General features: G+C 42.3%; 4 protein-coding genes across 7 annotated transcripts in view; 3 read left to right on the top strand and 1 right to left on the bottom strand.

The window, feature by feature from the left end:
- The window catches only part of LOC139474630 (mucin-2-like), a 23,556-nt gene extending 12,758 nt beyond the window's left edge, over positions 1-10,798 (top strand). For both annotated transcript variants that reach the window (XM_071257713.1, XM_071257714.1), the window contains 3 exons: positions 5,004-5,176; positions 7,034-7,112; positions 7,663-10,798. In XM_071257713.1, the coding sequence (XP_071113814.1) occupies positions 5,004-5,176; positions 7,034-7,112; positions 7,663-8,569 (1,159 nt within the window). In that variant the 3' untranslated portion in view covers positions 8,570-10,798. The remainder of the gene's footprint in view (positions 1-5,003; positions 5,177-7,033; positions 7,113-7,662) is intronic.
- An 11,248-nt stretch (positions 10,799-22,046) lies between these two features.
- LOC139475269 (uncharacterized) lies at positions 22,047-39,084 on the top strand. Its single transcript, XM_071258502.1, has 9 exons — positions 22,047-22,187; positions 34,059-34,235; positions 34,460-34,689; positions 35,023-35,333; positions 35,663-36,343; positions 36,403-36,537; positions 37,338-37,493; positions 38,561-38,629; positions 39,014-39,084. Exons 1-9 carry the CDS (start codon positions 22,047-22,049, stop codon positions 39,082-39,084), a joined length of 1,971 nt encoding a protein of 656 aa, XP_071114603.1.
- Positions 39,085-44,173: 5,089 nt separating this feature from the next.
- LOC139475268 (protein PBMUCL2-like) lies at positions 44,174-45,470 on the bottom strand. Its single transcript, XM_071258501.1, has 3 exons — positions 45,394-45,470; positions 45,033-45,078; positions 44,174-44,920 (listed from the first exon to the last, which is right to left on the bottom strand). Exons 1-3 carry the CDS (start codon positions 45,468-45,470, stop codon positions 44,174-44,176), a joined length of 870 nt encoding a protein of 289 aa, XP_071114602.1.
- A 4,442-nt stretch (positions 45,471-49,912) lies between these two features.
- On the top strand, positions 49,913-143,199 carry LOC139474769 (uncharacterized). Of its 3 annotated transcripts, none has more exons than XM_071257894.1 (7): positions 49,913-50,170; positions 101,090-101,187; positions 131,460-131,795; positions 136,476-136,850; positions 138,807-139,004; positions 139,594-139,675; positions 141,212-143,199. In XM_071257894.1, the coding sequence occupies exons 2-7, from the start codon at positions 101,139-101,141 to the stop codon at positions 142,071-142,073; spliced, it is 1,902 nt and encodes a 633-aa protein (XP_071113995.1). In that variant the 5' UTR covers positions 49,913-50,170; positions 101,090-101,138; the 3' UTR covers positions 142,074-143,199. The 3 variants fall into 3 exon arrangements, with proteins under 3 accessions (XP_071113995.1, XP_071113996.1, XP_071113994.1); XM_071257895.1 differs by lacking the exon at positions 49,913-50,170 and adding an exon at positions 50,522-50,599; XM_071257893.1 differs by lacking the exon at positions 49,913-50,170 and having other exon boundaries at positions 101,037-101,187.
- The last annotated feature ends 980 nt before the right edge of the window (positions 143,200-144,179 follow it).

Raw genomic sequence — 144,179 nt, 5'->3', positions numbered from 1 at the left:
GACAACACTACACACAGGTAGAAGGACAACACTACACTCAGGTAGAAGGATAACACTACACTCAGGTAGAAGGATAACATTCCACTCAGGTAGAAGGACAACACTATACTCAGGTAGAAGGACAACACTACACACAGGTAGAAGGACAACACTACACTCAGGTAGAAGGACAACACTACACTCAGGTAGAAGGACAACACTACACTCGGGTAGAAGGACAACACTACACTCAGGTAGAAGAGCAACACTACACTCAGGTAGAAGGACAACACTACGCACAGGTAGAAGGATAACACTCCACTCAGGTAGAAGGAGAACACTACACTCAGGTAGAAGGACAACACAACGCTCAGGTAGAAGGACAACACTCCACTCAGGTAGAAGGACAACACTCCACTCAGGTAGAAGGACAACACTACACACAGGTAGAAGGACAACACTACACACAGGTAGAAGGACAACACTACACTCAGGTAGAAGGATAACACTCCACTCAGGTAGAAGGACAACACTACACTCAGGTAGAAGAGCAGCACTACACTCAGGTAGAAGGACAACACTACACTCAGGTAGAAGGATAACACTACACACAGGTAGAAGGACAACACTACACTCAGGTAGAAGGACAACACTACACACAGGTAGAAGAGCAACACTACACTCAGGTAGAAGGACAACACTACACTCTGGTAGAAGGACAACACAACACTCAGGTAGAAGGATAACACTACACTCAGGTAGAAAGACAACACTACACACAAGTAGAAGGACAACACTACACTCAGGTAGAAGGACAACACTACACTCAGGTAGAAGGACAACGCTACACTCAGGTAGAAGGATAACATTCCACTCAGGTAGAAGGACAACACTACACTCAGGTAGAAGGACAACACTACACTCAGGTAGAAGGACAACACTACACTCAGGTAGAAGGATAACATTCCACTCAGGTAGAAGGACAACACTATACTCAGGTAGAAGGACAACACTACACACAAAGGTAGAAGGACAACACTGCACACAGGTAGAAGGACAACACTACACACAGGTAGAAGAATAACATTCCACTCAGGTAGAAGGACAACACTACACTCAGGTAGAAGGACAACACTACACTCAGGTAGAAGGATAACATTCAACTCAGGTAGAAGGACAACACTATACTCAGGTAGAAGGACAACACTACACACAGGTAGAAGGACAACACTCTACTCAGGTAGAAGGAGAACACTACACTCAGGTAGAAGGACAACACAACGCTCAGGTAGAAGGACAACACTACACTCAGGTAGAAGGATAACATTCCACTCAGGTAGAAGGACAACACTATACTCAGGTAGAAGGACAACACTACACACAAAGGTAGAAGGACAACACTGCACACAGGTAGAAGGACAACACTACACACAGGTAGAAGAATAACATTCCACTCAGGTAGAAGGACAACACTACACTCAGGTAGAAGGACAACACTACACTCAGGTAGAAGGATAACATTCAACTCAGGTAGAAGGACAACACTCTACTCAGGTAGAAGGACAACACTACACACAGGTAGAAGGACAACACTACACTCAGGTAGAAGGACAACAGAACACTCAGGTAGAAGGACAACACAACACTCAGGTAGAAGGATAACACTACACTCAGGTAGAAGGACAACACTACACTCAGGTAGAAGGAAAACACTACACACAGGTAGAAGGATAACACTCCACTCAGGTAGAAGGACAACACTAGACTCAGGTAGAAGGATAACACTCCACTCAGGTAGAAGGACAACACAACACTCAGGTAGAAGGATAGCACTCCACTCAGGTAGAAGGACAACACTACACACAGGTAGAAGGACAACACTACACACAGGTAGAAGGATAACACTCCACTCAGGTAGAAGGACAACACTTCACTCAGGTAAAAGGACAACACTACACACAGGTGGAAGGATAACACAACACTCAGGTAGAAGGACAACACTACACTCAGGTAGAAGGATAACACTCCACTCAGGTAGAAGGACAACACTATACTCAGGTAGAAGGACAACACTACACTCAGGTAGAAGGACAACACTACACTCAGGTAGAAGGACAACACTACACACTCAGGTAGAAGGACAACACAACACTCAGGTAGAAGGATAACACTCCACTCAGGTAGAAGGACAACACTACACACAAGTAGAAGGACAACACTACACTCAGGTAGAAGGACAACACTATACTAAGGTAGAAGGACAGCACTATACTCAGGTAGAAGGATAACACTATACTCAGGTAGAAGGACAACACTACACACAGGTAGAAGGACAACACTCCACTCAGGTAGAAGGACAACACTACACTCAAGTAGAAGGACAACACTACACTCAGGTAGAAGGACAACACTCCACTCAGGTAGAAGGACAACACTACACTCAAGTAGAAGGACAACACTCCACTCAGGTAGAAGGATAACACTCCACACAGGTAGAAGGACAACACTACACTCAGGTAGAAGGATAACACTACACACAGGTAGAAGGATAACACTCCACTCGGGTAGAAGGAGAACACTACACTCAGGTAGAAGGACAACACTCCACTCGGGTAGAAGGACAACACTACACTCAGGTAGAAGGATAACACTCCACTCAGGTAGAAGGACAACACTACACTCAGGTAGAAGGACAACACTACACTCGGGTAGAAGGATAACACTCCACACAGGTAGAAGGACAACACTACACTCAGGTAGAAGGACAACACTACACACAGGTAGAAAGACAACACTACACTCAGGTAGAAGGACAACACTTCACTCAGGTAGAACGCCAACACTGTTGGTGTTGATATGACCTGGCAGGCGCTACACGGAAATCGTGATCGTGTTTGTAGTTTTACCGCGAGCCAGTATTTAAGAATGATATTGTGTTTCTGCGCCGAGCTGGAGCTGTGCTATCTCTGTTGACTTAGAATGTGTTAGGCGACCTATTCATGCTGGAATTCAGATGTGTTGTTGAATCTGAATCAGGAACAAGCCAGTGTATGTTGATGTGTGCACACAATACAAGGAGGAAAACTTAGTCTGCATAAGATATACGCAGTACAATCAGCGCACTGGGATCTATGTGGTAAACTGTAACGTCTGGCCAATGGGTTCTGGTGAATCCGTGTTACATCGAATACATTACAGTCAACATTCACTAATTACATGGGATGTGATGTTAGGCGCATGTTGAATTATATACATGCAGTGTGATGCTGGTCGCATGGGGAATGATAAATGCTTGATGCTAGGATCATGTAGTAATTGTTGAATGATACACGGGTATGTTGATACTTGCCATGTGACGAATTATGTGTGGCGACTTTGTTTGTTGTTTTAACGCCGCACTCAGCACTGTTCCAGCTATATGACGGCGCGACTTTTACGTATATCGTGTGTTGAATTATCTACATGCACTATATCTCCTCCCTCTCTATATCTCTCTCCTCCTCTCGAGTCTCCCCCCCCCCCCCCCCCCCCCCCACACTCTCCCTGATGTTCTCTCCTCCCTCCCCTTGACTCTCTCTCCTCCCACTCCCTGTCTCCCTCTCTCCTATGTCTCCCTGTCTCTCTGTGCACACTCCCCTTGACTCTCCTCCCACTACCTGTCTCTCTCTCCTCTGTCTCCCTGTCTCTCTCTGCTCACTCCCCTTGAATATCTCACCTCTCTCTCTCTCTCTCTCTCTCTCTCTCTCTCTCTCTCTCTCTCTCTCTCTCTCCCCTTTACTCTCTCCTCCCACTCCCTGTCTCTCTCCCTGCTGTCTCCCTATATCTCTGCTCACTCCCCTTGACTCTCTCTCATCCCGCTCCCTGTCTCTCTCACCTCTGTCTCCCTATCTCTCTATGTACACTTCCCTTGACTCTCTCTCCTCCCACTCATTGTCTCTCTCTCCTCTGTCTCCCTGTCTCTCTATGCACACTCCCCTTGACTCTCTCTCATCCCGCTCCCTGTCTCTCTCACCTCTGTCTCCCTATCTCTCTATGTACACTTCCCTTGACTCTCTCTCCTCCCACTCATTGTCTCTCTCTCCTCTGTCTCCCTGTCTCTCTATGCACACTCCCCTTGACTCTCTCTCATCCCGCTCCCTGTCTCTCTCTCCTCTGTCTCCCTATCTCTCTATGTACACTTCCCTTGACTCTCTCTCCTCCCACTCATTGTCTCTCTCTCCTCTGTCTCCCTGTCTCTCTATGCACACTCCCCTTGACTCTCTCTCATCCCGCTCCCTGTCTCTCTCACCTCTGTCTCCCTATCTCTCTATGTACACTTCCCTTGACTCTCTCTCCTCCCACTCATTGTCTCTCTCTCCTCTGTCTCCCTGTCTCTCTATGCACACTCCCCTTGACTCTCTCTCATCCCGCTCCCTGTCTCTCTCACCTCTGTCTCCCTATCTCTCTATGTACACTTCCCTTGACTCTCTCTCCTCCCACTCATTGTCTCTCTCTCTCCTCTGTCTCCCTGTCTCTCTATGCACACCCCCCTTGACTCTCTCTCACCCCGCTCCCTGTCTCTCTCTACTCCCACCCCTTTACTCTCTCCTCCCACTCCCTGTCTCTCTCTCCTCTGTCTCTCTGTGCACACACCCCTTGACTCTCTCTCCTCCCCTCCCTGTCTCTCTCTCCTCTGTCTCCCTGTCTCTCTCTGCTCACTCCCCTTGAATATCTCTCCTCCCGCTCCCTGTCTCTCTCTCTCTCTCTCTCTTTCTCTCTCTCTCTCCTCCAACCCCTTTACTCTCTCCTCCCACTCCCTGTCTCTCTCCCCGCTGTCTGCCTATCTCTCTGCTCACTACCCTTAACTCTATTTCATCCCGCTCCCTTTCTCTCTCTCCTCTGTTTCCCTGTCTCGCTCTGCTCCTCGTCTCCTGACTCTCTCTCCTTACTCTCCTTGACTCCCCCCCCCCCCCCCACACACACACACACTCTCTCTCTCTCTCGCCCTTTCATATTACTTTGTATTTATTTCTTTTTTACTATAGAATGGCGACTTCAATGAGTTCTTCACAAACACCAACAACCACAACCACCACCACAACAACAACAACAACAACAACAACAACAACAACAACAACAGCAACAACAACAGCAATAACAACAACTACAACAGAAGCAACAACACAATCAACACCCGTCTCTCCTTCAAATTCAAAAGGTAGGTTATAAAGGTGTACGATAGTGCGTATTAAACTGGTGGAACCAGACGCAGTACGTATCACACTGGTGGAGCCACACCCAATACGTATAACAATGGTGGACCCATACCTAATACGCATTACAGTGGTGGAGCCACACCCAATACTTAATACATGTAACACTGGTGGACCACACATAACACGTGTAACACTGGTGGACCACACATACCACCTGTAACACTGGTGGACCACGCATAACACTTATGTTGAACGATCGTTACATATATACTCATGTTGAACGATCGTTACAGATATACTTATGTTGAACGATCGTAACATATATACTGATGTTGAAAGATTGTTACAGACACACTTATGTTGAACGATCGTTACAGATATACTTATGTTGAACGGTCGTTACAGACACACTTATGTTGAACGTTCGTTACAGATATACTTATGTTGAATGATCGTAACCGATATACTTATGTTGAAAGATCGTTACAGACATACTTATGTTGAACGGTCGTTACAGATATACTTATGTTGAATGATCGTAACCGATATACTTATGTTGAAAGATCTTTACAGATATACTTATGTTGAACGATCGTTACAGATATACTTATGTTGAACGATCGTTACATATATACTGATGTTGAAAGATTGTTACAGACACACTTATGTTGAACGATCGTTACAGATATACTTATGTTGAACGGTCGTTACAGACACACTTATGTTGAACGTTCGTTACAGATATACTTATGTTGAATGATCGTAGCCGATATACTTATGTTGAAAGATCGTTACAGACATACTTATGTTGAACGGTCGTTACAGATATACTTATGTTGAATGATCGTAACCGATATACTTATGTTGAAAGATGGTTACAGACATACTTATGTTGAACGGTCGTTACAGATATACTTATGTTGAATGATCGTAACCGATATACTGATGTTGAAAGATCTTTACAGATATACTTATGTTGAACGATCGTTACAGATATACTTATGTTGATCGATCGTTACATATATACTGATGTTGAAAGATTGTTACAGACACACTTATGTTGAGCGATCGTTACAGATATACTTATGTTGAACGGTCGTTACAGACACACTTATGTTGAACGTTCGTTACAGATATACTTATGTTGAATGATCGTAACCGATATACTTATGTTGAAAGATCGTTACAGACATACTTATGTTGAACGGTCGTTACAGATATACTTATGTTGAATGATCGTAACCGATATACTTATGTTGAAAGATCGTTACAGATATACTTATGTTGAAAGATCGTTACATATATACCTATGTTGAAAGATCGTTACAGATATGCTTATGTTGAACGATCGTTATATATATACTTATGATGAAAGATCGTTACAGACACACTTAGGTCGAACGTTCGTTACAGATATACTTATGTTGAATGATCTTTACCGATATACTTATGTTGAAAGATCGTTACCGATATACTTTTGTTAAAAGATCGTTGCCGACATACTTATGTTGAACGATCGTTACAGATATACTTATGTTGAAAGATCGTTACATATATACTCATGTTGAACGATCGTTACATATATACTTATGTTGAACGATCGTTTCAGATATACTCATGTTGAAAGATCGTTACAGATATACTCATGTTGAAAGAACGTTAGAGACACACTCATGTTGAACGTTCGTTACAGACACACTTATGTTGAACGATCGTAACCGATATACTTATGTTGAAAGATTGTTACAGATATACTTTTGTTGAAAGATCGTTACAGATATACTTATGTTGAACGATCGTTACCGATACATTCATGTTGAACGATCGTTACAGATATACTTATGTTAATTCTTCTTCAGATGAGCTAGGGATGTATATCGGTGTGGGAATTGCAGCAGCAGTAGTAGTTATCTTCGCGATCGTTGTGCTGGTGATGTGGTAAGTGCCTTATAACGTCTCTTTGAAACGAACGACATGTATTCACCATTACAGTGAACTTTAAAGGCATAATCCGACCTTAATTTGAAGAACAAGAATCTGGCAAAATAAAAGCTGATGAAAAATCGTTGATGACGATTACTTAACTGTCACAACTAATGTAAGTCCATGAGGTCAAAGGTGACACAATTCGTCGGTTAAAGGCGTGTCCTTAAGCAGTGACGGGATCTGCACTTTATGAGGACCCTTGACCAAAGTTGATGTGAAGGTCTTAACATGACTGTTTGACAGTCAGTTGTTAGATACTTTAAACAACAACTTTTCTGGTTGAGTGCTCAGCCATGCATAATACTTTTACCTCAGATGAATAATGGAACGACCCATAGGCCTGTACATAACAAAGAAGTGTTAAGTGTAAAATATTCTTTATATTTGATAGGTCTCATCTCATCTGATATAACTGAAATATCTCAAAGCGGCTATAAACCACTCTCTCAACTCACTCACCTGCTCACTTACTAATGATGCAAATGTGTTGATTTGCCTTCAGGTGCCGTTGTCGTCGCAAGGCGGGGAAGCAAGACTCCCCACGGGAATTGCCCGACCCCTACCCGCCAGTAATCACTGAATCCGAAGTATCGTCTTCAACAACCTATCTCGTCCAACACGAGAGCCCGTCCGCGGAATCCCTGCCCATAGCCCCTCTTCCGCCCCAAGTCGTGCATGAACCCAATCCCCAGGGACACTCCGAAGAGTTGTACGAGAATACAGTTGGTCAAGGCGAGGACGGGGACGGTGTGGAGGACTACCTACAGCCTCATAGTTGGAAGCCCCAGTCAGATGATTTGTATATACCTATGGGCGTCCCTGTGATGCAGGGACAACAACCCGTCCCCTCGAGTCAGCTAACAGCCGAGTACGCAGACCCAGGTGTTCATCATCCCAAACCTGCGGTGTGCGGGGGGTCAAAAGGGTACGTGAACGTTCCCAACTCCGGCGCAACGACTGCAACGCCGGCCAAATATCCCAAAGTGAACGAGGAGGAGGATGAAGCTCAAGAGGACTACGAGAATCTCCCTAAAGGTGTGACAACTCCAGCTGGTAACGGTGTTGTCACGCGTAACACAAACACGCTTCCAAAATATGCAAATCTGTCTGCCGAGGACATGACACGCGCCTCTCCTCGATCTCTCCCTAAGGTACCAAAGACAAAAGTAAAGACTGGACAGACGACAAAAGGAAGGACAGAGCAGACGACAAAAGGAAAGACAGAACAGACGACAAAACGGGTCACGCCAAAGGTCACACCTAAAGTGAAGCACAAACAGTCGTCTCAAGATGAGGGTGGTGACTATGTCAATGTGAAAGAGTATTCCAAAAAAACGGGAGTAAGTGGTAGACCGGACATGGTGGAACTTAAGCATGCTTTGAAATTAAAAGGGAAGATAGATTATTAAATGAACGTAACGCTGTGAAATGTAATCAGTGTCTTTCAATTGAGTGATCATTTTGATTAGGGGTCAGATACCCTTTTTTCAAAGACGTTCACTCGACAATGCTGTGACAAACCGGTCAGGGATGTGAGGGGAGGTCAGTGCTGTGACAAGATGGAGGTCAGTGCTGTTACAAGTGGAAGGTCAGTGATGTGACACGTGGGAAATCACTGCTGTGACAATTCGGAGGTCAATGATGTGACAAGTTGGAGATCAGTGCTGTGACAAATGGGAGGTCAGAGCTGTGACAAGACGGAGGTCGGAGCTGTGACAAGTAGGAGGTCAAAGCTGTGACAAAGGGGAGGTCAGTGCTGTGACAAAGGGGAGGTCAGTGCTGTAACAAGTGGGAGGTCAGTGCTGTGACAAATGGTCGGTCAGAACTGTGACAAGACGGAGGTCAGTGCTGTAACAAGTGGGAGGTCAGTGTTGGGATACCGAGATGCAAACCTCTGAAGTACTACAACCCTTAAACAAATTACCTGCCGTATACAAATGCACCCGAGGTGGGGTGAGTGTGATCAAAATCTCAGTGTTTATACTACAGTTTATATTCTAATGGATATATTCTACTAAATGTCGCTCCAATGGAAATGGATATCAGTCAGCTCGGTCTGACACTGTGGAGCGGGAGCGGAACCTGGCAGGATGTGGTTTTACGGACACGTGACTCAGCCAAGATCCGGTGGGGTAGTATCACCAGCAGCACACAATAATCGGAGAACATAACCACACTTAACATCATTCTTAGACAGATACCATTGTACAAATCCCGACACGATTTAATGAATACATATTTAACTGTGATTGTCATGACGGGGGTGGGGGTGGGCTCATTCATCGCTCACAAAGTTCTATATTGCATGTTGATATTAACTCACTTGAAGTAAGGCTGCATATATCAAGGGAGTGTTACCGTCCACTATAATACGAGTAACCCGATCCTTGTTGCACAGTGGTTAGGGTGAATGTCATCCGCACAGGTGCAGTCTCAAATATGTTTCTTATCTAGTCACGTGACTAACCTCTTGTGATCAGCAGAACGCGATCTGGGTCTAGTTCGTACATGAAGCATCGTACAATATGTGGGGCATTGCTAGGTAATGAACTGGATATATACCACGTGTGGTTGACGAGTGAGGTGAGGTGAAATGGGGTTTAAGGTCGCGGCCAAGATTATTGCACTTATATAGCGACGTGCTTGTACTAGTCTGGACTGATGCCGATTTATAGTGCTAGCTCACTGAGATACCATGCCGCAGTTTAACATGAATACCCCACTCAGACACAGTATACTGACTCCGAGCCGACCAGTCCTTGTTTTAGCCCCTTAATGCCGAGCGCCAGACAGGGTAACAACAAGTACCATCTTTTAACGTCTTATGGTATGACGCGGTCGGGGATCGAACCCCGCACCTTCCGCTCTCCGGGCGGACGCTCTACCACTAGACCACGGAGGCGGTCCGTGGTTGACGAGTAGGCGTATGGGTTTCTAGCGAGTGATATCGAGTTTTCCCTGTATCCTAATCAATCCGTGCTATGCATTTCTGCCTCTGCAATCCCAGCTTATTCTGGTTACAAGAGGCAACCAATTGGGTCGGGTGGTCAGGCTCGCTGAGGGGCGGTCGGGTAGCCTAGTGGTTAAAGCGTTCGCTCGTCACACCGAAGACCAGGGTTCGATTCCCGACATGGGTACAATGTGTGAAGCCCATTTCTGGTGTCCCCCGCCCTGATATTGCTGGAATATTGCTAAAAGCGGCGTAAAACCAAACTCACTCACTCACTCACTCAGGCTCGCTGACTTGGTTTGTGTTTCATCGTACCCCGACAATGTGGGTCGATCACTGGATTGACTGGTTCAGACTCGATTATGTACAGGCCACCGTCCTATAGCTGGAATATTGCTGAATGTGGGGTTAAACAACAAACAAGCTACTTCTACCAATTTGGGACTGTGAACCACCTGACTACAATATGACACTGTAAATCTCATTCTACCATCTCGCAGTGAACCACATGTCTACAATACGACACTGTAAATCTCATTCTACCATCTCGCAGTGAACCACATGTCTACAATATGACACTGTAAATCTCATTCTACCATCTCGCAGTGAACCACCTGTCTTTGTTTTAAAAATATATATTTCTACGGCAAAACTCAGATTGATATAAATCCATACAAATAAAATATTTTCAGACACACATTTAGTGTTTTAGTTGTTATGTCAAGTTGGTTCAGTGTGTGAGCCAATCACGACCTCAGTTGAGGCTGAGGATGTCTCTCCATCACCCCACGACAGTGCATCGCCGAGAATACCCTTTTACAACCCTGTGACAGTGCATCGGCGAGGATACCTCTCTACGCCCCGTGAACAGTGCATCGGCGAGGATACCCTTTTACACGCCGTGACAGGGCATCGCTGGGGATACTGCTCTAGGCCCCGTGACAGTGCATCGCCGAGAATACCCTTTTACACGCCGTGACAGGGCATCGCTGGGGATACTGCTCTAGGCCCCGTGACAGTGCATCGCCGAGAATACCCTTTTACACGCCGTGACAGGGCATCGCTGGGGATACTGCTCTAGGCCCCGTGACAGTGCATCGCCGAGAATACCCTTTTACACGCCGTGACAGGGCATCGCTGGGGATACTGCTCTAGGCCCCGTGACAGTGCATCGCCGAGAATACCCTTTTACACGCCGTGACAGGGCATCGCTGGGGATACTGCTCTAGGCCCCGTGACAGTGCATCGCCGAGAATACCCTTTTACACGCCGTGACAGGGCATCGCTGGGGATACTGCTCTAGGCCCCGTGACAGTGCATCGCCAAGCATAACCCTTTACGCCCTGTGAAAGTGCATCACCGAGAATACCCCTTTACGCCCTATGACAGTGTATCACTGGGAATACCCCTTTACGCCCTATGACAACGTATCACTGGGAATACCCCTTTACGCCCTATGACAACGTATCACTGGGAATACCCCTTTACGCCCTATGACAACGTATCACTGGGAATACCCCTTTACGCCCTATGACAACGTATCACTGGGAATACCCCTTTACGCCCTATGACAACGTATCACTGGGAATACACCTTTACGCCCTATGACAACGTATCACTGGGAATACCCCTTTACGCCCTATGACAACGTATCACTGGGAATACCCCTTTACGCCCTATGACAACGTATCACTGGGAATACACCTTTACGCCCTATGACAGTGTATCACTGGGAATACCCCTTTACGCCCTATGACAACGTATCACTGGGAATACCCCTTTACGCCCTATGACAACGTATCACTGGGAATACACCTTTACGCCCTGTGACAACGTATCACTGGGAATACACCTTTACGCCCTATGACAACGTATCACTGGGAATAACCCTTTACGCCCTATGACAACGTATCACTGGGAATACCCCTTTACGCCCTATGACAACGTATCACTGGGAATACACCTTTACGCCCTATGACAACGTATCACTGGGAATACACCTTTACGCCCTATGACAACGTATCACTGGGAATACCCCTTTACGCCCTATGACAACGTATCACTAGGAATACACCTTTACGCCCTGTGACAACGTATCACTGGGAATACCCCTTTACGCCCTGTGACAGTGTATCACTAGGAATACCCCTTTACGCTCTGTGACAGTGTATCACTAGGAATCATCGACAACGTCTAGGGAATGCAGCGGCAGAATCCTTTGTCACGTACTGTCGTTAGGTGCAGCGGCAGAATGATTTGTCAGCGCATCTGAGTGTGTGAGTGTGTGTGTTAGGTTTAATATCATTCTACCATCTCGCAGTGAACCACCTGTCTTTGTTTTAAAAATATATATTTCTACGGCAAAACTCAGATTGATATAAACCCATACAAATAAAATATTTTCAGACACACATTTAGTGTTTTAGTTGTTATGTCAAAGTGTGTGAGCAAATCAGCTTTATGTGGGAGGAAAGCCCGAAGTAATGCAGGTCGCAGACGTTTACCACTTCGGTGAAACCCACGAGCACGGGTATGGTGCTGACAAACCTAGAAACAAAATCGGGGCGAACCCGGATTCGAACCCACAATCATAGGTTTCTGGCGTGCCCAAGGGACGCAACTCTGCACAGAGAATCGCGGCGCCTTAGACGACTGGGCCACCCTTGCCCCCCTTAGCGCATCTGAAACGAAGACAGTTACAGCTCACTCTACCAACAGTGAGACAAAAACCAGACATAATCAAGCGTGTGTATTACCAGTCGTAAATCTACTGCCACCTTTGCCTATTGTATTGTAGGTGTTTTCCTATCGCGTAATAACCTCTTAGGAGTATTTACTTTTGCATAATAAGTCCTCGTCCCGGGTATGAGGTTTTACTTTTTCCTAGTTAGATCTGATGAGTTGAATTTGTGTTTGGTGTTTTATGTTTATATTCAAAAATCGAAGACAAAAAATAACACTTTTAACTATAGATGACGGGAACAGAACTTGCAACCTCACATATCGTGCTGAGTTTTGTAGCCCACTGTTTTCCCGCTGACCGCCGAGGCAAGTGATGAAAAGTTGTTCAATTTCACATATCATGAATCTAGTTGGTCCATGCTGCACGTGGTTTTTCACTCGAACACTTTGATCGAATTCCTTTTATACCGCGATACTCTGTATTGTTTCACTATAAGGTATCTCTATGTTTTCTTATTTTTCTGGTATTTCTTGCATTTGGTCTGCTTATAAGTGAGATAAAGCACTCCTCCTCGGTTACGGTCGAGGAAGTAAGACCTCGGCATTCGGGTATCGGCAATGTAAGACCGAGGACTCTAGCCTCGTCATACTTCCTCAACCATGTCCTCGGAGTCGTGTTTTTATCCTTCACTTAAAGGTTTCCCATGCCGTAGCTGTGTCTGAGGCCTTGATATCAAATATTACTAGCACACGCCACTGCATCCCACAGCAAACCGTCATCGAGGATTCAGCATCCCAGGAGGAAAACCTCACACTGAGGTCAGAGTTCGTCTACATCCGTATCGAATCCTGGGAATAAACTCGCGAGAACGTCGTGGTGTAATCAGATCTAGCTTGTGTTTGGACTGAGAAGTTGCTTTACCGAATATCAGGTGACACAAGCGTACGTAAAATGCCTGTCTTATAACTGTTTGTTGTTAACGCCGCACTCAGCAATATTCCGGCTATATGACGGCGGTTTGTTAAATAATCGAGTCTGGACCAGGCAATCCAGTGATTGACATCATGAGCATCGATCCACGCAATTGAGATCGATGGCCTTATAACCGAATATGATTGATCTGGACCCACACTCGGCAATATTCCAGCCATGTGACTACTGCAACAGTGATTGAAATTGAACAACCATTCACGGTCCTCGGGAAAATGGGATATGCAATCAAGCAAGTCACTGAGTCGGACCACCCGATCACTCAACGCCAATGTTGTTGGGGACCAATTCTAACCGGAGTCTCCACGAGGGCTGATATGTTAAAACACAAGTCACCCTAAAAACTTTACAAGACTAGTCACACACTAGCATATCCACGGAATAACTTGTCCATCCAACATAACGGGATCAGGTGGTCAGGCTCGCTGACATGGTTGATGAATGCATGTCATCGTATTCTTATTGCGTAGATCGATGCTCATGATGTTAATCACTGAATTGTCTAGTCAAGAATCGTCTATTCTCAGACCGCCGTCATGTAGCTGGAATATTGCTGAATACGGCGTTAAATATCACACACACACACAATCAAAAACTACCAGCAAAGCGTTCTTACTGCTTTAATACTGGTTGATAGATCATAGGCGACGTTCGTCGCCCTTCGTGACTGACGGTGATGGAAGCCTGTACGTACAGACGTTTACCTGTCTGCCTTACAAGCAGTAAGGTGTATTTGACTTTCAAATGGAGGATGAGAGCAGTGGTTTTAAAGCCTGTTTCGACAACATTGAGACTTGTTGCATTTTATTTCGTCGTGGAATGATGCTCGTAATATCAGTCACTGGATTATCTGGTCCACACTTGATTATTTATAGGCGGCGTCAAATAGCTGGATTAGTGCAGCGTTAAAGGTGAGGTGGGATATGGGGTCCATTTAAGATTAATGCAAATATATAGCGCCGTGCATGTTGTTTGTGTGTGTGCGTGCGTGCGTGCGTGCGTGCGTTCGTGCGTGTGTGGTAGCCCACCGAGATACCATGCCGCTGTTTAACATGATTACCCCAGTCAGACACCGAGTCGACCAGTTCTTGACTACAAGAAAGCTTGCATTTCTATTTAAGCATTGCCAGTCTCAAGTTTATATATTAGTGTAGCCTTCACCATTTCTCCTCGTCTCCTGGCACGGGATACCCAGTCGTCGTGCGGCAAGCCCCTGTGCAGAGTTACGTCCCTTATGCGAACCAGAAACCGGTGATAGTGGGTTTGATCCCGGTTCACCCTGAGAATGTTTAATGGTTGTCAGCACCACATGATAAACGTCTAACATACAACACTGCGGTCTTTCCTCCTGAAATACAAAATAACTTACTCGTTTATCCACTGTATCCACTGCTTTTTTATACAAATTTACAGGGGAACTAAGCGGGTGCCAATTGCCTGTCGTAGCAAGTTTGCTTCAGGTTGTTAAATACCACTGATTTAACCCAAAATCTTTAATGTAGATCAACCTAACGGTTACCCACATGTATGATCCAATGTATACAAAGGCAATTACACAGTTTCACTGTGGGCGGTCGGGTAGCCTAGTGGTTATAGCGTTCGCTCGTCACACCGAAGACCCGGGTTCGATTCCCGACATGGGTACAATGTGTGAAGCCTATTTCTGGTGTCCCCCGCCCTGATATTGCTGGAATATTGCTAAAAGCAGCGTTAAACCACACTCACTCCTATGAAAGCGGATGGGGCCAAATGAATGCAATAGGCAAATCTTTTTAGATCCCTGTCGTCATATTACTAACTCTACTTTATCACTCACTCTATAATCAGTAATAAGTGTATTTAAGTTCTGTCATGCAAAAGATATGACGCCAGTTCGATATTGTGTGAAGCGCCCATAAAATATTATGTTGGTTTAATCATTCGCAGAGCATTTTCTTGAAATGCTTTACATAATGCCAGTTCAAACTGTTCCTAACAATTATTTACAAAGCTAGACTGTTTGTTTTGGTTTACAATTGCAAAGTGTCACACATGTATTGAAATACAGAACTATGTAACTATGCTATTCCATAGCAGTTGTTATTTGACTGGCCTTTCAACAGCTTTCTCTGCTCCTTCACATCATAAGACGGGGCCCAGTCATCATGGTGAGGTGGGGTGAAATGGGGTTAAACGTCGCGACCAAGATTATTGCACTTATATAGCGACAAGTATGTACGTGTGTGTTTATGTGGCTGCTTGTACTAATCCGGACTAATGCCTATTTATAGCGCTAGCTCACTGATATACCACGCCGCAGTTTAACATGAATACCCCACTCAGACACAGTAAACTGACTCTGAGCCGACGAGTCCTTGTTTCAGGCCCTTCATGTCGGAAACCAGACAGGGTAACAACAAGTACCATCTTTTTACGTCCTTTGGTATGACGCGACCGGGGATCGAATCCCAGACCTTCCGCTCTCCGGGCGGACGCTCTACCACTAGACACGGAGGCGGTCGCGGCCATTATTGGGTGCTACAGGGTTCTTGTACTAACTTCCCATCAAGTATCGTTGGCATTCTGGACAATATTCCAGCTATATGACGGAGGTCTGTAAATAATCAAACTTGGACCAGACAATCCAGTGATTGACATCATGAGCATCGATCCACGCAATTGGGACACGATGACATGCATCAACCAAGTCAGCGAGCCTGACCACCCGATCATGTTAGTCACCTCTTACGACAAGCATGGGTTGCTGAAGACCTAAACTAGTGTCCAAAAGAAACGATACCACCTGTTTGCAACGACATAAAAGAAAAACTAAACAAAGCAGAAGTTTAGGATTGGTGTTATGCTTTTGAGAAATCCTTTCACAACATCTGTACAAAAATTTCATTTCAATAAAATCTGTACAACCAATATGACAAGCCTTTAAAGATGGGTGGGGTCGAAAAATGAACATTTCGCTAGAGCACTGATCACAGAAACAACGGGAAATGTCACACCACACGTCTCAAAGTCAAGTCAGTAGCGGGTATGTCCACCGTGAGCATCAACCAGAACACGCCTACGGACTGATGACGTCAAACGTCTGATGACGTTGGGAGTGATGCGTTGCCATTCCTCGAGGAGACATCGTTCCAAGTCCTGGACGTTGACTGGAGGCACACGGCGACGTCGGATTTGCCGATCGAGGTGGTCCCATAAGTGCTCGATGGGATTCATATCCGGTGAACATGCGGGCCATGGCAAAACCTGTACGTTGGCGTTGGCAAGGAAGTTGGGCACGATAAAGGGCACCACAACAGGCCGTAGGATGTCATCAAGATAACGCTGTGCATTCAGGTTTCCACGAATTACGACAAGCATCGTTTTGACGTCACCACATATGCCACCCCAAACCATTAACCTTCCACCTCCAAACGGCCGGACCTGTTGGATACAGTTAGGCGCCAAACGTTCACCAAATCGTCGGTATACAAGCTGCCGTCCATCGTTTCTGAAGATGGGGAATCTGCTCTCATCAGAGAACATAACAGCCCTGATCAGTCTGTTGTTCCGGTGTCGAGGCGTCAGGAGCGGTCCGCGGTAGGGATGACGTGGCCGGATACCATACTGCCGTAGTCTCCTGTAGACGGTCTGTCGACTGATCCTGTGTCCCAGTGCTGTAGCCGCCGTGGACGTCGCTGTTACGGTGCGGTTCCTCAGGTGTAATACCCGGATGTAACGATCTTCACGGGGCGTGGTTACTCGTGGTCTTCCACTCCTGGGCCTGTCTGACGTCTGACCTGTCTGACGTAACCGCTGCATCAACCTGGTGATAGTGATGCGTGCGCAGCCCAACCTTCTGGCGACGTCGACGTGTGACGCTCCTTGTTGGACCATTCCAACGGCTCTCCCTCTCTCGATGGCTGTCAAACGTGGCATATCTTGTGTTCTTTTTGTTGCTGTGATAACAACGTGTCTGATCAGCCGTTTTATACAGTTTTTATGCACGTGCAGAACATGCTAGAGAGGGAAATGTCACTTTCACGAAATTTACGTTTTTTCCCGGAAGTGATCACGTGTTCCCGGTATTTTTTATCGACTATGCTGTATTTGGGATGTGCAATACGAATTGGCATGTTTTCATACTAGACAATTCACTTAGTAAAAAACAATTTTGAAAATAAGTTGGTATCGTTTCTTTTGGACACTAGTTTATTATAAACTAGAATCTTCACAGGATTGTTTTGTTTATGAGAAAATGTAGAGAAATATGGGTTTTCTGATCCCAAGTGAAGATATTATCTCAGTTGTTGGAATGTTGTCTCATAAAAGTCGCCTCGTACGACAAGCATAGTCACTTTTTACGTCAAGCATGGGTTTCTGAAGACCTATTCTACCCCGGATCTTCGCGGGTCTTGAGTTGTGTATCCATGTTAAACTGCAGCACGTACCTTAGTGGGCTAGCACTATATAAGAGCATTAGTCCGGACTAAAACAAGCATACCCGCATGTTCACGCATGCACACACAAACACACTACTGCATCTGCATCACTATACAAGTGCAATAATCTTAAACGTCATGTTGAAACCCGACTTCACCTCGCCCACCTCCAGTGCCGACAGTCCCGCCACAGATTAGATTCAACTTGTTGTTAATTAGTTTTGTCTAGTTGTTGGTCGTCCCCATCACTCAGTGTCATGACAATGATATTTCTCCCTTGATGGTGAGCCATACATTTGCATCCCCCTTGGCCAGCACTCACACAATCAAATAAACATGAATCAAAGAGACTTGATTAACAGGTTTCTATTGCACAAACATAAGAAGAAGTCGCCACACTGAGTCAATCAAACAGACAAACAATCAATTAATGTATTGTGACACCAAACACACCACTACATCCACTCAAAAGCTGGTACATAACAAGAATAATTCTATTCCACTTTTAATGAAAACAGACAATATTAGTTTCGTGAAATTGATACTTTATTTTAAAATACACATGGTTTGCATTATAAAAAAACACCGAGTTACATCCCAACTAGGTGAAAAAGAGTGATCTGTCGCCTCAAACACAGGAATCCAGACTTCGGATTTAAATATTGACATTTTGTGTTTGTTTGAAATCAAAAATATTTTACGGTTGTAAAAAAATAAACTTTCATATTTTAAATGAAACTTTAGATTGCTGTGTATTAAATGTAGCTCCTATAGCTCCTGATCTTATCAGGAAGGGGAGATTGAAAGGTCGGTGGTTCGATCCCTGGACATGTCATATCAAAAGACGTCAAACAATGGTACTTCTTGTTGCCCTGCCTGGAGCTCGGCATTAAGGGATTAAACAAGGCCTGGGACAAAGACAAGGAATCAGAATGCTGTGTCAGAGCGGGGTATCCATGTTACACTGCGGCATGGTATCTATGTGGGCTAGCGCTGGAATTAGTCTGGACTAGTACAAGCAGACAAACAGACACAGATACACACACGTGCATGCACGGCACTATGTAAGTGCAATAATCTTGAATGCATTGTTAAACCCAATTTCACCTCACCTCATTGTCTTGCTCAGACCACACTTTGTTTCTTATGGTTTACATGATTTCCTTCTGGCCAGACTTTCTTAATCTCGTGGTTTACAAATCGTTTATTGACAAATTCTGGTTGGTTGGAAAAAAATAGTAAAACAATAAGAAAGAAGTGCAGAAAATGTAAGTTTATGGGTGGAAAATGTAAAACATATCGTGGTTATCAGAATATGTTCTATTTCACAGTGTTAGGGTCAGTAGATCCGAAAACTAAGTACAAACGGTTTCTCGCTTCCAATCAGGACCAAAACAAATTATGAGTTGCTCAAAGTTGATTAAAAACAGTATGGGCACACAATTGTCTAGGCGAGTCGGGGTTTGGGGAACAACACATGATGTTGGTAGTGCGAGTCTTTACTATATTTATACAAACATGAATATTTTGCCAGAAGGGCTTTGTTCTCCTCGTGTGCTTTTTGAAGATGCCACATACAATGCATTTTATCAGGAATATTTAGAAAATTAAGTTACTTTTCGATTTTTATCTGTCAATCAAAGACAGAGCAGACGGACAATAATCATGTTCTTTTAATCTGTAACCCAATACAATAGGTGTAGCCATTTAATTATTTCATCTGAAGCACACACAAAAAACACAAAAAACATCATCCTGTCCCATCCCACCCCACATTTCATCATGCTATCAACCATTGGTTTGCTGGCCGAGGCCGATTATTTACATGCCATTGTGATACAACTGGAAACAAGCAACAAACTTCCGGCACCTTTTCTACATAACAACATAAAGCGTGCCATCAAGTTTTTCTGCGATCTTTAACTTTATGATAAAAAATAAGACCAGACAGCTGTCATAGCGACTGATTTACGACACCCGTTGTCTGAAGAACATTTAATTGCAAAGGCTCATTACCCAGGAGCCATGGTCTTACCCTTAGCCTAGCTAGGGTTAGGCTGGGTGCTCCGGGGCACCTAGACAACAATCACTAACACTATGTGCTAACCTGGCACATGGTGTCTTTTGTATGTATATATCTACATGTATAAAGTAAAACTGTATATACCGCAAGCCATCGTCTCCAAGTTGTCACTTCCTACTGAGAACCATACGTCGGCCCCTTGCATATATAGTCTAATACGAGTGTGCAAATTATTCATTAATCAACGTCAGACCGACAAGCGTTGTTACAATACTCAACAGAACAACCTCCTCAAATGATTTCGGTGTATCTACACACCTGGATACAAGATAAGCATCGCTCCTATTCTATTTTTATATATTCTTAACTCTCATATACCTTTTCGTAAAAATCTACATATGACGTTGATCTCTTGTTAATGCATGTATGTGACACATGTTTTTGTTTGTTTGTTAAACGCTGCACTCAGCAATATCCCAGCTATATGACTGTGGTCTATATATATAATCGAGGTGGGTCAAAACAGTCCAGTGATTGACATCATTAGCATCGATCTACTCAATTTGGATACAATGACAGGCATCACCAAGTAAGTGAGCCTGACCACCCGATCCCGTTAGTCGCCTCTTACGACCAGGATGGCGGATGGCGAAGACCGATTCGGACCTGGATCTCCACGGGCGTATGATGCATGCACCACCGATACCTGCTGAAAAGTTGACATTAGAACACTGTTCTTTCATATACTCGCAAGGACAGGGCCATATTTTCATATATACCTGTTTTATATTTGGATCCATGCATAACGAATCAGAGTGAGAAAAAAATCTTCTCCACAAGAGGGATGACTTCAACTTTCCAGTTGTAAACTTTCCCTTTATGTCAAGCAATATTCCTGCAGCTCCAACCTTTGGTGTCTACTTTACACAACTATTGAGGTACAATCAATACCTTGCCCTTTCTATGAATATTTCAAAGAGCGTCTTGTTTAAAGGTTATTTGATCAGGGTTACGAGGGCTGGTCAAAAGGTTCTAAGCTTGACTACCTTTCAGCTGTGGGCAATAACAAAGTGAACAAGTCAATGTGGTACATTGAGTAGTTCATTGTAAGTGTATTTGGTCTGTTGAGGCCGTTTGTATATTAGTGACAGTCAGTTGAACGTTATAGGGGTCCAAAAGCACACAGAAATGGTGTACCTCGCAGTCATCAAATTTTTTACTTTAGAGAAAAGTACATCCCAAGAAATTCATGACCGCGTGTGACAAAAGTATGTGGATAAGTGCCCTAGTTATTTCACTGTTAAAACTTGGCCAGCGATGTTTGAGTCTGGGAGATCTCGCCTTGATGATGATCCTAGGCCTGGACGTCCCTCAATTTCCATCAATAAAGATTCAATCAAGGAGATAGAAAAAACTTCTTCTGTCAGATTGACGTAGTACTATTGCTGAATATGAGGAAGACAAGGGTCTAAGCCATGGATCCACTTAAAGTAACATTTACAGATGAATAAGATATCTGCTCGTTGAGTGCAAACGTTTCTAAATTCTGATCTTAAGGGGGAAAAAACTGACTTTGCTAGAGAAAATTTAGAGCTAATTGAGGAGGATTTCCTCAAATTAAAAAAGAGATAAATAACCTGTGATGAAACATGGTCTACTAGTATGATCCCGAGTCAAAACGTAAATCCATGATATGACACCATTCCACTTCTCCGGCACCAAAGAAATTCAAGTCTTCAAGACCAGTGAAGAAAAAGTTACGGCCACTGTATTCTGGGATGCAAAGGATGTGTTCCTCATTGATTACTTATAGAGTCAAAAGATGATTAACAGTGCCAACAATGCTGATTTACTTCATCGCCTGAGACATTTTATCAAAGAGAAGCGGCGAGGAATGCTGATTGCTGGAGTTCTACTACTTCATGACTATGCCTCTTTTCTCACCTCTCGGCAGTGCGACAGTGTGGGTTCGAGGCTTCTTTACCCTCAATACTCGCCTGACCTGGAACCATGTGATTTCTATCTGTTTCCTAAACTGAAAGAACACCGCTATGATGACAACAATGACCTCAAAAATGACGTGAATGGGTTTTTCAGGGTGGTTTCAGAAAACTTCTTCGTGACTGTAATTGAAAGATTCACTATCGATACGAGGAATGTATTGAAAAGCAGGGAGATTATGTTGAAAAATAAAATTAAAAACACTTTCACAATTACTGGCTTTGTTTGTTAGGCTTAAAAAACTTTGACCAGCCCTCATACTACATTCAAGGCCCCAGTAAAAATATTATGTCAGACAGATGGAGGACATTTCTAAATTTGACGCATAAGTGACAAAATATACAATTCCGTATTTGGATTTGTACCATATCTTTCTGTTTTCTTCAAGTAAACACCGCCTCCGTGGTCTAGTGGTCGAGCGTCCGCCCGGAGAGTGGATGGTCCGGGGTTCGATCCCAGGCCGCGTCATACCAAAAGACGTTAAAAGATGGTACTTGTTGTTACCCTGTCTGGCGCTCGCTCGGCATTAAGGTGCAAAAACACCGACTGGTCAGCTTGGAGTCAGTATATTGTGTCTTGAGTGGGTTATTCATGTTAAACTGTGGCATGGTATCTCAGTAAGCTTGCACTATAATATATATATTTTTTTTGTTTCTTCATGTTGTTTGCAGCTAGGAGAGCTTAATTTTTTTCCCAGTTGAATTCCAAAATTTGACATCTTACTCCAACAGTTCCAGTTGTATTTCATGAGACTGTTTTAATTACTGTTCATATCTTTGTGTTTTTCCAGGTGGATTTAAATGATACTTTGCATGCACATGCAGGTTTTAAGTGAAGCACATCAGGCAAGTGAAGAATCAGTATCCATTATTAATTAAACTACTGGCATGTTTTATTTAGTCTGACATGTTTTATTCAAAAATCTAAATACAATGAAACGTTTGGTTTATGATATATGACTTAAAGAGTAACTTTGATTGTCACTACCATGTACGATAAAGGCTTCTGTGAGACTAGAATTGCACACATTTGCAAATTAAGAGCCATTGTGTGCAGAAGAGACAATCCTGATACCAGATGTGAAACGTTTATTGTTTGTGTTGGACTTGCTCATCATTGGGTTTTAGAAAATTAGATATTGTGGCATTTTTTGACACATTAGTACATATTTCTTTCACATCTCTAAGGAAATGATTATTAGTTTAAGTCATAATTCCTAAATTAAATAGTTTCTTAATGTCATTAGTTGCAGTACTCATAATTTTTAAAACACAGAAAATAGTTTCAAGCGAGTAAGAAGCAGACCAAAATAAACAATAAATGCAATAAGGAAATGAATTTCTAGAGTCTAGATCTAGTGGGGATTAGTCAGTTCCTGGTAGTAGGCGAACAGCTATGTTGATTGCATCATGTTACTGTAGGGACTCAGCATATTCCCAATTGTTATAAAAAATAGATATAAATGTGAAGAATATTCGCAATAGTGCCTTTAATAAATAAATATGGATCATGATACTTTTCTACATGACAATGTTCCCGACATGATAATGTTCTCTACATGACAATGTTCCCGACATGACAATATTCTCTACATGATAATGTTTTCTACATGACAATGTTCTCTACATGATAATGTTCTCTACATGACAATGTTCCCGACATGACAATATTCTCTACATGATAATGTTTTCTACATGACATTGTTCCCGACATGACAATGACCCTACATGACAATATTCCCGAAATGACAATGTTCTCTACAGGACAATGTTCCCAACATGACAATGTTCTCTACATGATAATGTTTACTACATGGCAATGTTCCCGACATGACAATGTTCTCTACAGGACAATGTTCCCAACATGACAATGTTCTCTACATGATAATGTTTACTACATGATAATGTTCCCGGCATGACAATGTTCTCTACAGGACAATGTTTTCCACATGATAATGTTCCCGACATGACAATGTTCTGTACATGACAATGTTCTCTACAGGACAATGTTTTCCACATGACAATGTTCTCTTAATGATAATGTTCTCTACATGACAATGTTCTCTACATGACAATGTTCTCTATAGGACAATGTTCTCTACAATGTTGATAATGTGACCAAGTCCCTTTTTCATGTTGTAAGGGACTAGTCTTATTATTATGGTGTGTGTGTGTGTGTGTGTTTGTGTGTGTGTGTGTGTGTGCTTGTGTGTGTGTGTGTGTGTGTGTGTGTGTGTGTGTCCCTCTCCCTGTAATAATGACCAGTTCCAGAGTGTACACTGACTACAGCTTGTATGAGTGAATGTTGTTTAACGTCAGTCAGCACTATTCAAACAATATCATGATGGTGTATAAATAATGGAATATGGGCCTGGCAAACCAGTGATTGACAGCATGAGCACCAACCAATGCAATAGGGGTAGAAGCGCACACAATCAGCCAGGTGACACATTGCCACCACTCAACCTCATCAGCCGACTCATGTCACAAGCAGGAATAAAGGAGACTCCGTCTACCTCTGCATTCCCAAACAGAGTGTGTTGTCTGAGTACTGAAAACCCTTGAAATTTGAAGTGGGCCAAATATGTTTCTCAAGGTGTCTTGCTCTTAATCAAGATTACAAATGTTTCAACATTACAAATATGTTTTTTAATTAGTCAAGTTTAATCATTCAAAATGCTCTGAGTTTTCACTCTGAGATGTGAAACGTTCTCCGTTTATCACATATGAAATATAGATTAACTGATGTATTTTACAGAAACATATTTCAGAATTTCAGAATTTCACAAACTTAGACATTTGAAATAAGATCCCAGGGCTAATGATTCTTAGTCTTCATATAGAGTGTGCAGCGAGAAAACATGCAATGCCCAAACTCCTTGGCCCATTTGCACAAAGCTATCTTAGCTCTAAGATGATCGTAACTCCCATACTTTAACATAGGCCTACGATAATCTTAGCAAGTGCAAATGGGCACAGGTGTTGTGATCCAAAGATCTCACTAGAATTAAAAAAGATTGCTTTCAACTCAATACTATTTAAAAATTATTCTTTACATGTCAGGCAGGTCCAGACTTTATTGTCTACAGGACACCCTGACATAGCAGGAATATTTCCACTGGGGTGTAAAACAACATTCACTCACTCACACATCTTGTATCATAGCCATAATAAACATGCCAGATTAAAAAAGGTATGTGAATGGGTCAGTTGACATATCTGACACTGTTTATCACAGACATAATAAACAGGCTGAGACGTGAAGGTAGTGAATGGGTGATGAATCTGATACTGTATATCCTATGCTTTTAATGGCAGTTATTCCGTTTCTACAGAACCTACTCAAACTAGACCCATAAATATGTCAAGACACAGACACCATCTAACTGCCGTGGATTGATTATTTTATCAGTCACTGACACAGACTTGACGGACAAAGGACGAGCATAAACAGTGAACACAACGATTTGTGATGTTCGGAGCTGACCTGCCACAATCATATTGTGGTTTATTGTTTATGGTAGTCGGGATGGGAGAAATAAATCCACTAAACTTTGGTTGTTTTTATATGACAAATGAAGCAGTCGGCTACTCAACAGAAGAGTCATTAGGTAACTGATCAGAGAACACTCAACCTGGTTCTCACACCACTATACCACACAACTGTAATAGAGATACTTCTTTTCTTCCAGGATTCACAAAATAAAATATACTACTCAAAAGAAGTTAAAGAACACTGATTTTTATATATGACCTTTTATATATAGTTAACCTTTCTGGCCATGACAGATTAATTATAGTCAAATAAAAATATTTGGGTGTTCTTTTGAGAAGTATATATCACAAAAGCAGAACAAATGTAAACAGATGCTTGAATATTGAATTCCTGGTACAAGAATACTTTCAGCTGTAAATTCCTCCAAGTTTACATTCCAACATTTTATGATACCCTGTGGCACAATAAGACAATTATCATACCTCCATGTCAGAATGAAGAGATCTGATTGGCCCACGTGATCTTGACAAAATACTCTGTGGCCAGCCTTGGAGGGTTATGAATTTCTCAGTGGAGTAATAAATCTCTTATACCCCACCATGAGTAATACAGGCTGCACGTGGATTCTGAGACACAGAATAAATCCCTCTCTTCAAAGCAAAAAGCCACACGCTTTTTCCGAGTCGGTGGAAGTCACGTGACATAGCACAAGTTAACCTCAGCTCAATCAATCAGCTGTTTCCTATCAATTATAAATTTGTGTTAGTTCTTTTTCAATGTCACATTAAGACACGTCGGTAAGATCACACGGGGTACAAAGGGTTTAATACGTCCCTCCTTATATTTTATAAAACCTAATGTGATTCTGCAACAGCTTATAATTTTACCCATAGTAGCAAGGTTATCAGTGCAATATTTTCAGTAATTCTCCCTGGGAATATATTTTCGGCTTCTTGCTGATTTTCTAGTTCATTCCAATTGTCCAATTGTTGATTGTTTGTGAAGAGGCCCAGAACAAAGTGACATCATATGAATTTTGAATGCATTGTCACAAATTATTAAAGATGATGTGATCCACAAACGCTTTTATGAGACAATCATTCCAACAACTGAGATGATATCTTCACTTTGGATCAGGAAACCCACATTTCTCTACATTTTCTCAATAACAAAACAGTTCTATGAAGATTCTAGCTTATAATAGGCCTTCAGCAACCAATGCTGGTTGTAAGAGGCAACTAACGGGATTAGGTGGTAAGGCTCGCTGACTTGGTTGATGCATGTCATCGTATCTCAATAACATGGATCGATGCTCATGATATCAATCACTGGATTTACAGACAGCCGTCATGTGGGTAATATAAAGAATAACTGACACACAACTTGGAATATCTGTCCTCAAGCTTGTGAATGAACGTTAAAAGTTCCTCACCATGTACAACTCGGAACTTACAAATGAATTCACTAAAGACAGAAAATCTGTAATTTCTCATAAATATTCATTGATTCTATCCCTGAGTAGGAAATATCTCAAAGTTCCTATCAAACATTGAGTAGGATAGTTCACTAGATGGTTTGTGACAGGGAGTTCACAGTGTTTCCTAAGTTTAAGAAAAGACCCCATGGGCACATACAAACATAAATCTGTTCCCTATTCTTCAGCACTGGATCTTTTGATCTCAACACAACAATATTTCAGTATTCCCTGACTTCGTGTCCGGTTGTCACCGGTGATTTGGACATCACCACCCACTACACTGCATCACACAGGCTTCAATACAAAGTTGCTATGGCTACAAAAACAATTAATTATTTTCTGTTTGATTTCATGAGCTGTTACATCTGCCAGGAAGGGATTATATGTCCACGTCCGGTGTGTCATCATGTCCTGGGATGTGTTATCAGCAGTCACTGGGTGAAGTGGTCCAGCTGAAAGGTTGTTACTTAGCCTATTGTTATGTGTTATGTTGATTCCCCAATTGAAACAATATGGTGACTCAGATATCTGAGTAAAAGAACTTGGTATGAAACCAACAAACAACCAACAAGTGGTGTACAATCAACAAATGTATTACAAAATTAACTAGGTTTACAAATCAACACAAATTACTGCACATCAATTACAATGGCAGTACACAATAGAGTGGTAGTACAAGATTCAATAATATGATGGCAGTGGTAATTATCAAATTCAAAAATACAGTGGTGATAGCAACAGTCAATGATAATAATATATATTCACCCAGCAGTCAGTGGTCAAGCTTCAGAGATGGGCTAGGCAGGTATTCAGGGATGATGAGCAATCCTCACATGAAAGCTGGTTCCTTTGGTAGATGACCAGTTGGTGGAAACACGAATACGTTCATACACCCGAAACACAAGTGTCAAAACATGTGGTGTCTTTGTTCATCTAGCAGGGAATATCACCTGCTGTTTAAGATGGATGTAAAAAACCTCTAACACCTGTAGGCAGCTTGTATACTCCCTAGGGAGTTGAGAATGATAACTGGAATGCATACGGATACACTGGTCATGGAACAAATAAACTGCTTTTTAGCAGATGCTAGTACCTGGACAAGTGTGGTCTATAAATGCATAAAAAATAAAAGTTTCATGAAGAAAACGTAGGTTAACTGTAAAGTTAACTGTAACCATGAAGATCCGGGTTAGAATAGGTCTTCAGCAACCCATGATTGCCGTTAGAGGCGACAATGCTTGTAGTAAGAGGCTTATAATTCATTCTGCCATTATTTTTATCACATTTACTAATGTTATTTCTATGCTCAGTCTACATTGTCAGTGTTTCTTCTTATGTCATGAGGGAGGTCGGGTAGCCCTGTGGTGAAAGCGTTTGCTCCTCAAGCCGAAGACCTGGGTTTGATTCCGAACATGGATACAATGTGTGAAGCCCATTTCTGGTGTCTCCCCAGCAATGATATTGCTGGAATATTGCTAAAAACGGCGTAAAACCATACTCACATACACACTCACTCTTAGGTCATGCACAAATGTTATCTCATAGCTTATGCTGTCATAGCAACTGATTTATAACAAATTCCTAAAATGTTATTATTATTATTTTTATTTTTATTTACACACCGCCGTCATATCGCTGGAATACTTCTGCGTGCCGCATTAAACATCAAACAAACAAATCTAATCAAACTGTCTTAAGGGTGGACCTTTTTGGTTAAAGGGGACCCCTTCCATGATACAAAGTGATTACTGCAGCTCAATAACAAAATACTGCCGATCTGACGTAAAATATTAACTCACTAACTCACTCAATAACAAAGTGGAAGCCGATATTATTTTAAACACTGCGTTACAATACTTAAACCTCATGATGCGCCGGTACTGATGCTTGGATCATCATCCTTGATAAATGCACTGACATTACTATCACGGTACGGGTTGTTTATACACATCATAATTAATATGCATACATAAATGTTACATGGTTCAAGCGTTGGAAAGACAACACAACACAGCATGAGAATTATAAGAGCAGAGTTTTACTTACATCATAAACAGCATTATCTTACCTTACATTAAAATACCAGCTTCTGTCGCAGGGAATTATTTTCCATGTAGCCTGCTCATGTTGCCTTTTGAGAATTCAATTGGAGCACATCTTAGGTAACTTGCTTGTCTTGCATAAGTATCGCTGAGTTTTTTATATGAACCAACATTTATCCGAATGCAATGAGTAAAGGGAAGTAACTCGGTTCATTTGCATCGTCGTCTACATCTACTCAGTGAAACTGATGACATGAATACTAGACCTGTATGAATGAATGTCAGTAAGATAAGTTCACTGTGAACCAATCCATTAGGACATAGGGAGTGAGATGTACCCTGTGTGTGAACTAAATGGCTTGGGGTACATAGTCTCACACACAGGGAAGCAGTCGGGTAGACTAGTGGTTAAAGCGTTCACTCGTCACGCCGAAGACCCGGGTTCCATTCACGACATGGGTACATGAATATTGCTAAAAGCGGCGTAAAACCATACTCATTCACACACAGGGTACATCACATGATATACCCCTTGAGATCAGTTGACAACTTACAAGGTGAAAAAACAACAGTGTGCCAGGTCGGAGGTGCTACTGCCCCACAACACCTCGCCTGACCCCAGCAGCTGGGCACACGAACACACACAATACATCCTACCATCACAGACTCTATACATAACATCATCACTTCAATGAAACAGTTCTTTCTGTCTGCCATATCAAACTAATCCCAAGACTGAATACCTCCCAACATGATAGCATAATATACAAAGACGTCACACATCTACATTGACATGCAAGTCCCCAATAAGGAAAGTAGGTTTTCTGATCTTGAACATGATGACTGTCTGGTAGGTTATTGCAATGTCTCTGCTGCAAACATTCCACAATACCAATAACAGCATGATAGATGGGAGTGTATGTACCCAAATCACAAAGACAACAAACCCTAGAAGGCCACTATGACCATGTTATGGTAGGACACGGAGTTGACCACTAGACAATCACAGCAGCCTTCGTCCATTGATCATCTGGTGGCGCCAGACAATGGTGGCGCCAAAGACTGCTGCTGCCAACACAGTGGTGATGCCAGATATATCTGGAGACTTAAGATGGCAGGAGACCAAAGTTCTTACTGGCATCATACCAGGACAAAATCTCAGTACTTCATTCACAAACACTTACTGGTGCAACATTAGGGGCACTGGCTGATTGGTGCAACATTAGGGGCACTGGCTGATTGGTGCAACATTAGGGGCACTGGCTCATTGGTGCAACATTTGGGGCACAGGCTCATTGGTGCAACATTAGGGACACTGGCTATTTGGTGCAACATTAGGGACACTGGCTCATTGGTGCAACATTAGGGGCACAGGCTGATTGGTGCAACATTAGGGGCACAGGCTCATTGGTGCAACATTAGGGGCACAGGTTCATTGGTGCAACATTAGGGGCACAGGCTTATTGGTGCAACATTAGGGGCACTGGCTTATTGGTGCAACATTAGGGGCACTGGCTCATTGGTGCAACATTAGGGGCACTGGCTCATTGGTGCAACATAAGGGGCACTGCCTCATTGGTGCAACATTAGGGGCACTGGCTCATTGGTGCAACATTAGGGACACTGGCTGATTGGTGCAACATTAGGGGCACTGGCTCATTGGTGCAACATTAGGGACACTGGCTCATTGGTGCAACATTATGGGAACTAGCTCATTGGTGCACATTAGGGGCACTGGCTCATTGGTGCAACATTAGGGGCACAGGCTCATTGGTGTAACATTAGGGACACTGGCTCATTGGTGCAACATTAGGGGCACTGGCTCATTGATGCAACATTAGGGGCACAGGCTCATTGGTGCAACATTAGGGGCACAGGCTCATTGGTGCAACATTATGGGAACTAGCTCATTGGTGCAACATTAGGGGCACTGGCTCATTGGTGCAACATTAGGGGCACAGGCTCATTGATGCAACATTAGGGACACTGGCTCATTGGTGCAACATTAGGGCACTGGCTCATTGGTGCAACATTAGGGGCACTGGCTGATTGATGCAACATTAGGGGCACTGGCTCATTGATGCAACGTTAGGGACACTGGCTCATTGGTGCAACATTAGGGACACTGGCTATTTGGTGCAACATTAGGGGCACTGGCTCATTGGTGCAACATTAGGGGCACAGGCTCATTGGTGCAACATTAGGGGCACTGGCTCATTGATGCAACATTAGGGGCACTGGCTCATTGGTGCAACAGTAGGGGCACTGGCTCATTGATGCAACATTAGGGGCACTGGCTCATTGGTGCAACAGTAGGGGCACTGGCTCATTGATGCAACGTTAGGGACACTGGCTCATTGGTGCAACATTAGGGACACTGTCTCATTGGTGCAACATTAGGTGCACAGGCTCATTGGTGCAACATTAGGGGCACAGGCTTATTGGTGCAACATTAGGGGCACAGGCTTATTAGTGCAACATTATGGGAACTAGCTCATTGGTGCAACATTAGGGACACAGGCTGATTGGTGCAACATTAGGGGCACTGGCTCATTGATGCAACATTAGGGGCACTGGCTCATTGGTGCAACAGTAGGGGCACTGGCTCATTGATGCAACGTTAGGGACACTGGCTCATTGGTGCAACATTAGGGACACTGTCTCATTGGTGCAACATTAGGGGCACAGGCTCATTGGTGCAACATTAGGGGCACAGGCTTATTGGTGCAACATTAGGGGCACAGGCTTATTAGTGCAACATTATGGGAACTAGCTCATTGGTGCAACATTAGGGGCACTGGCTCATTGGTGCAACATTGGGGGCACTAGCTCATTGGTGCAACATTAGGGGCACAGGCTCATTGGTGCAACAGTAGGGGCACTGGCTCATTGATGCAACGTTAGGGACACTGGCTCATTGGTGCAACATTAGGGACACTGGCTATTTGGTGCAACATTAGGGACACTGGCTCATTGGTGCAACATTAGGGACACAGGCTGATTGGTGCAACATTAGGGGCACTGGCTCATTGATGCAACATTAGGGGCACTGGCTCATTGGTGCAACAGTAGGGGCACTGGCTCATTGATGCAACGTTAGGGACACTCACTCATTGGTGCAACATTAGGGACACTGGCTATTTGGTGCAACATTAGGGACACTGGCTCATTGGTGCAACATTAGGGGCACAGGCTCATTGGTGCAACATTAGGGGCACAGGCTTATTGGTGCAACATTAGGGGCACTGGCTCATTGGTGCAACATTAGGGGAACTAGCTCATTGGTGCAACATTAGGGGCACTGGCTCATTGGTGCAACATTAGGGGCACAGGCTTATTGGTGCAACATTAGGGGAACTAGCTCATTGGTGCAACATTAGGGGCACTGGCTCATTGGTGCAACATTGGGGGCACTAGCTCATTGGTGCAACATTAGGGGCACTGGCGCAACATTAGGGGAACTAGCTCATTGGTGCAACATTAGGGGCACTGGCTCATTGGTGCAACATTAGGGGCGCTGGCTCATTGGTGCAACATTATGGAAACAAGCTCATTGGTGCAACATTAGGGGCACTGGCTCATTGGTGCAACATTGGGGGCACTAGCTCATTGGAGCAACATTAGGGGCACTGGCGCAACATTAGGGGAACTAGCTCATTGGTGCAACATTAGGGGCACTTGCTCATTAGTGCAACATTAGGGGCACTGGCTGATTGGTGCAACATTAGGGGCACTGGCTGATTGGTGCAACATTAGGGGCACTGGCTGATTGGTGCAACATTAGGGGCACTGGCTGATTGGTGCAACATTAGGGGCACTGGCTGATTGGTGCAACATTAGGGGCACTGGCTGATTGGTGCAACATTAGGGGCACTGGATCATTGGTGCAACATTAGGGGCACTGGCTCATTGGTGCAACATTAGGGGCACTGGCTCATTGGTGCAACATTAGGGGCACTGGCTCATTGGTGCAACATTAGGGGCACTGGCTGATTGGTGCAACATTAGGGGCACTGGTTAATTGGTGCAATGTTAGGGGCAGGTGCTCATTGGTGCAACAAGAGGATAGATGCTTGTCAATGCAACACCAACACAATTTGTTTGTTTGTTGCTTAATGTTACACTCAGCAAAACCCTGAATATATTCCCGCTGTCTGTAAATAATCGAGTGTGGACCAAACAATCCAATGATTAATATCCTTAGCATTGGTCCACACAAATGGGATACGATCATATGCATCAACTTAGTCAGCAAGCCTGATCCCGTAAGTCGCCTCTAACAACAAGCAAAATCACTTTAATGGCAAGCATGGGTTGCTGAAGACCTATTCTACCCTGGGTCTTCAAGGGTCACAAAGACAATCAAACATTGGAGGTTTAGTCATTGGCAGACTGGAAGACACTGTTTGTGAATGGATGTATGTATAATGGAGATTGTCTATGACAACATGGAGATTGGCCTAAATCACAAAAGTCAATGTATCGTGTAAAGCCTTCACTTTTTACCTTAAATTCCACATTTCAATAAATACATAACATGACCAAGGCTATAAATTACAAATACTACATTCTTCTTATGTTGAAACAGCACCCAGTATTAAACCACTTTGCAATGTTTAGTTTTCCCATCAAGAATGCTAGTTTTGCGATAACCAACACATGAAGTGTTGTATGCTTGTGACATCACTGAGCGTAAGCTGAGAAGAAGTGTATTTATGCAACTCATTCACAAGTGTATTCATTCAGATGTTTGTTGTGTGAGCCGAGCCTGAATGGTGGAAAGTCTGCCAAGACTAACACCAACTAATGTTCCTTCCAGTATTCCCTGGCAGACTGCCTGGCGCATCAGCCACCATCAGCGTTGGGCAGCCCTAACACTGTCATAGATGGGGCTACCTCCCTGACAGCCCTCAACACTGTCATAGATGGGGCTACCTCCCTGACAGCCCTCAACACTGTCATAGATGGGGCTACCTCCCTGACAGCCCTCAACACTGTCATAGGTGGCAGCGCTCAACACTGTCATAGGTGGCAGCCCTCAACACTGTCATAGATGGGGCTACATCCCTGACAGCCCTCCACACTGTCATAGGTGGCAGCCCTCAACACTGTCATAGATGGGGCTACCTCCCTGACAGCCCTCCACACTGTCATAGGTGGCAGCCCTCAACACTGTCATAGATGGGGCTACCTCCCTGACAGCCCTCCACACTGTCATAGGTGGCAGCCCTCAACACTGTCATAGATGGGGCTACCTCCCTGACAGCTCTCCACACTGTCATAGGTGGGGCTACCGCCCTGACAGCCCTCAACACTGTCATAGGTGGCAGCCCTCAAGACTGTCATAGATGGGGCTACCTCCCTGACAGCCCTAACACTGTCATAGATGGGGCTACCTCCCTGACAGCCCTCAACACTGTCATAGGTGGCAGCCCTCAAGACTGTCATAGGTGGCAGCCCTCAACACTGTCATAGGTGGCATCCCTGAAGACTGTCATAGGTGGCAGCCCTCAACACTGTCATAGGTGGCAGCCCTCAACACTGTCATAGGTGGGGCTACCTCCCTGACAGCCCTCAACACTGTCATAGATGAGACTACCTCCCTGGCAGCCCTCAACACTGTCACAGGTGGGACTACCTCCCTGACAGCCCTCAACACTGTCATAGATGGGACTACCTCCCTAACAGCCCTCAACACAGTCATAGATGGGACTACCTCCCTGACAGCCCTCAACACTGTCATAGATGGGACTACCTCTCTGACAGTCCTAACACTGTCATAGATGGGACTACCTCCCTGACAGTCCTAACACTGTCATAGATGGGACTACCTCCCTGACAGCCCTCAACACTGTCAATGATGGGACTACCTCCCTGACAGCCCTCAACACTGTCATAGATGGGACTACCTCCCTGACAGCCCTCAACACTATCACAGGTTGGACTACCTCCCTGACAGCCCTTAACACTGTCATAGATGGGACTACCTCCCCGACAGCCCTCAACACTGTCATAGGTGGGACTACCTCTCTGGCAGCCCTCAACACTGTCATAGGTGGGACTACCTCCCTGACAGTCCTCAACACTGTCATAGGTGGGACTACCTCCCTGGCAGCCCTAACACTGTCATGGGTAGGACTACCTCCCTGACAGCCCTCAACACTGTCATAGGTGGGAGTACCTCCCTGGCAGCCCTAACACTGTCATAGGTGGGACTACCTCTCTGGCAGCCCTCAACACTGTCATAGATGGGACTACCTCCCTGACAGTCCTCAACACTGTCATAGGTGGGACTACCTCCCTGGCAGCCCTAACACTGTCATAGGAAGGACTACCTTCCTGACAGCCGTCAACACTGTCATAGGTGGGAGTACCTCCCTGGCAGCCCTAACACTGTCATAGGTGGGACTACCTCCCTGACAGCCCTCAACACTGTCATAGGTGGGGCTACCTCCCTGACAGCCCTCAACACTGTCATAGGTGGGACTACCTCCCTCACAGCCCTCAACACTGTCATAGGTGGGACTACCTCCCTGGCAGCCCTCCACACTGTCATAGGTGGGACTACCTCCCTGGCAGCCCTCCACACTGTCATAGGTGGGACTACCTCCCTGGCAGCCCTCAACACTGTCATAGGTGGGACTACCTCCCTGGCAGCCCTCCACACTGTCATAGGTAGGACTACCTCCCTGACAGTCCTCAACACTGTCATAGGTGGGACTACCTCCCTGACAGCCCTCAACACTGTCATAGGTGGGACTACCTCTCTGACGGTCCTCAACACTGTCATAGGTGGGACTACCTCCCTGGCAGCCCTCAACACTGTCATAGGTGGGGCTACCTCCCTGACAGCCCTCAACACTGTCATAGGTGGGACTACCTCCCTGACAGTCCTCAACACTGTCATAGGTGGGAGTACCTCCCTGGCAGCCCTCAACACTGTCATAGGTGGGACTACCTCCCTGACAGTCCTCAATACTGTCATAGGTGGGACTTCCTCCCTGGCAGCCCTCAACACTGTCATAGGTGGGACTACCTCTCTGGCAGCCCTCAACACTGTCATAGGTGGGACTACCTCCCTGGCAGCCCTCAACACAGTCACAGGTAGGACTACCTCCCAAACAGCCCTAACACTGTCATAGGTGGGACTACTTCCCTGACAGTCCTCAATACTGTCATAGGTGGGACTACCTCCCTGGCAGCCCTCAACACAGTCATAGGTGGGACTACCTCTCTGGCAGCCCTCAACACTGTCATAGTTAGGACTACCTCCCTGGCAGCCCTCAACACTGTCATAGGTGGGACTACCTCTCTGGCAGCCCTAACACTGTCATAGGTAGGACTACCTCCCTAACAGCCCTAACACTGTCATAGATGGGACTACCTCCCTGGCAGCCCTAACACAGTCATAGGTGGGAGTACCTCCCTGGCAGCCCTCAACACTGTCATAGGTGGGACTACCTCTCTGGCAGCCCTCAACACTGTCATAGGTAGGACTACCTCCCTGACAGTCCTCAACACTGTCATAGGTGGGACTACCTCTCTGGCAGCCCTAACACTGTCATAGATGGGACTACCTCCCTAACAGCCCTAACACTGTCATAGGTGGGACTACCTCTCTAACAGCCCTCAACACTGTCATAGGTGGGAGTACCTCCCTGACAGCCCTCAACACTGTCATAGGTGGCAGCCCTCAATACTGTCATAGATTGGATTACGGTACCTCTCTGCGGCCCTCAACACTGTCTTAGGTGGGACTGGTAACCTAGGAATGAATGAATGGGACGAGTGAGTGTGACACAATCCAGCACCATAGCAGTACTGTTCAGAAAACAGTAGGCATGTCATACTTGAAATGCACATTTTTCTTTTGAAGATGAATTTTTGGCAAAAGCACAAGAGCAGGCTGTTTTAATTAGATTCAAGGTCAGCGTGAACACTGTTATTACATTCTTACCTTGTTAAAATCAATATAAGCCTTGTGGAAGATTGAGCTAGGTGTACTTGACATTCATGTGTTAAAAACAAAGTCTGGATTGCATTTGAAATACAACACATTCTATCCACATTTGGCTGGTACAACTCCATATCTGATTAGCACTGCCTTATAATGAAGTTCTTCTCTACATCAGCAACAACTGTGAAAGGCTGTGCAGCACACAGGGATGGGACTGTATAGTAGCACAGGCGGATCCAGAGGGGGTCCAGGGGGTCTGGACCATCCCCGGCACCCCCCACCCTTTGAAAACCAAAAGTAATATTAATATGTTGCATGTAGTAAAATTATCTGAGAGGATTTTTTATATTTTGGACACCTCCCTTTTCAAAATGCTGGATCTGCTCTTGAGGCGACAGCTGCCTTGAGAAGAAATTTACATGCATACATTTCTTGTTTAATGCTGCACTCAGCAATATTCCAGCAATATGTCAATATGTGAGCAACGATCCAAGCCATCAGTGTATGATGACATACCAACCACCTTTTATCTATCTTAGAGTCCCTGTAATGCATTAAAATCAGACCTCAGTTCTTGCTACCGATCTGAGGACATCCCATTACGGATCAAGTCAGAATGACCTTTCATCCGACCACTCAGAGCATCGCTTACCAGATTAAGAAAGTGACAGTCGGAATGTGATTTCTGATCATGCAGCCTCGAAAACCTTAACTCCGAACAATAGTTACGGGTTTAACGACTGTGTCCATACAATGTAGACCATCTATTAGCCATTCCAGAATGTTCTTTTGTTCAGGTTTCAAATTTGTAATCGAGAATTTGTCAAAATATGTTTCGAAGCGTAGTCGCCAATTTGAAATTAGTGCTGTAAAGCACGAGAAAGCTGCCTTCTGATTGGTCATCCCATTGGTCGGTCAAAGTTCGAGCAAGGTCGATTTGACGTGACCCTTAATGGGATGTCCTCAGATCTTTGTTTAGCGGTAGCGAGAACTAAGATCGGATTTTAATGAGATTGAGAGTTCCTGAGGATTTCAACACTTTAGTATTAGTAAGGGAAAAAGATTCCATTTGCAAAATGTGACTTTTTGTGGGCAGCAAAAACATTGATACCATTAATTTTGTTATTTTTATGATTTCAAAAGAAATTTAACTTGAAGAATGGACAATTGCCAAACAATAACATCCTTTCATCAATTCTCAGGACAAAAATACAATTGCACAAACTGGTATTGATTTGAATTTTATTGTATTAAAATCTAATTCTCAAGGTATGTCAGTCCATCTCATCAAAACAAGCTGTGTTTAGGGGACAGTCTATTGGTATTAGTCAATACTACTGGTATTCAAAATATGGTATTTAAAGCTTTCAAGGCTGCAAGCCCCCAAGGTAGAACTGGTGCTGGTAAATGGTGCCAGCGTGCCGGGGTGAGAGGTCAGTGATAGGACCTGTTTGGAGGAACCCACTGAGGTAACTTATCAGCCCTCCAGGAAACACATTAGTTAGGTCATGTGTTTATGTTGGTTGGCTTAAACAGTACAGCTTGTTTGGTAAACATCAAGCGGTGTTGACTGATGTGAGTGTCACCTCACGACTCCTCCTGTGTTTAACATACTATGTTCCTCAAGACACATTACGCTAGAATAACTTTTAGTCTCAGAAATAAAGTTATCTTATCTAAAAATATATATCTACAAAATATAAAAAAATCCAAATGGAGCCCATAACAAGGCTTAATTTCAGAACTTGCTGAGGCAATCTAGACTTCCCAAATCATTGAAACTGACATTCAATCTCCTTCCTTATTTCATTCTCTAGGAATGGGTGACAGACTGACAGTGTCCATCATCACGGTTGTGTTTGAATGGTTCTACCGCAGCCTACATTAATGGCCACAATTCAGGGTTTGGCATGCCCTTTCATATTGTGAGCTTGTTCCCGGTACTGGACAGCTTCGCCCAAATGCAACGGTCCCCGACAGTAGTGTGTGGCTGCACATGGAATCATAGGCTATGACGCGTGATTTGATTTCGATTGTAACCAGTCTCGTTGTTATCCTTGTCAAGTAAACGTCTTGTGTTCGTACCTCAGTGTTGTATGTTATGGGAGCCCAAAGACCTTACAATATTTATTACTTGACATAATGTCCCCAAATATATCAATAAAAAGTAACACCATATTTATTAATATATCTTAAACTTTCTATCGTCCAGGTGATATGAAACAAGAAATAATGAGAATCACACTGCAACCTGGATAGTCGTGTGGACCACCCACAGAGTTAGTTGTTCATCTTCTGATCAGGGAGACCTTTACAAAGTTTCACTTGATTTCCTTCCATTACATGAATAAATTGGATTGAAGAGACATAAATTATGGTACCTTCAATTTGACCTTGACCTTTGACATGCTACAGTTGTTCACTGGTTATAAATACAACACTGTCAAACAAATATACTGCATTCAACAAACCTCTCATAGAGACCAAGAGCAAGTACTCAAACAGCCTTGACTTGATACAAGTCACTCAAAACCTATCATAGACTTGCACAAGTCTCTAAGGAAATAATTACCAGCTTAAATCATAATTTTTAGATTATGAAAATAATATATGTTTGTTTGTCTGTTGTTTTAATGCCTCACTCAGCAATATTCAGCAATAACTCAGCTACATGACAGCAGTCTGCAAATAATCCAGTCTGGACCAGACAATCCAGTGATTGATATCATGAGCATTGATCCTCACAATTTGGATACAATGACATGCATCAACCAAGTCAGCCAGCTTTACCACATGATCCCGTTAGTTGCCACTTACGACAAGCATAGTCATCTTTTATGGCAAGCGTGGGTTGTTTCATGGGTTATGTGAATAATAAGAACAAGTTGTCCCTATAAAAGTCCTTAGACCACACATCAAGACTTGCCTATTAGGTGGATAGAATTACTTCACATACATGGACTTTTATTTCAGTACAGCCCTGAAGCAAGGCTATCAGTTCGACATCAGATATAACAAACAGCACTTGCCATCATACCCAGTCATTGACACCCTTTTCATAATTACAACTGAAGCACCTTTCTTGCATATAACATCAGACGCTCACCTTGACATTACATATAGGGCTGGGACGAGTCCAAATGTACTAACCAGCCCCCTATTACCCGACTCTACCCGGGTACCCGCTGTAGGTCTCAAGATATAGGTAAAACATGTCCATTCGGAAAAGTTTGACCGTACTCCTGTCAAAATAAATTGAGATACAGGTATAAACCGATCTGGTCATGCATACACTGAAGTTGACTGATGTTTTATCATTATGCAAACATATAAAGTGAGAAGGAATGTGTGCAAAGTCAGAAAGAAATGTGCAATATTTATCACTTATAGTGTAACCATAGAGTTCTAGATAATTTTTGGGTAGTCCTCTGGGTACCCAGCTCCTACTCAGTACCCACACCAGCCGGATACCCGAGTTTCCCCGTCCCAGCCCAAATTACATATCATCAAGATCACATATTACGGCAACCAGAGACCATGTACCAAATCTCTGAAGCAACCTATCACACAACACAGACACTTTAACCCTGAAATGGAGCAATTCTAAGAGATACCTTGCAATCACATCATTTCACAGACACACCTTCATCAGATCGTGAAGCACGGTTCCCCAACTACAGGCACTAGGGACGGCCAAAGTGTCGGACTTCTTGAGACCTGACTAATGGCGCTCTTTTACAGTCTGATTGTATTCTGATTAGTTTGGGCATATGCTGTCTGGTCATGATAATACTTTCCACGCCACTGGTTACACTGACAGATGGCTGGGATCTTCATAAGCCTCTCAATACAGTGCTTGTTACCCGATTCAATTGCTGTCTGGACCAGGCGTGCAGTCACTATTCTCCTCCCACATAATGATTAAACTGTATCAACAGTCTTGTCATATGGAGCAACTCTCCACAAGCAAGAGCGAGGAATATAAGGCACCGACTAATGAAAATTTTGGAGGGCTTGGATTTTTTAAAATTTGTTTTTTGAAATACAGCGGAAAAATTGTCCTTGTGTACAAAATATTATGATGGATGTCCTGAAAAAATGTGTTGTGAAAAAAACAATATGGTTCAGCTCCTTTCTGGGAAAAGAATTGTAGGTCTGGAAGTAGAGACTAAAACATATTCTGTAGATACATATCTGAGATGTAGTCCACAATATATGGCCAGCATTTAAGCTATACTGACTAAACAACTACTTCAGAATAATAAATAACAAATAAAAAAATATGAAGAAAAAGCCTTGCTCAGAATATTTCTATTTGGAGAGCAATAGACATAAAGATGAAGATGCAACCATTATCAACATCTAGATACTTCTTTCACCACTTAAAATTAATATTAAGAGAAAACATATTCCTCACAACTAACTACCTTGGGTCATCCTGACCATGTTGTGACATGTATGAGATCAGATGTGTATGTGATTAATTTATTTCTCAGAAATTAGGGGTTTAGATGTGTCTGTAAGAGGTGTGTCAGACATCTGTGTCATGTGTGAGGTGTGTTTACCTGTGGAAGATATGTATTTCTGTGGATTTTTCTGACTATGTGTATGTTCCTGTGTGGCATGGGTATTGGATGTGTGTGTGTGTGTGTGTGTGTGTGTGTGTGTGTGTGTGTGTGTGTGTGTGTGTGTGTGTGTGTGTTATCTATGCTTTCATGAGGAAAACATGTTGTATTTGTGTTTCATCAGATTCTGCATGTGAAATGTGTGTTTCTGTTAGTTCATAGGAATTACCATTGACAGGTTTATCATTGATATTGTAATCTTTGTGAGTGTTTCCAAGTTCTAATAAATATTGGTATATCTTTATTGCGTGTGTTTAGTTAGTTCAGTATACAGTTTAGCATATAGTTTAGTATACAGTTTAGTTAGGTCTGTTATACTGCCATAAACCCAGGGGATCTTTGAACAGAAGATGTGCTACTATCCCATACAGCCTCAGTTTCTTCAGGGGCTGTCGGGTAGCCGAAGACCCGGGTTCGATTCCCGACATGGGTACAATGTGTGAAGCCCATTTCTGGTGTCCCCCACCGTGATATTACTGGAAAATTGCTCAAAGCTGCGTAAAACCATACTCACTCACACTCAGTTTCAGTAAGGTGGCATGAGTGAGTGAGTGAGTGAGTGAGTGAGTGAGTGCAAGTTGTTCAGCACCACAATAAGTAATGGTCCATCTATGTCACACCAGGCTGTGAATAATGCTGCATAATGACATGAATTGAGCCAATCCACAGAACCTGACCATCCGTTTCAGATCAGTTGATCATGTATTCTAATGCCCCACAGTTTCTACAAATATCTATGATTTCTTTTGTTTGTTTGTTTGTTTGTTTGTTTGTTTGTTGTTCAAAGCCGCACTCACCAATATTCCAGCTATATGATGGCAGTCTGTTGATGATCGAGTCTGGACAAGACAATCCAGTGATTGATATCATGAGCATCGATCCACACAATTGTTATAAGATGACATATATTAAACAAGTCAGCATGCCTATTAGTCGCTTCCTACGACAAGCATAGTTGCCTGTCACGGCTACCATGGGTTGGTGAAGACCTATTCTACCCCAGATCTTCACGGGTCTTCCTATGCCTACTGAAGACCGCCTCCATGGTCTAGTGGTAGAGCGTCCGCCTGTAGAACAGAAGGTCCGGGGTTCGATCCCCGACCGCGTCATATCAAAAGACAATAAAAAATGGTACTTGTTGTTACCCTGTCTAGCTCGGCATTAAGGGGCTAAAACAAGGACTGGTCGGCTCGGAGTCAGTAGTCTGTGTCTGAATGGGGTATTCATGTTAAACTGCGGCATGGTATCTCATTGAGCTAGCACTATAAATCGGCATCAGTCCGGACTAGTACAAGCACACACACATACATGCATGCACGTCACTATATAAGTGCAATAACCTTGGATGCGACATTAAACCCAATTTCACCTCACCTCACCTATGTCTACTGAGATAATACAAATGATTAAAAAATAACAACTAAAAACCGTATGGTAGAAGCTGCTTGTGCACTTTGTGAGCCAAGATTAAATTGTTTGCCAAGTCTGAATAAGGTGGAAACTGTTCTCAGCCAGAAAGATGCACTTTGCCTCCAGCAGTGACGTTCTGGGAGGAATGTTGTCATTACTGGAGGCCAATCAGGCCACCGACACCACACACCATTGTGAGCCAAAGTTGTCGCCCAGCAGTGTTATTTCTCAGACCTTTCATAAGATCTAGTGGAATCAGATAGAATCAAGATATTACATAAAATCAATTGCCCCTCCTTGACTGTATGCCCATGGCAAGGACCAGACAATTAAACAGTATACAGTACAAGTCAGGGTGACCCTCCTGGCGCTAATCAGGGACATGTCTCCCAACACCTGCAGACTCAATGTTTTTTTACCAATAAAACATCCTTTCCAGATTTCAGACTTTTTGGTCTCATTGTAGTTCCAGATTTCATTACCTTCTCCATAATCACTTTCTATATATACACCCTGACCAAACTTATCTCTCACAGGGTTGAGCTTCTCTTTTCTCAAAAATAGAGGTGTTGTGTACAGCCATGGTCCTCTATGGTGAGCTGTTGCGTACAGTCAGGGTCCTCTGTGATGAGCTGTTGTGTATAATCAGGGTCCTCTATGATGAGCTGTTGTATACAATCAGGGTCCTCTATGGTGAGCTGTTGTGTACAGCCAGGGTCCTCTGTGATGAGCTGTTATGTTCCACCAGTGTCCTCTGTGATGAGCTGTTGTGTACAGTCAGGGTCCTCTATGATGAGCTGTTGTGTACAGTCAGGGTCCTCTATGGTGAGCTGTTGTGTACAGTCAGAATACTCTATGGTGAGCTGTTGTGTACAGTCAGGGTCCTCTATGGTGAGCTGTTGTGTACAGTCAGAATACTCCATGGTGAGCTGTTGTATACAGTCAGGGTCCTCTATGGTTGAGCTGTTGTGTACAGTCAGGGTCCTCTGTGATGAGCTGTTGTGTACAGTCAGGGTCCTCTATGGTGAGCTGTTGTGTACAGTCAGGGTCCTCTGTGATGAGCTGTTGTGTACAGTCAGAATACTCTATGGTGAGCTGTTGTGTACTGTCAGGGTCCTCTATGGTGAGCTGTTGTGTACAGTCAGGGTCCTCTGTGATAAGCTGTTGTGTACAGTCAGGGTCCTCTGTGATGAGCTGTTGTGTACAGTCAGGGTCCTCTGTGATGAGCTGTTGTGTACAGTCAGAATACTCTATGGTGAGCTGTTGTGTACAGTCAGGGTCCTCTATGGTGAGCTGTTGTGTACAGTCAGGGTCCTCTGTGATAAGCTGTTGTGTACAGTCAGGGTCCTCTGTGATGAGCTGTTGTGTACAGTCAGAATACTCTATGGTGAGCTGTTGTGTACTGTCAGGGTCCTCTATGGTGAGCTGTTGTGTACAGTCAGGGTCCTCTGTGATAAGCTGTTGTGTACAGTCAGGGTCCTCTGTGATGAGCTGTTGTGTACAGTCAGGGTCCTCTGTGATGAGCTGTTGTGTACAGTCAGAATACTCTATGGTGAGCTGTTGTGTACAGTCAGTGTCCTCTATGGTGAGCTGTTGTGTACAGTCAGGGTCCTCTGTGATAAGCTGTTGTGTACAGTCAGGGTCCTCTGTGATGCGCTGTTGTGTACAGTCAGGGTCCTCTGTGATCAGCTGTAGTGTACAAGCTGCATCTTAGAACTGGGTGCAAAAAGGTGGGAGATTTTTTACAGGTCATTCTAATATCGGAGGAAAGCCTGTAAGAGTGTTTGTGTTAAAGGTTTACCTTTTTGGTGAAAACCCTGAGAACGGGGATCATAGTCAGTGTGAATCTGTAATTTGAACTCATAAACTTAGAACACTTTTGGGACACAACTCTGCACATCATTATGTGGCCTCTGTCCATGCCTCTGTTGTTGAATAAACTAGTTCTGCCACTGTTTGTTCATTTGAGTAAGTATTTATCTATCACAACATGAACATATCATGCCAAAATACTGCATGTTATTCTGGAGCTGGAACAAGGCGGGCCATCAAACAGCTTGTTATCATTGAAGGTTTTTTCTGTTAAAAACTTCCACTAACCCAGATTTTTTCTCTAAGATGCACTGAAATGAAACACATGTCGTGATTGTTTCCCACCCCACCCTCTCTGGGTGAATGTCAGCCCTGCACAGGTTATCTGGTAGGTGTGGGTCTGCACATACCGGCCCGGCCACACCATGCAGGTCCACAGACACACATATACACACACGCACACACATACACACCAAGGTCACACATGTGCTGGGTGCAATGCAGAGACGGATCAAACATTAATGTGAACAGTATGTGGTCAGGATTGCTCTGGAAACCCACAGTTTTTTTCTATGATGAAAATTTTGAATTAATCTGTTTTTAAGTTAACTGTAAATGCAATTTATTTTCCTGTCAGAATGTTGAAAAATTATCAAATTAATGTGTCTGTAATCGAAACAATTTCACTGGGGACCAAGGCATCGTATTGTTTAGGCCAGTATAAAACTATTTTAAAGACTAGTGTGCTGGTGTATAAAGATGTCTTGGTGCAGTTGCGTTGTGAATGTAGGTGTCTTGATGTAGTCATGTTTTGTGAGTTGAGCATAAAGGTGTCTTGTTGTTTTATGTGAGTTGTGTATGCAAGTTTCTCAATATAGCCATGTTGTGTGAGTTGTGTATGCAAGTTTCTCAATGTAGCCATGTTGTGTGAGTTGTGTATGCAAGTTTCTCAATGTAGCCATGTTGTGTGAGGTGTGTATGCAAGTTTCTCAATGTAGCCATGTTGTGTGAGGTGTGTATGCAAGTTTCTCAATGTAGCCATGTTGTGTGAGTTGTGTATGCAAGTTTCTCAATGTAGCCATGTTGTGTGAGTTGTGTATGCAAGTTTCTCAATGTAGCCATGTTGTGTGAGGTGTGTATGCAAGTTTCTCAATGTAGCCATGTTGTGTGAGTTGTGTATGCAAGTTTCTCAATGTAGCCATGTTGTGTGAGTTGTGTATGCAAGTTTCTCAATGTAGCCATGTTGTGTGAGTTGTGTATGCAAGTTTCTCAATGTAGCCATGTTGTGTGAGTTGTGTATGCAAGTTTCTCAATGTAGCCATGTTGTGTGAGTTGTGTATGCAAGTTTCTCAATGTAGCCATGTTGTGTGAGTTGTTGTATATTTGTGTATGTTGTATGTCATATACCGGTGTGTGTGTGTGCATGCATGAGTGTCTTCATCTGTGTGTGAGTGTGTGTGTGTGTGTGTGCGCATGCATGAGTGTCTTCATCTGTGTGTGAGTGTGTGTGTGCCTTCATCTGTGTGTGAGTGTGTGTGTGTGCCTGCATGTATATGTGAGTGCCTTTATCTGTGAGTGTGTGTGTGCATGCATGAGTGTCTTCATCTGTGTGTGAGTGTGTGTATGCCTGCACGCATACGTGAGTGCCTTTATCTGTGAGTGAGTGTGTGTGTGTGCATGCATGAGTATCTTCATCTGTGAGTGAGAGTGTGTGTTTGTGTGTGCGTGCGCTAATGCTTGAGTGTCTTCATCTGTGAGTGTGTGCGTGCGTGCGTGCATGTGTGAGTATCTTCATCTGTGAGTGAGTGAGTGTGTGTGTGTTTGTGTGTGTGTGCATGTGTGAGTGTCTTCATCTGTGAGTGAGTGAGTGTGTGTGTGTGTGCGTCCGTGCGTGCATGCTTTCGTGCATGGGTGTGTGTGAGTGTGAGTGAGTGCCGCATGCGTGAGTGTCTTCATCTGTGTGTGAGTGTGGATTAAAGGATTGTGTCCATCTGGAGAATATCAAACCTGAGCTCCTCCACCCACCCAGCAGTAAAAGGCAATAAAACACAAACATAAGTAACTTCAGCCTTCACATTTACACACTTGGTGGAAGAAATCAATGGCTCCCCTCCCCATGAAAGACCTGTTCTTCCACAGCACTTCTCATCTCATTGATAGTTTTCTTTATTGTTGGCCTGTTGGTGAACCCTTGAGCCTAGAGATGAACCAGCACAGATACACTGACAAGAAGCGGTGCTTGTCCCACTGATCGGCCAATCAATAACCAGCACATCAATGCAGGACGTTACTTTAGAGATCACTTGACTTACTGCAGCAAATCAGCCAAACTAACACAACAATTTAGGAAGCGTTTTTAATAATGAGGCTTATACTTCTAACAAAATCAATATGAGATTCTACATAGGGAAGAGGAGAGGCTTGTATGCAGCAGCCACTCCTGGTGAATAAACGGACATGTATGGAACTGTGGGTAAGGAACATGAATAATTGAAGAAATACTGACAAACTACATGGCTATGTCCTGCAGATAGATAAAAGTGTTGAGCTAGACTAGCCTACTAGCCTTGCAATGAGCAGTGCAAGAGTTATTGCCAAACTTTGACTACACAAACATCTTCTGCAAAACTCTGGAACATGGATCACCACTCACAACTTAACATCCTGGTCTATCCTGCCTTACCCTATGTACATAAATGTTACAGTGAAATGGCACCAGACAGGCTAGAGAGGGCCATATCCTGTGTTGTAAACTGGCACCAGACTAGAGAGGGCCATATCCCATGTTGTATACTGGCACCAGACTAGAGAGGGCTATATCCCATGTTGTATGTATACTGGCACCCGACTAATGAGGGCTATATCCCATGCTGTATGTATACTGGCACCAGACTAGAGAGGGCTATATCCCATGTTGTATACTGGCACCAGACTAGAGAGGGCTATATCCCATGTTGTATGTATACTGGTACCAGACTAGAGAGGGCTATATCCCATGCTGTATGTATACCTGCACCAGACTAGAGAGGGCTATATCCCATGTTGTATACTGGCACCAGACTAGAGAGGGCTATATCCCATGTTGTATGTATACTAGCACCAGACTAGAGAGGGCTATATCCCATGTTGTATGTATACTGGCACCAGACTAGAGAGGGCTATATCCCATGTTGTATACTGGCACCAGACTAGAGAGGGCTATATCCCATGTTGTATGTATGCTGGCACCAGACTAGAGAGGGCTATATCCCATGTTGTATGTACACTAGCACCAGACTAGAGAGGGCTATATCCCATGTTGTATGTATACTGGCACCAGACTAGAGAGGGCTATATCCCATGCTGTATGTACACTAGCACCAGACTAGAGAGGGCTATATCCCATGTTGTATGTATACTGGCACCAGACTAGAGAGGGCTATATCCCATGCTGTATGTATACTGGCACCAGACTAGAGAGGGCTATATCCCATGCTGTATGTATACTGGCACCAGACTAGAGAGGGCTATATCCCATGTTGTATGTACACTAGCACCAGACTAGAGAGGGCTATATCCCATACTGTATGTATACTGGCACCAGACTAGAGAGGGCTATATCCCATGCTGTATGTATAATGGCACCAGACTAGAGAGGGCTATATCCCATGTTGTATGTACACTAGCACCAGACTAGAGAGGGCTATATCCCATGTTGTATGTATACTGGCACCAGACTAGAGAGGGCTATATCCCATGCTGTATGTACACTAGCACCAGACTAGAGAGGGCTATATCCCATGTTGTATGTATACTGGCACCAGACCGACTAGAAAGGGCTATATCCCATGCTGTTTGTATACTGGCACCAGACAGACTAGAAAGGGCTATATCCCATGTTGTATGTATACTGGCACCAGACTAGAGAGGGCTATATCCCATGTTGTATGTACACTAGCACCAGACTAGAGAGGGCTATATCCCATGCTGTATGTATACTGGCACCAGACTAGAGAGGGCTATATCCCATGCTGTATGTATAATGGCACCAGACTAGAGAGGGCTATATCCCATGTTGTATGTATACTGGCACCAGACTAGAGAGGGCTATATCCCATGTTGTATGTACACTAGCACCAGACTAGAGAGGGCTATATCCCATGCTGTATGTATACTGGCACCAGACTAGAGAGGGCTATATCCCATGTTGTATGTATACTGGCACCAGACTAGAGAGGGCTATATCCCATGCTGTATGTATACTGGCACCAGACTAGAGAGAGGTATATCCCATGTTGTATGTATACTGGCACCAGACTAGAGAGGGCTATATCCCATGTTGTATGTATACTGACACCAGACAGACTAGAAAGGGCTATATCCCATGTTGTATGTATACTGGCACCAGACTAGAGAGGGCTATATCCCATGCTGTATGTACACTAGCACCAGACTAGAGAGGGCTATATCCCATGCTGTATGTATACTGGCACCAGACTAGAGAGGGCTATATCCCATGCTGTATGTATAATGGCACCAGACTAGAGAGGGCTATATCCCATGTTGTATACTGGCACCAGACTAGAGAGGGCTATATCCCATGCTGTATGTATACTGGTACCAGACTAGAGAGGGCTATATCCCATGCTGTATGTATACCTGCACCAGACTAGAGAGGGCTATATCCCATGCTGTATGTATACTGGCACCAGACTAGAGAGGGCTATATCCCATGCTGTATGTATACCTGCACCAGACTAGAGAGGGCTATATCCCATGCTGTATGTATACTGGCACCAGGCTTGCAGTGTAGCAGGCTTGCGGTCTCTACTGCCAGCAGTGCTGCTGTGTTTACCATTCATAATGGGCCAGTCATGTGATCCACACATCTAATTTGGGACCAATCTGAGATGTAAGTGGCACCAGGCAGGCCTGGAGTAATCATGACCGCAGTGTGGAGTGTAAAGAACATTTCAGATATCAGTGCCTCTTGGATCTAAAGGAGATTTATCTTGGCTTTATATCGGACAACTTCCGCACATTTCACAGCCTTGGAAGGCAGGACCTGTCCTCTCAACTTGAGGCTCAACTTTACATGGAAGTGTGTGTGGGCATGACACTGTAACCAAGGCAACTCACACAACTGGGGTAAGTATTCCTTCTCCGTTCCATAACATATTCATGTTTGTTTTAATTGAAATCTTAAACTCTTGTAAAACTTGAAGAAGTTCATGTTCAACTTCTTCACCATCCCTCCAGAACAATATCTAATATAAAATGTTGAGGGTGAATTTAGGGGGATATTACCCACCCAGAATATACCACCCATAAGCCATAGTTCCTCATCAGCTACTGACCCCCTCTTCATCACAGTCCTGTGAAATGGCTACATGCTGGATACACAACATTACTGTAAATCAACTAGCTCTGATATGGATTTTCTAAGTTGAGTTTTGCTCAGCATGATGAGATCTAGAGATGGAGCACAACTCACTGTGAGCACTTCTTACCAACAGCACCATAGGAAGATGTTCCTGCTGTATTGATCTCACAGTGATGGAGAACCGTATCACCTCAGTAAGTTAACATCCTTTCAATCTGGGTACTGCAGTTGCCAGTGTGCACGGGGGATGGATGCTTCACACATCCAGGCTACAGAGATGATCATTATAGCATTTATAAAATATCTGAAACATCACTTCCAACAATATATCGACCGATATCCTATAAAGGTTTAAGAAATATGTCCATATCTTTCAGATTAGTATATCTATTACTCCGATACATCTATCAGTGTATATACATTACTCCTATGCATCTATCACTATCAGTGTATATATATATACTCCTATGCATCTATCACTATCAGTGTATATATATATATATATATATATATATATATATATATGTATATATGTATATATATATATTACTCCTATGGATCTATCAGTATATATATTACTTCTATGTATTTTCAGTATATATACATATACTACTCCTATGGATCTATCAGTATATATATTACTTCTATGTATTTTCAGTATATATATATATATATATTACTCCTATGGATCTATCAGTATATATATTACTTCTATGTATTTTCAGTATATATATATATATTACTCCTATGGATCTATCAGTATATATATTACTTCTATGTATTTTCAGTATATATATATATATTACTCCTATGGATCTATCAGTATATATATTACTTCTATGTATTTTCAGTATATATATATATATTACTCCTATGGATCTATCAGTATATATATTACTTCTATGCATTTTCAGTATATATATATATATACTACTCCTATGGATCTATCAGTGTATATGGGGACACGGGTGGCCCAGTCGTCTAAGGCGCCGCGATTTGCTGTGCAGAGTTGCGTCCCTTGGGCACGCCAGAAACCTATGATTGTGGGTTCGAATCCCGGTTCACCCAAATTATATTTCTAGGTTTGTCAGCACCATACCCGTGCTCGTGGGTTTCACCGAAGTGGTAAACGTCTTAGACCTGCATCACTTCGGGCTTTCCTCCCACATTAAGCTGACACGCCGTGATATAACTGGGATAATGTTAAAAGCGGCGTTAAACCCGACTCACTCACTCACTCACTATCAGTGTATGTATTACTCCTATGCATTATCAGTATATATATATATATATATATATATATATATATATATATTACTCCTATTCATCTATCAGTATCCCCTTGTCATGGTTTTTCAGAAGAATAAGAAAACATTTGTAAATTTCTCATTTATCGCAAGAACAACTGTAAAATCGCAAGAACAACTGTAAAACATCTCAATCACTTATTGAAGACAACTTTATCTCAAAAACAAGCCATCATCTGAGTATTTACAATGTCTGTGTGACGCCACATCCCTTGTTATAGCGTGAGTAATCGCAATGACCATTGTCATCCAAAAACCTATGATCTGACGATATATACAGTAAACTCCGTTTATAACGAACACTCTAAAACAAACTGACCGATATAACAAACTTACTTTTTAGCCTCGACCATTTGTGGTATATATGCTGCATATACGCTTATAAAGAAATATGGTTATTACTGATTAAAATGAATGGTCCTTTTGAGTTCGTTATAATCGTAGTTTACTGTATATTACTCCTACACAGAGAAAGAGAGAAAGAGTGATGCAAACTACATTTGACATATTTATATGGTATTCTTTCAACTTTCATTGATAATAATAACGATGTACAGCTTTCATTCTGTGTACTTCAAATAGAGCTAAACACAATAAAAGTGCCAACTGGCGCCTCCTAATATTTTGAAATAACTTAGAGACCTGTACTAGATCAATTATTTCTCAACATCATACATCAAGCAAAGCTGTTGTATTGATTTGTAGAAACAACACATTTGTATACATACTCTAGGAAGCCATGTTATCTGATGAATGAGTTCTCAAATACCGGTGCCATTCTCTGACAGTGTGCTCAAGAAATCTAGATCCCCTTGTTACAAAACAGAAGATTTGTTTTTCAAACCAAAACCACACAATTGATAAACAGTCAATTGGAAACAAAGATTGTTCCAAGCCTGTCAACATAACTGTTCAGCTTCTTAATATCCCTCTATCTGTTCAGGACCATCTATCTGTTTAGGACCATCTATCTGTTCACCCCATCTATCTGTTCAGGACCATCTATCTGTTCACCCTATCTATCTGTTCACCCTATCTATCTGTTCACCCCATCTATCCTTTCACCCCATCTATCTGTTCACCCCATCTATCTGTTCAGGACCATGTATATGTTCACCCCATCCATCTGTTCACCATATCTATCTGTTCACCCCATCCATCTGTTCACCATATCTATTTGTTCACCATATCTATCAGCCCCTCTACCTGTACTGCCCCCTGTAGCCTCTCTATTTCTGGGGTGGTCGGGTAGCCTAGTGGTTAAAGCGTTCGGGTTTGATTCCCGACATGGGTTCAATGTGTGAAGCCCATTTCTGGTGTCCCCTGCCGTGATATTGCTGGAATATTGCTAAAAGCGGTGGAAAACCATACTCACTCACTCACTCACTCTCTATTTCTACATGCTGGACCCTTCTATCTGTTCACCCCACCGATTAGACTAACATCTGAAATCTTATATTATACAATATCCTTCTTGACTCTAAAAAAAAAAAATTCCCTTTACTGATTTCGGAATAGAGCTAGCTTGAGCTGGCTAGACATGCTTTTGTATGCATTTCTAGATTATTTTTTTTCATAAAATATATATATTCCACAGTCATGGACTACCCACTTATATGCAACATCTCTCTCAGTCTGAATCCCAGACCCTGGAGTATATATTTAAAAAGGAGTCCAACTCAAATCAAGAAAGATTTGGCAAGACCTGACATTAAGCATTGTCCTGGCCTTCATTTGAATTTTCCTTTTTTTTATAAAAAATATGTTTATTTGAGATAGCTTTATTTCTGGGACTAAATGTTCGTCTACGTCTCTGTACGGGCCATTTTCCCCCTGTAACTCCAGCCCCTTCTATCCCTTCCTTCCAGTTGTGCTATTTAAGCCCATCTATTTGTACAGCCCCTCGGTGTTCATCCCCCTTCTAACCTGTCACTCAGGCATGTTCCTCCGGCAGCCCAGCCATCCAAACATAACTGGCCAGATCGGCTAATCATCTTAAACGGCTCAGCAACAGTTGAATTATCTAATCAGGAATTCCTCTGTGATTCCTGTCTGCTACTGGGTCATGCAGACTGCCACATGTTGGTTGGGCCACATTAAAGCGTGAACTGCTAACAACCAATTGACCAATAGGCAGAGTGTGTGACTAACGGCCTATTGACCAAGCTTGTCATGAGAAGCTCTCTTTACTTGCAATAATATCAGCGCCAGCAGTTAAATAATCCTGACAAGAAACCCTTTATGAGTCCCTTAGAAAGTTGACACATTATGGTGATTAAAACACAACCATTTTCAACCCCCAAGGCTGTCATGTCCTGGCCAGCAGAGCACAGACTCTGAAGACCTTTGAGACGTTTCTTGTCATGTCAAGTCTCAGTTTCATACAGCATTGATTTTGTTGATGGCTCTGGAAGTATTGATGCCAATGTAATATGGTCGAGGCTGGCCATTCCTAGACATCTGTTCGCCTCAAGTAATGTTAACTCACTCCTGGGTGAGTTTTTAATTTCACTGTTCCTATAAATACCAGAGGGATCCTGGTTATTCCAGTTGGACACTGTTATTCCTGACATTCAGAGTCCAATCCAGAACAGAGTGAGTGAGTGAGTGAGTGAGTGAGTATGGTTTTCCGCTGCTTTTAGCAATATTCCAGCATTATCACGGCGGGGGACACCAGAAATGGGCTTCACACATTGTACCCATGTCGGGAATCGAACCCAGGTCTTCGGCGTGACGAGCGAACGCTTTAACCACTAGGCTACCCGACTGCCCCCAATCTAGAACAGTATCAACACAGACATGTTACACTGTACATACAAAAGTTGTAACCCATAATACCATTTCATTTTCCTCCTGACTTTTAGTAGTTCATTCATATAATTTTCACAGCTATTTTGCCCTTTACGCCAAGTGGAATCTGTTTCGGCAGATCTAGACTGGCCATTCTCTTGCATTGATTATTTATATTATAAATAGTCATGTTGAATTAATACTCCTGACTATTGCTTCAGTCTCTGAAAATATATTATTTTGATAAAACAGATAATTCCATCTCAATTGTAAAAGAGCCCCAGGAACATTGAAGATTGAACCTGTGGAAATTCTAGACTTGCTTCATTTTAGGACTATAGCATTACAGTAAGGGCTGAAAGTTGAAGGGAAATAACATGGTATCAGGGGTTGTGAGACAGACTACCTGCGCCCTGTGGGTGTTCCTGTACAGTAAAGTCCTCCTCTTCACCTTGTTCTTCTTTCTTCACGGGGGCACGGGTGGCCCAGTCGCTGCTATTTGCTGTGCAGAGTTGCGTCCCTTCGGACACGCCAGAAACCTATGATTGTGGGTTCGTATCCCGATTCGCCCCGATTATGTTTCTAGGTTTGTCAGCACCATACCCGTGCTCGTGGGTTTCACCGAAGTGGTAAACGTCTGAGACGTACCTGCATCACTTCGGGCTTTCCTCCCACATTAAGCTGACACGCCGTGATATAACTGTAATACTGTTAAAAGCGGTGTTAAACCCAACTCACTCACTCACTCTTTCTTCACCTTATTCTTCTTCGAGACAAGATCATCACAGGCACCCATACTAAAACCTGAGATGCCAACTTGGGCTGGAACGAGTCCAACTTTACTACCGGGTACCCAGCCCCCTATTACCCGACCCTACCCAGGTACCCGCTGTAGGTCTCAGGATATGTCTCAAAATGTCCGATTGGGAACATTTTTAGCATATTCCTGGCAAAACGTATTTAGATACATGTATTAAACAATCTGGTCATTCATACACTGAAGTTGAATTAAGTTAATATCTTTACACAACCATATGAAAAATCAGATGGAATGGGTGCACAGTCAGAAAGAAATGCGAACATTAGTGACTTTAGTGGAACCATAGTTTTTGTCATTAAACAATATATCACGTGACTAACCACGGGTCCGGGTAGTCCTGTGGGTACCCGGGTTCTACTCAGTACCCACCCGACCCTAGTACCCGAGTTACCCGTCCCAGCCCTAATGCCAACCATTATGAATTTTGCAGAATCAATACAATATTTAAACCAAATTCTGCCAATTAAATTAAGTGAAATATGAATGGATACGTCCAAAAGACCAATCAACTCTAATTAAAACTAGACATTAATTCCAGACATTGTCGCATATACAACCAATTACAGAACAATGTTTTCGTAGTTATTGGAAAGGTTTAAAAAGTCTGACAAGTATGAGTAATAATGCAAAAGAAGATATATTTTCATCAAGAAATCAGACATGCTAACTATGATTACTGTTTTTTTTTTTTTTTAAGTAGTAATTTTAGATGCCAATTACCCTAATATTCCTCATAACCTCAAATTAGGTTTGGCATTTCTACTAAAACCCTACTGAGACGAACACAGACGTGCACAGAATGTTACCGGTACTTTCCTTCCTTTCCTTTCCATTCCCATTAGTTTATTCTCATTTAATTGTTCATGTTGCCATAATTCCTCCGTAAAACATCAACCATGTAGCATGGTACAACACAGCACTTCCAAAGTCTCACAACCAAAAAATGCTATAAATGTAATGCTTATTATTCAAAGAAACCAGTTTATTTAGAAGCCAATAATAATTTGTCTTTGAAGACTTGGTCCAACAATCCTGATTAACAGGCACTATTGCTTCTTGCAACCAATCTGCCAAGCAATCTGGGTCTCTTTGTTAAACCCTGAATGTTGTAATTGTTGTTTGTTTGTTGTTTAACTCCGCACTCAGCAATATTCCAGCTATTTGACGGCGCTCTGTAAAATAATCAAGTCTGGACCAGACAATCCATTGATTGACATCATGAGCATCGATCTACACAATTGGGATAGATGACATGTATCAACCAAGTCAGCAAGCCTGACCACCCAATCCCGTTAGTCGCCTTTTACGACAAGCATAATCGCCTTTTATGGCAAGGATGGGTTGCTGAAGACCGATTCTACCCCGGAATCTTCGCGGGTCAAACCCTGAATGTATTACATTGACCTGAGGTTTTTTTTATTCCTTGATAAAAAATCTATATGACCTGGCTCATTGTCTTTGCAGACATGCATCACACTAGCTTCACTGTATATAAAATAGTTCAAGCCATATTAACATACATGTCACACTTCATACAGAAATGCTCAAGATACAGTGACAACAAAGATATTTTTTCTGTAGGTTTCACAACATATGAAAAAACTATTAATGGTCATGAGTTATGGAAAATGGATTTGGCATCAATACCAGTTCAAGAATGCCTATTATATTTGATAATACATGTAGCTGATCAAAAGAAGGGCAAAGTCAGTTTTTAGCAAGAAGGTGGTGTAAATTGGGTTGGGCCTTGACTGTAACCTTGACTTCTTCCAGGAGTGAACCTATGACAGGCGTTGATGAGATTCATTATTCATCGCGACAGTTAAACTACCGCCACTCACAATGAATTATATATTTCATAGGCTTGCACCATGTTACATCATCACCGCCTTCAAAGTGTCCTTGACCCATGATTGAAGCCGGTACGAGATGAAAGTACTGTGTTGAGTTCTGATGTTACTTTGATAGTGCTAAACTGAATTTGGAACTGAACCAGGGCAGTCGGGTAGCCTAGGGGTTAAAGCATTCGCTCATCACGCAGAAGACCCGGGTTCGATTCCCGACATGGGTACAATGTGTGAAGCCCAATACTGGTGTCCCCCGCCGTGATATTGCTGGAATATTGCTAAAAGCAAGTAAAACCTCATTCACTCACTCACTGACTCACTCACTGGAACTGAACCATAAGGTTTCAATTTTTTTACCTTTCATAGGATACATTATGGGGATGTCAAATCAGCTTTTTCAATCAAAGGTGGTTATTGTGATTTGAAACCTCTGAATGAAATACGTGATTCTGTCTCGTCAAAATCATGGTAGAATTGAGCTTAACACAGTTTTCAACAAAGGGAGAATTTTCTATGGAAGAAAAGCCTGAATTGATGTAGGTCAAACATATCGACCACTCCGGTGACACCCATAAGCATGGGAATGGTGCTGACAATCCAAGTATTATAATCAGGATGAATCTGGGATTCAATCCCATGTACAATCATAGGATTCTAACATGCTGAGGGGATGAAAATTGTGTCCATTGTGGAGCTATAGAGACTGGGCACCCATGCCTCAAGAAGTTAGCTTGTTTATTTATTTGTTGTTAAATGCCGCACTCAGCAACAGCAGGTCAGACAAGGTAAAGCTATACTAACCAGGCCATAAATATTAGGATCAGGCATAAAGTTATACCAATGATATGACAATAGGTGCACAGTATCCCCACCACCAAGGTGCAACAGTGCACGGCATCCGCACCACCGAGGTGCAACAGTGCACGGCATCCACAACACCGAAGTGCAACAGTGCACGGCATCCACACCACCAAAGTGCAACAGTGCACGGCATCCGCACCACTGAGGTGCAACAGTGCACGGCATCCACACCACCGAGGTCCACACCACCGAAGTGCAACAGTGCACGACATCCGCACCACCGAGGTGCAACAGTGCACAGCATCCACACCACCGAAGTGCAACAGTGCAGGGCATCCACACCACCGAGGTGCAACAGTGTATGGCATCCACACCACCGAAGTGCAACAGTGCACGGCATCCACACCACCGAGGTGCAACAGTGCACGGCATCCACACCACCGAGGTGCAACAGTGCATGGCATCCACATCACCGAGGTGCAACGGTGCATGGTATCCACACCACCAAGGTGCAACAGTGCACGGCATCCACACCACCGAAGTGCAACTGTGCACGGCATCCACACCACCGAGGTGCAACAGTACTTGGGTACCCACAGGACTACCTGGATCCATGGTTAGTCAAGTGACATATTGTTTAATGTTTAATTTCAGAAAGAAATGAGACATTAGTGACTTATCGTGTAACCACAGAGTTTTAGAGAATTTTTGTCATTAAACAATATGTCACTTGGGTACCCACAGGACTACCTGGATCCATGGTTAGTCAAGTGACATATTGTTTAATGTTTAATTTCAGAAAGAAATGAGACATTAGTGACTTATCGTGTAACCACAGAGTTTTAGAGAATTTTTGTCATTAAACAATATGTCACTTGGGTACCCACAGGACTACCTGGATCCATGGTTAGTCAAGTGACATATTGTTTAATGTTTAATTTCAGAAAGAAATGAGACATTAGTGACTTATCGTGTAACCACAGAGTTTTAGAGAATTTTTGTCATTAAACAATATGTCACTTGACTAACCACGGATCCAGGTAGTCCTGTGGGTACCCTGGTCCTACTCAGAACCCACCTGACCTGCGTACCTGAGTTACACGTGCCAGCCCTAACCTCAGTGCAGGGCATCCCCACCCCAGTCAACAGATCAGTTTACTTTTAGATTGTACTCTCATATCACAAGGAATATTCACTCACTCCTAAGTAACCATCATGTATACAGTCCTTGATAGACTTTAGAAGTTGGGAGAACTTTGTCAAAATTGTTATCTTTGGACATTAATATTATGGCCTTGGCTTTGTTATTATATCATTATCTTTGTACATTCATTCCACCTTGTGTTGTGTAAACATATCAGGACTTATATATATTAACACTATGCACTTCTGAAGCATTCACCTGATGAAGGAGCAAGCAGTAGCTCTGAAACGTCATGATAAAGAATTACAAGATGTTGTTATCCATAAAAAGTGTCACGTACACACAATATAAAAAACTTCAATGACAGAGAATAACCAGTCTCAAGTATCCACTGAAACAGATTTCATTGGAAGTAAAATGCAAAATAGCAAAAAAATACATGACTGGATCACAGAAAATCAATGATGACACCAGGTGTTCGCAAAAATGATAAGCATGTAACGCTTCAAGTCCAAGAAAGAAACCTTTATTAATAATCTATTTTCCAAATAGAAAAGTGTAGCCTGACCTATTGGACCCCAGATCTGGCACCTCTGTAACTATATGAATCCAGTTTCATCAGCAACTCCTGGGGGATACAAGCAGCATCTTCCTCCTCTGTACAAATGTCAGCTAAACCTATGTCATCCAAGGTATTAGTTATTCAGTGATTTTGCAAAAAAATAAATTGTTTCAGACAAAACTTGAAAGATAATGGTTTGCTGGATATCCTGAAAAATTATTAAATTATTCGGCCCATCTTTTCAGAGAAGAATACCGGTAATTGGATGTCTTTGAGCAGCGACATGGACCAAAATATTCCATCTCAGATTTCACATTCCAAATTTTTGGGTCTTAATCTGAGAAAAACCCAACCCACTTTAATACATTTGTTTCTTTGCACTCTCCAAAAAATGATGGTTGGTGTTTTGAGTTTTACATTAGGCAACCTTTTGGAAACTAAAGCATGCAGGTGAACTATTCTTTATCACTGCATTCAAAAAAGTAAAATGCCAAACAAAAAACTGTAACCTTCAGCTTAACTCTGATCTCAGAATCTATCCAAATTATCACAAAAGCAATTTTTTTCTGTTACTTTGATTATCGATTCACCTGGTCCAATATATTTTTTATAATTTGATTTCTTAAATTTCGCTCACCTAATAAACAGTTCTCTCTTAACTGAAAGGCCAGGTTTGTCACTTTCATCACTGCTTGCAATGCTCACACATTGTAAAGGTTAGATAAGAAAGGTTCAGGAAAAGAATGCTTCTGAAGTAGTTCTGGTTTTTTTAATTTCGTGATTTTCTTGTCCAGGAAATAAAATACAGCAGTGCTTCTGGTGCCCTCTTAAATTTACTTTTTCTTCCTCCCCAAACTGCTTGGTCCTACCTGAATATGTATCATGGTGATCCATTAAAGTAACAAAAAGAAGTTTGGCCTTAACTAAACTTACTGTTGAATGATGTATTCCTTGTGTTAGCTGTAGATGATGATTGATACAACAGATGAAGGTTTTTATCAAGGGCAGCAAATACATGTACACTACAGCGATGCAGAGTGAGTGAGTGTGTTTGGTTTAAGCTACTTTGAGCTGTAGGTTTGTTATATCACTGAGATTTCAGCTGGCTGTGGGAGGAAAGCCTAAAGTGATGCAGGTCTCTGATGTTTACCGTTTTCTTGAAACCAATGAGCATGGGTTTGGCACTGATAAACCTAAAACCGCAATCAAGGCGATTCAGGGATTTGACCTCATGACATTGAAGGTTTGTGGCGCCTAAGGAACGCAACTCTGCACAGTTGATGGCATTGCTTTGAGAGTAGACAACCAGAGATTTAGAAATATTTGTCAGTTTCAACTGATTCTCCTTGCAGAGTTTTTCCCCCAGTTTTCATTTTCATTGACCTCCTTCAAATCTCTCTGTATTTATTTCCCCTCTTTCTAACTTTGTCAGCTAGAGCTCACCTTGGACTGTTTTAAGCACTCTCTTTTGATGATGAGATATAGTAAGAAGTGGTCTCCTCATTTCAAAGATATCTTCGACAATGAAACATGGTTCTTGAATGTCCCTGTGCAAAGAAACTGTTAGTACACAAGTGAGACTGGGTTAGACAAACCAGTGGTTGACATTATGAGGCAAGTCCAAAACGGTACAGAGACACTCAGTCCAGCCTGACCACACCATCCATTATGTCCGCCTTTGATTTCTGCTTACCTGATTAAAAGTGAAATGAGCTAGCTTATAGCTCTGTCTGTGGTCCATTTGTCCATCACATCCATTACATTTTCAACAAGCATGAAATACTCATATACCCCGCCAATATGACATGTCCGGTTGTGTGCAAGGCAAGAAATATTATACGTTTTTTCAAGATCAACCGCCATTCTCAGTCTAAGTCAAAGTTGTTGCTATGGAAACTCAAAAATTATTTTTTTTAAATCCCAAATTATCCAAAGGCACCACTTTACCACTAGACCTATATATATGCAAAGTTTGGTGAAAAAATATTGTACATTTTTCAAGATCTCCTCTGGAAAGGATCACTACTGCCATTTTCAATCTAAGTCAAAGTCATTGCCATGGAAAGTCCCACAGAATCAAAATCAATTCCTAAAATGGTGGGGGATAATAACTCCTCTGAAACTACATGGCCTGAAAACTTCAAATTAATGATCCCATATATGTTGTCCAAAAAGTGATCACAAATTCCTATCAGTTGTAAACAACACCAGTAATACTCTTCATAATTCAGGTGGCCGGTCAGGTAGCCTAGTGGTTAAAGCATTCACTCGTCACACCGAAGACCCGGGTTTGATTCCCGACATGGGTACAATGTGTGAAGCCCATTTCTGGTGTCCCCCTGCCATGATATTGCTGGAATATTGCTAAAAGCAGCATAAAACCATTGTCACTCACTCCATAATTCAGGTGAGCTTTAAGGTGATTTTTAAGCAACACAGTGTTGCTCTACTTGTTTTCTTTTCCTCTATAACAAGGCTATAATAGAAGGGGATTCATCAGTTCCTCGTCTGAGGGGAATATTCAAAACCACTTAACACGCACTCATTTTGCTGCGACACATGAAAGATTTGACATAACTGTATGACATCCAGAACAGTTGTTATAAAACTGAGATATAATTTCAAGAATATTACAGATTAATATGTCCCTGCATCTGATGGAGTAAATATGCAAATTTAAGCTCTATGATGGCACTCTGGAGAGTACACCATCTTTACAGAGTGGGTAGGACTGTAGAAGGTTAAGGTCAATCACCATCTACTGTCATGTTGAAGCCATTTTGACGGATCTGATAAGTATTCACTTGAAGATAGGAGTTCTAACTGCAGCCCTTGGGTATTAGCATCCCCATCACTTCAACATCCCCAGCTTTGGTCCAAAGAACAGGATTAGCTTTATAGTAAACAGCAATCGAGTACTTAGCAACCAGAATATCAATGTCTTTATAGGGTAGAGCCCTTTCTCACCCCATATTGTACCCTGGATATGTATGTGCTACCATGGTAACATGGCTGGGTCAGTGGTAAAGATGGCCCCCGCCAACACTCAGGATCTTGTTGTTCAGCATCCGGTTTCTGTTAACTAATTCTCCTTAGCAAAGAGCCATTCTCCTGGTATAAGTTGCCAATCCTAACAAATTATCCCACTTTTGTGACAATTATAACTCACTTACGGCTGCATTTTGCAATATGTGATTACAAAGCTATCAGAGCTGCTGGCAATTATTGCGGCCATTTAGAAGGTGAATTAAGTAAAATGTTAGCATAATACTTGAACATAATTGTACATGTTGATATTTTCTCAAATATATTCTCTTGATGCACCAGAGTTTTTCACAATGTACAGATTTGCTATAGCTGCTGCTTACATTTGCATCATGTGCACCAAACATCCTGACTCCGTTACATCATCAGTCCAACAGATCAAACAATGTCCTGGAATATGCTTTCACACAGTTACAAACCCATTAACTCATAGTGAGTGATTGAGAATGTTTTTTGCCCTTTTTAGCAATATTCCAGCAATATCATTGTAAGGAAGAGAATTTATGGATATCAACTTCTTTATTATGAGGAACACGTTTCGGAGTATATGCTTACTCCTTCATCTGATGAAGGAGTAAGTATATACTCTGAAACGTTGTGTTCCTCATAATAAGGAAGTTGACATCCATAAATTCTCTTCCTTATGAGACTGCCTCCGTGGTCTAGTGGTAGAGCGTCCGCCCGAAGAGCGGAAGGTCCGGGGTTCGATCCCCGGCCGTGTCATACCGAAAAACGATAAAAGATGGTACTTGTTGTTACCCTGTCTGGCGCTCGGCATTAAGGGGCTAAAACAAGGACTGGTCAGCTCGGAGTCAGTATACTGTGTCTGAGTGGGGTATTCATGTTAAACTGCGGCATGGTATCTCAGTGAGCTAGCACTATAAATCAGCACCAGTCCGGACTAATACAAGCAGCCACACACACACATGCATGCACGTCGCTATATAAGTGCAATAATCTTTGACGTGACGTTAAACCCAATTTCACCTCACCATCTTCCTTATGTGTATCACTTCTAAATGCCTTTCAAAGACTTAATATCAAACACATATAGGGAAATCGAACCTGGGCCTTCAGTGTGACAAGCGAACACTGTAATCACTGGGCTACTCAACTGCCCCCACTGGAATATATAACTGGAATTATAACAGCAGGAGACACAAGAAAATGGATTTACATATTGTACCAATGTTGGGAATTGAACCCAGTGCTTGGGTGTGACAAGCAAACCGTTTACCCACTTGACTACCCTACAACCCCTATATCTTCTCTTGAGGATACATGCACACACAGGCACCAACTTCTACACATCAACGTTGTCACATTTGGCAAAAATTACTTCGAATTTCTTCAGCGAATTTAGGGAAACAAACAGATCATATTATAACAATTAAACTTGGTCAATACAAATTTGAAATTTGAGGTAAAACATCACTAGATATGATGCTTTACCGATTAAATTGTATTTCCTGTTCTGCTAGGCACTTGTTTTATACGCAGAGATTAAGATTACCGTGCTTATTGTCTCGTAAAACTAAGCCGGAAGCAGCCATCAGCTGTACAAACACGTTTTCTTGGTATCTACTGGTGATTCGGTTAAAAATTACCCAATAATATAACTTAAATTTTTTTGGATACAATGATCAGAAGAATTGCATCTGAAACTATTATTTAATCAGGAATGATTTATTCCAATATCATGTTATTTTAGTTGCAGCTTTACAATATATATTTGAAATAGCTTAATAACCATGAGCGTAGTACTATGGTACAGCTGATCGATATTGCCATATATTTTTTCGTATGGAACAATTTAACCAATCACTGTCGATGCTCCCGTGCTCACGATTTCGAAAACTTAATGTTGACATATAATAGTCAAACTACAACAAATATGACTTTCAACAAGTCAAAGTATGGCATTTATGATATACATATCCATTCTCAATCCGCTAAAGTTCTTTTCAAGGCGTCAATAGCGGTAATCTGACCGTGGTTGCTGTAAATAATGGTGAGTTGCGCGATCTACCGATCACTTCACACACAGTTACACCCTCTGATTATGATCCTTGGTGTGTCAGCAGTATATCTGTGTCTATAGACTTCACCAAAGTGACACATTGTTCTTAATGGTTTACAAAGAAATTCTCTACATTGCTACAATGTTCTATAAGTAACTACCCGTACCTGAAATTATACATAGAGTTATTTCAATATGGCCACAGTTTTGGTCCTTGCTATTTCCGAACATGTTTTTACTGACAATTATATAGAGTTAGAAATAGAACCAGCAGTCCAAAACTTACTAGGTATATTTCAAGTCATATATCCATGTTTTCATGCTTAAAGTAAGTTCAAAGTTCCATGCAGAGACAAAGAAAGTTGTGCAACCAGCAATCCTGTGTCTAACAGAAATCATATACACTGGTCAGGTGGTGCTATATATATCCGTAGTCTCCCCTGTGCCATGTAATTCATATACACTGGTCAGGTGGTGCTATATATATCCCTAGTCTCCCCATACACTGGTGCTATATATCCCAAGTCTCTCCATACACTGGTGCTATATATCCCTAGTCTCCCCATACACTGGTGCTATATATCCCTAGTCTCCCCATACACTGGTGCTATATATCCCTAGTCTCCCCATACACTGGTGCTATATATCCCTAGTCTCTCCATACACTGGTGCTATATATCCCTAGTCTCCCCATACACTGGTGCTATATATCCCTAGTCCCCCCATACACTGGTGCTATATATCCCTAGTCCCCATACACTGGTGCTATATATCCCTAGTCTCCCCATACACTGGTGCTATATATCCCTAGTCCCCCCATACACTGGTGCTACATATCCCTAGTCCCCATACACTGGTGCTATATATCCCTAGTCCCCATACACTGGTGCTACATATCCCTAGTCTCCCATACACTGGTGCTATATATCCCTAGTCCTCTATCACACCACGGATGTTCCCGAGTCAGGTGCAGCTGATGGATCGGCCACAAGTTGGTGGATGTATCCCAGCTTGGGGTCACAAGCCAAACACACACAGCTGGAGATGTTTGCAATCTATGTTACATTTATGCCTTACAGAAAGTGGTGAGCATTACCATATGGAAAGGCATAGGGAACATATCACTGTCCATATGCTGGACAACCATCAAACTCAAGGGCTCGTTCTCCTGTTATTGTTACTCCATTTACTCTGTGAAGATCCGGGGTAGAATAGGTCTTCTGCAACCCCTCCTTGCCGTAAAAGGCGACTAGGCGACTCATAAGAGGCAGCTAATGGGATCGGGTGGTCAGGCTCGCTGACTTGGTTGATGCATGTCATCGTATCCAAATTGTGTGGATCGATGCTCATGATGTCAATCACTGGTTTGTCTTGTCCAGACTCGATTATTTACAGACTGCTGCCATATAGCTGGAATATTGCTGAGTGCTGTATTAAACAACAAACAAACAACACCATTTACTTCAGTTTTCAATAATTTTTAATTATGTAAGCTAGTTGTAGGTTAACTTTGAAACGTCAAATCAACATTTGTATAAATAATATAAATACTAGCTAAGTGGACACAGAGCACTTCCACCATCATGGAGAGACACACATCATAACAGGAGTAGGTAGCCTTGCTTCAAGGCTGTACTGAAAGAAAAGTCCATGGACGAGTAGTAGTTCTATCCTCCTAATAGGCAAGTCTAGATATGTGGACAGTACAGGGCTCCAGTCTCTTATGGGGACAACTTGTTCTTCATATTTACGTAATCTGGAACTTATGATTTAAACTAATAACTATTGCCTCAGAGACTTGTGCAAGTCTATGGAGTAGGTCGTACACACTTTCACCAGACCTGGCCCGAGCACACACCTTCACCACACCTGGCTATACATCCAACCATAACAGCTCCTATTTCAATCATGTTTCAGTGTAGGCATTTCTCATTTAAAATTTTATTTCCAGGTTTGTCTTTCAGAAACGTATGGGACCAGACATTCCTAAGTCGTAGTTTAACATTCCTCCATCCATTCTGGAAAACCCAACCTTACCCATTAGTTTGGTTTCTTTAATTTGAACCATAACTCACTGTGCAATGATTTATTCAGTTTGCCGAATCGGTAAAGATTAAGTCAAGATGTTGGCAATTATTTCAGGCAATTAGATAAATCCTTTAATTGGCTTGAAGTGTGGCGCCCTGGCTTCTACAGGTGGACTGATGCAATGAATCTACCAACAGACTACTTGCTGTCTGTTGACTAGCTGAGGCCAAGTTTACTGTATGACGGCCCTAGCTGGGCCCTGTTAACTGTATAACAAGGTTAGCTGGGCCTACTAACTGTATGATGGGCCTAGCTAATGGTAAAATGAGTCTAGCTAGGCCATGCTTACTGTGTGATGAGTCTAGCTAGGCCATGCTGTGTGATGAGCCAACAGTGACAACACTAACTGACTGTATGACAACACTAACTGACTGAATGACAACACCAACTGACTGTATGACAACACCAACTGACTGTATGACAACATCAACTGACTGTATGACAACACCAACTGACTGTATGACAACACCAACTGACTGTATGAAAACACCAACTGACTGTATGACAACAACAGCTGACTGTATGACAACACCAGCTGACTATATGACAACACCAGCTGACTGTTTGACAACAACAGCTGACTGTATGACAACAACAGCTGACTGTATGACAACAACAGCTGACTGAATGACAACACCAGCTGACTGTATGAAAAACACCAGCTGACTGAATGACAACACCATCTGACTGTACGACAACACCAGCTGACTGAATGACATCACCAGCTGACTGAATGACAACACCAGCTGAATATATGACAACACCAGGAGACTGTATGACAACACCAGCTGACTGAATGACAACCCCAGTTGACTATATGACTGTATAGAATTACCTACCACACTGCAACCATCTACATGCCACATGTATATTTCAGGGTAAGGTAGGTGTGACAGACGTAATGTCAGGATGTCAGGCTGGATCTGATGCGCAGAAATCCTGATTTGGGAAACTCTGATATTTTGAAATATCAATAGCTCTCTACATATGACTCCTGTAGAAAAACACACAGCACTACTGATTATGCCTAAATAATTGAGTGTCGGCATAAATCTTTTCAAACTCCCAAGAGCACAATTTATAAGCATCCAATACCATCTGCTGGTGTTTCTCAACATTTCAACATTCCCAGCCATCACGAGTCAATAAACTATTGTCTGCACATCAATATCTGCATGTGTTGCACTGTTTTCTTTACAATGTCAATAATATAAAGTCATCAAAGTCCCATCACATGAGCAGATTTATTCACATAATCCTATAAATACGTTCAGGATAATATGTTTTTAATAGATATGAAATCCAACATCGTCACAGGTTTTCAAAGGTGTGCAGTGATTGGGCGAAATAGGCCACATTGTCCCGTTCCATATGTGCCACCACACCGCTCAATACAACTGAATCTGTTTCCATTAGTCGATACGACAATAAGGCCCCTTTAACTCAACCTTACCCTGAAGGAGGCCAGCCAACGTGGAGTGTCAATAGTGTCTGTATGTTTAAATACCTTGACTTCAGGGCATTGTCTGTAGGTGTACAGTGATTCCTCGACATAACGCTCCTCGATGTACTGCTAGCCCGGATGCAGTGTGGGGTAAACCTTGTCTCCCAAAGATTCATGAAGAATTTCCCTAAAACTCTTGTTAATGCAAATAAAGTGACAAATAAACTGATAAGATTTAACTCCCAGTCGCACCCCTTCAGCGAATTCAGGTAAACTAACAGAGTTAAGTTTACCCTGTGTATTGTCTTGCAAACTAAGCCGGAAGCAGCAATCAGCTGTATGCACGTTTTCTCAGAATCTACCGGGGATTTGGTTAAAAAGTACCCAATATTACAACTTTAAAGAATTTTGATACATTAATGGGAAAAATTGTATCTGATGTTCCCTTATTGTATCTGAAACTATTATTTTATCACGAACTTTGAATCATCCTCTACGATGAAGGTTACATTGATCTACATTCATGTCACATGCCAGTGTGAAATAATCACATTCCATTCACTATCATCATTACATAAGGATGTTGCGCATCAGTGATGACTGTCTGTATCACACTCTTTCCTAGAAGGGGCGTGGGGGGGGGGGGGGGATTTTTGGACCCCATCGTCAGTGGTATACCGATGAATCAGTGAATGTTGACATCAGCACAGCCTCTACGTTTTTCTGATACCTAGAGTATATTCACTGACAGTGTTCAGACTTCGGATGACACTTTTCCTTGACATGACTGTGCTGCCAGTGGTTAAACAATACTGGACAATTATGGATCATATCCATTCCAACATCCCATGTAAACATGATACCTGATCCCAGAGGATAACCCCACAGTGGAACTGTTATTCAAATATTTACCTAGTTCAGTCAGTGTTACATCAATGATTACAAAAGACAGCATGTCTATTGGCTGAAGAGTACTGTTTATTAGCATCTTGTATTTTGGGGGTGATCCTAATAAAATTTCAAGGTGAACTTTCTAAACAAAGTATGTGATTCTATATTTCAGGAATCAATTTAATTGTTGATTTTTATTCCCCCCTGTATAACAAAGAAACTGTGCAATAATGTACAGAGTGCATTATTTATTGTCCCTGACAACTATTTCTGTTTGTGTTGGTCTATTAGTCACTTACTCATACACTGAACAAAATAGTAAGGGATCCTGAATATTTTAGGGGATATTTTTTTTATTAAAGATTTAGCATACAATTTCATAAAAAATATCCCCAATTATATTCAAGATCCCTAGCTTAATTTGTTCAGTATTATACTGATGGAATAAAATAAGGGAACACAGATCAATCTGTTCATTGATGTGGTCATTAATATTACTTGATCTTAGCTCTTAGTTTTAACTCTAATGGCATGTTAATCACATTGCCAAACAAGCAATACTCGGGGTATACAAACAATTTCATGCCAAACACACCATTCCCTTTATAACCACTCCTTATTTCATTCTCATTGACACCAACAAAACTTCACAGAAAAACTCATAAAATGCTTTAATACCTCAGTGGCCTTGCATTGAAATGTTGAACAGCATCTTTATGTGATTCGTCTAAGTATCCCATATGGAACACTTGAAATGAATTAAACATCACAAAGAAATGGTTTATAGTTGTAAAATCAAATTCCATTCAAGTCATCAGATCCCAAACCATAGACCCGAACACATAAATTCTATTCTGAGATATGACAGTTTTGTTGAACAGATAATGTTGCTCTAAGAAATTAATGTCCCCCATATGTTGGCCGTACCCTACTCCAGCCCGCCTGCCCCACCCTCCTTGGGGGAGGGGCTGGTCAACCCCTGGGGCAGGGCATTGATACTCCATTGTCAGAAACTTCATTGTTTTACATGAATAAATAATTCAACTTGGAGTTCTTTGTCTACCTGCACCATTACAGTTAACAGAATGGGACAAAGGACATCTCCTTGCATGACTCATACCTCGGTAGTATTCCGGGTGTGCACGTGGGTTGTTAGAGGCTGGCGGAGTAGATTGGTCACTGCTTTGTCCCTCACAGCTACAACCCTGCATGGAGGCCTAATATTCCAGCTATCATTAAACCTGAAGCATTGTCTTTGTTCAACAGAAAAATTCCAATAATGATCTCACTGTTTGATCATAACGCTATCAGGTTGCAAATCTAATTGGACCTACTAAAGGATGGGGGGGGAAGCGGGCTCAGGTCATGCATGACTTGTCTACTATCAACTCATGTGCGTGTATATCTCAGTATTGATTTTATGAGTAATTCCAAAGTCTGGACATATCAATTACAGGCTGATGGTAAAATAACAGGCTGAATGAGTCATAATGGGAAATATTAAAAACTTCGTTTTTATTTTGTAAATGTTGATTTACTAAAGTGCTCTTCATAAAAAAGGCAGGATATTAATTATGTTTTAAGTTTCTTACTTTTAAGTTAAGTGTTTCTATGAATTCCATAAAAATTACGTAATTCTGCAGGCGTTTGAAAATGTTTAAACAGGTGGTACACGAATAGGATTCTGAACACTTGCACAAGACAGAATTGCGCAAACATTTTAACAAAATGTTTCTATGAATGCTATAAAATATATATAATTTTACAGGCTTCATAATATGTTTAAACAGGTGTTGCAGTAATACGTATCGGAAAAAAATAATCCAAATGGTACCAAGTAATGGTAATATTAAAGAAAACCTCAACACATGGCCTTAAAATAAACAAAGCAATTATCAATTTAAAAAAACAAAGCAATTATCAATTATTGCCATAAATTAATGTTTAACTTCATATATTGATAAGATTTTTTACAGACAATCACTTCTTTAAATCCAAATATGCTCAATACTTTTATTTTTATATTTAAGAGCAGGACAGGCATTATCTTGCAAGTTCATGACATGCAAACCAAAACAAAGGAAAAAGATGTTTCATTAAATTCAATTTCATACATTAACAAACTACACAACAGACATCAAAAGACATCAATTATTCTTCAAAGGTGAATATTTACACAGCAGCTTTTATGTTGGAAAATAAAACAGCATTTCATAGTGTAATTCTGATGTATGTATCAAAGATAATATTTACTTTGTTGAATGGGCACAATCCCGCCCAAGCCGGGGATTACAGTGATTGCTGGTGGTGGAGCAGGACTTCTCAGTGGCTGATGACTAGGTCTGCACCAATGATGTATCCCCTAGCATGTGATCCCGAACACACGTTCAGTAATTACCCAGATAAAAACCATGTTCTCATCATCCTGGGACCTTCAGTGGCAATCAAGGTCAGTGACCGGCCAGCTCTCTGAATCTTCTCATACTGCCATGTTCAATAGCTTCCGTAATCATCCACCACAGAACATATCTTAAAAAAAGTGAGCAGTAATAAGCACTTGCAACTGTACCTACTGCTTCTACTATTCGTTCTATTGCTTACACTTTGGGTATTTTTAATTAACATAGCAGGTTCACTGGCACAAAAACTTATAATGATAATGAACATAATGAACATTTTATGAACACCATTTCTTTGTGCTGTGAATTTTAAGTTTTTAGGAATACGACTGAGTGAGTGAGTTGGGTTTTACGCTGTTTTCAGCAATATAATGGCGGGAGACACCAGGTTTGATTGTTTGTTGTTTAACGCTGCACTCAGCAATATTTCAGCTATATGACAATGGTCTGTAAATATTTGAGTCTGGACAAGAAAATCCAGTGATTGACATCATGAGCATCAGTCCACACACAATTGGGATACGATGACATGCATCAACAAAGTCAGCGAGCCTGACCATCCGATCCCGTTAGTCGCCTCTTACGACAAGCACAGTCGCTTTTCATGGCAAGCATGGCATGGCATGTTTGACATGTCCTTGTGATCTTGCTGTGGCATGTTTGACATGTCCTTGTGATCTTGCTGTGGCATGTTTGAAATGTCCTCGTGATCTTGCTGTGGCATGTTTGAAATGTCCTCGTGATCTTGCTGTGGCATGTTTGACATGTCCTCGTGATCTTGCTGTGGCATGTTTGAAATGTCCTTGTGATCTTGCTGTGGCATGTTTGACATGTCCTTGCAGCATGTTTATTTTAATTCACATTTTTTACTTCCCCAACCAGACAATTCTTTCAGAGATAACTTTTACAAATACAAATATTTACAAATGTTTCAGAAGGACAAAACTGAGGGCAAAAGTCCATATCCTAGTTACAGTTAACTACAGTTGTATCGAACTCAAAGGAACCACTGAATTTAGTTCAATATAAACATACGTCCCTTTAAGCATATATACATGTATGAACAGCACATGGTCAGGACCAAAAACATGTTCGTTACATCCGTCAGTTCGTTAGAAGCGTGTACGTTATAAACATAGTTTACTGTATTGCAAAAAAGGCCTGATGTTGGTCCTCCACCCAAACACACTCAGAACACCCTCCGGCCAGCCACAAACACACATTACCCCCATGGCTACCAAGCTTCTCCCAGACCTTACATGAGTGTACACAGAACGCGCCTAATTAAGTTACTCTGAAAAGGAACAAACAAATAGTAATTTGTGTTCAGCTAAACATCCCAGGGGGATCTCACATCCTGCCTGGCCTGGAGGCCTTCCTCCCATTGTTGCTTGTGACGACCTTGTTGGGATGGAAACACTTCCACATTGATACCTGCAAATATTAATATTTCTAATAACTGGCTGGGCAAGATGTTGCATATTCTTCTAGTATTCTAGCATCTTCCCGAGGCAAGAGAGTTTACTGACTTTAAAAGTCCAGTTTCCACCCTTGCTGAACTAGGCTGGTGTTATGGAGTTACATTTTGGCTGGACTAACGAGTCTATGCATATTCCACTCAAAATTGTGCATCGAAATCGTAATCCAGTTCGTAAACTGTCCTGCAAATTTCGGTTGATTGCAGGATTTGCAAAGCATGTGCAACGCCAACTCGTTGTCAACAGATATTTTCCAAATCTTTTCATGTTTTTAATCAATGTAAGACCCGTTTTATCACAACATAGACCTTGATTATGGTGGCGCTACGATAGAACCAAGGAATTCTAGCCTAGTTCGGCAAGGGTGGAAACTGGACTTTTGATGTCAGTTTACTCTCTTGCCTCGGGAAGATGGTATTCTAGTAATAAATGGCATCTGTGTGTGTGTGTGTGTGTGTGTGTGTGTGTGTGTGTGTGTGTGTGTGTGTATGTGTGTGTGTGTGCCAGACAGGGAAACAACAAGTGCCATCTTTTAACATCTTTTGGTATGACGCGGCCTGGGGATTGAACCCCGGACCTTTTGGCTCTACCACTAGACCATGGTCAGGCGGTCTGTTTTTGGTAGTACAACAGCCTACTAAAAGGGACACCTCACAAACTATGTCCCCTGTGAGTGACTTCACAAAAGCTTAAATTTACAGTCCCATGTAGATTACAAAGACAGTTTGGATGTGATACATCTTTCAATAATGAGGAAAACTACTGGTGAAAATATTTCCGGCTTTAACCAAATGAATCCATATCAATGCTGACAAACAATATCAGTGAGTGAGTGGGTGGGTGGGTAAGTGAGTGAGTGGGTGGGTGGGTGGGTGGGTGGGTGAGTGAGCGAACGAGCGAACAAGGTTTTACATTCTATTGAAGAATTGGGCAACACCAGAACTGGGCTTCACACATTGTACGCATGTGGGCCATCAACTACCAGGCCCCTCAGCATGACAAGAAAACTTAAATCACTAGCTTAGTGACCCCACTGCCCCAGCACCAGATAGAATCCGGGACCCATAGAGCAGCATTACACCCAGAGTTAGTCGTGGTTGAGTTGCCAGATTACGTCAGTGTATACTTTGAAGGGGAGGGGAGCCTACTCTTAAACACTTTGGCGTGACGACAAAAACATCAGGGTACCCCCATCCAAGTATCTCTGACATCACTGGTATGACACTGTGTCTTGCTGCCACAATATTTCACTGGCACTCTGTGAGGCAGTAACTAGTGATGTCAATACCAATTACCCTGCGATGAACTGAGGGAATATTACCAAGTTCTCGGAGTGCTCCGGCCCCACATTTAATGTTATCATGAGGTCATGTCTTGAAGTGATTCATCTCTTTCAGTCTTTCGAAAGCTTAGTGACTTCACTTCTCATCCTCCGTACAGCACATAAATCTCATCTGTCGCCAGTACTGAGTCAACCACTGCCCAGTCTTAGCTATGTCCTCCAGCCCATGTCCCTTTGGTGAAGATTTGGGTTAAAATCTTTGGTAACCCATGCTTGTCATAATAATAATAATAATAATAATAATAATAATGATAATAATATTAACTTATAATGCGCTAGTCTCCATTTAGAGTTCATGCTCAAAGTGCTACATTCAAATGTCACTCTCGAAAGCTTTTTTGAACAAATGTGTCTTTAGTTTTGCTTCGAATGTCTTAAATGTTGAGGAAAGTCTAATCTCAAGTGGCATATCATTCCATAACTTTGGGGCAGCCACACTGAAAGTCTTTAGTCCATGGCTGGAAAGTCTATAGTGAGGAACAGATAGCAGGTGTTGATTTGCTGATCAAAGAGTTCTTGGTGGATTATGAAGCTGGAGCTGAGTGGAGAGATAAGAAGGAGCCTGGTTGTTGACACACTTGTATGTCAAAGACAGCAATTTGTACTTTTCATAATAGCCGACAGACGGAATTCAGTGGTCAGGCTTGCTGATTTGTTGATGCATGTTCTATCATTATCCAATTTGGTGGAGCGATGCTTGTGACATCAATCACTGGATTTCATCGCCCAGACTTGATTATTTACAATCCGTCACATAACTCAAATATTGTGAGTTTGGTGTTAAACAACAAACAAACAAACAAACACACAAACCTTAGCCACATCAAAAGCAACAAATTTTTGTTTGTTCGTTGTTTAAACACCGCACTCATCAATATCCCAGTTATATGATGGCTGTCTGTATATAATTGAGTCTGGACCAGACAATCCAGTGATTGACATAATGAGCATCGAACCACGCAATTGGGATGTGATTACATGCATCAACCAAGTCAGCAAGCCTGACCACCCAATCCTGTTAGTTGCCTCTTACGACAAGCATAGTCGCCTTATATGGCAAGCATGGGTTGCTGAAGAACTATTCTACCCCGGATTTTCACGGGTGGGCAACAAAGTTGTACAAGCCAAACACATCCTGTAAGATACAGCAGCATACACTGTGTCATTAATACAGATCTTGTCTCTTGAAGACAAACAAAGTCAACACTGCCTGCTTGATGTGAAACTAATCACCATCAGGATAAACACGATCTGTGTCTATTCCTGTCCAGTCTCAGCCAGCTCCCTGATTGATGTATTTTCTATGTATCAGTGCTGGCCCCTTATTCATAGTGGACTAATCACTGGGCTACAGGTGTCCCCTAATTGACTCCAATGATGATGGGGTTGTTGGGGGTAGAAGCGGTCCCTGATTGTAATGACCACAGGCCTTGTGCTGGTGGCCGCTGCTAGTGACAGTGAACTGATCACGGTGTTGTTGGGGGTAGAAGCGGCCCCTGATTGTATTGACTACAGGCCTTGTGCTGGTGGCCCCTGCTAGTGATGGTGAACTGATCACGGTGTTGTCATGGGTAGAAGCGGCCCCTGATTGTAATGACCACTGGCCTTGAGCTGGTGGGCCCTGCTTGAAAGAACTGACCATCATGCTATATAAGCTAGAAGCTGTCCCTGGTGGAGTGAGTGAGGGAGTGTAGTTTTATACCACTTTAAGCAGAGTGATTGGTGGTTCTGACCACTTGTTTGTTGGTGTTGGATGTAGCTGTTAGCTGAGCTGTTAGAACGAGAGGTGGATCGTAAATTGTTCTGACCAAGGGTTCTTTGGGGCTAGATGTAACCACAGATGGTACTGACCACTTGACTGTCCTGTTTGATGGTACAGATTACAGCCCTATTAGGGCTAGAGGTGTCTCCGGGATGATTATACTGACCAGAGGTGACCCCAGATTGAAGGTGCTCACCACTAAGATGGAAGTGTTCCTTGATATATTATAAACCTACTGGCTATTTGTGTAACTCGATATGGAGTTTTTGAAATTGTGGTAACACCTCGTAGAAGGTATTACAATGATTGTAACACCTCACAGGAGGGCTTACAATCATTGTAAACCCTTGATAGAACACAAACTATGAACAGCCTACGAGACGCACGTGCAGATTTCGTGCCATTGCGAAACCCACGTGCTGAGGTCACCGGTTTCATTGAACCGAGTTCATGACTGCAGGCAACATTTCATCTCCGATACAGGTTATACATTTGAGAGTTTTTATTACAGTTATTTAATTAAAAACTTTGTCTATGTGATGAGTCGGTTTATAAGTTGGACAAACCATGTCTCCTCGAGATTACTAGAGATTGTAAACCCTCACATGAGGGAACGTAGATGTAGATGTAGGCCCCCTCGGGACATTCCCTCATGTGAGGGTTTACAATCTCGAGTAATCCCTCGGAGACATGGTTTCTCCTACACTTATCAACTGACACACTTTACAATATTAACCACTGAGACTCTTCTCCTTCACTTAAGCAATGACTTACCATTACCCAGTGTTTGAATTAGTAGAGGCCAATCCTCATTCAGCCATATTTGGTGAAAGCCATGACATGATCAAGCTACTTCTAGGCATATACCTCAGGTGTGGTTGTCAATCTCAGGCTAATCAGAGGGCAATCTACCTGTACTGGTAGGTTAACAGGTGCCCTGCCCTTACCTGTGGTTTGTGAGGACAGGTGTACAGACAATCTGACAAGGGTCAGAGAGAGGAATTCTACATCAATGCACATCAGCCGAAGCAGACATCACAGATCAGTTGGAGCAGCACCTGAATGTCCGGAGTAATAGTTTTGCTGAGATGAAGGCTTGGCAACTGGTAGTCTGTTGGATAGAAGGTTGCAACTGTGGTGTTGCTCAGTCTCCAGAGGTGATGGTTGAATAAGGTTGGATGGCAGCAATGGGAGTCTCTGGACAACTTGCTGTCCGTGGGATTGAAGCTTGCAACTGTATTGTGGCTCAAAGTCTAATCAAAAACTCTTATTTTCCGAGGCACCTGTGCTTGTATCTACAGTCATGACAGCTAACATCACAGTGTCAGCGTTCATTTACTGCCTTAGTGTAGGCATGGGTAAATAAGATGTACAGTGGTTTCTGACAATCTCCCAGTGGTTGGGTGGGTGGTGGCAGTCTAGCAGTAGGTGGGTGGATGGTGGCAATCTACAAGAATTTGGTCAGATGGTGGCAATCTACTAGTAGGTAGGTGTGTGGGTAGCTATCTACCAGAAGGTGGGTGGGTGGATGGCACTCTACCGGAAGGTGAATGGTGGCAATCTACCTGTAGGTAGGTGGGTGGTGGCAATCTACGAGTAGGTAGGTTGGTGGATGGTGACAATCTAGCTGTAGGTGGGTGGGTGGCAATCTACCAGTAGGTGGGTGGGTGGTTGCATTCTACCAGTAGGTGGGTGGGTGGTTGCAATCTACCAGTAGGTGGGTGGGTGGTGGCAATCTACCAGTAGGTGGGTGGGTGGTGGCAATCTACCAGTAGGTGGGTGGGTGGTGGCAATCTACCAGTAGGTGGGTGGCAATCTACCAGAAGGTGGATGGCAATCTACCAGTAGGTGGGTGGCAATCTACCAGAAGGTGGATGGCAATCTACCAGCAGGTGGGTGGCAATCTATGAGAAGGTGGATGGCAATCTACCAGCAGGTGGGTGGCAATCTACCAGCAGGTGGGTGGTGTACTGGCTGCACTGTTCCGGTAGATAGGGGATCTAGCACATGATACTTGAGTTGTCAGGGAAGAAATCAGGTCCGGGCCTTGGCAAAATGTGTTACATAACATGAGATAAAGTTTGAAACAGAAACAATAACTATGCTCATGTAAAGGTTTCGTGAACCTAACCTTGTCAGATTTTCCAATGAAAGACTTAGCTGTTAAATGTTTACAAGTAAAAAGTCTTATCGCTGAGATAAAGAAAAGATAAACTCAGCAATATAATCGGAGTAAGAACATGACATAATCATCTCACAAGATAAGAAACATGCATCATGAGCTGTAAACGAGTTAGAGGCAATCAACACCTAAAGATCGAGGCTAAACGGGTGACAATGGATCTCTCAACGTATACACACAACAAGCAGCTAGATGGGTGACACGGGCTCACTATCTAAGAGTAGATATCAGCTAGATGGGTGACCATCTCTATACATGGTGCTAGCCAGATGGGTGACCATCTCTATACATGGTGTCAGCTAGATGGGTGACCATCTCTATACATGGTGTCAGCTAAATGGGTGACCATCTCTATACATGGTGCTAACTAGATGGGTGACCATCTCTATACATGGTGCTAGCTAGATGGGTGACCATCTCTATACATGGTGCTAGCTAGATAGTGACCATCTCTATACATGGTGTCAGCTAGATGGGTGACCATCTCTATACAATGTGTCAGCTAGATGGGTGACCATCTCTTTACATGGTGTCAGCTAGATAGGTGACCATCTCTATACAGGCAGGTGCCAGCTAGATTGGTGACCATCTCTATACAGACAGGTGCCAGCTAGATGGGTGACCATCTCTATACAGGCAGGTGCCAGCTAGATGGGTGACCATCTGTATACAGACAGGTGCCAGCTAGATAGGTGACCATCTCTATACAGGCAGGTGCCAGCTAGATGGGTGACCATCTCTATACAGGCAGGTGCCAGCTAAATGGGTGACCATCTCTATACAGGCGGGTGTCAGCTAGATGGGTGACCATCTCTATACAGGCAGGTGCCAGCTAGATAGGTGACCATCTCTATACAGGCAGGTGCCAGCTAGATAGGTGACCATCTCTATACAGGCAGGTGCCAGCTAGATGGGTGACCATCTCTATACAGGCAGGTGCCAGCTAGATAGGTGACCATCTCTATACAGGCAGGTGCCAGCTAGATGGGTGACCATCTCTATACAGGCAGGTGCCAGCTAGATAGGTGACCATCTCTATACAGGCAGGTGCCAGCTAGATGGGTGACAATCTCTATACATGGTGTCAGCTAGATGGGTGACCATCTCTATACATAGTGTCAGCTAGATGGGTGACAATCTCTATACATAGTGTCAGTTAGATGGGTGACCATCTCTATACATGGTGTCAGCTAGATGGGTGACAATCTCTATAAAATGTGCCAGCTAGATGGGTGACCATCTCTATACATAGTGTCAGTTAAATGGGTGACCATCTCTATACATGGTGTCAGCTAGATGGGTGACCATCTCTATACATAGTGTCAGTTAGATGGGTGACCATCTCTATACATAGTGTCAGCTAAATGGGTGACCATCTCTATACAGGCAGGTGCCAGCTAGATGGGTGACCATCTCTATACATAGTGTCAGTTAGATGGGTGACCATCTCTATACAGGCAGGTGCCAGCTAAATGGGTGACCATCTCTATACAGGCAGGTGCCAGCTAGATAGGTGACCATCTCTATACAGGCAGGTGCCAGCTAGATTGGTGACCATCTCTATACAGACATGTGCCAGCTAAATGGGTGACCATCTCTATACAGGCAGGTGCCAGCTAGATGGGTGACCATCTCTATACAGACAGGTGCCAGCTAAATGGGTGACCATCTCTATACAGGTAGGTGCCAGCTAGATGGGTGACCATCTCTATACAGGCGGGTGCCAGCTAGATGGGTGATCATCTCTATACAATGTGCTAGCTAGATGGGTGACCATCTCTATACAGACAGGGGCCAGCTAGATGGGTGACCATCTCTTTACAGACAGGTGCCAGCTAGATGGGTGACCATCTCTATACAGGCAGGTGCCAGCTAGATGGGTGACCATCTCTATACAGACAGGTGTCAGCTAGATAGGTGACCATCTCTATACAGGCAGGTGTCAGCTAGATGGGTGACCATCTCTATACAGGCAGGTGCCAGCTAGATGGGTGACCATCTCTATACAGGCAGGTGCCAGCTAGATGGGTGACCATCTCTATACAGGCAGGTGTCAGCTAGATAGGTGAACATCTCTATACAGACAGGTGTCAGCTAGATGGGTGACAATCTCTATACATGGTGTCAGCTAGATGGGTGACCATCTCTATACATAGTGTCAGCTAGATGGGTGACAATCTCTATACATAGTGTCAGTTAGATGGGTGACCATCTCTATACATGGTGTCAGCTAGATGGGTGACAATCTCTATACAATGTGCCAGCTAGATGGGTGACCATCTCTATACATAGTGTCAGCTAGATGGGTGACCATCTCTATACATAGTGTCAGTTAGATGGGTGACCATCTCTATACATAGTGTCAGTTAGATGGGTGACCATCTCTATACATGGTGTCAGCTAGATGGGTGACCATCTCTATACATAGTGTCAGTTAAATGGGTGACCATCTCTATACATGGTGTCAGCTAGATGGGTGACCATCTCTATACATAGTGTCAGTTAGATGGGTGACCATCTCTATACATAGTGTCAGCTAAATGGGTGACCATCTCTATACAGGCAGGTGCCAGCTAGATGGGTGACCATCTCTATACATAGTGTCAGTTAGATGGATGACCATCTCTATACAGGCAGGTGCCAGCTAAATGGGTGACCATCTCTATACAGGCAGGTGCCAGCTAGATAGGTGACCATCTCTATACAGGCAGGTGCCAGCTAGATTGGTGACCATCTCTATACAGACATGTGCCAGCTAAATGGGTGACCATCTCTATACAGGCAGGTGCCAGCTAGATGGGTGACCATCTCTATACAGGCAGGTGCCAGCTAGATGGGTGACCATCTCTATACAGACAGGTGCCAGCTAGATGGGTGACCATCTCTATACAGACGGGTGCCAGCTAGATGGGTGACCATCTCTATACATAGTGTCAGCTAGATGGGTGACAATCTCTATACAGGCGGGTGCCAGCTAGATGGGTGATCATCTCTATACAATGTGCTAGCTAGATGGGTGACCATCTCTATACAGACAGGGGCCAGCTAGATGGGTGACCATCTCTTTACAGACAGGTGCCAGCTAGATGGGTGACCATCTCTATACAGGCAGGTGCCAGCTAGATGGGTGACCATCTCTATACAGGCAGGTGCCAGCTAAATGGGTGACCATCTCTATACAGGCAGGTGCCAGCTAGATTGGTGACCATCTCTATACATGGTGTCAGCTAGATGGGTGACCATCTCTATACAGGCAGGTGCCAGCTAGATAGGTGATTATCCATCTTCCATGTCACTGTATCTCTCTACAATGTTACTGTAAGAAAATATTACAAATTATTTATGACATTTTTATCCTCATTAACCTTACATTGAAACACCGAAACTGATGCAATGTTATTATTGATCAAAACCATCCATCATGTTGTCCTTCCTCTGTCACCTGCTAGCTGAAATGACGGTCAACACAAAAAAATAGGATTAGAAAATGAAATCTGAATTTGATTTAACTGGATGTCAGAACATCTCATATGAAATTCGAATTAATCATCAACCATACCTAATAACATAACATAAAACAGCCTTGTGCTGATCAGGAATCAACAAACATGGTCATGTATCAGAGATTGGAGTTCAAAATGTTGTCAAGCAGGTTCTAACTGCCATGAAATATATGAGGCCAAGGTTAGGATTCGAACCACAGACCTAATCTGATGTCAGACTCCTCGTTCAGGAGCACGGTCGGCCAAGTTATCTAAGGTGCCGTGATTCGCAGTGCAGAGTTGCATCCCTTGGGCACGCCAGAAACCTGTGATTGTGGGTTCGAATTCCAGTTCGCCCCGATTATGTTTCTACGTTTGTCAGCACCATTCCCATGCTCGTGGGTTTCACCAAAGTGGTAAACGTCTGAGACCCTCATCACTTTGGGCTTTCCTCCCATATTAAGCTGGCAAACTGCGATATAACTGTAATACTGTTAAAAGCGGCATTAAACCCTACTCACTCACTCACTCACTCACTCAGACTCCTCGTTAACATGACCAAAGAAGCTAAGGTAGAGATGCTCTCTGCTGGATGATTCCACGGTAGAGCTGAGTATTGCCTGCCTACAATTCGTATCACGATACGGACTGACGATACTGCTGGTCTCACAATACACATCAAATAGTAAGAAATGATGAAATCACTGAATAACAGCTCTGAAACCTCTTTCTTCATACATTTATTTATTGTTATCTGAAACACATTTACAAAGAAACCACAAGAACAAAACAGCTTTAAATGAAGGGAAAGTTATTGAATGTAGTCGGCACGTCCTCAGGTAACATGTCCTTGTGGTCTGCCATACTTGCAGGAGGCGCTATGCTACTTCTGCCATAGGGGAAGTAACTCCCTTAGTTCCTGTTCTATTTATAGCAAATCGCAATCTCACAAACTGACAATTCAAGTATTGTGTGTACCTAAGTATTGATGATATCGTAGGAATCGGTGAATCATTACAGACCTACTCCACACTAGACAACGGTGGTAAGAAGTTTTTCAAAGCATGCGATATTCCTCTTTATAACCAGCTTGGATTATCCATTGTATTATATCTCCATCCTATTATGTTAAATACACTGGACCTATTCGCCACCATAGGGTCACTTTGAAATTGACATTATCACCGCAAATGCTTTTGTCTCGACCTCAGCGCAAGATTTCTCTTGTTCATGACTTGATGCATACTCCTAGTGTCATGAGGGGCGGTCGGGTAGCCTGGTGGTTAAAGCATTCGCTCGTCACGCCGAAGACCCGGGTTCGATTCCCACTTGGGTTCAATGTGTCAAGCCCATTTCTGATGACCCTCGCCATGATATTGCTGGAATATTGCTAAAAGCGGCGTAAAACGATACTAACCTAGTGTCTATACTCCTTGTGTCTTGCCGTTGGAATCAGGCCCAAGAGCGAAGCAGTGGTAGGAAATGGATCCAGGGTATTTATCAAAATAGAAAGGCGACATAATACACGGAGGCTTTATTACGATATCGACTTGCTTCGCTCCAGACAACATAGATTCACAGTTCAGATTAAGTAAGGCCTCCGAAATAGAATCATGAAAATAAATACAGTTTCAGATCAGGCATTAGTACCGTGAGTTACGGTCATATCATGGAAGCACCAGATTATTGATATCACTGTCCAGACAGATACCACAGAGGGCCATTCTACTGCTCCAGCTTCACACTTAGGGGGGAACCTGGGGTAGTTTATCAGATCACAAACACCAGCATCTCAAATATTACCTGCTGTGATAGCTGCAAAATGAACAGCCAGAGCCATTTTGAAGAAATATGTTACAGACAACCTCTACACATTCAACACAATCTGTCAAGTGTTTCTGCAAGCAGGTAGACTTTTATGCCACTTTCAGCAATAATGTTGCAGTCTCATGGTGGGGGACATCAAGAATGAGCTGCAGACATTGTACCCCTGTGAGGAATCAAACTAAGCTTCCGTGTGATGATCAAACGCTTTAATGACTTAGTTAAACTATCGCTTTACATGGTTCAAGGGCCTGAGACCACATATTTGTGTATGGTCTCTGAAGAGAACAACAGAGATGACATTTGAAAAGTAATCCTTACAGGTTACACACAACCAAATGTTTTCCCATAGACTTCTATAGTAACGTTATATCTTTTTAAAAAATAACTAGGCATTCAACAGCCATTACATTTACATACATGCACAGTCTGGCCTTAAAGCTGCAATAAAAACACAAATTTTGGCTAGGTTAGTCAGCTCCTTTTCCGAGTACAGGAAGCTGAACACACCAACCCCAGTTCCGCACAAAATGTCGCCTACTTGAAAATATCTGTGCTCACATAAAGCACAAGTCATCTTGTTTAAAAAGTCAGCACCAAATATTGAAAAATATGGGCAGTTTTAATTGCTGGATGGATGTACATTTAAAAGACATAAAAATCTTACACAATATCATCCAATCACAGCCTGCAGATGTCTCTTGATCTGCACTGAAGGCTCCCTACGAAAACCGCACTGTCACAACCAGTTCTGATTTGGTGTAGTAGAACCTTAAGATGAAGCTTGTTCAATTCACTTCTTGACAGCACCAGTCATATTTTAGGAGTGGCATGCAGTGATGTAATATTCCAGCCCCTGGCCTTTGGTGTCTACATTTCACAATTTTTGAGGTACAATTAAGAATGCTTTTCCTACGAAGATTTCAAAGAGTGTCATACAAATCTTGCTCAAAAGTTTTTTACACCATTCATGGCCTGAGTAAAGTTTTCAAAAAGTTGTTTGGTAGATATATGGATGACATTTCCAAATTTGATCCATGAGTGACAAAAAAATGATGTGATGCAATTCCCTGTCTTGAATTGTACCAATGTTCCCATGTTTTTTCAGGTGAACAATTGACTTGCCTTTGCATGTGTTTGTTAATGATGCCACCGGTAAGGCAGAATATGCTCACCTTTTCACGAACACCTGGTGTCATCGATAGTTGCTAGTGATTATTAAACACATGCTTATGATATGGTCAGAATCAACAACAGACTGTTCTCAGCAGCGATTTCTTATGATCATGGAAAGGGTTTTACCCCTTTTTTTGCATATCAGGTAACCATACAACACCCAGCATCAACAGACCCAAAACAGCTTTACATGGCACAGTAACAATAAGAAGTAAACATACATGGACGATTGTTGTGTAATTTATTTACATAATGACATACAGATAAATGACATAACAAATACTTAATGTTTATTGGATGATATACAGAGTTTCCGTTATAACTTCTAAGTTTAATTTACATTGTTAAATTCATAGTACAAGCAGTTAAGTGGCTGCTTCCAACACAGACCACGGCTCCTGCTGGGTAACTGGGTAACTGTTAGCTTCACATCAGTTATACCAGCAACAGATAGCTTCAGAAGTTAACCTGGCACTAACAGTGTTCTATAGACTTGCACAAGTCACTACAGCAATAATTATTAGCTCAAATTATAATTTCTAGATTGTAAATAACAACAAGTTGTCCCTATAAGAGACTGGAGTCCTTAGATGCACTGTCCACATATCTAGACTTGCCTATTAAGAGGATAGAATTACTACACATCCATAGCCATTTCTTTCAGAACAGCCTTGGAGCAAGGCTTTGTGGTCTAGCACACAGGGAGATGAGGTCATATGACTGTGGAATATATGTATTTCATTAAACCTAAACCAAACTAGATTGTAAAAAAGTAAGTCTAGCCAGCTCTATCTCACATCAGCATCAGAAAAACAATTTTAGAGGAAAGAAGTGTATTGTGTAATCAAAGATTTCATAGACTATATAATCTGATCATTTTGTAACCAAGTAGATACTGGTTGTTTGAATGTTACCTAACTGTTTGTACAGCGATGAACTGGCCGCATCAACCAGGACGATCATCAACGATTACATCGGCAGTTACATCAGCAGATATAACATCTGATTAAGCTGTCACCTTCAACAGGGAGGATAATTGCTGTTTTGTTATCTTGAATAAACACAAGATGTTTTGTTGTGAGGTTCATGTAGTAATGGCTGACCTGAAGACCTGCCCCAGCAAACACACGACTGTCTGACATGTTTATGTGTACTTCTGGGTAATCAGTATGGCTGGAGTGAGGCGGGTACACCGATCACACAGGCTGGAAACTAACCGCAGCCATCTCAGTGGTACACAACAAAGTCAGAATTAACATTGAAATAACCTGGGGTTTTCTTTGAGTTGCTGCTGATAGATGAATCAAAATTGAGAAAAAACATATTCCCTTTTGTGATGGAAGTCTTGCCATTTGAATCCCATTACTTAGTATGTTTTCTGTTTGAGGAATACAAATCAAAGACGTTACTTTGGCTTTTTTATATTCAACCCTTGCAACTGTTCATTGTTGTACTTTGTTATTTGTGATCCAGTATAAATGTATAAATGCATGTTTTGTTATATGTGGGGGATGTGCAGATAGGCATCCAGTGAGTGAGTGAGTGAGTGAGTGAGTGAGTGAGTGAGTGAGTGAGTGAGAGTGGGTTTGTCTCTGTGTGTGATTGGTAGGTGAGTGAGTGAGCAAGCGAATGAGTGTAGGTGTGTTTGTGTGTGTGTGGGGTGTGTGTGAGTTTTGGGGGGTTATTGGTAGGTGAGTGAGTGTGGGTGTGTTTGTCTGTGTGTGGGGATTATGAGGGTGAGAGAGTGTTGGTTTAACACTGAGTGAGTGAGTGAGTGAGTGAGTGAGTGAGTGAGTGTGTGAGTGAGTGAGTGAGTGAGTGAGTGAGTGAGTGAGTGAGTGAGTGAGTGAGTGAGTGAGTGAGTGAGTTTTAGCACTGCTTTGAACAGCATTTCAGTCATATCACCACCTGTCATTTTGAGGGAGGAAAGCCCAAAGTAATATGTCTTAAACATTTACCTCTTTGGTAAAAGCCAGCAGCACATGTATGGGGATTACAAACCTCGTAACATAATCAAGGCAAATCTAGGATGGGAGCCCACCATCACTGAGAACCTCCACATGAAATGTTGTAGTTATTGTTCAAGCACCAACATCAGTCCAACGAGAAATTATTGTGGACTGGCGAAAAAATCTGTTTCTACTGATATCATTACAGAGGTCTGTTTTCACATTATATTTGATGACATCACGCCCCAGATTCTCTGATTACATTTGTCACTGTCAACAGTGACTAGAAAATTTGAACAATCAACATCGTAAAAGTGAGATGTGTTTCATGTGGATGTGATTAAGTGGATGCTGTTTGTGGGGGGCCATGGTAAGATGACATTATCAGCTTGGTGGTATTTACCACACAGGTTTTAATTGCCAACTATTAATCTGGAAATATCGCAGCCATCACTCTCTGCGGATATTAACACACTTTGGCGTAATGTCAAGATAATTTCAAAGTCACATTCAGATGATGTATGCTGAAAAGGTAACCCTGACTAGTATTTCTGTATCAAAGCCAGTATACGCGCTGCGAAAGAACAAGTTATCTGTAAAAGTGACTTTTAAAAACAAGCAATATTGAAAGAGTGTTTGTTTGTTTGTTTCTTGTTTAAAGCCACACTCAGCAGTATTCCAGTCTGTAAATAATTGAGTCTGGACCAGACAATCCAGTGATTGATATCATGAGCATTGATCTACGCAATTGGGTTTTTACTCAGTTTCAGCATATATAATCCGAAATGTGCATCCCTACGCTTTGGATCATGTTTCTTTTACAAAACAAACAGTGCATCTCTCTTAACAATCTAAACTAGAGCTCACCCCCTACCCCTTAAAAATTAGATTACAAATATTATTTTTTCTTTGTAACTCTTGGCTCAATGCCAGCTATTTACCAATCAACAAGTAAAGGTGTTGTTTTAATTGCTGCGTGAGAACTATCCTGCAATGAAGCATGCATCGTGGACATGTTCTCTTCAAGTCGGAAAACTCCCTTGGGGAAACAAACTAACAGGTTCCAGACTTCAAAATAGTGCACATATGTGAGACCAAGTGTTGTCTTGTGGTGAGGTAATCAGCATCCCTCCTGAACTGCTTCCCTCACAACTACTGATGCTTGCTCCACCTGTATCAACATCTACCTGGCAAGGTCACCTGATAAACTCATCAATCACTGCTGCTATGACAACAGTTTACTGTTTAAAAATATTTCCAAATGCAGCACTTATCAAAGAAAGATTCACCAAACCCCTGGTTGTTGTACCAATGATGAGGTGTCTACAAAGCCAGTGAAATGTGTTTTGTTATTCAAGGTGTGCAGTCAGCATCAATTCTCCACAAATCACTTATCACTTCATAAGAGTTTAACTATGACACGAGTACAAAGCTGTTGTGATGTTTGTAGTTATTCAACCCAAGCGTACTATCAGCATCTGTATACAAATCATTTATCACTTTGAACATCAAGCTGATGTAATGTGTTTTGTTATTCAACCTGTGCTATCAGCAACTGTTATACAAGGTATTTATTACTTCAAAATTGCTAAAAGTGTTGACAAATGGAACAAAGAAATAATCAGAAATATTTCAGAGGTTAAACAAGTACATAAGACGAAGTGTACATGCCGAAGACAATGACACTGAGTATATCACCTGAAGCCCCAAGCGTGGGGCGACACATGTGTGAGGTAACACTGCTGTCCATACAACTACTCTTAACAACAGAAACACTATCGTCCACACAACTAATGGCAGTGACAGGAACCCCCAGGGACAATAAGATAACAGATCCATCTTGAAGTCTCTTGTGTTCATTAGTCCACCCCACTGCCATCTCTAATGTATAGCAATAGGTACTGTCTCCTGCCCTCAGGGCTAATTAACTAACATGGCCTTATCGCAAAGAAATACTTCTTGTCTGGTTCATAAAGCCTTTTAGCTTGCCTAATCAGTTGTTGATAGTTTAACTGTTCTCATTAACTACTACTTGTAATGAACTGTTACAAAGCTGATAAGACTATGCTTAATACTGTGTTGTCTTGAACAGGGCCTGGACTTCCAATCTCACACCCACTTGTATGTTGTCAAAGTTAATAAATATGCACCGTTTTGTAACACCACTGAGTTCCTGACTCTTGGAGGCAACCTTCTTCCAACCAACTCTAAAATCTTTGTTTAGAAATCTGACACCCTCAGACAAATAAATTTTCCAACATGTCAGAATTCTTTTTCATTTTTGTTTGCCTTCAATAACATATACATACATTAGTGAATCTGGTAAATTATGTTGTGAAAATTAAGTTTTTTTCACTGGGGCAGATAATTGTTTAAAAATATTTAAAGCTGTGAAAAAACCCAGTCAATTAGTAATTACTTTATGTATAGAAGCTGAGAAAGTAGTCATTATACAACATATCAAATATAATTTTTTCAGCTGCTACTATCAATGCTTAATTTTTTCATATTGTTTGTGACAAATTTGCATGGAAGTCGTCCTGACCTGTAGATCTAAAGGTAGGCCAAGCTGTGGGCGACTCAGTCTAGCTGAAGCAGCATCCTCACTGGAGACAGCATGGGTGCCCTCCACCAACACCTGATGCCACATCACTGTTGATACAGCCTTGACACTGTGCTCCATAAACATTACGACAGGCTGATTTTCCCCTTCTCATGCCAAATACATTGTGTATGTTATCTCCTTTGGGGTATAAAAGTTATTTTGAATTTAATTAATTTAAGTATTTTCATAATTTTTCATTGAACGTTACAATTTTTCCTTCATGCTGATTGGCTACTTCCCATGATTTAATTGATTTCAGTGTCAATATTCACACGACATCATATAAATGCATCGTTGCAAATAATTGAAGACGTCATCCATTGTTCATGACGTCACAAACGATTTAATGTGACATCGTTCCATCAATATCCTTACTGTAATGATGTCTCCACTTTGATCAGGAAATAAACTTTTTCTACATTTTCTCTGAAAAAACACTATGGGTAACATAAAGAATAGCCTACTCACAATCAGAATATGGATTATCTGTCCTTGGAGACTTAATGTTGAAAGTTTCAAACATTACAAAATTAAATCACAGGGCCATACAATCCATATTCCTCATAATTCCATAAATCTAGTCCGTCATACAGACCCTGATACAAATATATCCAATACAGCCCATGCAAGTCTATAATGTTTGGCAAGTCTAGATTATTGCAGTATCCGAAAATGAAGAGAGTCTCTGGGCTCCTTTTAATTATATTTTTATTAAGATGATTTAACAACTGGTTTGTTTCTGTAAGATATGTTCATTTCAGAGACTAGATGTTAGTCTACCATAAATCTATAATTGCACAAATACATTTCTTCTCCTGTCTGTGAGAGGGCACTATATCTACCACACTGGGCTGCGAGGGCCAGCGATATATACTACTCAAAAGAAGTAAAAGAACACCTGAATGTTTCATATGATTATAGTGAATCTATCATTGCAATGGCGAGTCAACGATAGTCACTTAAAAAATTTAGTTTTTGACCCATTTTTTTATATGATTATAGTAAAAGTGCCACAACCATGACATTAATAATAATCATTTGAAAAAAATCAGGGGTTCTTTAACGGTTTTTAAGTTGTATATTTACCTACAGTTTCTGTGAGGACACAAGTGTAACACTTGCTAATAAGTGATGCAGTAATTATGTATGCAACTCAGTATGTTGTGATCAGTATTCTGTAAATGTCAGCATCATTACTAACGCTATGGTTCCAGGAATGTTGCGAATCAGGCACAGTGACACAAACAAATTCCTTGTTATCTCGCTACTGGTGATGAAATTATCTTAGACAGCTTCAAATCAGCAGTGCTAATGTGTTAGAAAACTTGTCTATCTGTTCACCTACAATTGCAGGGTACGGCATGTGAATTCATTATGAGATTCTCATACCAGTCGGTTAACAAACACCCTCACTCACCTTATGTCATTACCCCTGACAGCCGTGTGTGACCACTCCCCTGACTCTACAGCCTCTAGCACCTTGCCTGACCTAGACTCACACTTGGTCTCAGTTTGTTAAATTGCCTTTGAATATTTAATAGAAATGAGCCCAAGAATCTATCATTTTCCGAAGAAGAAATCTAGACTTACCAGTTTGGGACTTTTTGAATATTTTTGTTTCAGGGTTAGACTAACCTCATGTCTAGAGATGAAAATATTTTACAGATAAACAGTTATTAAACTATCGTAATAAAATATAATAAAAAGGTATCTTGAGACTCTCTTCATTTTCAGAATATGAAGTAATCTAGACTTGCCAAATGTTATAGACTTGCGTGGGCTGCATTGGATATATTTGTTTCAGGGTCAGCATGAGGGACCAGGATGGAAACTTAAATGATGGTCTGTTCATGTAAAATAAAATGTTATTATCATATTTTTCTGCAGATGAACCTGCTCTTTTTCTGCAAAATCTGAAACATATTTTAATAACGCTGTGTTTTGTAAATAGCTTGTTTTGAACATGTTTCCATTATATAATTGTTTGAATTTATTTCCAGAGTGTTTATAGAAGATTAATCTTAAGTCAGCCAACATCATTTCCTATTTTTGCCCCTGTATCCATCAAATATTGACCAAGAGATCGGTCAATAAAAGAGATCACGATGTGTCAAAGTAAAAAGTCTCCAAACAGTTTTGAACAAAACAACTGAAAATCTAATATTTGTGTTTTTGTGGCCGGGGGAATGAAGGATTCCTTTACAATGACAAACTCCACTGGTATGCAGTACACGAATGTGAGTGTGCAGCTACTGAATAATTTAGTTAGCTGAATATATTTTTTGTCATAATTTTTTTTTTTAAATCTTGACATTGTGTATTCTATCTTGTTAAGTAATCATAGCAACTTACGACATCTGTTCCCCAACAAATTACAGGAGGGAAATTGGAAGGCTGAATTAACCTTTTGCTAATTTCTTCAGTGAGAATGAAACACTCTTCTTAAGCTTGGCTGAAGTGAAAGTTTTGTGATCAGGGTGGCTCACAAAGAAAGATGTTTGTTTGTTTGTTGTTTAACACTGCACTCAGCAATATTCCAGCTACATGACGGCGGTTTGTAAATAACTTAATCTGACCAGACAATCCAGTGTTTGACATCATGAGCATCGATCCACGCCATCAGGACCAATGACATGCATTAACTAAGTCTGCAAGCCTGACAACCCGATCCCATTAGTTGCCTCTTATGACAAGCATGGGTTGCTGAAGACCTATTCTAACCTCGATCTTCACAGGTATCACATGTATGAAGGAACTACTTTAATCCTTCATTCACAAATACAACCAGCTACGCTCACTCCATGGCAACAGCTGAAACAACAACTCATTCTAAATTGAAAATAGAACGTAAAATGTGAATCGCAGACATACATTTTACGTCTTTTCTTCCCACGTTCAAACACATGTACTCAGCCAAGTAAACAGATCATCTAACATGGCTCCGAATAATTCAGACCTTCTAAAATTAATTATCTTGTCATGGTGGTTGGATTGGCTGTGCAGATGACATTTTCACACCACTTGTGATGCAAACATGTGCACACGCTGACATGAGACTAATTTTCAGAAGAAAAACATCGGCACTTCAACAATGTTCTCTTCACTGTCTGGGGCACGGGTGGCCAAGTCGTCTAAGGCACCGCAATTCACTGTGCAGAGCTGCGTCCCTTGGGCACGCCAGAAACCTATGATTGTGGGTTCGAATTCCGGTTCGCCCCGATTATGTTTCTAGGTTTGTCAGCACCATACCCGTGCTCGTGGGTTTCACCGAAGTGGTAAACGTCTGAGACCTGCATCACTTCGGGCTTTCCTCCCACATTAAGCTGACACGCCGACATTAAACCCAACTCACTCACTCACTCACTCTCTTCGCTGTCAAATATTAAAGGCTTGAACAGCATAAAATTGACTTTAGTTACAAAATACAAAATCAAAAACATGCACCCCATTTATCATTTTGTGTGAAATGTGGGAAAGCAATCTCACTTAAAGGCAACCAACAATATAATTTTGAAATATATAAAATGTGACAAAACCATTTCCATAATCAAAAGAAATCTCTTCCAATAGCGAAGTCCAATGTATGATGATTCCGCGTATGTGAATAGCATGTGTTTTTGAATCACTAGCCAATAGAAATGAAGGGAATGTGCGACAACATAATTTCCTATTTCAGCTATCCATGAGTACTGTGTCCTTCATCTGGATGAGCTGTTTGAATGAGATGAGCACTAACCTACTCCTCACTGCCCCAACACTCAACAGCTGGTAGCTTGCAAGTCCTAATAAGGTCATGTCAGGACAACTTTCCTGCAATGTACCAAATCTGCTTATTCAAAGCCACATTTTTTTGTTTATGACTTTGGTATTTTCAATGAAAGTGTTTAGATGTCAACATCTTCAAGCACATTTGTAACCTTTGCATAGACAGTTAGTCTTATCGATTTAGTAATAGGGAGATATGTTGATACTTTCTTCAAGTGTTTATGTTATCACATTACAAAATTGTTTTGCATAAAACATATGAAAGTGAGACACTCTGTAGTGTTCACCAGTCACCACCACCCCAAAATGACACATATAGTCTCACCCTAACCCAAGGACACTTTCCTGCAGACAGACAGACAATAGTTTATTGGAGACCACCCTGAGACACACTACTCCCCCCCCCCCAAACTCATTAACACACTAATTCCTTCAAACACACACACACACACACACACACACACACACCATACCCCCTCCCAAACCATACCGTATATACATATCTACAATCTCCAGCCCTGCCAGCTTGGTAAACGCATCTTCCACCCAAATTATTTTGTCGTCCTAGTTGCAATCCTTGATTCCCCTGCCAAACCCACTGGTACATTAGTTTATACACCCAGTAGTTTGTACATCTCCTGGCTTCCTCTCATTGCCACTTGCAATGTTAGATCTCCTCTAACAGGTGCTTGTTTATCTGCCTGGCACTGGCCATCTTCTAACTTGAAAACTGACACAATCTGGTCGATTTCCGCAGAGATCTCAGCTCTGCCATTCGTGCCTCTGTGATGTATGTTAACTGATTGCCCTACTTCTCCATGACAGTCACTCTTCTTTCTAGTTATATTATTCCACTTTTCGGCCTCTGATACTGAAGAGCCCTTCTTTACATCAAGAGTGTTGCTTCTCTGGACAGTGATATAAAATCTATGAGAAGAGTCCACAGGTCTCCATCATGAAACAGGCCCTTGTCCTTAATTGTTCCAATCTAGCTTCATGGCCTCTTGACTAGAGTTCTTCACCTCCTTTGACGTCTGTGGTGGTACTGCCCACACTAGCTTCCCTTAGCTGGCTATGCCTCTAAGACACCAGAGAAATTGTTTAATACAACAATTGCCCTCATTCCATTTTCAGCTCTAGCAGCCTTTACACATCCCCCTCTCAGCTATAGCAGCCCATGCTGTTCCCCTTCTCAGCATAAGCAACCTAAACACATCCCCTTTTCAGCTCTAACAGCCTTATACTAAATCCATTTTCAGCTCTAGCAGCCTAAACACACCCCCTTTTCAGCCCTAGCAGCCTAAATGCAGCATCTTTTTAGCTCTAGCAGCCTATACACATTCCCCCTCTCAGCTATAGCAGCCTATACTCTTCCCCTTCTCAGCCCAAGCACCCCCGTTTTAACTCCAGAAGCCTAAACACACCCCCTTTTCAGCTCTAGCAGCCTAAATGCAGAATCTTTTTAGCTCTAGCAGCCTATACACATACCCTTCTCAGCTCTAGCAGCCTATACTCTTCCCCTTCTCAGCCCATGCAACCCACACTCATCCTCTTTTCGGCTCTCGCAGCCTATACTCTTCCCCTTCTCAGCAAAGCAACCTAAACACATCCCCTTTTCAGCTCTAGCAGCCTATAAACTTCCCCTTTTCAGCCCTAGCAGCCTATAAACTTCCCCTTTTCAGCTCTAGCAGCCTATAAACTTCCCCTTTTCAGCTCAAGCAGCCTATAAACTTCCCCTTTTCAGCTCTAGCAGCCTATAAACTTCCCCTTTTCAGCCCTAGCAGCCTAAATCTTCCCCTTTTCAGTCCTAGCAGCCTCATACGCCTTCCTTTTTCAGCTCTAGCTGCCTATACACATCCTTGTTTCATCTCCAGGACTCGAGGGTTCCTACATACTTGAGGTTTCTTTATAGAATTATTATTATTTAATCTTTATACATAACTTTATTTCAAGAGGTAGATGTTAGTCTATCCAATACAACTAACATAAAATCGAATTTGCAATCTGTTCTATTCCTGATGAGTTCATGGCTGATTGTCTGTGTGATAACATGGCCATGGCAGCTACAACAGGTGCCCCAGCAACCACCCCCTCCCTCACCCTGAACTGTGACTCAGCCATAGTGCCCTTCACCCCACAGAGCAAGGGGCTATGGACACAACCAACCCATCACATCGCAAGCTGCTTGACATGCTAATCTGTTCAGTACTACTGTGTCCAGCTAATACTCCCAGTTTGTGATGAAAGATTATGTAGCTATGTAACAAGGTGATAAGAAGGGATCCTGAAGTCTGAGCCTGTAGACGAGAACTGGTGTGTCAGAGAGACGGTTACAGCTGACACTCAGTGAGTCTGTCATCGGGTCAGTCATGCTGAGGTCCAAGATAAGACAACCTTTTCCTTCTCTCTACCAGTTGTGATATCTGGTGAGAACCAATTTACATGTCAATGAGAAGCCTTGCTCATGTCATAAGCCAGTTCAGTATAACTCTGTACATGTCATCAGCCCTAGGTTCAGTATAACTCTGTCCATGTCATCAGCCCTAGGTTCAGTATAACCCTGTACATGTCATCAGCCCTAGGTTCAGTATAACTCTGTACATGTCATCAGCCCTAGGTTCAGTATAACTCTGTACATGTCATCAGCCCTAGGTTCAGTATAACTCTGTACATGTCATCAGCCCTAGGTTCAGTATAACCCTGTCCATGTCGTCAGCCCTCGGTTCAGCATAACCCTGTACATGTCGTCAGCCCTAGGTTCAGCATAACCCTGTCCATGTAATCAGCCCTAGGTTCAGTATAACCCTGTCCATGTCATCAGTCCTAGGTTCAGTATAACTCTGTACATGTCATCAGCCCTAGGTTCAGTATAACCCCGTACATGTCATCAGCCCTAGGTTCAGTATAACCCTGTACATGTCATCAGCCCTAGGTTCAGTATAACCCTGTACATGTCATCAGCCCTAGGTTCAGTATAACCCTGTACATGCCATCAGCCCTAGGTTCAGTATAACCCTGTCCATGCCATCAGCCCTATGTTCAGCATAACCCTGTACATGTCATCAGCCCTATGTTCAGTAGAACCCCGTACATGTCATCAGCTCTAGGTTCAGTATAACCCTGTCCATGCCATCAGCCCTAGGTTCAGCATAACCCTGTCCATGTCATCAGCCCTAGGTTCAGTATAACTCTGTACATGTCATCAGCCCTAGGTTCAGTATAACCCTGTCCATGCCATCAGCCCTAGGTTCAGCATAACCCTGTACATGTCATCAGCCCTAGGTTCAGTATAACCCTGTACATGTCATCAGCCCTAGGTTCAGCATAACCCTGTCCATGTCATCAGCCCTAGGTTCAGTATAACCCTGTCCATGTCATTAGCCCTAGGTTCAGCATAACCCTGTACATGTCATCAGCTCTAGGTTCAGCATAACCCTGTACATGTCATCAGCCCTAGGTTCAGTATAACCCTGTCCATGTCGTCAGCCCTCGGTTCAGTATAACCCTGTACATGTCGTCAGGCCTCGGTTCAGTATAACCCTGTACATGTCATCAGCTCTAGGTTCAGTATAACCCTGTACATGTCATCAGCCCTAGGTTCAGTATAACCCTGTACATGTCATCAGCTCTAGGTTCAGTATAACCCTGTACATGTCATCAGCCCTAGGTTCAGTATAACCCTGTACATGTCGTCAGCCCTCGGTTCAGTATAACCCTGTACATGTCATCAGCCCTAGGTTCAGTATAACCCTGTACATGTCGTCAGCCCTAGGTTCAGTATAACCCTGTACATGTCATCAGCTCTAGGTTCAGTATAACCCTGTACATGTCATCAGCCCTAGGTTCAGCATAACCCTGTACATGCCATCAGCCCTAGGTTCAGCTAGCAGGGATGGTGTGGTGTTTTACTGCCTGTTTAAGTCAACATGATACAGAACTGTGGCAGTATCTTCTGTATAACCATTCATAGATGCTGATGGGCAAAATTCAAATAACACAGCCAGATGCAGTATTCCAATCATCTTTGTTATAAATGTCAAGATTTACATATTTCACATATGGCAATTGACGTCATGGGGTAAATACCAGGAATTATACTTCATTATTACAACAAATCAATACTGATATGCCAAGTTAATAACATTATTCATCAGAAGCTATGACTGGTAAGTTCCCGAGCTGCAGGAGAGTCTATGTGTAACCCCAGCCTTGGCCACATCAGACTGCCTGTCTCAAATCCACAGAGATCCATGGGAGAACAGTGCTATGATAGGAAGTTTCACTTGTTCTAAAAGAGAGATTTATTTATGATAGGAAATTGAGCGATGTTTTGTTTTCCCACTTGTGGAGTTTTGTTGTCAGAGGATGGAGAGAGGTTGTTTTGTCAAGTGTCGGCATGCTGGGGCCTTGTGAGATGACCGACCCTTAGAACCAGCATGCTGGTGCCTTGTGCGCTGACCCTTAGAACCATCCAACATTCAGAGTACCCATATCTCACCCCCCCACCCCACACGACTCAGATTAGCCCAGTTCCCTTACACTGTACAATGCAACTGCCCTTGGTGCCATTGTACAAACCGATCTTAGCGCTAAGGTGATCGTAACTCCCATACGTTGCATAGACTAACGTATAGCGCTAAGGTTGCTTTATACAATGGCAGCCTGGTGTGTTCTGGTAAACACACAAACCAAATTGATGGTAAAATCCTTATCCAAGCCAAATATACACATGTTCATGAAGTATTGATTAGTAATATCCCTCAATCCCCCAGTGTGCCATTCCAATATTCTTGTATATGCCACCATCGTACAGCATTATATCCCTGTGTTTCACAGTGTAATGCACAGAAAATATTCCCCTATATCCCAGTGTAACGTGTAGCCCTATTTCCCTATATACCACCAGTGTATAATATATACAGCATTATATCCTTGTGTTTCACTGTGCAGTGCACAGAAAATATTCCCCTATATCCCAGTGTAACGTGTAGCCCTATTTCCCTATACATGTATATATCACCAGTGCATCGTACAGCATTATACTACTGCAGATAAATTATCCTGACAACTTACATAACGAAGCCAAATCTCTGGCAATGATACTAAATCCTGGCAATGTCACTGCCAAAAGTGTCTCAAAGATTATTTATATCTTCTCCAGAAGATCTGCCCTCATTAATGCATAACCTGTCGTTACAGTTTTCTATAATGTTAGCCTTACTGTGTTAATTTTTCTGTAAAACATTCTATATCTGTAGTATAGATTAGTACCCTGCTTGGGTGTTCTGTACAATAAATATCTTGAAACTTGAATCTTATATCCCTGTGTTCCCTGTGTAATGTACAGAAATATTCCCCTATATCCCAGTGTAACGTGTAGCCCTATTTCCCTATATCCCACCAGTGCATCGTACAGCATTATATCCCTCTGTTCAACAGTGTAATGCACAGAAATATTCCCCTATATCCCAGTGTAAGGTGTAGCCCTATTTCCCTATATCCCGCCTGTCCATCATACAGCATTATATCCCTGTGTTTCACAGTGTAATGTACAGAAATATTCACCTTCATCCCAGTGTAACGTGTAGCCCTATTTCCCTATATCCACCTGTGCATCATACAGCATTATATCCCTGTGTAATGTACAGAAATATTCACCTTCATCCCAGTGTAAACAGATATATAAACAGATACATAAGTAGTCAGGATAGCAACACAAAGTATTACAAAATATGACGTTATGACCTGTGGTTGTCTATAATAAGTCCTTCAGGTTCATTTGAAGTTGTATACATATTATTTCTATGTTAAATGGTTCATTATTTGAAATAAAGTAGACTAAATATTCTGTGATGTTAAGGCTTTCAAAATAATTATGTTTTAAGTAAAGAGAATCTGCAAATGTACTACAAGACATCAGATAGAGTTCTTCATCTTCAAGGACTGAGCATTGATTGATCACAGAGGGGGGCACAGGAGGCCCACTCGCCTAAGGCGCCGCGATTTGCTGTGCAGAGTTGCTTCCCTTGGGCATGCCAGAAACCTATGATTGTGGGTTCGAATCCCGGTTCGCCCTGATTATGTTTCTAGGTTTGTCAGCACCATGCTTGTGGGTTTCACCGAATTGGTAAACGTCGGAGACCTGCATCACTTCGGGCTTTCCTCCCACTTTAAGCTGACAAGCTGTGATATAACTGGAATACTGTTAAAAGCAGCGTTTAACCCAACTCACACTCACTCACTCACTGATCACAGAGACGTTTTTCACAAGGTGTTAGTGGTCTTGTTTTCACTCAGTTCAAGTTTTAGCCAGTGATCACTCAGCCTTAGCTTGGTGAAGTGGGTACAGTGTTGTTTTATCTGAAAGTGTTCAAAATAGGCTTCAAGTTTTATTTCTTACTTAAAGTTTCTATATGTTCCAAGTTTGTTGAATTTAATTGATTTAGTTTATCTTGAAGTGATAAGTGGAACATTTCTGTAAACTTGGATTTCAGGTCTTACGGAGCAAGACATTAGATCATTTTCTTTGATGCCAAACATATCTAGGAGGCAAGTGAATTTAGTGTACCATCCAATTGTATGTTTGGCTATGGTTATTGATTCATTAAAACATGTTTTAAAACAATATTGGGAGATTGAAAAATATGATTGTAGAATTGAATAATTGACTTAATTTTCTTAAACAGTATTGTACAGCCTTATATCCCACAGTGTAACATACAGCATATATCCCAGCGTGTAACATACAGCGTATATTCCACTGTGTAACATACAGCGTATATCCCACCATGTAACATACAGCATATATCCCACCATGTAACATACAGCGTATATCCCACCGTGTAACATACAGCATATATCCCACCATGTAACATACAGCGTATATCCCACCATGTAACATACAGCGTATATCCCACCGTGTAACATACAGTGTATATCCCACCGTGTAACATACAGCGTATATCCCTCAGTGTAACATACAGCGTATATCCCACCGTGTAACACACAGCGTATATCACACCGTGTAACATACAGCATATATCCCACCGTGTAACATACAGCATATATCCCACCGTGTAACACACAGCGTATATCCCACCGTGTAACATACAGCATATATCCCACCGTGTAACATACAGCATATATCCCACAGTGTAACATACAGCATATATCCCACCGTGTAACACACAGCGTATATCACACCGTGTAACATACAGCATATATCCCACCGTGTAACATACAGCGTATATCCCACCATGTAACATACAGCATATATCACACCATGTAACATACAGCATATATCCCACCGTGTAACATACAGCATATATCCCACCGTGTAACACACAGCGTATATCACACCGTGTAACATACAGCATATATCCCACCGTGTAACATACAGTGTATATCCCACCGTGTAACACACAGTGTATATCCCACCGTGTAACACACAGTGTATATCCCACCGTGTAACCCCTCCCCATCCCTCACATGTCTCCTGCAACTATCAACAAGGCTCTGCAGATGAGAGATTTACTACCGGCCCCTCTAACATGTGTCTAAGTCAGGCATTCACTTCTTTACTTGGCTATATATAGCTATAGCGTTTATTAATAAACATTCACATTTCAGGTGCTGTGTTCATGACTTTTTCAAGGCCAGCCTATTCTGCCGCACAGTGCCTTCCCTATTAACACACCCCATTACCAACACCCCTGACTTCAATGCACTCACCCAGCAGGTGTGAAGAAAGGCACTGACTGTGTTCAATACTCACACAATCAGTGATAGAGCCAAGCTCACTCAACCAGAACAGTGCCACTGCCCACACCCCTGCACATTAATGAACTCTCCCAGCGAGCGAGGGAGGGATCCGAAGCACTAAGCACTATGTGATGGTTAGCAGTCTGTGATTGTCGGAGGATGATATTACACTATAAGACTCTCTCTTCCTACTGTTTCAGGATTAGCAGTATGTGAGTGTTCCAATTCTCTGGATTTCTTCACTCTGGAATGGATACCATATTTCTCTTCTCCCTGGTGCTGGCCATCATCGTGGCAGGTAAGTCACAATAACTTGGCTAACTTTCACCAGCTTGAATTAAACTGACAAATACTTTAAGTAACGTCTCCCATCTGCTACTATCATCATCATCTCGGATGTATATCTCTTACTACAGTGGTATCTTGTAACACATCTTCTTTCACACTGCCTTTGTTTTATGATAGGTTTAGGAGTGTTCTGTGTACAATAGGAACTGGAAGTTATACTTCAAGAAGGGTAAACGAGATGTGATGTTACATGTGTGGGGAGTACATTGAGGTGAGCTGTATATCTCATTGATTGGAAGGACGGACAAGTGGTATGTTCCTCTCGCAGCCTAACTCTCTTGGCCGAACTCTGGTCTTTAAGAAGGCATTTGCAGTTCTGCCTGTAACATATACTGCATCCACATCATCTGCTGCCAACGGGAGTCTGTTTTCGACAGACCAAACCGGACTTAAGGCTGCTACTGTAAGGGTAGTCCTGCACCATGACCGTGGAATATATTTATTTTTTGAAAAAATAATAATCTAGAAATGCATACAAAAGCAAGTCTAGCCAGCTCAAGCTAGCTCTATTCCACATAGGGAATTTTTTAAATATTTTTAGAGTTAAGAAGGATATTGTGTAATATAACATTTCAGAGACTAAATGTTAGTCTACTGTAAGGGTAGTTCTTTGAGTTGCAGTCTATAATTCAATCCAAATTATTCTTCAGTCTTATCTAGAATATGATAATATTTCCGGTTTCTGTTCATCGTGTATGATGATAACACTAATTATCATCAATCTGGGCATTCCACAAGTTACACATGTCATACAGTACTCTCCATCTCTTGATATTTTCTGGCTACCAGCAGATATACTGACCAAAACGATCTCGCCATGCTGACATAACCCCTTCAGCTATCTAACATGTCAATTTGTGACATCCACAGCATATAGCGTGTTCTCTCATCTGACATATCAGTATATGATTTCATATGCCACATGATTACACACTACCATGACAAATATGCGAGATGACACATAATGCCGTGCGACATATACATATATGCTTGATTTTATGACACTGACATGCAAGGTGATATCACTAACTGACATGTTTGAAATTGCACCCTCAATGATATGGCATATTGATATGGTAGATGCCATACACTGTAGTAGTGAGACGATACACTGATGTGTTTCCCCTGATGCTACTGAGCAGCAAGTGACCATCTGATCAGTATCTCAGAACACTGGATCCAATCACGGGAGTAATGTGTAAAGTAGGCGCCACACAGCTTCTGTAATTGTAACCAACTACATTACACTCATGTGCTCATGGGGCGACAAGCTGTCATGCCTTGCTTATATACAGGGAGAGAAGGGGTGTCACACTGCTGTAACAGATAGGTGTGTCACACTGCTGTAACAGATAGGTGCGTCGCACTGCTGTAACAGATAGGTGCGTCGCACTGCTGTAACAGATAGGTGCGTCACACTGCTGTAACAGATAGAATGATTGTAATGCTGTTGTAACAGATAGGTGTGTCACACTGCTGTAACAGATAGGTGTGTCACACTGCTGTAACAGATAGGTGTGTCACACTGCTGTAACAGATAGGTGTGTCACACTGCTGTAAAAGATAGGTGTGTCACACTGCTGTAACAGATAGGTGTGTCACACTGTTGTAACAGATAGGTGTGTCACACTGCTGTAACAGATAGGTGTGTCACACTGTTGTAACAGATAGGTGTGTCACACTGCTGTAACAGGTAGGTGTGTCACACTGCTGTAACAGATAGGTGTGTCACACTTTTGTAACAGATAGGAGGGCTGTAACATGGCTGTAACAAACAGAAGGGCTGTAACATTGTTGTTTAAGATAGAAGGGCTATAACATGGCTGTAACAAATAGAAGGATTGTAACGTTGTTGTTTAAGATAGATGGGCTGTCACATGGTTGTAACAGATAGAAGGATTGTAACATTGTTGTAACAGATAGAAGGGTTGTAAAACTCTTGTTACAGATAGGACTGTAACATTGTTGTAACATATAGAAGGACTGTAACATTGTTGTTTAAGATGGAAGGGCTGTAACATTGTAACAGATAGAAGGGTTGTAACATAGATAGAAGGGTTGTAACATTGTTGTAACAGATAGAAGGAGAGTCACACTGTCGTAACAGACAGAATTGTTGTAACATTGTGAATATTAGTGTAAATACTAGGAATGTATTGCATATGAGTTAGGTGTATCATAGAATTATAAACATATCAAAAGTTAAGCAGTAAACAATTATTTCAAACAGTAATTACATTGAAACAATTTACACATTCTTGCCAAGAGTGTAAGAGTCTGGAACCCAACACCTGGTTCAGGCTGTAGCTGAAACAGTCTCTGACATAGCCTGGAAACATTGCCAGGAATCACAACACAACACAAACTTCAGAGATCCAGCTTAATGTTAGATGCGATAGCGGAACAAATGAATTGTAAAACAGTTGTGATTAACCCACATTCTATCTAGGGACATCTTTCACCACATAAAATCAATTTCTGTATATAATCTTTTGATGACCATCAACTGAATTGTGAAGAGTTAGCAATAATCCAGCAATATCACAGCAGGATCACAAGGATGGTCGGATCGCATGTTGGGGGGGGATCAAACCCAGGTACTTCCCGAGTCAGGCTAGCACCTTATCCACAAGGCTTTCAAGCAGACTAGATGACAACAGAGGAGGAGAAGTAGTGTTTATGGACAACAAATGGAGAAGAACTGACTGTCTTGTCTCTTCAAACATATCCCTTTGGATTAATGTTTATAACTTGCTTATCACCTACCAAGGATTTAAAATAAATGGAATAAATATGGAATATATTTATCAAACTAAAATGTCTTATTTACATCCAACAAAATTTCATAACATTTTTAAGTAACAAACTATCTCTCCAGAGTAAATCAATACAGGAATGGATGCATTCAAAGAAACACTCTAGACATTACCAAGTATCATGCTTCTTTCATCAGATTTGTTCTCCTTATCCTTCCAACCATACTGGAGGGGTTGGGTAGCCTAGTGGTTTGAGTGTTCGCTCGTCACGAGGAAGACCTGGGTTCGATTCCCGACATTGGTACAATGTGTGAAGCCCATTTCTGGTGTCCCCTGCCATGATATTGCTGGAATATTTCTAAAAGTGATGTAAACTATACTCACTCACTCACTCACTCACTCCAACCATATTTTTAAGAGATCACACTAAAAAATATTTTGTAATTATATTTATTTGAAAACACTAACCCAGTGTTTTAAAAATCAATAAAGGTACACAAAGTGATAAAGAAACAGGTTTAATAACCATATAGGAGTATTGGAAAATTTAATATAAAAAGTCAGTTACTCTCACTTAGTGTCTGTGTGTCTGTGTGTCTGTAACAAGCAAAGTAGGGCAGCCCTCTATAACCTCAACTGTTACAAAGACATCATCACTTTAAAGAATCATGTTGTCAATAATTCTCTGATTGAGGGGACAAGGAAATTGTCTAATTAGAGAAGATCTACTAATTCTACCACTGTTGGGTTGAGTCAATATGTAACTTGGTCCATCTTTAAGTGTCATTACCCTATTGATTCCTCACAACGCACCCTACCCTGCAGCCCATACACTGCCATACAGCCGCCTCGGGCCAAAGGTAGTCTTTTGTAACGTCTCATAAAGAAAATCTATAATCATATTTCAATTGTTTAATCACACAAGACCCAATGCCACTATTTGTTGCAACAACTGTTTTGTATGAGTCACTCGGCCTTTGTTCATTTCAACGTGAAGTTATGATAGCGTCGTCATCATCGCGATCCACGCAGCACGGTGACATCATCGTCATCAGATTGTCACCACCTGTGTGGAACCCGCAGCAGTCACCAGCGATGTAGTCACAGCCAGCTGATCGATGCTGCCATGGTCAGCTGACTGTTGTCATGGTCCACTTCCTGTCGTGCAGTCAACCATTTATTCAGGTTCCGTTGAGTCAAATCTGGATGGACTGTTGTGACTCGTGGCCACCTAAATCATGAGTAGCCTTTGTAGCATGGACAGGCTGTCAATTAGCTAAATGTACCACAGCTCATAAACAGTACAAGGGGAATTATACTGCTATCTGCAGGGGCCATCTGCCATTATACATATAGCAGGATGGTTCCTGGTTCAGTGTCTGGTCATCACACATATATCCTGGCAGTTTATAGCAGCATATATCATTGCAGTTGCTGGTTAATATAACATATATCATTACAGTTGCTGGTAAATATAACATATATCATTGCAGCGAATGGTTAATATAACATATATCATTGCATTTGCTAGTTAATATAACATATATCATTGCAGTGAATGGTTTATATAACATATATAATTGCAGTTGCTGGTTAATATAACATATATCATTGCACTGAATGGTTTATATTACATATACCACAGCTGACATCCGCTAGTTTGATATTTTAAACATTTTACATCTATACGTACATGAATGAATCTGGGTGGTGTGTCATGAAATAACATACATTTCAAATTAGAGTATTGCTGAAATTTGCTTGTGATATCTCCTTAAGACTTCCTTCGACAAACCTCCATATATATTTCCAACATTTTCAATAAGATATTAATCAAAATCAATTAAAAATCTGCATAACATTTATCAGAATATATGTAATCAACTGATTTTGTGCAGCAACTTACATCATCGCAATAAGATTTCACTATCTGTAATTAATCCATGGTACTTAAGCAGGCTGAGTCTGATGGTGACTTCAAAGGGCTCACAGAGTGCTGATAACATGATCGCTAATAGAAAACACTGAACACTTTGTACACAGTCAGTGAGTCTTCACTCTACAAAAAGAACGCGAGGGTAGTGAGCGTGAGACTGCCGTGTGACAACCCCCATTGTTGCGCTGTGTAATACAACAGTATTATATGGCCCAGGCATGACAGGAGTGTATTATACGACCCAAGCGTGGAACTATAATTACACAGTTTCAGTTGACTGCACGGCTTGAAGTATCCATCTGGCCTCAAGTAACCTTGTTACACGGCCTCACAGTGGGATCATTCCTCACCTCCTGCACCCGTCTCACCCTCCCTACACCTCATTTCCTCTGTACCTCATTTGTCACCTCCACACATATCATATCCACCTCATCTCCCATCCCCCACGTTTCTTCCATACTTCATCTCCAACACACACACCCCCCCCCCCCCCCACACACACACTTTTCTTCCCCACCTCATCTCCCACCCACCCTACTATTAATACCCACCTCATCTCCCACCCACCCCCGTTAATCACCACCTCATCTCCCATCTCCCCACTACCCCCACTTTTCTTCCCCACCTCATCTCCCACCCACCCTACTATTAATCCCCACCTCATCTCCCACCCCCCACCATTAATCCCCACCTCATCTCCCATCTCCCCACCTCATCTCCCACCCCCCACTATTAATCCCCACCTCATCTCCCACCCCTCGCTATTAATCCCCACCTCATCTCCCACCCCCACTATTAATCCCCACCTCAACCCCCACCCCCAATTATTAATCCCCACCTCATCTCCCACCCCCCACTATTAATCCCCACCTCATCTCCCACCCCCCACTATTAATCCCCACCTCATCTCCCACTCCCACTATTAATCCCCACCTCATCTCCCACCCCCCACTATTAATCCCCACCTCATCTCCCACCCCCACTATTAATTCTCACCCCCACCTTTCTTCCCTACCTCATCTCCTACCCACCCCAATTTTCTTCCCCATTTCATCTCCCACACCCCACCTTCTCCCCCACTTCATCTCCCACCCTTTCTCCCCCACCTCATCTCCCACTCTTTGTTCCCACCTCATCTCCCGCCACCTTTCTTCCACACCTCATCTCTCCCACACCTTTTTTCCCCACCTCATCTCCCCTCCCCCTTTTTCCCACCCTCACACCTTAACTCCACCTCAAAACCTCATCCCACAATCACGCCTCGACTTCACCCACCCTCCATCTCTATGTCCTCACACTATAACTCCCCCAACCCTTCTCATCAGTCCTACACGTTTGTCACAAGACCCCTGCCCCGCCCACCCTGCCCCACCCTGCCACGCCCCACATACAGCCGGAAAATCCTACCCGAGACCATTGTAATCATCAGTTTCTTTAGACCTGACAGAGCCCCACCGGTTGTCAATCCAAGCCTGCACACTAATCTCCCCCATCTGTTTGCTAACAGGCCACTGGAACATGTTCTTTAATGAAAGAGTTATTCAGCTCCACCTGGAGATAGTCCTCCCATGTTTTCTTATACAATATTTGTCAGTTTGTACCAACAAATTGTCAGTGTAGTTGGTGTAGTTGTCGTGTCGTGTTGACGTAGTTGCAGCGTGATGTCGCTGCAGTGAGGCATGCTTGCAGCTTCACACAACAGCTGTCAGTGGCAATCACCTCCACAAAGAACACGTCCTGCAACAATCACGCCTCTAATAACAGTTCAACAACATTATTATTTTTAATCCAGAACTTGTCAGAAATTCAATTAGAAACTTGTAATCCTAAAATTGACTTCCCACATACCGAGATAAAAGCTGTTGTTTGAAATTAGGTTGAAGGGATATTCTTTACCCACATGGACAAAAAAACTCCTTCATAGAATAATCAATAGACGCTGACTGACTTCACAATGCCTACCCTCCCCTGTTCCCCAAGCCCCCCTTTATCTGCCAACTCTGTACAGGGTCTTATTTCAAAAGGGAGCCTGCACACTGCACAAATGAAACATCACATCTATTTTTCGTTAAAAATGTATTTTTTGGCTTTATAAAGACACCAAGTTGCATCCAAGTAAAATGTGATTGGCCATATAGCAGCAATTACAGGCCAATTACCACATGTGAAAGATAAAGTTGCTGTTAAATATTGATATGTCATGATGAGAGGGAACTCATGTATCAACAGACTTTTATTAAGGATTCATTCACTCAGTAATCACTTTATGATGGAAATGTGCCTGGTTCTGCTGACTGATGAAGCGGTGCCACCAGCGTCTTCTGGCAGGCCCAGCGCCTCAGTGCACATTCTTTGATGCCTCTGTACAGTTCTGGGTTACATGATGCATGCACATGGCCAACAGTTGGAGAGTGAGTGAGTGAGGTTGGGTTTATGCCGCTTTTAGCAATATTCCAGCAATATAACGGCGGAGGGATCAGAAATGGTTTCACACATTGCACCCATAATTCAAACCCAGGCCTTCGGTGTGACAAGCGATTTCTTTAACCTATAGACTACCCCACCACCCTCCAGTATTAAATGAATGCTGTTTATGCCTCCGTCGAGTATTCCAAATACATCACGCCTCCTGCAAATAATCGAGTCAGTGCTCTAGGAAAATTCAGTGGTCGATAGAACGAGCAACAGTTCACTCAGATGCCTGGAATAGACAATTAATATTCAGGGCCTAGAGTGAGTGAGTGATTGCTGTTTAAGCCGCAGTCCAGTATTCCAACTACATCACGCTGTAAATAATCGAGTCAGTGCTCCAGGAAATTCAGTGGTTGATAGAACGAGCAACAATTCACACAGATGCCTGGAATAGATACTTCATATACAGGGCCTGGAGTGAGTGAGTGAATAATATTTATGGCACAGTCAGCTATTTCAACTATATCACCTCAGTCTATAAACAAAATGTCTCAGTATGCTGGAAAACCAGTGGTTGATAAGATGAGCATTAGAAAGAATCAACCCAGTTGAGCTACAATAATACAGACTCACAAGCTGTTACCACCAATCCACATAAATACAGTGGGCTGCAATGGGACAAAAGATAGGGAAGAGGGCCTATTCTGCTCCAGAATCCCCACCGGAATACGGAACCTTGGTGACGCACATTCAGATCTATAGCACAACGGAGACTATAGACACTAGTGCTATAAGGGTTAAATCACTTAATCAATAAGTTCTCTGAATATAGAGCCTATACAGGTCCCTGTCCATCGGAATATTGTAGCATCTCGGGGAGACACTGGAAGTTTGAACAGCACAATACAAGACACATATGGATGCCGTGTTTGAGTGTACGATGGAAATGATTCAGTGGAGACTGTTATATATTTCTGAGCTATAAAATTCTGTCCAGTATTGTGATTTCAGTCAAAATTGAAAGTAATAATTTGGTTCCAGACAGACTTTTTTTACATTTGCATCACAGTGTCATATAGCCTTGTTCCAAGGCTGTACTGAATGATGGACATATAATAGTCCTATCCTTATAATAGGCCAGTCTAGACAAGCGGACAGTCTAAGGACAGTCTTTTATAGGGACAACTTGTTCTTTTTATTCATATAATCTATAAAAAATGATTTTAACTAATAATTATTGCAGTAGAGACTTTTGAAAGTCTTTGGACAGAGATTGGATTTTGGTAAGGTATCATCGCTCTCATCTTCATCTTCTTTGCCTAAGTTTAAAAGTGTTTAAGAGGTCACCTTCTGTTAGCAATTCTTGCTGACCTGCCCCTCTTAGGGACATACAGTCAAGTCTCGTTAATCCAACACTTGTGAATCCAACAATCAGCTTCATCCGACACAAATGATGGGAACCGATTTAATCAGTGCTATTTAGACCCGTTAATCTGACAGTCTCGCACTCCGACTCCGACACACCTAATTTGCAACGAATTGCTGAAATCACTCATTAATTAGTCTCGTTAATCCGACACAGTGATCAGCGTACTCTTATGTCATCTGCCCGTGAGTACACAGCCTGTGTTTTGATGCAAGACGAGTCGGCGAGTAGCTGCATATTTCAACGGCTGCAGAGATAAACTTGCTTAACAATAAACAATTACTGCTTTAAATAAACAAAACAGGATTAATCCCATGCCTAGATTACCTCAATCTCATTCAAATTAGCGACTTCCATTCAAGACTATGCTTTAAAAATCAGTCAATTTTGAATCAGTCATACAGTCCGTAACAGTAGTTTTGTGTTAAACCTTAATAACATTAGTGGTTGCATGATTAGAAACATATTCCACTGACGATGTAACACAACAATATGAATATTTCATTTTTCATTTTCCTACGGGTTCGTATCGTTATCTATCGTGTTGTCCAGTTTTCGATGAAGAACGTTTATGCTACCTAATTTCGTTCATCCGACATACTCGTTAATCCGACATAATCATATGCAACCAACAATGTCGGATTAACAGGACTTGACTGTACATGTGTGAGTAGGGTACATATATCTATAGGGAGTGTCAGTACTGATAACATTCCTGTTTTTGCTTTGATTGGTAAGATTTGTAGTTTCTTCTAATCTCCTTGACTAAGGTTTATATAGCCTATGTCACATGACAAGGATTATGTCATTAATCCCGATAACAAAGAATGAGATTGTTACTTACCAGGATCTGATGAAACAGATAAGGATTACCCATTAACCTAGGTAGCTAATGTTGGGGTCAGTGTCTGGTTATATAGTGATGTAAATCAAATGAAGGAAGATAACTTAAGATTCCAGACAGTTGTGATGGCTACATGATATTTAACCCTACTGCATTAAATCTTACATTCAATAATAGTTGCAATGATTTGGCTACAGTGACATATAACGTCAATACACCAACATGAAGACAGAAAAATTTATTCTCTTGCAATAATAACTCCTCAGGGAAAGGACAATATTTAGGCACTACCTTGCTGTTATATCGCAGACTATGGCTTGGAAAATCATTAAGTCTCAGCACCAGGGACAATGTTGCATTATTAGCCTCCTGTCCTAGTGTGTTGGGCTGAGAGGAGGCCGGCAGGTGGCCTTGCTGGACAGATGGACATCTCATTAACTCTCCAGCAGCGGTGTGAAGTAAGAACAACACCGACTGGGCAATAGAGAGCGGGATGAAAGTTTTATGTGACTGGATTATTTCAGCTGATTGTTTTAATAATGGTGTTTTTCTTATCAAATCTTAGTGGTGTCACTGCCTTGAGTCAACGTGGGTGAACAAAGGATAGGTGGAGGCAGTCCGGGTCACCGGTGTGGGTCCTGTAGTCAGGCACCCTGAATGAATATTCCCAGCTGCCAGAGAGAGGATTGCTGTGATCAAGTGTTCATTCATACACATGCTATTATCTGGTTAATTGCTACAATCACACTGATAGGAAGTTCAAACACTCTGCAGTGATACTGGAGGTAAACATGCGGAAATTCTATTACAGGGGATTAATCTGGTTATTCTTCAGGCAGCTCACGGAATCAGCCATAAAACTTGCCACAAAGTGGATACTTTGTTGGGGCCCTGAATCTGATATTAAATTGAAGCGAGTGTAATATTCTAGATTAGCAGCATTGCAGCCTTATTCAGGGATGTTAGGTTTGGAGGTAGGGTGGGGATTAGGCTGGTGGTAGGGGTGTTCTGCTGGGTAGGGTTGGGTTGGGTTGGTGGTAGGAGTGTTCTGGTGGGTAAGGTCGTGGCAGGAGTGTTTTGGCGGGCAGGGGGTGGGGTGGTGGTAGGAGTGTTCTGGTGGGCAGGGGGTGGGGTGGTGGTAGGTGTGTTCTGGTGGGTAGGGGGTGGGGTGGTGGTAGGTGTGTTCTAGTGGGTAGGGTTGGGTTGGTGGCAGGAGTGTTCTGGCGGGTAGGGGTTGGGTTGGGTTGGTGGTAGGAGTGTTCTGGCGGGTAGGGGTTGGGTTGGTGGTAGGTGTGTTCTGGCACGTAGGGGTTGGGTTGGTGGTAGGAGTGTTTTGGCAGATAGGGTTGGGGTGGTGGCAGGAGTGTTCTAGTGGGTAGGGTTGGGTTGGTGGCAGGAGTGTTCTGGTGGGTAGGGGGTGGGGTGGTGGTAGGAGTGTTCTGGTGGGTAGGGTTGGGGTGGTGGCAGGAGTGTTTTGGTGGGCAGGGGGTGGGGTGGTGGTAGGAGTGTTCTGGTGGGTAGGGGGTGGGGTGGTGGTAGGTGTGTTCTAGTGGGTAGGGTTTGGGTGGTGGCAGGAGTGTTCTGGCACGTAGGGGTTGGGGGTAGGAGAGTTCTGATGGGTAGGGGGTGGGGTTGGTGGTAGGAGTGTTTTGGCAGGTAGGGGGTGGGGTTGAAGTGGAAGGGGTGATCTGCCGGGTAGGGGATGGGTGGTGGTTACTAAGGGTGTTGTTTGGTATGGGGCTAGGTCTTGGGTGGGGTGGTGAGAGTTTGGTGGTGGTGGTGGGGTGGGGTGGGGTGGGGTGGGGGTAGGGTGGGGGTAGGGTGGGGGTAGGGGTATGGTTGGATGGGGATATATGGGTGAAGGTGTTGAAACACTGTGATGAATGTTGTTAGTCCCATTGAGGGTATGGCATGTTAAATCAGGTAATCCCATTAAAGTGGAAATGTAAAAAGAAAAGTAATTCAACATTGCTTTTAATTCAATACCCAAAAGACATTAAATAATTCCAAAATAAACACACTGAAGTATGTTACATCAATATTGCTGAAATAACATGGAAATCAACACCACAGTTAATTCCATAGATATTGAGAGTTAATGACAGAAATCATCTCATTACTTTGAAACTTGAGTCAGGAGACTGTTGAAGGGAATGAAATCTCCACATGGCCTCTAGATGAGAGAGGGAGGGAACGGTCCTGTGTTTCTCTGGGCTGGTAGCACTGCTGGCCAAGCCAAGCCCCCCAGGATAATCACTAGGCTAGTTTATGGCAGCAGTTATGAAGTTTATTGGCATTTAACTGCGCTTTCATCAGGGCCTAGATGTCAATGTCCTGCAGGTTATTGATTAAGTGGGAATAGATTCTGTTGTCATTTGTCACTGTCTCTGCTCAAACAAAGCCTTTAGATAATTTGATGAAGGAGGCTACATGTTTAACAATAAATGTCACAAAAGATGAATATCTACAGCATGTCCGGACTGGTGCATGGAGTGGGACAGTCAGGTTGAAGCTTTATAATTAGGAGGGGGAGCATCGGATGAATGCTGCAGCAGGTGAGGCCATGAGGTAGGGTGGAGTTGGAGGGTGGGAAGACACAGTCAGATGGGTGGAGCAAGAAGGTGGCTGGAGCGTGGGGAGCAGGAGGGTGGGTGGAGCAAGAAGGTGGCTGGAGTGTCAGGAGCAGGAGGGTGGGTGGAGCAAGAAGGTGGCTGGAGTGTGGGGAGCAGGAGGGTGGGTGGAGCAAGAAGGTGGCTGGAGCGTGGGGAGCAGGAGGGTGGGTGGAGCAAGAAGGTGGCTGGAGCGTGGGGAGCAGGAGGGTGGGTGGAGCAAGAAGGTGGCTGGAGCGTGGGGAGCAGGAGGGTGGGTGGAGCAAGAAGGTGGCTGGAGCGTGGGGAGCAGGAGTGTGGGTGGAGCAAGAAGGTGGCTGGAGCGTGGGGAGCAGGAGGGTGGGTGGAGCAAGAAGGTGGCTGGAGCGTGGGGAGCAGGAGGGTGGGTGGAGCAAGAAGGTGGCTGGAGTGTGGGGAGCAGGAGGGTGGGTGGAGCAAGAAGGTGGCTTGAGCAGGAAGATGGATGGAGCAGGAGCAAGGGTGGAGAAGGGAGGGTGGGTGGAGCAGGAAGGTGGGTGGAGCAGGAAGGTGGGTTGAGCAGGAGGGTGGGCTGAACAAGAAGGTGGGTGGAGCAGGAAGGTGGGTGGAGCAGGAAGGTGGGTGGAGCAGGAGGGTGGGCGGAACAAGAAGGTGGGTGGAGCCAGGGTGGGGGTGGAACAAGAAGGTGGGTGGAGCAGGAAGGTGGGTGGAGCAGGAAGGTGGGTGGAGCAGGAGGGTGGGCGGAACAAGAAGGCAGGTGGAGCCAGGGTGGGGGTGGAACAAGAAGGTGGGTGGAGCAGGAGGGTAGGCGGAACAAGAAGGTGGGTGGAGCCAGGGTGGGGGTGGAACAAGAAGGTGGGTGGAGCAGGAGGGTAGGCGGAACAAGAAGGTGGGTGGAGCCAGGGTGGGGGTGGAACAGGAAGGTGGGTTGAGCAGGAGGGTGGGTGGAGCAGGAAGGTGGGTGGAGCAGGAAGTAGGGTGGAGCGGGAAGGTGGGTGGAGCAGGAAGGTGGGTGGAGCAGGAAGGTGGGTGGAACAAGAAGGTGGGCGGAACAAGAAGGTGGATGGAGCGGGAAGGTGGGTGGAGCAGGAAGATGGATTGAGGAGGAGCAAGGGTGGAGAAGGGAGGGTGGGTGGAGCAAGAAGGTGGCTGGAGCGTGGGGAGCAGGAGGGTGGGTGGAGCAAGAAGGTGGCTGGAGCGTGGGGAGCAGGAGTGTGGGTGGAGCAAGAAGGTGGCTGGAGCGTGGGGAGCAGGAGGGTGGGTGGAGCAAGAAGGTGGCTGGAGCGTGGGGAGCAGGAGGGTGGGTGGAGCAAGAAGGTGGCTGGAGTGTGGGGAGCAGGAGGGTGGGTGGAGCAAGAAGGTGGCTTGAGCAGGAAGATGGATGGAGCAGGAGCAAGGGTGGAGAAGGGAGGGTGGGTGGAGCAGGAAGGTGGGTGGAGCAGGAAGGTGGGTTGAGCAGGAGGGTGGGCTGAACAAGAAGGTGGGTGGAGCAGGAAGGTGGGTGGAGCAGGAAGGTGGGTGGAGCAGGAAGGTGGGTGGAGCAGGAGGGTGGGCGGAACAAGAAGGCAGGTGGAGCCAGGGTGGGGGTGGAACAAGAAGGTGGGTGGAGCAGGAGGGTAGGCGGAACAAGAAGGTGGGTGGAGCCAGGGTGGGGGTGGAACAGGAAGGTGGGTTGAGCAGGAGGGTGGGTGGAGCAGGAAGGTGGGTGGAGCAGGAAGTAGGGTGGAGCGGGAAGGTGGGTGGAGCAGGAAGGTGGGTGGAGCAGGAAGGTGGGTGGAACAAGAAGGTGGGCGGAACAAGAAGGTGGATGGAGCGGGAAGGTGGGTGGAGCAGGAAGATGGATTGAGGAGGAGCAAGGGTGGAGAAGGGAGGGTGGGTGGAGCAGGAAGGTGGGTGGAGCAGGAAGGTGGGTGGAGCAGGAGGGTGGGCGGAACAAGAAGGTGGGTGGAGCCAGGGTGGGGAAGGAACTGGTGACATAGAGAACACCTAGAGGTAGAGACCCAGTGACTTAATGAACTCAGTTCCATGCATGTTAATACCCTCACCAGGAATGTTCAATTTACTGCACGTAACATGGCTGACAAGGTAATATACTCAGCCAGACAGCTCTGTTATGGTCATCAAGTTCAGATAACCGTCCAGTCTGGTGTGTTGGTGGTCAGCAGCTTGACCCCTCTTCACACAGGCCAGACAGATTACTGGCTTCAACACATAACTTACATCATCGTCCTGACAACTTCATCAATCAGTTACCCAAATGTTTCCATAAAGATTAATGGCTCATATTGTGTGTGAGTGAGTGAGTGAATTGACTAAACATCAAACAGCAAGGCCCTGGCAAGTTTTCCTTGTTCAACAATGAGATGCCATGCCTGGCACAGGTGTAAACTCATTGATGTTGATATTGTGTGTCTGTGTCATGCACACAGTGAACATGTGAAACATGATAGCTTTTGTAATCATTGTATATTGTTGTAAAACATTCTTGCACATGATACATACATCTTCTACAATACTGGCTTGTTCAGTTCAAACACAGTATCCAGCACAATACTGGCTTGTTCAGATCTCACATACACTGTCCAGCACAATACTGGCTTGTACAATTCAAACATACACTGTCCAGCACAATACTGGCTTGTTCAGATCTCACATACACTGTCCAGCACAATACTGGCTTGTACAGTTCAAACATACACTGTCCAGCACAATACTGGCTTGTTCAGATCTCACATACACTGTCCAGCACAATACTGGCTTGTTCAGATCTCACATACACTGTCCAGCACAATACTGGCTTGTTCAGATCTCACATACACTGTCCAGCACAATACTGGCTTGTACAGTTCAAACATACAGTGTCCAGCACAATACTGGCTTGTTCAGATCTCACATACACTGTCCAGCACAATACTGGCTTGTACAGTTCAAACATACACTGTCCAGCACAAAACTGGCTTGTTCAGATCTCACATACACTGTCCAGCACAATACTGGCTTGTATAGTTCAAACGTACAGTGTCCAGCACAATACTGACTTGTGCAGTTCAAACATACAGTATCCAGCACAATACTGGCTTGTACAGTTCAAACATACACTGTCCGGCACAATACTGGCTTGTGCAGTTCAAACATACACTGTCCGGCACAATACTGGCTTGTACAGTTCAAACATACAGTGTACAGCACAATACTGGCTTGTTCAGATCTCACATACACTGTCCAGCACAATACTGGCTTGTGCAGTTCAAACATACACTGTCCGGAACAATACTGGCTTGTGCAGTTCAAATATACAGTATCCAGCATAATACAGGCTTGTACAGTTCAAACATACACTGTCCAGCACAATACTGACTTGTACAATTCAAACATACAGTATCCAGCGTAATACTGGCTTGTTCAGATCTCACATACACTGTCCAGCACAATACTGGCTTGTTCAGATCTCACATACACTGTCCAGCACAATACTGGCTTGTACAGTTCAAACATACAGTATTCAGCACAATACTGGCTTGTACAGTTCAAACATACAGTGTCCAGCACAATACTGGCTTGTGCAGTTCAAACATACAGTATCCAGCACAATACTGGCTTGTACAGTTCAAACATACAGTATCCAGCACAATACTGGCTTGTACAGTTCAAACATACACTGTCCAGCACAATACTGGCTTGTTCAGATCTCACATACACTGTCCAGCACAATACTGGCTTGTGCAGTTCAGACATACAGTATCCAGCACAATACTGGCTTGTTCAGATCTCACATACACTGTCCAGCACAATACTGGCTTGTACAGTTCAAACATACAGTACCCAGCACAATACTGGCTTGTACAGTTCAAACATACAGTATCCAGCACAATACTGGCTTGTACAGTTCAAACATACAGTATCTAGCACAATACTGGCTTGTACACTGTACAGTGCTTAGTTTAGTTCACATGAAGTACTGTCAAGTTAAGTTTGGCAGCCAATAAAGAAGACAGGCAGACAGACGGACATACATATCTTTTACCTCACCGCTGTACATGATAAAACATGCATAAACTGGAAGTTAATACATTAAAAATAGTACAGCACAACTCATATAAAGTTATGAGATATGATACAAAATAAAGTGATATATACAAATAAAATTATTTACCCATATTACAAATGCTTCCTGTGATGTAATATTAAAAAGCAGTTTTTTGCAGTGAAATATACTTCATGTTAGAAAAAGAACACACAACTTGCAATACTGGAAATGACAGCAAAATGTCTTCTTGTCTGTAACAGGTATGACAACAGCACTGATGTACAAAGCGTTGAACGACGTAGCTCTAAGACTGTCATAACGCTTTAGTTTTATATAGAGTTAAGACTATCATAAAGCTACAACACTTTATAGATTGAGCCCCTGACCTGATATATTAGCCTCCCCTTGTCCGCAGTATCAACAACAGAAACTAGCTTTTCTTGCTCACAAGATTTTAGATCTTTTTCTACATTTCTTGCTTATATTCACTTCAAGAACATGACTCGTAATATTGATCAAATCAACACGTTTGATGTTCTCCCCTGATGTGCATCCGCGTGCAATGGCAGAATGTACAAAGTGTCTACAGTGAGCCCCGGGGAGCACCTGACGGTGGCAGGGAGTGTTACTCCATGGGAATATGTGTGAGCTCTGTAATACAAACCAATCTGGTCCATTCAGTAGGAAAATAGTTCCTCATGGATGTAGTATGTGTGATATATACATGATGCCCTGTTATAGAGGTGAGATATATGTGATGCCCTGTTCTACAGGTGATGTAAGTGATGCCCTGTTCTACAGGTGATGTAAGTGATGCCCTGTTCTACAGGTGATATACGTGATGCCCTGTTCTACAGGTGATATATTTGATGCCCTAGCTGGTCTACAGGTGATACACATGATGCCCTGTTCTACAGGTAATATATGTGATGCCCTGTTCTACAGGTGATATACGTAATGCCCTGTTCTACAGGTGATATAAGTGATGCCTTGTTCTACAGGTGATATATTTGATGCCCTGTTCTACAGGTGAAATAGGTGATGCCCTGTTCTACAGGTGATATATTTGATGCCCTGTTCTACAGGTGATATATGTGATGCCCTGTTCTACAGGTGATATAGGTGATGCCCTGTTCTACAGGTGATATACATGATGCCCTGTTCTACAGGTGATATATGTGATGCCCTGTTCTACAGGTGATATATGTGATGCCCTGTTCTACAGGTGATATACATGATGCCCTGTTCTACAGGTGACATACATGATGCCCTGTTCTACAGGTGACATACATGATGCCCTGTTCTACAGGTGATATACATGATCCCCTGTTCTACAGGTGATATACATGATGCCCTCTTCCAAAGGGTAATAAATATACAAGTAACATATGTGATGCCCTGTTCCACTAAAGGAATAAATATACAAGTTATGGATCAGATGCAGGTAAAATTTTGGAAGTCCGACATAAGTATGGAATGTGTTGAGATTGTGAGACTTTGGTTATTCCTGGATATTTGTAGACGTATATGCCAGACTTCAAACAAAGTTTGCGGGGGCCCCCTGGTGGCAGATATAAACACAGCATTCCCCTGAGAGTGAGGCATGCATTGCTCCCTAAGTATAATCTACAACAAGCCACACAAACCAGTTTTAGCTTCCTCTGGGCAGACATTTGTTTATAGAAGGCCCTCAAATCAACAATTATTGTGTATAGACTGAAACGAGAGGCTCAGTGTTTGGTAAGGTGAACTGTTGTTTTCAATTCTTGAGTCTTTGTGCAAACTGTGTTCATAATGAGTGATCCTTTAGTGCACTGTGACCAATAAACTAAGATCAGATTGCTAACGACGTCTTCCGGAGTATTAATCAAAGCAAACAATACTATCTACGTGTGTGAAGAGAGTATTGGATTAGATGCATATGTCTGACAGTCTTCAAGGGAACGTAAGCGGCAACTAACAGGATCGGGTGGTCAGGCTCGCAGCCTTGGTTGATGCCTGTCATCTTTTTTCAGTTTCGAGGACCGATGCTCATGATGTCAATCACTGGATTGTCTGGTTCAGACTCGATTATTTACAGACCGCTGTCTTATAGATGGAATGTTGCCGATTGTGGTGTTAAACAACAAATAAACAAACAAACAAACAAAACTTCAAGGGAAACTTCTTAAAAGGAACACTTTCAATGTCACAACAAAATGAACACTTGAAAATGACACATATTTATTTGTTGTATGTTTCCTGCGGATAAAAAGCTGAAAGCATATCTTTGAATATTGCAAACAATCTTGTCATATGACAACCCACGTAACGTAGCACCACTAATGGCTATCTGACATGTTATTACAGCTTTAAATATTCATGTTTCTCCTTGTTTTGTTGTGTGGAGAGTGGAATGGCCATCAGGAGAGGCCGCCAATTTTTCATCTTCTCCTGTGATATATGGGTGTACATGTGGGATGAGAGGAACTGATGTGAAATACACTCTATACATATCATAGCTTATCACATTTCACAGGCTATGGAGTGTATGAACCTTGATGTCCATCATGGGTGATATCACATATCACATACATCAGACTGTGGAGTGTATAAACCAATATGTTGATCATGGGTGATATCACATACCTCAGACTGTGGAGCGTATGAACCAATATGTTGATCATGGGTGATATCACATCTTATCACATACCTCAGACTGTGGAGTGTATGAACCTTGAAGTCCACCAGGGTGATATCATAGCTTATCACATACCTCAGACTGTGGAGTGTATGAACCAATATGTTGATCATGGGTGATATCACATATCACATACCTCAGACTGTGGAGTGTATGAACCAATATGTTGATCATGGGTGATATCACATCTTATCACATACCTCAGACTGTGGAGTGTATGAACCTTGAAGTCCACCAGGGTGATATCATAGCTTATCACATACCTCAGACTGTGGAGTGTATGAACCATGATGTCCATCACAGGAGATATCATACCTAATCACATATCTCAGACTGTGGAGTGTACAGTTACATTTCGCTACAACGCTACCTTCGGGGTCCAAATAATTGATCACCAGTTTAACGGAGATGGAGTAGTAGGTGGTAGATGACCAACAAATCAGTTTACATGCTCTGCCTACCTAACACGATCTATGTTGCACATTTCAGAGTTTAAAAAAAGATAAGAATAGAAGTTGTTTATGATTCATAGTGTAAAAAAAGATTTATCGAGGATAAATATGTGCTTTCAAAAAAGCACAGCATATCCCTTCAGCTAATTCAGGTGAATAAACAGGTATTACAAACTTGGTCAATAAAAATATGAAATTTGATATAAAACATCATTAGACACGATGATTTACCATTTTTAATTGTATTTCCTGCTCTCCAAATCATTGTATTATATGCAGAGATTAAGATTACTGTGTGTATTTTCTCGTAAACTAAGCCGGAAATAGCAATCAGCTGTGCACACGTTTTCTCCAGATCTATCGGTGATTCAGTTAAAAAGTATAACCAGATATCATAACAATAGGATTTAATTGTGTACTGAAGTTCGTATCTGAAGACTGGTATTTCTGGTGTTATGTGATCGCTGATAATGTTGGATGCAAGTGATGAAGAATTTGCTGTTGTCATCTGTATTTTTTGTATTGCCATGTTGAGAAGGCAGCATCGGGGTAGGCAAAGGCATATTTGGTCCCGAGAATGGCAGTTCGTTGTTGAACCAAATCAATTAATTCTTCCAACATCTTGTCAGTCCAAAATAGTTGGTTTATTTTGACTTGACTCTATGCACTTCCAGTTGAAAAGGTGTAAATGTTCCTTGCATTCTGATTGGCTAAATTAAATCAAGGTCATCAAACTGTGATCAAAGTTTGACGAGAAATAGGATCAGTTTCTATTCCATCAAAGTCCGTCCAAAACTTTGTCAGCATGTTACACTATCAAAATCCTGGTCGAAATGGACTTTGACCAAGTTTTTTATCAAAGTTTTTGCTTGTGTAATGGGGGCTTAAACAGTTCTGTTCACATACAAATTTGCCATCTAGGGTGATATCATAACATGTCCCTCAGACCATGACTGCATGTTCCATGATGTCCAACTTGAGTGATGTCACCGCCAGCCTATCACATCCATCAAACAGTGCCGTGCAAGTATGACGATTTCCATCTCGGATGATATCATAGCTTATCACATCACTCATACAAAGTGCTGCAGTAAAAGAGCTGCAGGATTAAGCTTCATGCGTCTTCTATTGATCAATGATTGCAGCGCAGCCACTTTCAATCACCACCGAACAGTTGTAGACTCAATCAACATGCCCCTGTTACCACCCCTTGCAGCGCCAGCTTACAGTTAATATCCACCAAGGGTTAGGCTGCTGCTGCCCCCGGTAAACAGTTTACTACATCAGGTTGATTGTACAAATCTCTGTATTTGTCCACTGAACATGTGGACGAGGTTTACGAGAGGATTCCACTAACTCGATATTCCCTGAGGAGAAACTAAGCCAGGATGGTCTGTTTGGACCGATGTTACTATCCCCCATCATTTCTGTTTTGATTCCACACCTTCGACCTCTTGTCCAACCTGTGAAGATCTGGGTTAGAATTGGTCTTCAGCAACCCAGGCTTGTCGTAAAAGGCGACTAGCAGATCAGGTGGTCAGGCCCGCTGACTTGGTTGATGTATGTCACCGTATCCCAATTGCGTGGATCGATGTTGATGATGTCAAACACTGGATTGTCTGTTCCAGACTCAATTATTTCTAGACCACCATCGATATGGCTGGAATATTGTTGAACTTCCGTATTAAACAACAAACGAACTTCTAGTTCCATATGTCAAGGTGCAAGAGGAAATATAAATGGATCAGGACTGACTGATGGTCAATCACAAATAAATATCCATTAACGAAGTATAAGTTAGTGAGCTTAGCTAATAATGCTTTTGAACAGTATTTCAATTATTTCATGGAGTGTCAGCTTGACGTGGGAGGAAGGTCTAAAGTGATGGAGGTCTTAGACATTTTCCCCTTTGGTGAAACCATGTGTATCACGGGGTATGGTACTGACAAACCAACAAACATAATCACAATGAACCTGGATTTGAACCTACAATCATAGTTTTGTGGCAAGTATATATAAAGGGACACAACTCTGTACTGTGGATGATGATGCTTTTGATGAGTTGTCACCCCTGCCCACTCAGTGATTTAAGAACTTAAGGTATACCTGTATACCTGACCCGCTGTAATCCGTGGCCAAAAATTCAAAATTCTGTGGTCAATTTTTGTAAATTCTGCAGCCAAATTATGATAAGTCTGCACACAATTCTTTTCAGCTTAGTTTTTGTTAACTTCGTAGTTTTGCGCCTATTGTGGCAGGCATTTTTATGATAAACTTATCCACAGCTAGAAGAGCTTATGGAAGTGAATTTAGAGATCTCTAGTGAAAAAAATACAGACATGCATTTTCTGTAGGCAATTGTACAAAATTCAAATTCACTTCAAAATGAAATAAATATCCGTTTACAGGTTTTATACCAGTTTTCAAGTGACATGTTCAAAATTCTGCAGTGTATTTAATGAATTCTGCAGAGGTTAAATGCAAATTCTGCAGGACTTCTGCACAAAATGTGAATTTCTTCATGACAGGTATATTTCTGCAACAAGTGGGCATTTCAGCAAACTATTCCGCGACCACAGAATCGCAGAATACAGCGGTGACTGATTAATGAGTGAAACATCCAAGGCACAGTAATTACTGCGACATGTGTAGCCTCTTGGGATGATGTAGGCTAACCCATAAACTGATTCTGACAAAATGTCCCAATACATGAACAGGGCATATCTTGACTTACGATGGCAACTGCACTGGCCATTTCAATAACCCTCTTTCCCTGTCCCTCTCCGATTCCTTATAGCCCCAAGTGGCTTCCCTCATTAATCATGCTGGTTTTGATGCCGTGGACTCAATAAGGATGTGAAAAGGGAATTTTGAATATCTGATCAAATATTTGAGACATCTTCAAAAGGATCATGCCTCCTTGTTAAGTTCAATCATTCATTGACTCAGCTGTAAGTATCTTCTATAAGCAGCATGTGCTGCCAGCTCAAAGGACGACATCATTCATCTCGATCCTGGGGCCAGCTATGTTGCTGAATGGAGTGCCATTTCATAAACGTTGTACAACTAATCTATCAACTTAAAATGATACCTAATAAAATCCTAGTTTTTGTGATCAATATAACTTTGTATCAGTTGCAGCGAATACGACATCATCTGATGAAGCTATTCTAAATGCACTAATTAAAGCATTACTGAAGTAATTATTGCCATAAAAGAGTAACTGAACACTCATCGAATCATTGATCTTGCAGATATTACTTGAGCTAACGGTAATCTTAAACCATCCCCGGTTTACGGCAATTATACAAGCAAACAATCCCCGACAATATGTCTCCAGTCACACATGGTATCATGTAGCCATCAGAAATCAAACAGTGTGCAAAATATGACTAAACTGACTAATAGTTGGCGGGTAATGTGTAATGTCATGCAAACAGCTGATCCATAGAGTCGGATACCTGCCCGCGCCTTCCTCCAGCCGCCTACTGCAATATTGATTGGCTGCCACTCTGATTAAAATCTCGAACTAGGACATAAAGCATGTAACACAACACAGTTTCAAATAGTGGCGTCTTCACCCAGCGGAACTAGCTTTTCATCATTGCAGCTGGCAATAGTCGAGTATTCATGTCTCGTCTCTTTCTCGAATCAGGGCAATGTGGAATCAGTTCAGAAAAAAAAAATCACGACAGAGAAATGATTTCTCACGTCTCTAGTGTTTTCTAAAAGTTTTAAAAAGTTTAATCAGCCAAGTGGTAGTAAACAACTTCACTTCAAACACAAATCATAGTATGACTAAGAAATGCAAATACGAGTGTGTCCGTGATGTTTGTGGAGTTTGATGAATCCTCAGGTGTCTGAGATGGGAGGCTGAGGGGTGTGTGTGTCATGTCTCTCGCACGGGAGGGGAAAGTGGCATTGATCTGTACCCTATTTGTTGGTTCTTACTAAGACTGGGGAAAAGGCCCGTGAGTAGGGTTCAGTGCTGCTATACAAAATATTCTGGGTATATTGAACTGGGGCAGGAATGTGTGTGTCATGTCTCTCGCACGGGAGGGGAAAGTGGCATTGATCTGTACCCTATGTGTTGGTTCTTACTAAGACTGGGGAAAAGGCCCATGAGTGGGGTTCAGTGCTGCTATACAAAATATTCTGGGTATATTGAACTGGGGCAGGAGCATCAGGACTGAGTTTCACGTCTTGAGACTCCTGTGTTAAAACTAACACAATGCTACCCCCTGGAAGCATGTTTTATAACATTCGTGACCAACTTGTGTTATTCCGGGACAAGCCGAATAGCAACTTGTGCCCCGATCATGACCATTTTTGCGACCGGGTTCCGTCTTAGCGCAAACGGGCATACCTAAAACAACTGTCAACTCGTTGCATAATGGTTCACATACATTTTCCCATATATTATATATATTTCAGATTCAGCTTAAAGCACATTGGGACATGCGGAATTATACAGTATGATTGAACACATTTAACTGTGTCTTTGGTATATTTTTAGATGTAAGACATATGTAACATCAAAAAATATTTTTGAGGGATTATTTGACGAAGAACTTGAAATCATACGTGCATTCTGTTTGGTTTGTCGTATTTTCGCACGACATTCATCGATAGGGGGACGAGTCTTCTTGCAGGTTACGGAAAGGGACGAGTGTTGACGAATGGTTTTATAACTGCAAGGGACGGACCATTTTATATTCTAGGCATTTTGTAGTGAGTGAGTACGGTTTTCAGAAATCGGCTTCACACATTGTACCCATGTGGACAATTGAACCCTGGGTTTTGGAGTGACTTGCGAACGCTTAAACTATTGGGTTACCCCAATGTTTGTATGGAGACTAGATATTTATTCAGTTACATCTGCAAAACCAGATATATTTTTTTATTAAAACTTTGAGCCTAATTATCTTTTTACAGAAACACCATGTGGGTTGGGGTAAGGGTCACATGGGGTAGTGGTCAGGTGGGGTAGGGGTCAGGGTCAGGGGGATAGGGGCAAGGATCGGGGTTGAGAAGTGGTCAGGTGAGGATGGGTGATGGGGATACTGTTTTAATGTGCTGTTATTGCGAAGAATTGTGGCTGGCTATGTTGTGGTGGTGGGTCAACATAATCTATATTCATGATACTTCCCACAGCAGTAAAAATTAAATATGGTAAGTCCGCAGACAGCTAAGTCAGTTTTCACAAGATTTAAAGATGTACGTCACCTAGTTTGTCAAAACTGACATGGGGGGTTGAGAAGCTTCATAATCAGTGCTTACATCTAACATGAAAAAAGACGTTCTGATTATCCTCACAGTCATTATCAGATTGTAAACGACACACCAAGCCAGTCTGTCAATCTTCCTTGGAATCTGACAGCTATAATTAAGTTTTTGCCCCGTGGAAATGTTACTGCATGAAGATATTTACACCCAGAGTGGCCAACTTGATTACTCTGGTGAGTAATGCTTATAAAGTGGGCCATTGCAGCCTCCGCTCTGGCTAATAAAGTTTTATGTCTGTACACAGAGTGATTTGTGGGAGATGGGTAAATGACCAAATAATATCGTTCTGATTTCTCCGTGGCTTATGAAAATCTCTCTTTACGGTCTGTGAGATGACAAGGTTGACCTGTCTGAGCAACACACGCGTTGGTTCTAAACAGTACATAATTATTTGTGTTAAGCAATACTTACCTGTGCACATTTGTAAAAACATGCCTGTTTTGTGCAGCCATTCTTGTTCAAGATATGAAAGCAAAACATGCCTGTGGGTATGAAGTGTCATTTGTGTGTGTGGAAAGAAGCAGCATGTATTTATTTGTGTGTGATATGAAGCAACACTGACATGAAGCAGAGTGTGTGTGATATAAAGCATCACTTGTGTGTGGTGTGAAGCAACTCTGTGTGATATGAAGCAGAGTATGTGTGATTTGAAGCATCACTTGTCTGGTATGAAGCAACACTGTGATATGAAGCAACACTGATATGAAGCATCACTTAAGCTTGTGTGTAGTGTGAAGCAACACTGTGTGATATGAAGCAGAGTATGTGTGATTTGAAGCATTACTTGTCTGGTATGAAGCAACATTGTGATATGAAGCAACACTGATATGAAGCATCACGTGTGTGGTGTGAAGCAACACTGTGTGATATGAAGCAGAGTATGTGTGATTTGAAGCATTACTTGTCTGGTATGAAGCAACACTGTGATATGAAGCAACACTGATATGAAGCATCACTTGTGTGATATGATGAAGCAGAGTGTGTGTGATCTGAAGCAACATGTGTTTGCTATGAAGAAATGCATGTGATATGAAGCATCACTTGTGTTTGGTATGAAGCAACATGTGGGTGATATGAAGCAACACTGTGATATGAAGCATCACTTGTGTGATACGAAGTATCATATGTGATATGAAGTATCATGTGATGGATACGAAGAAATGTGTGAGATATGAAGCATCACTTGTGCATGGTTTAAGCCAACACGTGTGTGTGGTGGTAAATATCACCTCTTATCAACAATTATGTCAACCTTATTTTCCTGTTGCTGTTTGCGGCCCGGCTACAACTGCCACAGAGGTGCATGAACATGTCAGTCCTGTGTATTACTAGTTGGTGCTGAGTGGAAGCATTCAGCTGAGACATGATAGCCAGGTCTGAAGATATTGGACTTCCTGTAGACATCAATTTTATTATAAGCTCATGTTTCATTCAGTGTATCAAAGTTGGATGTTGACCAAGAGAAGATTGCCCTTGACCAGGAAACATCAAGGACACATTACACAGTAAACAGGACGTTTACAAAATGGATAGATTTTGGAAAGCAATCAACAAGAAGATAGATGATAGACACTTAAGACAAGCAGGGTAGTGAGTGAGTGAGGGAGTGTGGTTTTACGCCGCTTTTAGCAATATTTCAGCAATATCACGGCTTGGGGACACCAGAAATGGAATTCACACATTGTACGCATGTCGGGAATTGAACCCGGGTCTCCGGTGTGATGAGCGAACACTTTAACCACTAGGCTACCCGACCGCCCCAGAAGCAGGGTAGTAGGAAAGAGTCTCATTGATGTTGTAAAAAGTTAGATAATAGATGTTTACCAAATGTTAGATAGATGGACAGGGGTGGAACCAGGATTTTGAAAGCTTCGGTCATTTGTACATGCAGTGGGGGTGGGGCATTTGGGGGTGTCGACCCAAAAAATCACAAACAAAATATATAAACCATCATTAATTTTACTTTAACAACCAAATAAAAAATTTATGATGGTAAATAACATTTGAATTTTGTTTCACATTTAAAAAAGGGGGGTGGCCACCCCTTGAAATCCCCTTCTGGATCCGCCATTGGATGGATCAAGTTCAACAGCTCTTGTCAGAAAGTAGGGCAGACTGAAACAGTTTGACAAATTGTAGACTCCCTACCCCCATGGAGACCATGCATTCTGGTTACAGATAATTAAGTGTTCCAGCTGCGGCAGCTCCCTCTGAGGATGTAGATGTGGAGTTAGTGAACTAACCAGTTGAAATTGTTGGGGCAACCATGGGATGGAGGAGAGAGGCAGTGGAAAGATCAATATATATTTACTTCTCGGCTGAAACCCACCAGAGACCCACTTGTTGCTCCCAAATGCCTCGGCCTCAATCTTTCTGGAGTCTGGCTTTCTGTGTTGGACACGATTCCTATCTAATACCCATATAGCCTATTCAGATACTGAGGACATTTGGACCCAGTATATCCTATCAACAGTCCAAGACATCAGCCTTCAGACCTAACAGGTGCCACAAACAGTCTTTACTGTTAACCCAGGTTATCGCAAGATCAATGACAAAAACAATGTCTCATTTCATGCTCAAATTACAGAACAATAAATGTCTGTATTCTGATGTTAATTACTATTGATCAGCCATAAATCTTGGCCACAGGAATAAGACCACCCTGTTGTACCGTGCCACTCAGTTCAATCTTCCCAAACCAGGTCACATGGTGCTGTAGGTACTATCGGTGCTGTGGTGTATGGAGGTATAACTAGCTGTGCCGTGAAGTGTCCTCAGCTGGCACTGGGTCTGAGGGTAGAGGGTGCAAATAATGATAATAATCCTTAGATTTGTAAGCATCTTACCTGTGTCATAATCATCTATCTCCTGTTACAGCTTCCTCTCCCATTACCATGACACAAAATATAAAAATATTGATAACAAATATTTAAGCCTAAATTCAATCACTATCTCTGTAGAAAGGCTAGACTAAACAATAATTTTATATACCCCATTTAATCTAGCTTAGCATCAGCAATGTATCAGCCACATTGAAAAGCTTTCCAATTTACTCATGACTAAAATAAGTGAGTGAGTGAGTGAGTGAGTGAGTGAGTGAGTGAGTGATTGTGGTTTTAGCTGCTTTTAGCAATATTCCATCAATATCACAGTGGGGGATACCAGAAATGGGCTTCACATATTGTGACCATGTAGGGAATCGAACCCGGGTCTTCACTTCAGCATGATGACCGAATGACCGCCCCCTAAAATAAGTGAGTGTATGTTATATTATGCTTGTCATCAATACTAAATCACAGCCTAACAAAAACCAATATTGCGACCAGACCAAGCAATGGTTGATAGCATGAGCTACTTTTCCCATTTCAATAGGGTAGAGTGATGAGTCATCCAGGGGACACATTGTAACCACCTGACCAACATATCAGTGAACTGTAACAACAAGCATGGGGAGGATGGAACAATATGGACAAATGGACACTTTCTAGCCACCTCATCAGTATACATATTGGTGAACTCTTACAACAAGCATGGGGAGGACAGACCATTAGGCCAAACATTTTTTATTTTTCGTTTCACAGGCCTCCCGCCACTAATATGGACCTCTTATACAATTAAAATGTTTTATATACATTCCTTGTATACATCACTTCCCTGGTTCATGGGGCCACCTGCAACTCAACAACAGAATGATTTTCATATAAATAAATAATTGACATTTATTTCTATATTTATTTCGATCTACCTTGTGCGGCAAAGCTGGGATAAATCCATGAAACATAAGATTAAAAAAGTGTGGCCTTATGGGCATTTGGACCCTTTGTAACCACCTGACCAACGTATTGGCTTAGTCTTAGAAACGGGGTGGTCGGGTAGCCTAGAGGTTAAAGGGTTCGCTTGTCACGCCGAAGACCTGGGTTCAATTCCCAACATGAGTACAATGTGTGAAGCCCATTTCTGGTGTCCCCCGCCGTGATATTGCTGGAATATTGCTAAAAGCCGTGTAAAACCATATTCACTCACTCACTCACTCACTAGTCTTAGAAACATGGACAGGACTGAACTAAATGAATATAGTGACCCTTTGTAACATCAAGTCTATTCAATATATACATATATACCATATGCAATAAGTCTATAAACCCTTTATGCATTTCACATGTGGGGACATGAACCCTATCATCAACATGACGAGCTCCACACACCAGATTAAGTAAAGGAGATATGGTAACATTGTTAAACATGTGATTGCTGGAAGAAGCTTATCCCATTTTCAGCCAAATCAACAATAAAGTACCCTTATAACTAGATGTAGGCACTCAACACGTCAGCCATATAGTTGTGAATGATCAACACGAGGATTCATCAGCAGTTCTAGCTGATTGTGTGGTGTCTGATGCATGTGAAGCTGCAGTCAGTCAAATGTCCCCCTGCTTCCACTGTCTGATAGGCATCTATCTGAATAAAGCAGCTGATAATAGTGACAGAGTCCCGCAATTGCCCTGATTTGTCTGGAATGCACATTCCCCTGACTTCCTCAAGATGTTGGCTAATCACATTATCATCTCTCTGTTGTGCACCACGCTTCAGAAGGCTGGCGTTGGGGATGGGAGGCCATCACAGCATCATTGGGACTGGGAATATTCATTTATTCCTGCAAATGTCTAGATGGAACAAACATTCTTCATACTTACATGCTGTGCTCCTGTGGTTTAGATAGCCATGATTTCACTCATATGCATTCAGTGGAATAGAAGATCAATACAGATCACTGCTGAATGTAACCGACAACTGAATGGTATCCTATTATGTAATTTGACAGTTGCATTCAAACCGTTATTCTGGTGTCTCCGTGGACCGATATAGACAGAAGTATTCAAAGTTTAACTCAACACTGCAATAATAAGATTCATTTGACCAGTTTAGACAGTATCTAAAGTTTAATACAACATTAACATTCAGTGGACCAGTTTAGACAGTGTCTAAAGTTTAATCCAATATTGACATTCAGTGGACCAGTTTAGACAGCGTCTAAAGTTTAATACAATATTGACATTCAGTGGACCAGTTTAGACAGCATCTAAAATTTAATCCAATATTGACATTCAGTGGACCAGTTTAGACAGCATCTAAAGTTTAATCCAATATTGACATTCAGTGGACCAGTTAGACAGTAGTATTCTCACACTGAATTGCCCTAACAAAATATACTTATAGTCAAATAACTATGAAACTATTGACAGATCCTACTTGTCAATTTGTATTACAGATGGATACAACTTTCTGATTTGAAGACTTAAGATTATGTTATTCCAACTAGATATTCATGACAAAAATGCCTCAGTGTTGCAAGCTACGATCAAATGTTAATACCTATTGCAGAATAGGTCCTTGGCAACCCATGCTTGCCCGAAAAGGAGACTATGCTTGTTGTAAAAGGCTATGTGATCAGGTGGTCAGGCTCCCTGACATTGTTAATGCATGTCATTGTATCCCAATTATGTGGAGCGATATTCCAGCTATATGACAGTGGTCTGTAAATAATCGAGTCTGGACCAGACAATCCAGTGATTGACATCATGAGTATCTATCCACGCAATTGGGATCGATGACATGCATCAACCAAGTCAACAAGCCTGACCACCCGATCCCGTTAGTCGCCTCTTACGACAAGCATAGTCGCCTTTTATGGCAAGCATGGGTTGCTGAATATTGAGTAATGGCCATTTTGATAATACCCTATGCATGAATTATGTGCAGCATTGATGCAAATTCTGTTTACAAAGTCTAACTGTTCCCGATACTTATGTTGCAGTGTGCGGCGAGGCCAAACAGAACATCTACGCCAGCGGCTGCAACGAGCAGGAGCTGAGGCTGGACTGTGGTGCTGGACACCGTATAGCCATCAAGCGCTTGTTCTATGGTGTGAAGCTAGATGCAGCCTGCGTGGGACACCGCCGCACCCGGCGCGACTGCTGCACCGCGTCCCACGCTGACTGCATGGTGAACAGGGAGGAGTCGTACCTGGACATCAACACCCAGTGTTCTGGGTATCCCTCCTGCAAGTTCATGGTCAAGAAGGTCACTACCGGTGGACAGTGTCTGAAGAAGACCACTGACTTCATGACCATCATCTATGACTGCATAGCAGGTGAGTAAGTGAGTAAGTGAGTATGGTTTTACACCGCTCTCAGCAATATTACAGCAATATCACAGCGGGGGACACTATTAATGGGCTTCACACATTTTAAAGTAACTATGACAGCATACCAGGTTAGCTAAGCCAACCACTATCATATAGCAAAACAGGTGTGTTTAAAAGTAACTATTACAGCATACAAGGTGAGCTAAATCAACCACTATCATATAGCAAAACAGGTGTGTTTAAAAGTAACTATTACAGCATACAAGGTGAGCTAAATCAACCACTATCATATAGCAATACAGATGTGTTTAAAAGTAACTATTACAGCATACAAGGTGAGCTAAACCAACCACTATCATGTAGCAAAACAGGTGTGTTTAAAAGTAACTATTACAGCATACAAGGTGAGCTAAACCAACCACTATCATATAGCAAAACAGGTGTGTTCAAGAGCTACTATGCTAAAGAAGACCAGATGAGCTAAAACAAGCAACTATTATATCAGGGGAGCTAAATCAAACCACTTTCACAACCAGGTGAGCTATATACCCAAGGAATGATAGTTTTTGATGCAAGGTAAACAGAATGGTATTGTGGTATTTAGGTACTGGGTGAAGGGGAGAGGCTCTTCATATTCACTCAAGTATGTACACATATTAATAATCATAGCCATGTGTGACAGGTGAGTTTTTTACAGTATGATCAATAACACATCATAAGCTAATTAATTATCATAAACGTCCATTATCATTACCAGATGATATTACAAGATAAGGAGGTGAACTACCTCAAAACATGCAAACAACAGTTTCACTTTACATTCTATGGACCACTTAAGTAGTCAAGTTTAGTATTACTTCCGTTCATTTTCAAAGAATTAACTCAAGAATGCGTCCTCCTTAATTTGAAATTTTACTCATAATTAGCCTTACCGTACCTGTTGACCTTAATACTTTGAGGATAGAATTCCCAGTGTTTTAGAAACAGACTTTTCCTGAAGTGAAGCTAAATCTGTCTGTGTGTAGCAATATTGAGATAACTCAGCTAGTGCTGACATAACAGTGCCATCTTTGATGTTCACAGAACATATGGCTGACTATGAACTCCTATAAAGAAATGGTGCTACTTTACACCTGTGCAATGTATGTTATGTACACGGACACAAGGTTCAGCCATCGGAAGCAGTCTGCCCCATGTATAGGAGGCATCCGGACACATCCAGCCATTGTTTTGAGAGGCTGGTGTTTTGACATATCTTGTGATAACAATACGATAAGTTGCCAAGGGTCAGACAACCGACACCAAACCTTGTTGCTCAGCTTTTCCTCAATGCAAACAAGTTGTAACATTGTTGAAAGATCACAGTATCACATACATAGACGTGATAAGATGAGGCCCAGAGTAGAACAAAGTGGAGGTGATAAGATAGGCCTAGACTTGAACACTAGTGGTTGTTAGAACAGCCACGGTATTGAACAAAGTAGTGGTTGTTGTTTAACGCCGCACTCAGCAATATTCCAGCAATATGACAGCGGACAAAGTAGTAGTTGTTAGAACAGCCACAGTATTGAACAATGTAGAAGTGGTTAGAACAGTCATGGTGTTGAACAATGTAGAAGTGGTAAGAACAGCCACAGTGTTGAACAATGTAGAAGGGGTTAGAACAGCCAGTGTTGAACAATGTTGAAGTGGTTAGAACAGCCACAGTGTTGAACAATGTAGAAGTGGTTAGAACAGCCACAGTATTGAACAATGTAGAAGTGGTTAGAACAGTCATGGTGTTGAACAATGTAGAAGTGGTAAGAACAGCCACAGTGTTGAACAATGTTGAAGTGGTTAGAACAGCCAGTGTTGAACAATGTAGAAGTGGTTAGAACAGCCACAGTGTTGAACAATGTAGAAGTGGTTAGAACAGCCACAGTATTGAACAATGTAGAAGTGGTTAGAACAGTCATGGTGTTGAACAATGTAGAAGTGGTAAGAACAGCCACAGTGTTGAACAATGTAGAAGGGGTTAGAACAGCCAGTGTTGAACAATGTTGAAGTGGTTAGAACAGCCACAGTGTTGAACAATGTAGAAGTGGTTAGAACAGCCACAGTATTGAACAATGTAGAAGTGGTTAGAACAGTCATGGTGTTGAACAATGTAGAAGTGGTAAGAACAGCCACAGTGTTGAACAATGTTGAAGTGGTTAGAACAGCCAGTGTTGAACAATGTAGAAGTGGTTAGAACAGCCACAGTGTTGAACAATGTAGAAGTGGTTAGAACAGCCACAGTGTTGAACAATGTAGAAGGGGTTAGAACAGCCACAATGTTGAACAATGTAGAAGTGGTTAGAACAGCCACAGTGTTGAACAATGTAGAAGTGGTTAGAACAGCCACAGTGTTGAACAAAGTAGAAGAGATTAGAACAGCCACAGTGTTGAACAATGTTTAAGAGGTTAGAACAGACACAGTGATGAATAAAGCAGTTGTTAGAACAGCCACAGCGTTAAACAATGTAGAAGTGGTAAGAACAGCCACAGTGTTGAACAATAAATTAATGTAGAAGAGGTTAGAACGGCCACAGTGTTGAACAATGTTGAAGTGGTTAGAACAGCCACAGTGATGAATACAGCAGTTGTTAGAACCGTGAGCCACAGCATTGAACAATGTAGAAGTGGTAAGAACAGCCACAGTGTTGAACAATAAATTAATGTAGAAGAGGTTAGAACAGCCACAGCATTGAACAATGTAGAAGTAGTAAGAACAGCCACAGTGTTGAACAATGTAGAAGATGTTAGAACAGCCACAGTGTTGAACAATGTTGTGGTTTGATCAGCCACAGTGATGAATAAAGCAGTTGTTAGAACCTTGAGGCACAGCATTGAATAAAGTAGAAGTGGTTAGAACAGCCACAGTGTTGAGAAATGTAGAAGTGGTTAGAACAGCCACAGTGTTGAACAAAGTAGAAGAGATTAGAACAGCCATAGAGTTGAACAATGTAGAAGTGGTTAGAAACATGTAGACTGGCCACAGAGTTGAACACTGTTGTCATTAGATGCGCCACACTGTACAACAAACATTCTGACCCCAGTTTACACCTATATCAAACACTTGATCTACAGCAAACATCATGCCAATTTAATGCATGCAGGGTGACGAGAAATGACATGAGACCTCACAGCCTGTTGGCTGAGATGACTGATGGTTGATTCACCAATCACTCAAACATCGCAACCACCAAACACCTGTCAATTTGATCCTATTCCCCCAAAACGCAATTTAAAGAGCTGCCCTAAATATTTTAGTGGTATACTCCTGTTTGTAACAAAATTAGAAACCAAGCATTTATTTATTCACAATGTTTACACAAGTTTTCCAACATGCTTAAAGGTTGTAAAGGAAAACCCTACCTACTCTATTTTGAAATTAAATGTAATAAGAACCCTGTCTATTTTCATCAGGCTTTAACACAGTGCCCTGAAAACCTAGCTTGTTTACAACACTCAACACATGTTTATTAGATAAAGCATGCATGTGAAAAGAGGACTTGTTTCCCCACTGTAGCAGTGTACTGCCACCTAGCTGTCTTCGACGGACATATCATTATTGCAACTACGTCAGAGCAGCAGGAATCAATAAACAACTTCCTACTTCCGTTTCCCAGACTGAACCCACTAATTTCAAGGGAAATGGAAATGAAAAAGAAATCAAATTATCCTTGACAAGGTTGTCAGACATTCATTCACAACGTAAACAGTTATTATCTCAATCTTGCTACATTAAAATACATGACAGCATTCAAAACATTGCCTTTCGTTTACAAATCATTCATGTAAACTTCCTGTTATTTACACAATTAGTTTGAAAGCTCTGTATCAGATTGCTGCAATGTGCTCTGGTGAACAGTACTGACAGACAAGGCAGTAAGAGTTACTTCCCTTGGCCATCAGAAATATTCTCTCTGTCACCAAGGTCTTACAAACATACAGTCTGTTGTAAAGACCTTTCTTCTTGCAAAAAACATTATTTGACACAATATTCAGTTTATTTAGTTTAGGTGAGGTGAAATTGGGTTAAATGTGGTGGTCAAGATTATTGCATTTTTATACCTGGGTAGCAACTTGCATGCATGTGTGTGTTGTTGTTGCTTGTTTTTTAACGCCGCACTCAGCAATATTCCAGCTATATGATGGCGGTCTGTAAATAATCGAGTCTGACCAGACAATCCAGTGATTGACATCATGAGCATCGATCCATGCCATTGGGAAATGATGACATGCATCAACCAAGTCAGCAAATCTGACCAACCAATCCTGTTTGTCGCCTTTTACAACAAGCATAGTCGCCTTTTAAGGCAAGCATGGGTTGCTGAAGATCTATTCTACCACGGATCTTCACGAGTCCCTTCATTGGAACATACATGACGTGGTTCACTGCATTCCCACTAAGTATTTGGCATAAATAGATGCTGTGGCTATATTGTCACTGCTTTTTCATTGCCATTTTCTCTTATATTGAAACATTTTTAACATTTATCATCAATGCAGATGGGTTGTGTCAGTGTATGTGGTCAAGTTTGCACAACTCCAACTGGACACACTGTTATGGTTTTTGCCTTTTATGACAAGCATGGGTTGAAGACCTATTCTACCGCCGATCTTACATTTCCTCTTCTGATTTAAATGACTGAACTGTTGCAGATGCTGACATTGCAAGCTTCTGCTCCGACACACATAAGCGAGGCAAGGAGTTGTACATAGCCAACACAGAGTACCCTTCCTCCATCCGTGGCAACAAACCCCGGTGTTCCTGTCTGGCCACCACAGAGCAGTCGCGTGGCATCAGCCTCCATTCCATCGACATCCTCATCGCTATGTCGGAGTACGGAGGTCGAACCTGTACCGAGCTCATCAAGATTGAAGACAGTTTTAACTACAAGAAGCAGATCACGTGTGGTCATCGTGGACTGTATGGCTTCCGAGCTCTGTACGAACGGTCAACGCGGAATGTCACCATCAGCCTGGAGAGCCAGAGCAATGATCGTGGGACGGCCTATGTGTGGTTCCAGATTAAAGGTGATTAGGACAGATGTGTGAAAAGTCCTGATTTATTACACAAGGCAATTCTTTTTTGTTATTTTAGGGACAAGCCTGCCGTAAAGTAAACAAAATATTGCTGTGTTCAACTGAAGGCAAATTTATTTTCCACATGGTTTTATCTGAACTTTAAATCCAAGAGCATTGTTGCATGAAATTTACCTCATATCAACCATGCCATATTTCTAGAATTTCCCTATATTTTTCTCTTGTTCTGTACACACTAATCAAGCAGAAGTGTTGCAACAGTAACAACACTTTCTGGTCATTAAACAGAATTGTTGATCTGAAACAGTAACAACACTTTCTTGTCATTAAGCAGAATTGTTGATCTGAAACAGTAACAACACTTGCTTGTCATTCAGCAGAATTGTTGATCTGAAACAGTAGCAACACTTGCTTGTCATTAAACAGAATTGTTGATCTGAAACAGTAGCAACACTTGCTTGTCATTAAGCAGAATTGTTGATCTGAAACAGTAGCAACACTTGCTTGTCATTAAGCAGAATTGTTGATCTGAAACAGTAGCAACACTTGCTTGTCATTAAGCAGAATTGTTGATCTGAAACAGTAACAACACTTGCTTGTCATTCAGCAGAATTGTTGATCTGAAACAGTAGCAACACTTGCTTGTCATTAAGCAGAATTGTTGATCTGAAACAGTAACAACACTTTCTTGTCATTAAGCAGAATTGTTGATCTGAAACAGTAGCAACACTTTCTGGTCATTAAGCAGAATTGTTGATCTGAAACAGTAGCAACACTTGCTTGTCATTAAACAGAATTGTTGATCTGAAACAGTAGCAACACTTGCTTGTCATTAAGCAGAATTGTTGATCTGAAACAGTAGCAACACTTGCTTGTCATTAAGCAGAATTGTTGATCTGAAACAGTAGCAACACTTGCTTGTCATTAAGCAGAATTGTTGATCTGAAACAGTAGGAACACTTGCTTGTCATTAAGCAGAATTGTTGATCTGAAACAGTAGGAACACTTGCTTGTCATTAAACAGAATTGTTGATCTGAAACAGTAGGAACACTTGCTTGTCATTAAGCAGAATTGTTGATCTGAAACAGTAGGAACACTTGCTTGTCATTAAGCAGAATTGTTGATCTGAAACAGTAGGAACACTTGCTTGTCATTAAGCAGAATTGTTGATCTGAAACAGTAACAACACTTGCTTGTCATTAAGCAGAATTGTTGATCTGAAACAGTAGCAACACTTGCTTGTCATTAAGCAGAATTGTTGATCTGAAACAGTAGCAACACTTGCTTGTCATTAAGCAGAATTGTTGATCTGAAACAGTAACAACACTTGCTTGTCATTCAGCAGAATTGTTGATCTGAAACAGTAGCAACACTTGCTTGTCATTAAGCAGAATTGTTGATCTGAAACAGTAACAACACTTTCTTGTCATTAAGCAGAATTGTTGATCTGAAACAGTAGCAACACTTGCTTGTCATTCAGCAGAATTGTTGATCTGAAACAGTAGCAACACTTGCTTGTCATTAAGCAGAATTGTTGATCTGAAACAGTAACAACACTTGCTTGTCATTAAGCAGAATTGTTGATCTGAAACAGTAACAACACTTGCTTGTCATTAAGCAGAATTGTTGATCTGAAACAGTAGCAACACTTTCTTGTCATTCAGCAGAATTGTTGATCTGAAACAGTAACAACACTTGCTTGTCATTCAGCAGAATTGATGATCAGTAACAGTAGCAACACTTGCTTGTCATTAAGCAGAATTGTTGATCTGAAACAGTAACGACACTTGCTTGTCAATAAGCAGAATTGTTGATCTGAAACAGTAGCAACACTTGCTTGTCATTAAGCAAAATTGTTGATCTGAAACAGTAACAACACTTTCTTGTCATTAAGCAGAATTGTTGATCTGAAAAAGTAGCAACACTTTCTTATTCTCTTGTTCCAGCCGAAGAATCAAACGACTTTGTCAACGTGTATTGTGGGGAGGCACTCAGACGCCTTCTTGCCAAGCCGTATCAAGATGCAGAATCAAGGGACCGAACTAAAGCTGAAGGTTCTGATGGAAAGCTAAGCACTGTCATACCTCGCCGACCTGAAAACGAATCTGCTTCAGCAGCCATATTCCCACTTACATCTGATATGGGTGAGTCAAACGTGCACCATCACAACAGCAGATGCCTGGGGTTTTTTTCATTACTACACTTGACATGTTTTTAGCCCACCTGTTTGTGTCGGCTCATAATGTAATCTTTAAGCATCTGACACTTAACTCCCTTGAAGGTCCAACATTACACAGATGATCACAGCATGGGAGTCCCTGAAAGATGCCCACAGAAGTCTGTTCCGTTTCCATTATAACACACATGCCATTAGGGGTGTACCTGTGTATCAAGATCTGTTTATCTCTACATCTAATAACACGAAGACCATGAACTGAAACACTTGTGTATTTCAGATGAGTGAAAAATGGCTATCTTTATTATCTGTTCTGAGTCACAAAAGGTAACAGGCAAGCCAAAATGATCCTAATTTGTAGGATGCGGGTGGCTTTTCAAGCTCATGTTATAACTATTTAGGCAATCTTTCATTAAACATTCTGCCTTTTATAAGATCATGTATCATATTGAAGGCCGAATATCACAGTGTATCAGAGTTTCGAGTGTCGTTTCACCATTAGTACTACATTCTACATTTACTCGGAGGCTGTTAACTAAGCTCTAATTGTGTTTCAGCTGCCATAGTTGGAGGAATTGTGGCCGCATCCTTTGTCATCTTTGCCATCCTCATCATCTCCATTGCTGTCCACTGCCGGAGGTAATGGTTTGCATAGATGTAGTATTTGTTTGCTGTTCTAAAATGTCACATTCAGCAAAATTCAAGCTATATGACTGTGGACTGTAAATAATCAAGTCCAGACAATCAGTGATTGACATCATGAGCATCGATCCATGTAAATGGAAAAAAATGACATTCAATCAACCGAGTCACCATGTCTGACCACCCAATCCATTTAGTCACCATTTACGACAGCATAGGTTGCTGGAGATGGAGATTCTCATGGGTACATGGATAAAGACACAGAAAAACCTGGAATACTAATCAGCCATGAAATACATGGTTGTTGATTCAATAAAAATAGACAGTTGAATTCCTTTTCATTCTACCAGTGAACATTCGCGGTAGAATAGGTCCTCAGGAACCCATGCTTGCCGTAAAAGGCAACTAATGGGATCGGGTGGTCAGGCTCGCTGACTTGGTTAATGCCTGTCATCGATCCCAATTGCGTGGATTGATGTTCATGATGTAAATCCCTGGTTTGTCTGGTCCAGACTCGATTATTTACAGATTGCCGTCATATAGGTGGAATATTGCTGAGTGCAGTGTTAAACAACAAACCAACCAAACCAACCTTTTCATACAAACAATCCTTTCAACGGAAAATCGGGAGATGCTGAATTTGGCTGGAGTTACCTCCCATGCACTAATTCATACATTTCTGACCAAAATCAATGTTCAAGTATTCAATGTCAGTTCATGCTATATTTCCATGTACTTTACTTGGTTGGTCATTGGTCAGTTGATCGGGCACATTGAGTAAAAGACACAATGAATAAATCTTCTTTTAACAAAAACTCAAAGGCCATAAAAAATGTTCATATTTAACATATCATACTATGATTATTTCAAAGCATATAAATCAGATCTCCTCTTGTTTCTTAAAGTTGTGAAGTGTTCTGGTGTTTACTTAGACCCCACTGGCTCTAAAATTTTATTTACACATGTAAAGTCCATAAATTCAAAATAATGATTGTGAAAGTGTTACTTCATGGTGCCAATTTCAACATATTCCAATTCTAGTCCCCTCTGTGGTTTGAACTGTGGACAACATTGTGTATTTTCATTTGGCTATGTAATATTAAGGGACATTTATTACAGCGGTGGGTGAGTCAGAGGTTTTGGATGCACTATGTACTGAAATAATGACCCTCCCCATGTCCTTGTACAATTTTTTCATGGCCTTTCCTATAAATGCAAAATGCAAATGCTCTTTATATTTTATGATAAATTTTCCATTTGTCATGACCCTCCCAAAATAAATGTCAATTTATTTTTACCCTCCCGTATAGACTTTCATTCATTTTGGTGACCCTCACCTGATTCCCTCTGATCCCCCTCCTGAACTGTCCCTCTGATGCTCCCCCCAAAATAACAAAACAAAAACAAAACGCACACCTAATAAATGCCCTGTCCCTAAACGAGAAAAACAATTGTTGTTTTCACTCCATTTGAATCACATGTATGTCACCCCACATTGTTATATAGACAATTATTGTAGTATTTCTGCTGTAGGGTACGTCGAGCGAAACAACCAGTGAAGCGTGTGGAGATGTATCCAGCCATGAGTCCTACTCCATCTCTGGACGTTGCATCCTACTGTCGCTATGACTACGACGATGACCACTACTGTTCCATCAGTCGGAGTCCATTGAAGGTATCTTCCCAGTATGACTACAACCCAAACAAGAACGTGGTTCTGGGATCCGCAGAGTACAGCCAGCCGGACGAGGTTGTGTGCGAGGAGCTCCCTGCCCCTCCTCCCCCTTACAACGGCGGCCTGGACGGACCCCAAACTGAGCCCCTCATGAGCGTCCCCCCGCGGGATTACCTTACTCTACGGGAAGAGATTGATAGTGCTGCAGGAAACCGCACCATGCCGCCACCCCAAGACTACTATGCTGTCATCAATAAGAAAGGCAATAAAAGCCCACCGCCGAAAACACGCAGCAAGAGTGTCACCTTCTCTCAACCTGTTGCCATGGTAACACCACTTCCATCAGGTTCTGATGAGTCCATGATGGACAGAGAAGGAAATGAGAAAACTGATGAGTTTCCACCGCCGGTGCTTGACTCCCCAACCAAACCAGAGACCATCCAAATACCCCGGTACGAGGGAGGGCAACCTCTGGACTCACCAGCACGACCGCTGTCCACATTCCGTAGTCCTGACGAAGAGATGAAGCTCAGCAACCAGTTTGATCTGCCTCCCCCTCCTCCGGAAGACTACGACATGGACAACACGTGTCAGGCGCAGTATGACAACATCCCCTACTACAGTGGCCAGGAGAAGTCTTTCTGGTTGCCACCTCACAACTATGCACCCAGTGCCGTGCCAAATGGGAAAGTGAGAAATATCTATGAAACTGGAGTCTGAGAATCTCTGACACATCAATCATGTGTGCCATCTAGGAGACACAAGCAGGGAGTAATGGATGATCACTAGGGCTGGGATGGGTAACTCGGGTAGGATCCAGGTACCCACAGGACTACCAAGACCTGTGGTTAATCACTTGATATATTGTTTAATGACAAAAACTTACTATAGCACAGTGGTTACACTACAAAACGCTAATGTTCGCATTTCTTTCTGATGAACACATTCCTTTTGACTTGTAAATGTTTGAGTAATGATAAAGCTTCAGCCAACTTCAGTGAACGCATGATCTGATTGTTTGATACATGTATCTAAATAGTTTTAGCCAGGGCTATGGTAAAACAATTACCAATCAGACATTTTGTTCCCTACTCTTGAGACTTGCAGTGGGTACCCGGGTAGGGTTGGGTAATAGGGGTTCGGGTACCCGGGTAGTAAATTTGGACTCGTCCCAGCCCTAATGATCACTCACCATGTAGGCATGTCTGTCACCCACATCTCAACACCAGTGCAGTGGTAGATATGAACACAAAGCTTCATTAGCCACACAGGAGAGTAGAAAGAAACATCTACAAGCCCTGAACACGAGTCCCCATTTTTATTTGGTGACTGATTAGAAGGTAAATACTTGCTAATTTAGGTACTCACTCAATATGTGCTGCATCAAATATTTTTTTGCGGTAAACTGAATTCATGTCAACTGAACCTTGCCAGAATAGGAAACCCTGTTTCTTGTCAGACTGAAACATCACTGGGACAGGGACATCGCTTGCTACCTTCCAGCGGCCATTTTTAAATTTTACTTTCTACTGACTCAGGCTAGCCTTATAACCCTGCAGTGGTGCAGACAAGAGAATGGTACTGTCAATACTGTACTTGCAACAATGTTGTACATGTGACATTAGTACAATGAAACCGAGACTATTACAGTGTTGTCTGTGAGGTTCCGATGTGTGTACATTTAGCACAGCAATGTGTATAAATTGTGTTTGGACCTGTCATATTTATTCTACTGAGGAGACAGACTAGGATGGACATGCTCTAAGTGTATATATTTGTGAGCTGACCTGACGTGTTAATCCAGTGTTCATTTGTTAGTGCTCCGGGACAGAGCATCACAGAACATCACAGAACATCACAGAGTGAGACCTGGTTACAGGAGACCTCATCACAAAAAACCCGGCAAAGTTGGTGAAAAATACAGAAATCATAAAGATTGGAATGAAATTCTGCTCAACATTTTTCAGATTCTTCAACTTTGAATTATTTTCACAAACTAATGAAGTGGTCACCTGTTCCTTCTCCACCTTGTTTCGCCACTGCACAGCATCATGGACCAATCCAGGTGGCGTCATTCAAGATGCATCTTGGCACTGATCATCAGTTGAAATCATTCTAGTCATCACAGACATTTAGATGAGTAATATAAGGTGGATTATAAGCCACGTCAGATAACTATGGATATCCTGCTCTGATGATTGCTGCTGGAATATATAGTGCAATATAAGGGACTGAGTCTGTCTCCCTAGGAACTATGTGCAATATACAAGAGTACAATGTACGTACTCATTGATCATGGCTACAACACATACATTGTAGCACAGCTGTAGACAATACCTCTAGGACAACCAGGCAATATATAGTGTATGTCTAATCTGTTCACAATATATATCCATGGCTACAACACAGATACAATGTAGCACAGTTGCAGAAACTTATGATGATAACACTGTTTATGCCATGACATCAGGACAAAATGTTTGTTAGTATTCCTGACAAGATCTATGTCAGGCCATATTCTCTCACCCTACAGTATGAGTGTTAGTAGACGATCATGTAATCACTGTGTAACCACATAACCATACTCACAAGTGTTCATTATGTCACACCATCATTGAAATTCATTACAATAGTCAATATTCTACATGATATTCACCCACAGATTTGTTATATTTCATTGCACATACTTCTTCCTATATCTGCAATATACCTCTATGTAGACACCTTCCTGTTTCTATAGACCTGCCTTAGTGGATGCCATCTTACTCTTATGAAAGGCAATTAGATCTCCTCGAGAGGAGGACATATTTCTTTTCAAGATAGCCA

This window comes from Haliotis cracherodii, unplaced genomic scaffold (assembly GCF_022045235.1).
Source record: "Haliotis cracherodii isolate W230 unplaced genomic scaffold, xgHalCrac1.p SCAF_3, whole genome shotgun sequence".
Taxonomy (NCBI): Eukaryota; Metazoa; Mollusca; class Gastropoda; order Lepetellida; family Haliotidae; genus Haliotis; species Haliotis cracherodii.
The sequence above is the reverse complement of the archived record's forward strand: the minus strand, read 5'-3'. Positions and strand labels throughout refer to the sequence as shown.

Excerpts from the sequence above, each read along its gene's own strand:
- LOC139475269 (XM_071258502.1), top strand. The coding sequence starts at position 22,047 with ATGATTAACAGTGCCAACAATGCTGATTTACTTCATCGCCTGAGACAT. Across the intron at positions 34,236-34,459 it reads CCCTGACAGCCCTCAACACT|GTGGCAGCCCTCAACACTGT; the intron begins GTCATAGGTGGC and ends ACACTGTCATAG. Across the intron at positions 35,334-35,662 it reads AGTCCTCAACACTGTCATAG|CCCTCAACACTGTCATAGGT; the intron begins GTGGGACTACCT and ends CCTCCCTGACAG.
- LOC139475268 (XM_071258501.1), bottom strand. The coding sequence starts at position 45,470 with ATGGTGTGGCCGGGCCGGTATGTGCAGACCCACACCTACCAGATAACC. Across the intron at positions 45,079-45,393 it reads CTGACATTCACCCAGAGAGG|ATTCACACTGACTATGATCC; the intron begins GTGGGGTGGGAA and ends TTCAAATTACAG. Across the intron at positions 44,921-45,032 it reads TCAGGGTTTTCACCAAAAAG|CTGATCACAGAGGACCCTGA; the intron begins GTAAACCTTTAA and ends TGTACACTACAG.
- LOC139474769 (XM_071257894.1), top strand. The coding sequence starts at position 101,139 with ATGGATACCATATTTCTCTTCTCCCTGGTGCTGGCCATCATCGTGGCA. Across the intron at positions 131,796-136,475 it reads CATCTATGACTGCATAGCAG|ATGCTGACATTGCAAGCTTC; the intron begins GTGAGTAAGTGA and ends GAACTGTTGCAG. Across the intron at positions 139,676-141,211 it reads ATTGCTGTCCACTGCCGGAG|GGTACGTCGAGCGAAACAAC; the intron begins GTAATGGTTTGC and ends TTTCTGCTGTAG.